The following is a 121,896-nucleotide window of genomic DNA, read 5'->3' on the forward strand; positions in this document are numbered from 1 at the left end:
GTGGGGCACAGCTACCCACCCACCAGCGTCTGCAAGCACCTGCGCTAAACCAGGCTCTGCACGGGCCGCGGGCTGCCCCCGCCCCAGCGTTCCTCTGCTGATTCTCACTCTGGTGGGACTCAGGGTGCTGCAGCGCAGGCTCTGGGCGTGGTCCCAGCCCCTCCACGGCAGGGGAGCATCCGTGGCCAGTGAAAGCTGGGACTGAGCTGGGCTCTGCAGGCCATGCACGGCCTTCCCTGCGACCACGGGGTCCGAGCCCTGGCCACACGCGGCCCTCTCGCTGAGGTCTCCTTAGACAGAACCGTGTGTGTCCTTCCCTGGGCAGGGGACACAGGCAGTGGACGCCTCTCTGCTTCTCGTCCTTTCTGTGGTGACAGCTGTCACCGGGGGAGGTGACGTCCAGAAACCCAGTCCTCGGAGGGCGGGGACCGAACATGCTGGGGGCAGCAGGGCCACGTACCCGCTTTGTGCCAGCACAGCGCTGGGGTCTCTCGCCTCCAAACTCTACCAGAGAAGCGAACAATGAGGAGCTTCAAATGGGGCATCGAACCCGGGAGCCAAAGCACAGGATGCAGGCGACAGACGCGAGGCGGGGGGGCTCCAGCTCTGGTTTGTGGCCGGATCGTCGGGACGCCCGCCTGCGTGAGCAGAGTTCTCCCTGCAGAGCATGCGGAGCAAGCTGCCGAAGCTGTCAACCTGTCAGGCCTCAGGTGCCCCCGACCCTGCCAGCAGACACCAAGGACTTCCAGATCACATGTCGGTCGCTTCTCCAAACACTGCACATGGGGCCGGGCTGTGGAGCAGGTGAAGTCACTGCCTGCAGCACCGGCATCCCACATGGGCACAGGTTCTAGTCCCGGCTGCTCCACTTCTGATCCAGCTCCCTGCTATGGCCTGGGAAGCAGCAGAGGTTGGTCCAAGTATCTGGGCCCCTGCACCCATCTGGGAGACCTGGAGGAAGCTCCTGGCTCCTGCTCTGGCCTGTCCAGTCATCCTGGGAGTGAACCAGCAGATAGAAGATCTCTCTGTGTGTCTGTCTCTTTCTTTCTCTCTGTAACTCTAGCTCTGAAAGAATGGAATGGAATGGAATGGAATGGAATGGAATGGAATAGAATAGAATAGAATAGAACAGAACAGAACAGAAAAGAAAAGAAAAGAAAAGAAAAGCTGCATGCAAGTGAGTCACGCAGAAAACACCGCCCAGGCCATGCATGCCCTGTGGGAAAAGAGCTGAAGAAGAAGAGAAACACAGCATCGCTCTATCGCCAAGGGACGCCACTGTGCACCTCTCCCTCTCAGATGCCAGGGCGCAGGGCGCGGTGCACGGTCATGTCCAGGTCTTCCTCTTATCCACACGCGTGTCTGGAAGCAGGGCAATGGAGCCCACGTGACCCAGTGTCACTCAGCCCTCCCAGCACCCACAGAGCACGGCTGGCCCTACCGGTGTATCGGCCCCACATCCATGGGCTCAACCAACTTCTGATTGAAAATATTCAGGGGACGCCGCAGCTCACTAGGCTAATCCTCCGCCTTGCAGCGCCGGCACACCGGGTTCTAGTCCCAGTCGGGGCGCCGGATTCTGTCCCGGTTGCCCCTCTTCCAGGCCAGCCCTCTGCTGTGGCCAGGGAGTGCAGTGGAGGATGGCCCAGGTGCTTGGGCCCTGCACCCCATGGGAGACCAGGAGAAGTACCTGGCTCCTGCCATCGGGTCAGCGCGGTGCGCCGGCCGCAGCGCCCTGGCCGCGGCAGCCATTGGAGGGTGAACCAACGGCAAAGGAAGACCTTTCTCTCTGTCTCTCTCTCTCACTGTCCACTCTGCCTGTCAAAAAAGAAAAAAAAAAGAAAATATTCAGGGGAAAAATGACACGTGTACCGAGCACGTACGGACTTCTCTCCCCATATTACGTCCTGAGCCGCGCAGTATGATGGCTGCTCCCGCCACATGTGCACTGGATCGGCTGGCACACGTGATCGAGGGTTAAGACAGAGAGCTTGGGGGGCCACGTGTGACTCCCACGCCATTTTATGTAAGATCCGTGGGGCTCCTGGACCGGGCCCCCGTGGACATTGAGGGCTGGTTGGGCATCTCCTGGTAGCCACACATTGCAGATGGGCGAGCAGCTGAGGGCGACAGCCATCACCCTAGCCCTGCCGGCCCCGTGGCTGCAGCACCACCTCACAGCCAGCCTCGTGTGCAGGGAGAGGAGCCGGGCAGCTGCCCACCACTGCTCGCCTGACCGCCTGAGCGTTCACCTTAGCAACCCTATCTGGTGAGTGGGGTTATGTTCTCCACCGTGCAGGGAGTAACCAGCCGGCCGGGGGTCTCACGGGTCAGGCCAGGACCGAAGCCATGGAGTCCACTTTGAGCACCTGCTCCAAGCCACCGCACCACAGACCTCAGGGTTTGGGGCTGGGCAAGGGAGGCATCTGGGCTGTGAGGCTGAAGGAAGCTGCTCTCCCAGGGCCTTGCACGAGCCGGGATCACCTGCCTGCCACAGGGGGGTTCTCGGGAGGCGGACTCAGGTTTCACGAGCCCCGGGGACCCTGTGGCAGGGACGGGGGAGATGCAGGGAACGGACCTCGATACTGGCCACACACACAGGACGCTGCAGCCAGGCTGGCCCTGGGCTTGGTCCCCAGGACTAGGATGGGGGCCGTTTATGCCCCCACAGACCAGGCTTGTGCATGGGCCGCCCTGAGAGGTCTGTGCTGCTGGTGGCCTGATCGCCTTGGTGGGAGGTGCTCATGCCACTGGGCCTGTGCCAAGCCCCCCCCACCAGCCACCACGGCCACCGCCACGGCAGAAACCTTGGCAGTTTCAATGCACAACACCGAGGGAAGTGTGGGTTCCAGGTAATGCAAACGTCCCTGTTATAGTCCCGAGTGTTCCGTGGGACGCGCTTACTCCAGCTCCCACTCATCCGATGACACCAAAACCAAAGATATCAACAGGAAACAGAAACTATAGACCTGCACTCCTTTTAGAGACGCAAAACCGTCACAGAACCCCAGGAAGCCAGAAGCAGCAACATAGACACCGTACACGCGACCAGGTGGGATGCACCCCCAGGAACGCAGGGTCCGTTTAACCAACAACGCGACCCACCTGGTGAGACGCAGCTACAGACATGCTGTGACCTAGGGGACACTCCCCTGAGGTCAGGAACAGGTGCGCTTTTCCTTCCGCCGCGCTGTATCGAGTGCTGGAAGTCCAGCCAGGGCCACTTAGGCACGAGAAAGGAATCAGAGGTGCCCGGGCCGGGAAAGAGAGCAAAGCGACGCTTACCTGCAGAGGACGAGGTCTCAGGCACAGAGTCCTCAGGAATCCACAGCAACTGCTGGGGCTCACGAGTGCCACCAGGCAGCAGGACACGAGATCAACGCGTAAAAATCAGCTGTTTCTACACTCGAAGTGGAATCAAGAGAATAATCCCCATACAACAACAATGAAAGGAGTGTGTGGGAATATGGTTCACAGAATTGCCAGGGCCGGCGGTTTTGAGTCCTGGCTGCTCTACTTCCCATCCAGCTCCCTGCTGGTGGCCTGGGAAAGCAGCGGAGGATGGGCCCAGGTCCTTGGAAGGAGACAGGAAGGAGCTCCTGGCTCCTGGCTTCCGCCTGGCCCAGCCCTGGCTGTTATGGTGAGTGAACCAGCTGATGAAAGACCTCTCTCTCTCTCTCTCTCTCTCTCTCTCTCTCTGGGTATAATTCTGCCTTTCAAATAAATAAAATAAACCTTTTTTTAAAAAAGTGCAAGACATACACATATACTGCAAGCCATTACTGCAGGAAATTAAGGACGACCTAAAATGGACGGAAAGATGCCTTGGGCACGTGGACAAGGAGACTCGATGTTGTTAAGACGGAGACACTCCCCCAAAGCCATCAGCAGATTCAACACAATCCCTGTGCAAGTCCTAACTGCCTTTGTGTTTTCCCAGAAGGTAACAAGGGGCTATGGGAATGTCCGGAATCCGACACAAAGCAACCGTAAGAAAGAAGAACGCTCCTGTGTGGGCCAGGGCTCCAGGCTGCACTTGCGACTGACTGCACACAGGCTGTGTTGGTTTCCATCCCGGGGAAAGTGGGCGTGTCCCACCAAAGAGTTCTAATGCAGTTTTGTTTTCTTTCTGCTCCCATGCTGCTGACTCTGAATGTAATCGTCTGATCGAGTCTCTTTTCAAATGTGCGGAGTTCGTCCACTCTGAAGCCATCCGGGCAAACTTCCCCAGACGTGTGAAGTCCGAATTCATCAGGGCGACGCCAGGCTCCATTTGAAACCTGCTTCAAACTGCTCGGGCACAGAAGCCATTGTCCTGGAACACACGTGGCAGCCACTGCCGTGCCCTGAGGGTCACCACTAAAACGGCCCCGGCAAGGTCACGGGGGCACTGGGCACAGAAAATATTGCAGGCACATCCCCTGCAACGTATCTAAGTTCAGTAGTGGCTCCAGTAAAATTACAGGTGGGAATGAAGCTGAGTGCCGTCCATTATCACTTGCAAGCAATAAACAATTTAATTCTCTTGGAAAAAAAAAAACAAAGAACAAAGAACAAGCCTAGACAGTTCACACTGCGGTTCCAGAACTCGCTACAACGCAACAGTAAACTGAGATGGTTCGGTTGCACAGGATGGAAATACGGATCAATGGAACAGAACTCAGACTCCAGAATTAACCCTGCGTTTATGACCGTGTTCTCTTAAACATGCATTCATTTAATTCTATGAAAGGCGGAGTGGCACAGAGGTGGGGAGAGACAGACAGAGATCTGCATCTGCTGGTTCACTCCCCAACTGCCCACAACATCTGGGGCTGGGCCAGGCCAAAGCCAGGAGCTGCACCTGGGCCTCGCATGTGGTCAGCAGAGACCCAGTCATTTGTGCTCCCAGGACGCCCTGCAGGGAGCAGGGCTGAGAGTGGAGTCACCAGGACCCAAACCCGCGCCGCGACACAGGATGCAGGCGTCCCACCCAAACCCGCGCTGCTACACGGATGCAGGCGTCCCACCCAAACCCACGCTCCGACACGGATGCAGGTGTCCCACCCAAACCCGCACTCTGACACGGGCTGCAGGCATCCCACCCAAACCCGCGCTGCGACACGGATGCAGGCGTCCCACCCAAACCCGCGCTCCGACACAGGATGCAGGCGTCCCACCAAAACCCGCACTCCGACACGGGATGCAGGCGTCCCACCCAAACCCGCACTCTGACACGGGATGCAGGTGTCCCACCCAAACCTGAGCTCCAACACGGGATGCAGGCGTCCCACCCAAACCCGCACTGCGACAGGGGATGCAGGTGTCCCACCCAAACCCGCGCTCCAACCCGAGCTGCAGGCGTCCCACGGAGCGGCCTCACTGCTGCCCCGCAGCACCACCCGAGGACGGATTCTCTGTGCGGACGCCACGGTTGCTCAGCAGGGAAGAGACGCCCTTCCAGCAAACGACGCTGAGACAACCGGGTTCACACAACACGAGGAAGCTGGGCCCTCTCCCTCACGCTGTATGCAAACATGAACTCAGAAGGGGTCAAAGGCATGAACGGAACAACTGAAAAAGCTCCACGACTCGGAGGAAGCGCAGGAGTAGCCGTCCACGATCTGGGATTGAGCAAGACCCAAAGTGCGCGTTAACGAGAAACACACTGGACTTCGTGCTCCGGGAACATCAGGAGGAAAGCCGGGGAAAAGCCACAGAAGAGGAGAAAGATTTACAATCAAGTGTCTGACACAGGTCGTCTCAGTTCGCTTTCTGTTGCTAGAAGAGAACAGAATGCAATTGATAGTGAGGTCCACGGGGGTCCGCAGCTCCGGAAACCGAGAAGTCCAGAGCGGAGCTTCAACTCCCGGCAGGAAGCAGAGGCCGGGCGAGTGGGCACGCGAAGCCGAGCCGAGCCCGAGGCGCTGTAAACAGCCTGCCCTGGTCACACCGTCCGTGCCGGAAGTCAGAGGGCCCTCCCTGCGTGACGGCCTGCTCTTGCACATGCCGGACCAAGAGCGCATGCCCATGACGCAGCAGTTCCTCTCCCGGGAGCAGAACCCAAGAGAACGGAAGTCGCGTCCATGCAAACATCCATGCAGATGTCCAGGGCACCGTCACTCACCGCGGCCATGGGGTACAGAGAACCCAGAGGGACAAAAGGCGCCGCACCCACGCAACGGAATCTTATTCGGCCATAGAAAGGAAATGGAATTCTGAGACACGCCAGGACATGCATGAGCTTTACAACATGCTAAGTGAGAGGAGGCGCTCACGGAGGGCGCACGGGGGTCCATGCACACAAGACACGGTGGGATCGGGAAGTTCACGACGGCCGGCAGCAGCGTAGCGGGCGAGGAATTCGGGAACGAGACGGATTTCTGGTTCCAGAGGCAGGCGGTGGAGGTCAGTGCAGGCCCTCGTGAACACGCTGACCGCCCCTGACGGCCCCCGAATGGAGAACTCTGTGGTCTGTGGATTATGTCCCCACGAGGCCACCTGAGCCTCTGCTGAGCATGGCACAGCCTTGCTCTAGAACCCTGGGCCAGGGCAGCTGCAACGTGCCCCCCTCCCCCAGTGCAGTGCCCGTGGTGGACGCTGGTCCTTCTGAGGCAGGACTGACAGATCTGTTGTCTGGATCCTCACCACGGCCTCTTGCCCACACAGCCAAGCCTGACCGCCCACCCACTCACGCTGGAAACTTGGAAGCACAATTTAGCTGACGCAACTTCCTTGCTTAAAACCTTTCGGTTGGGGGTGGGTGTTTGGCGCAGTGAGTGAGCCCATGGGGGTGCCCCGTCCCACGCTGCAGTGCTGGGGCTCCAGTCCCGGCCCAACCTGACTCCAGCCTCCTTGAGACGCAGCAGGTGCCACCTCCACACGGAGGCCCAGACGGAGCTCCAGGCCCTTGGTTTTGGCCTGGCCCGGCTCCACTGCTGTGGGCATTGGATGCATCTCCCTCTCTGTCTCTCTCTGTTTCTGTCTCTCCCTCTCTCTGTATCTCTCTCTCTCTCTCTCTGTCTCTCTCTCTCTCACAGCCCTTCAGTCATTCTCCCTAAGTGACCCCAGTTGAACAGCCTCGTATTATAATCCACTGGAAAACTTCATAAAATGAATTAGGCTCAAGCTCAGCTCCCCAAAGCTGTGAGTGCCCCCAGGGCCATCCATGTCCTGATTTCCAGACCTGAGAACGGCCGAGTGACCGGCCAAAGGGGGAGTACGGCTTCCCGTGGGGTAAACGCAACCTTTCAGCTGCACCGAGACAGGGAGGCCGCCTGGCCACCCAGCACACACACACGTACACATCACACACACACAGACCACACACACACACACACACACAGACAGGGAGGCCGCCTGGCCACCCAGCACACACACACGTACACATCACACACACACAGACCACACACACACACACACACACAGACAGGGAGGCCGCCTGGTCACCCAGCACACACACACATACACATCACACACACACACACACACACAGGGAGGCTGCCTGGTCACCCAGTGTGCTTACACACACACACACACACACACACATACACACACATACACACACAGACCACATACACACCACACACATACACAAACATACATACACACATATATACGCATATACCCCACACACACACACCCCACACACACATGCGACAGGGAGGCCACCTGGTCATCCAGCACACACACACACACACACACACACGAGACAGGGAGGCCACCTGTCACCCAGTGTGCACACACACACACACACACACCACATACACACACAGGGAGGCCGCCTGGTCACCCAGCACACACACGTACACACACATTCATACACACACACACAGACAGGGAGGCCTCCTGGTCACCCAGTGCACACACACACACATATACACACACAGATCACACACACACCACACACACACATACACAGACCACATACACACCACACACACACACGTACATATACACATATATATGCATATATCCCCCACACACACCACACACACATACACACACATACACACCACACACTCCCACTCATACACACACACACCCCACACATGCACAAGACAGGGAGGCCACCTGGTCACCCAGCACACACACACACACACACACATATGAGACAGGGAGGCCGCCTGGTCACCCAGTGCGCGCGCGCGCACACACACACACACACACCACACACACACACGAGACAGGGAGGCCGCCTGGTCACCCAGCACACACACACACACACACACACACACACACGAGACAGGGAGGCCGCCTGGTCACCCAGTGCGCGCGCGCACACACACACACACACCACACACCACACACCCCAGCCCTCCAACCTGCCCCTTTGCTCTGCTGGGACACACACCCTTCACCCTGGGTGCTAAGCTCGCCCGCAGAGGGGGCGCGGGAAGGGGCCCCTGCTTTCCCTCCTCCCGGAGCCCTGGCAGGCAGTGAGGGTGGGCCCGGGGAGCAGGCGGCCGAGCCGACGTCCCAGGAAGGCTGACCTCCCCCAGGGCGCTGGCAGCTTCCAGAACATTCAGCAGAACGCCAAGACGCTCCCCAGGGGATTCCTCTGCCCCCGCACCCCACCCCCCCCCCCCGCTGCAGCCGTGCAGACGTGGCCTCCCGGAGCAGCAGGTCCCGAGAGCTGCTCGCCCTCCCCGTGAATGCTCCTTTAAAAGCACCTGGCTGGCGCGTCCCCTGCCGGCCCCCGCACACAGGGGAACGAGGTCGTGAAGGAGCGATCTGGTGTGCTCCGCCATTCCTCCTGTCGGTCTCTGTGCCTCGCAGAGGTCCAGCCGTGCCATGCTGGGACAGAGCACCCGGGGTTCACAACCTCCGTGGCCCGCGGAGCCTCTCTGGGGGGCCCAGGGAAGAATCTGCCGTTTTCAGTGGGAAACAAGTGGAGGTTACTAGCGATGACGACCTTGGACTTGGATCTGGACTCGCTGCCCTGTCTTCACAGTACAGCACCAGCTGCTCAAGAAATCAGGATGCTTCAGGCCGTCCGTTCACAGGCGACAGCGTTTCAAGAGGCGCAGACCCTGAAAAGTGCATGGAACTCCTGAACTGAGCGTGGCAGACGCGTGTGTGAGTACACGTGCGGCCTCTTCTCATACATGCGATGACCGAGCGTGTGCTGGCTTCATTACGGGATAATACTCCAGCATTAGTTTCTTTTTTTTTTTTTAAAGATTTTTTATTTATTTATTTGACAAGTAGAGTTACAGACAGTAAGAGGGAGAGACAGAAAGGTCTTCCTTCCGTTGGTTCACTCCCCAAATGGCTGCTATGGCCCAGTGCTGCACCAATCCGAAGGCGGGAGCCAGGTGCTTCTCCTGGTCTCCCATGGGGTGCAGGGCCCAAGCACTTGGGCCATCCTCCACTGCCCTCCCGGACCACAGCAGAGAGCTGGCCTGGAAGAGGGGCAACCGGGACAGAATCCGGCACCCCGACCGGGACTAGACCCCGGTGTGCCGGTGCCGCAAGGTGGAGGATTAGCCTACTGAGCTGCGGCACTGGCCCAGTATTAGTTTCTTAATCAAGATGTGTATGACCAGTTTGTTACGTGACCTATTTATTTAATTTTGCTCTTTTGGATTAAGACATTGTTGAAAATTTATGCTATAAAAGAAATGCCAAGTTATCTAGTGTCTATAACTTCTTAAAGGGAGAGAGATTGAAGAGCTTCATTTTTCCCCAGGCCTACAGCTTTAGGCTGAAACTGCTGGTCTGATAATGGTACTACTGACCCATAGCAGTCTTGTTGAGTATTTAAAACGGAAGCATGTACCGTAGGAAGAATCCAGACTTACTCTGGAGTTTGACGAGCAGCAAGGGGATAAAAGATAACAGTTGAATTATGTTTTAAAATCTTAAGGGCCTAGTTTGTAGGGCTTCGTTTTAGGCAGGGAAAGCAATTCGCAATTGAACATTTTAATAGTTTGGTTGCTTCTGGAATGTGAGTGGATGAATAACATAGATTATAAACTGCAGTCTCTCTGGCCTCCAGATTTTGGTGATAGGACGCTGTATGCTTCTATGTATTTCTGGATTCTTGACCAGTTGCCGTGTGGTTCCAAGTCATTTCATAGAAGAGAACCGGCGCCTACACCAGCCCTTACCGTAGGCGAGGCACCCTCTTAGCCCTCGTGTGAAACTGCTCGTGGCTGGAGCCGGAAACGCTGTGCTCGCAGCGTGGATGCCAGCGCCCGTCTTCAGGCTCCGCGACAGCCACCTGACGACCTTGAAACGACTTCGCCTGCCTGCACTCCCGTCACTCTGTTTTGATTAAGTCATCGTAAATCTAGTGTCACTGTTCGTTGGGAAAGTTTTCCTATGGGACAGTAAGATTCCCTGTCTTTGGAAAAAGTAGAAGAACAAGACTGTAGGATTGATAAAATGATCTTGTGATTTCAAATCTTTGCTCTGTAATTAAACTACAAAGTTAGCCAATAAACAAATAAATAAATAAAAGCGCCCTGCGCTCTCGAAGCTTGCTCCGTCTCCCCACCGCCCTCTACCCACAGCTGGTGACTCCGACCGACCACAGCGCCTCCACGGCCTACCAGACCTCAGAGGACAGTGCTGGGGAACGAGAAGCAGCCCCTGCGCACGGGGACCCCTCCTCGGGGCTCCCCAGGACGCGCTGGGGGTGTCACACCCACCTCTCTCCGTGGGGAGACCTCGGAACCCCAGCGTCCTGACACACAAGCCAGAGGCGTAGGCTTGCAAATCCTCCCCGCGTCCCCTAATTCTCAGGCCAGAGTGGGCTGGGCCAACCTCCCCGGCCTCCCACACACCTCCCCCTCGTGCGGGCCGAGCCCGATTCTGTTCTCAGCCCACCACACACCATCAGCAGGAGCTCCCAGGTTACGGTGGCTCCAACTGTCGCACCTTCACCTCGGTACCCAGCAGGAAGTCTGAGACGCGGACAAACCCACCCGGAGTCGCAGGAAGCCGGCGATGTTCTCGAAGGAGAATCTTCCCCGCAGAACGCGGGACAACTCCAGCGAAGGCCCTTTGAACCGAAACTCACTCACACCCACCCTACCCAGCCAGGGAGAGGGATGCGGCCCACACGCTGGGGTCGTCTGCCTCCCGACAGCTGGACGGTGGTGGCTTCCGCCCCAGGCACTGACCGTGGAGGCACAGGCCAGGGCCCTGCAAAGCACAGCACAGCCCCAGGAAGCTCCCCACACGGCCAGCACCTGGCAGGCGCATCCCCGGGGTGGCTATCGAACCCACGAAGTTCGGCTTCTGGCTGACGGCATCCATGCTGAAGCCACACCCAGCTCTCCCTGGTGTGCGCCCTGCTGTGCCAGACACAGAGTGCGAGTCCCTGCTCACCCCGGGCCCCGCCGCCGTGAGCTGCCCGGGGCCCCTTGCCGCAGGCTCTCGCCACGGCTGTGCTCACAGGACCGATTCTCGGGTGACTGGGAGGCCCCTCCCCCACTCTGCACCCCTGAGGGAGCTGACCGAGGGGGAACGCGTCTGGACCCACAATTTATTTAAGATTCACAGATCAAAGCTCAAAGGCATTCCTGCCACACAAGATTGGGGTCTATGCAGGTCTTCCACACATGCTAGACCCCCACCCTCGGCCCACTGAGCCTCCAGAGAGCACCGTGGGAACCCACCGTGTACGGCACCAGCACCGGGGACACCTTTAGAGGCAGAACCAGGATGACCGGGCTGCATGGTGCCCAAACCTGGCTGACAAGCTGGACGGGCGGTCACAGGCGGATATCCTCGGAGGAGTGGCATCTGCCGCAGCTGTGGTCCTGGCAGGCTCGTGGTGACGGTCCTCACCATCACGCATCGGCAGGTGTGACACCTCACCATCACGCATCGGCAGGTGCTGACGGTCCTCACCATCACGCATCGGCAGGTGCGACGCCTCCTTCGTGACCTCCCGCTGTCTCTCCGCCAGGGCAAGGCACAGGCGACCACACTTCCCCTGACCCCTGCACGGCTTCTGGGCCGTGTCCGTTCCAGCTGGTCAGAGCAGTCCCCCGGCCGGCCGAGTCCATCCAGGCCTTTATCTGGAGTGAACTCCCTGGCACTGACCGCACTCAGCAATGCGGCGAAGGCTCCCGTCCTCACGCACTGCTGGGGCCTGTTGTGGAGCCACGGCGATTCTCCAGTGAATCCCACATTAAGACCTGCTCCAGCGAGGATCCACTGGTGCTGAGCAACCGTATACAGAAGGTCTCCCCAGCTCGGCACCCCGCGGCCGGGGCCTGAGGCCAGCATTGGTCCCACCCTCGGCACACTGCGGGCCACACCAGGCCAGCCTCGCCCCCCCCACGGGCTTCCCAGTGCCCCTGGCCCCAGGAGCAGTCCTCCCCTGCGAACCACGCATTGCCAGACTGGGCCACAATCCCATGGCAACGGTGCTGGATGGCAGACCTGCCTTGGTGGCCTGGCCTCCGACAGTCTGCAGCGCACACTCTCGGGGCGTCCTCAGATCCCCACTGGCCGCCCTGGGAGGCCAGAGCGCCGAGCCCCAGCACGGCGTCCCAGCACAGCGCGGGCCTCATCGGGTGGACCATTCCTGGGAGGACACGCCACGCCCTCCAATTCCCAGGAGTCCGCCTACATTCTGGTAACTTCCTAAGAAACGGTGCATGGAACACACATTTTTAAACAGCCTCTAGTCTTTCAGCATGACTTCTTTTTTCTTAAATATTCATGTGTTTGAAAGTCAGAGCTGCAGAGACAGAGGGAGAGACAGAAAGAGAAGTCTCCCATCTGCTGGTTCACTCCCCAGATGGCCGCAACGGACAAGGCTGGGCCAGGCCGGAGCCAGGAGCTTTATCCAGTCTCCCTCACGGGTGCAGAGGCCCAGGTACTTGGGCCATCTTCCGCTGCTTTCCCAGCCATTAGCATGGAGCTGGATAGGAAGTGGAGCAGCCGGGGCTCGAACCAGGGCCCACATGGGATACTGGCACCACAGGCTGCAGCTCTGCCTTCCATGCCACAACATGGCCCCCAGCATGACACTGCGTCTACGAGAAATGGTTTTTCTTCAGGATTCTGGAACAAAGGCCCGTCCTCCTCATGGAGTCCCCGGGACACCAAGGCCCTCGTCCCGGCACTGCTTTCCGCAGCTTCAGTGACGCGCGACAACAGAGAACGCTCTTCCACTGTGCCAGCACCAGGTTAGCTCGTGGAATCCGCACACCCACTGCACCTTGTTCTTGAACTCCGAGATCGCCTGCTGGAACCCACCGCAGGACGCGCAGGTGACAGGGAGGGCTCCTGGTGCCGCTCCGCCCATCTGCAGGGTGGGCACCTCCTCCTGGGCTGGGGCGGCCCACGGCCCGACCGCGTGGACACGCCACGCCTGAGTCAGGCCTCCCGACCGCGTGGACACGCCACGCCTGAGTCAGGCCTCCCGACCGCGTGGACACGCCACGCCTGAGTCAGGCCTCCCGACCGCGTGGACACGCCACGCCTGAGTCAGGCCTCCCGACCGCGTGGACACTCCACGCCTGAGTCAGGCCTCCCGACCGCGTGGACGCACCACGCCTGAGTCAGGCCTCCCGACCGTGTGGACACGCCACGCCTGAGTCAGGCCTCCCGACCGCGTGGACGCGCCACGCCTGAGTCAGGCCTTCAGCCCGTCCTCCTGGTTTCGTCCCCTCCCACCCCCGCTCCCAAGGCCACCGGGAACCACGGATTACAAGCCAGGTTCCGGGAGTTCCCCTTCTTCTCGGTGTTTCTGTCACTCACCACCTCGCGGCTCCAAGCTGTGCTGCCGTCTCCAGTCCGTGTGCATTTATGCTCTTTGGAAAAGCCTCATCCGTGTAGTGGGATCTCACCAGGAAGCAGCGGCAAAAGGCCGCATCGCCATACGAGAGGCTACGAAGGAAGCCTCCGTTCCGGAAACCCGAGAGTCCGGCTGCGAACTGAGTGCCGTTCCCACAGCCAGAGCCTGAGGCGAGCAGAACCTTGCCCTGGCGCCCGCACACACCCAGCCAGCTCAGAGGCAGACTGTGACCGCGACCGTGACCGGAGCCGCTCAGCAAGAAAGAGGGAGAGGTGGTGATCCAGCTGTGAGGCGTGGGGACACCGAGACAGCGGACGTGGAGGGCACCACGAGGCAGTCACGGGGTGGGGGTGGGGTAGGACGGCACCACAAGGCAGTCACGGGCGGGGGGGGACTAGGACAGCACCACAAGGCAGTCACGGTGGGGGGCTAGGATGGCACCACGAGGCAGTCACGGGGCGGGGGGGGGGGGTGGAGGCTAGAAACAGAAACAGCATTCGACAGTCACGGCGGGGGGGAGGTAAAAACCGAAACAGCAGGCCAGTGCCGCGGCTCACTAGGCTGGTCCTCCACCTGTGGCGCCGGTACTCTGGATTCTAGTCCCGGTCGGGGCGCCGGATTCTGTCCCGGTTGCTCCTCTTCCAGTCCAGCTCTCTGCTGTGGCCCGGGAGGGCAGTGGAGGATGGCCCAAGTGCTTGGGCCCTGCACCTGCATGGGAGACCAGGAGAAGCACCTGGCTCCTGGCTTCGGACCGGTGCAGCGCGCTGGCCATGGTGGCTATCTGGAGAGTGAACCAATGGAAGGAAGACTTTTCTCTCTGTCTCTCTCTCACTGTCTAACTCTGCCTGTCAAAAAAAAAAAAAAAAAAAATAGAAAAGAAAAAAAGAAAAGAAACCAAGACAGCAGACACCACCACGAGGCAGTCACCGGGGGGTTAGAGTCTTTATTTAGTCAACTCAGTCCAGGATGTATCCCAGGTCCCTCCACCGCACCTCCCGCCGTCAAAACTCCCAGTGTGAAACAGCAGGGCCGGAAGCAACAGCCAGGCCACACCGAGGTCGGCACGGAGCACCGTAGCTGCCAGCTGCAGGACAGCAGGATCTCGCACTTTGAGCTGCTCGTACCCCCGGCTGCCGGGCAGCTCAAGCCTGGAGCCCCGGGCCCCTCGGGGCAGCTGGAAGACCCCTGTTTCAGAGCCCCCTCTGCCACCATGGCAAAGCTCCTCTCAAAATGTGCACACCAAGACTCCACGTGACCAACACGTGCACCCCCGAGGCAAGCCACCCACAAAATCAGGGCAGTTTTGGGGCATGAAGCGTTTAATCAGGTTACAACATCATCAAAAATGTGCACCACACTTCCGAAAGCTCTTAGCCAGGCACAAGGGCGAGACGCGGTCACGGCCCCCGCACTGCAGGCACAGGCGTTCACTACCGGAGCAGAGACAGGCGTTCACTACCGGAGCAGAGAAGGCGCGGGGTGCGGTGGGTGTTCCCTTAGCACGGCTCCAAGCACACAGGCCCCGGCGCACGTCCCAGGCGGGCGCCCACCCCAGGGAGGCGTTGGTGCGGGCGGAGCAGTGCACGGCTGCTCTGTCCACAGGAACCGCGTCCGCACGTCTGAGGTCCTGAAACCCGAGCAGCTGACAGGAGGCGTGGACTCAGCGCGCGTCACGGCAGCAGTCGCCGCCCCGCCCCGCTCACTCCTCCTGTGCCCGGAATCCGGGGCACACGTGCCGCACCGTACGTGCCCTCCACACGCGGCGGGCTCCCCCGTGGGACCCCGGAAGGGACACGTGAGTGCGTGTCTGTGATGTCTGTGGCACACTGCAGAAGCAGGTCTGGAGAGAGGCAGAGGTGAGGGTGAATGAGGGACAGAAAGGACGTCACCGGGCCCAAGAGGCGCGACCAGGAGCGCGGCCCTGGCTGGCATCAAAGCCTGACCCGTGCAGCTCAGGACTGGCTCAGCTCTGCGACGCCTGCGTGTCCCTGCCACTCTTGCCCCCTGACTTTGGGATCTCAGAGACAGACAAACTTAAAAAGAAATTCTAGGGCCTGACAAGGGGCAGTCAACATCTTGTTACACAACAAAGAGCCGTGTCTGCCACCTTCAGTGCACAACTCCTCAGCTTCGAGATCAGGAAGGACAACCCCAGAACGAAAGAATAAACCTGACTCCATTCCGTGACCTAGCAAGCTGCCCTCACCTTTCCTCACCTGCACGAGCACGCGGTGCCTACAGCTGCACCACGGGCCACGTGACCCTGGCCACCCCCTCGGAGCACAGGACCGAGCCAGCCCCTGCCCCAGGCTATCCCAGCATGGTCATGGTTCCTGCCACCACAGGGAGGAACGCGTGTCAGTGTGGGCAGACAGCATGCCTGTGCAAAGTGCATGTGTGTGTGCACCCCTGGAACCCTCACACACCTGTCCACACCTGTGTGTGCATCCCCCCAGGACCCCCCACACCTGTGTGTGTGCATCCCCACGTGACCCCACACCTGTGTGTGCATCCCCCTGTGACCCCACACCTGTGTGTGCATCCCCCTGTGACCCCCTCACACCTGTGTGTGCATCCCCCTGTGACCCCCTCACACCTGTGTGTGCATCCCCCTGTGACCCCACACCTGTGTGTGCATCCCCCTGTGACCCCACACCTGTGTGTGCATCCCCCTGTGACCCCCTCACACCTGTGTGTGCATCCCCCTGTGACCCCCTCACACCTGTGTGTGCATCCCCCTGTGACCCCACACCTGTGTGTGCATCCCCCTGTGACCCCCTCACACCTGTGTGTGCATCCCCCTGTGACCCCCTCACACCTGTGTGTGCATCCCCCTGTGACCCCACACCTGTGTGTGCATCCCCCTGTGACCCCACACCTGTGTGTGCATCCCCCTGTGACCCCCTCACACCTGTGTGTGCATCCCCCTGTGGCCCCCTCACACCTGTGTGTGCATCCCCCTGTGACCCCCTCACACCTGTGTGTGCATCCCCCTGTGACCCCCTCACACCTGTGTGTGCATCCCCCTGTGACCCCCTCACACCTGTGTGTGCATCCCCCTGTGACCCCACACCTGTGTGTGCATCCCCCTGTGACCTCCTCACACCTGTGTGTGTGCATCCCCCTGTGACCCCCTCACACCTGTGTGTGCATCCCCCTGTGACCCCCTCACACCTGTGTGTGCATCCCCCTGTGACCCCCTCACACCTGTGTGTGCATCCCCCTGTGACCCCACACCTGTGTGTGTGCATCCACCCATGACCTCCTCACACCTGTGTGTGCATCCCCCTGTGACCCCCTCACACCTGTGTGTGCATCCCCCTGTGACCCCCTCACACCTGTGTGTGCATCCCCCTGTGGCCCCCTCACACCTGTGTGTGCATCCCCCTGTGACCCCACACCTGTGTGTACATCCCCCTGTGACCCCCTCACACCTGTGTGTGCATCCCCCTGTGGCCCCCTCACACCTGTGTGTGCATCCCCCTGTGACCCCCTCACACCTGTGTGTGCATCCCCCTGTGACCCCCTCACACCTGTGTGTGCATCCCCCTGTGACCCCCTCACACCTGTGTGTGCATCCCCCTGTGGCCCCCTCACACCTGTGTGTGCATCCCCCTGTGACCCCCTCACACCTGTGTGTGCATCCCCCTGTGACCCCCTCACACCTGTGTGTGCATCCCCCTGTGACCCCCTCACACCTGTGTGTGCATCCCCCTGTGACCCCCTCACACCTGTGTGTGCATCCCCCTGTGACCCCCTCATACCTGTGTGTACATCCCCCTGTGACCCCACACCTGTGTGTGTGCATCCACCCATGACCTCCTCACACCTGTGTGTGCATCCCCCTGTGACCCCCTCACACCTGTGTGTGCATCCCCCTGTGACCCCCTCACACCTGTGTGTGCATCCCCCTGTGACCCCCTCACACCTGTGTGTGCATCCCCCTGTGACCCCCTCACACCTGTGTGTGCATCCCCCTGTGACCCCCTCATACCTGTGTGTACATCCCCCTGTGACCCCACACCTGTGTGTGTGCATCCACCCATGACCTCCTCACACCTGTGTGTGTGCATCCACCCATGACCTCCTCACACCTGTGTGTGTGCATCCCCCCGTGACCCCACACCTATGTGTGTACATCTGCCCGTGACCCCACACCTGTGTGTGCATCCCCCTGTGACCCCCTCACACCTGTGTGTGCATCCCCCCGTGACCCCCTCACACCTGTGTGTGTGCATCCCCCCGTGACCCCCTCACACCTGTGTGTGCATCCCCCTGTGACCCCACACCTGTGTAGGCATCCCCCCGTGACCCCATGCCTGTGGGCGAGGTGGCAGGAGCCTCCACACAGCCGGGGCTGCCCCAGGCCCACGGGCAGCGGCAGTGGCAGCGGCTCACAGGCTGCCATGTGTCCTCACCAGCTGGCCCCTCTGTCCAGTCGCAGGTTTGCAGCAGGTTCCTCTTCCTTTCACAAACATTTTATTTTAAGAATTACTCAAGGATGAAGGGAAAATACTCAGAAAATGACGGACTTAAGCCCAACAACAGAAAGAGCCACGAGGGGACTGTTAACTGTCCTTTCACTCGGAAAGTACCTGTGCATGGGGCCGGCGCTGTGGCTGAGCGAGCTAAGCTCCGCCTGAAACACTGGCACCCCATATGGGCGCCGGTTCTAGTCCCGGCTGCTCCTCTTCCCATCCAGCTCTCTGCTGTGGCCTGGGAGAGCAGTAGAAGATGGCCCAGTCCTTGGGCCCCTGCACGCATGGGGGAGACCTGGAAGAAGCTGCTGGCTTCTGAATGGCACAGCTCCAGCCAATATGGCCATTCAGGGAGTGAACCAGCAGGAGGAAGACCTTTCTCTCCTCTCCCTCTGTCTGTAACTCTACCTCTCAAATAAATAAATAAAATCTAAGAAGGAAGGAAGGAAGGAAGGAAGGAAGGAAGGAGAGAGAGAGAAAAGTACCTGTGCAACCAGTCCATTCTGAAAACCTACAAGCATCAAAAGAGAACACCAAAAACCCAGCATCGCTGCCGTAACCTCTGCTGGAATGAAGCAGAGGATAAACAAATAAATAACCACGTAAATACACGGATAAGTTATATGGAGAGCAACGTGAAAACTGGGGGCATCTGGGAGCAGGGGAAGCCCCTCCCCTAGAACTGGGAAGCTGGACTCACGGTCGCCACCCCACCCTGGCCCTCCGTGCGTCCAGGGCCAGCAGCTGCCCCTGAGGCAGCCACAATCAAGACTCTGGGCTGGGTGGGGGCAGCAGCGGGCCCCCACCAAGCCCTGACCTGGGTAGGGGGGGCAGCCAGGCGGCCGTTTCCTGGCTGCACGGGCCCGAGGCGCCCAGGGCTGCGTCGCGGTCTGTAAAGCGCTCAGGGAGGCCCAGGGCTGCATCGCGGTCTGTAAAGCGCTCAGGGGAGGCTGCCTCACCTGGGTCCCATCCCCGCCAACAAGAGCGAGGGAGCTGCGGCCAAGTGCGAGGCCCTCGGAGCAAGCGGCTACGGCCGTGGCCAGCGGCCTGCGCTGTCACAGAGCAACGTCCGGGCAGCTATGGCGTTTCAAACGACAGTCTCCACGTCCGCGTCGCTGGGCTTTTAACCAGCAAGGGCTGGCTGGAGCGGAGAGCGCGGAACCCGTGCTCTGCGAGTGAGGTCGTCTGCAGCCTGCACACACCTCAGCCCGGGCCATCAGGAAGGGCCCCGCTCGGGATCTGAACACCTAAACACACTGCCTCCCTGGCCAGGCCGGGACGAGGCCCCGCTGTGACACGCTCAGCTCATTCTCCCAGGGACCACGAGGACATGGCCGGATCCCTGAGAAGCAGACGCTGCACAGAGCACAGGGCCACGGCACGCCCCGCCTCCCGTGCCCAGGCTCGCTCTGTACAGCCCGCAGCATTCCCAGGCGCCGCGTCCCGGAGGTCGGAGGGCTGAGGCTGGGAGCACCCCGCGCAGACTCAACGTGTCCTGTGAGCCGACACCGCTCACCTGGAGAGGGCCTGGCTGCCCCCACCTGACCAGAAGGGCAGCTGGAAGACACAACCAGGAAACCAGTGAAGAGCCGAGTGAAGTGAACGACCCCTCGTGCTGAAAGCCCTCTGGGCCCCGACGCAGGACAAGCCCGACCCATCTCCCGCAGCAGAGGGCGCCTGCCCAGCGGCCAGTCGCTATCCACCCCAGCCCCCCTTGCGTGCAACAAAGAACACACCCAGTCTCTGCTGGGCCAGCGGCCCTGACGTCCTCGGCTCCCCACGCAGCAGTGAGGAGTCCTTCCCGACACAATGGGGGCCCCAACCGAGGCTCCCCACAGGAGCAGCAGGAGGCCAGCCCGCACGCAGACAACGATCAGAGCTCAACACCAAGCCACTGCAGCCACGTCAACGCCCCGGCGTCTGCATTCTCCCACTGCAGCCACGTCAACACCCCGGCGTCTGCATTCTCCCACTGCAGCCACGTCAACGCCCCGGCGTCTGCATTCTCCCACTGCACCAGCCAACACGTGTGCAGCCTCAGGACAGCACGTGTGCTCGTGGGTCCAGCACGCACCCATGTGCACAGAGCCCAGCCATCACGCACCCATTCCATCCCCAAGCCACACAATTTAACATCCAGACGCTCGCTGTCTGGGCAGCTAAAACACTCAGTGACGCTGATAATCAATGAAACAGTACCACCAGTTCAGCTTTTACAGACTGGAGTAGATCTGCAGCCCGCCCACTCCTAAATGCATCTCAAGTGCACAATCCTGACAAGGCTACACGGCAGGGCCTTCAGGCACCAAACGTGGCTTCACCTGAAATACAGGCAGCTGGGCACACCGAGGCTGCAGCACTGGCCCTGCTGACGCCCGCCTGGCTGCACAGCCCTGGGCAGGAGAGTGAGGCCCGCCTACAAAGCCAAAGACACCTGCCCTGACAGCCCAGGTGGTCCCTCTCACCAGGCCAGGGGAAGGCCCTGCCCTCACGGCTGCCTGCCCGTTAGATTCTGAGCAGTTGCTGAGACGCAGGCCTCAGAGAGTAAAGAGCCATCACCGCCCAGCGGACGGCTCGGAATCATCAGAGACACTGAGCTTCCTTCCCGGGCGTGAAGGCCCTCCCTTCCTCCGTCAGAGCAGGCAGTGACTGCTGTTGGAATGGTTGAAACGCGGGCAGCCGGCTCCCGGCCAGCTCAGGGTGGCCTCCGGAAAGCCACCGCTGCCTGGACGCTCCTGACGCGCACCTGCAGCGGGGGCAGGGCGGGCCCAGCGCGGGAACTGTGCTGTGGACTCTGCGCAGGCGCTGCGGCTCACAACTGACGCAGAGGCTGGCTCCGAGAAGCCACCGAGCACGCTCAGCCAGGAAACCGTCCTGGAAGACAGAGACCCCAGGACAGAGCGGGGCTCTGCAGTGCAGGGGGACGTGGGGCAGGAAACGCACGGGGTCCTCCCCCCAGGAGCAGCTAAGCAAACCAGCAACTCAAGAACTGAGCCTTGGTTCTCCACTTCTTTTTTTTTTAACCAAAACTCCCTTTCATTTAGATACTAGGAGGCTTTAATCAAACAATAAAACGAGAAGTAAATAAATAAATAGAAGCACAGTTCTGGAAAGCGCTAAGAGTCCTCCCTAGCAGGAACATCAACGCAGCTCCACCTGCGGCCCACACTGCACACGTCTCACGGCCGTCACCAACACACAACTGCGAAACCCAAAGCGCACACTCGGGAAGGACAAAGTTAAGTTTTGTCTGAGCTTCTAGGCCAACAAAGACCCAAAGACTGCTCAACGGCCCGAGCACCTGCCATGGATTACAACCCGTGAGACCAGGGCCGGACGGGATACGTGGGCAGCACAGGGTACGGTCCCCAGGGTGAGTCAGCGTCGGCTTCCTCCGCGGACCGCCCTCCTCCTCCTGCAGCCAGCACTGTGCTCGGCCTCACTCATAGAGCAGGAACTTCTTCATGGGGTCTGGCAGAGGCAGCACAGGAATCAGACGCAGCCGCCGCTTGCCGAGAGCTCTCCTCACGGCCACACGGCACAGGCTCAGCAAGGTCCTGGGAACACCTGCAGAGCCGGGGGGAGAACAGCAGACACACAGGCGGAAGGTCAGTTCCCGTCCCCAGACACACAGGGGGAAGGTCAGTTCCCGTCCCCAGACACGCAGGGGGAAGGTCAGTTCCCGTCCCCAGACACGCAGGGGGAAGGTCAGTTCCCGTCCCCAGACACGCAGGTGGAAGGTCAGTTCCCGTCCCCACCCTGAAGACCAAGGCAGCTCCGAGCGGCGGTCAGCACAGCACTGACGCGCGCCCACCTCCCACGTGAAGTCTGAAGAGCGGGCCCTCGCGAGAACAGCCCTGTCACGGCTGCTGCCACCTGACCGCACAGGGCCTTGCCCATCATCAGCCGCTGCTCTGGGTCAGCACCACAGGCCCCGAGGGACCCCGGGGTGCAGGCTGGGGGGGCTGGGGCGGAGCAGGCTGACGGCACGGCTCCAGGTCTCCAGGTCTCTGCTCTGGCTGTGAAAGGGCACTGAGGGCACCAGCTATGGACACTAGCAGCTGCGTGGGGCGGCTAAGCACAAGCACATTCTGATGACTGGGCAGGCGATCCACTGCAACATGGACTCCTGACACGTTACTGGGTGCCCTCAAGACCTAGGCAGGTCTGAGGCGCGTGGACAGGTGGTCCCACAGGACACACGGGTCAACTTCTGAACCCCAGAGACAGGCCACAGGCCAATTCCACTCTCGCCTTTGACATAGTAAATCCTCAAAATCTTCATAAATAAGCAAACTATGGACTTAACGGTGTCTGAGTGGGACTGAGGAAAGGGGGCTGAGAACAGGAGAGCCCGGGGCTCCGCGTGGGCCTGGCCTCCCTGAGGGGCAGCGGGCACACCGCTCTCTAGCGGCCTGCACTCAGACCGCGTGTGCTGCACGGTTCACAGCTTCCTGCAGTGTCCAGAGGCTCAGAAGGAGAAGCCACTCTGAGGGCCCCCTGGAGACCGCCACTCCCAACGAGAAGCCGGCCATGCACTTGGCTGGAACTGGCTGTTCCAACGCCACACCACTCAAGCGACGCCAACAGTCTACACGGCAGAGGTGGACTCGGGCCACTCACTCCGGGCCTCTCTGAAGACCTGCAAGGCCTCGGGGTCCACCTTCCTCCTGCTTCTCGACTCCGGGCCCAAGGGCTCCCACTTCACCAGGTTCAGGTCGGCCCCGAACTCCACCAGCAGGCTGACGAAGGCGGCCTCACAGCCGTGGCGCAGGACGGCGTCCAGGACGCAGCCCGGCGAGCCCCTGCAGAACTCCTGGGTGTTGACCGGGCCGTTGCAGTTGAAGTCGGGGTTGGCCCCGGCCTGCAGGAGCAGCTTGAAGCACTGAAGGTTGTGGTAGGCTGCGCTGATGTACAGGGGGCACACCACCAAGGAGGTGAGGCGTCGCGAGAAAGACGGCCGCGCGTCAGCGGTCAGCTGGTGGTTGATGTCCACGTCGGCCCCGTACCTGCAGGACACGGAGGGACAAGCAGCAGACTGAGCCCAGCCCAAAGAGTCCCATGGCCACCCTAGAGGGAGGCCCACTGCAGGGACACCGTGGGGAGTGGACGCTGGGCAGCAGGGGCTCCACCAATCACGGGCTGAGAATCACTGGATCCTGTCACCTCCCCAGATGGCACGGGCAGCCATGTGCCCAGCACCCACATTGTACTAGGTACCTCAGGCAACCCAGAGAAGAGTCAAAGCACACGTGAGGATGTACGTAAGGAACAGGACTTGAGCGTCCACCAATCCCGGTATCCTCCAGGGTCCTGGAACCAATCCCCCCGGGTCCCGGGAGACAGCAGCTTCGTTACTCCCATCAAGAGGAGGCAGCGGGTAAGAACGTGGAGTCCACTCACGAAAAACCCCCAAGGGACGTCTTTCAATCCTTGAAATATCCAATAATCCCAAGGTTATTCAAATTATTTCAGAACAAAGAAAAAGAAGGCAAATGCCTAAATCCATCTTACGAAACTAGCACAACAATAATACGAAAGCTGGGAAAGGCCGGATACAACAGAAACTACCCACTAACTTCTCTCGTGGGTATCAACGTTTAAACTGTCAATAAAACACGAATACAGAGAATACTTAGAGAGCAATGCTCCCTGACCTCACGGGGGGGGGGGGGGGGTAGCTCTTACTAAGAGGATCGTCTCACGGGTCATCCAAGAATGCGAAGGCAGCTCCAATATCAGACTCTCACTAACAGAATCCATCACAGTGATGGGACCCAGGAGGAACTCCTCTAATTATCACCACAGATACATCAAAAGTGTTGACAAAACTCAACACTTGCACATTTACAAAACTCAGTAACAGGAAGGAGGGCCATGTCCTTCACGTGATGCGGGAACGCCAGCGGAGCACGGCACACAGCTCCCTGGCCTCGCGCCCAGCGCGGGCTGAAGGGGCCCGGCCAGCGCGGGCAGGCAGAGGCAGCGGCTGGAGAACCGAGCGTGGAAGGGAAGACAGAGAGTGTTCCTGATTTTCAGAAGATACAGCCGTAGGGCTGAAATGACAAGTCCCAAATAAAAGGAAAATACAAGCCATGAGAGAACTGACTGAGGTAGCACATTGTACAATCAATAGACTTTATAAACACAAGCAGAAACAAGCTCAGAGAAAAAGTGTAAGAGAAGACCCCATTTATGATAGCAAAATAAAGTTTTTGTTTTAAAATCTATTTATTTATTTGAAAGGAAGAGTTATGGGCAGGCAGGTGGGGGCGGATCTTCTAACCAGTGACACTCCCCAAATGGCCTGGCTAAAGCCAGGAGCTTCTTCTGGGTCTCCCACGTGGGTGCAGGGGTCCAGGCACTGGGGCCATCTTCTGCTGCTTTCCCAGGTGCATTAGCAGGGAGCTGGGTCAGAAAAGCAGCCAGGACTTGAACCAGTGCCCATATGGGATGTCAGTGTTGCAGGGTAGCAGCTTAACCCACTATACCACAACACAGGCCCCACAAAATAAAGTTTTAAAAGACATCACAAACTTAATAAATGTCCAAAATCTGCAGGAAGAAAATAATGCAATGCTACCGAATACTGCCGAATACTGCCGAATACTACCGAATACCACCGAAAGACAAAGTGGGCTGAGAGAAAAGGCGGACCGCCCACAGTCCCGGGGCGAAGGCTCACGTTATTAGACATCAATTTTCCGTTTGTTTACAGATGAAATGGCTTTCCTGGGACTAAGTAAACTGAATACAAATACAAATACAAATACAAATACAAATACAAATACAAATACAAATACAAATAAAACAGCATCCCCCGGCTACAGGGTCTCCTATAAAACGCATCTAGAAGAGTGCAGCATGAGAAGGCAGGGCAGCAGCAGAGACAGGGAAGCAGCACAGGCTCTGAGCTCCTGGCACACGGAGACGAAGCCACAGGGCAGGAGGCCCCAGAAAACCCGGAAGCAGACCTGCCAGCACCTGCGTACTGGGACAGGGAAGGTGGCCTCTCAAGTAAGCCGGCGGGGGGGGGGGGGGGGGGGGCATTCCAATCACGTGGCTTTGGATATCCACAAAGACAAGACAAAACGAAATCCATTCGTCACAGCGTGCACCGAGATGTGTGTCCACGGGGGTCAGGGCTTCCGATGTAAAACGTGAAACCACCAGAAACCACAAGTCTCCACGTAAACTTGGCTCAACTGCGACACGAACTTCAAAAACAACTTTTTTAACAAGAAAATGAAAGAAAGAAATATTTTTTGCCTGGCAAAAACAATAGCATAAGGCATGTCAAACAGCAAAACCAGGGGAAACGTCACAAGAGGTTAACAGCCTTAGCATGAGCTGAAAGGCAAGGATCCACGGCCCTACAGGAAGTGAGCCCCGTGCGGGTGGTTCCTAACCACACAGAAAGACACACGACAGAAACACAGACGGGAAGCGGCCCTGCGCGTCACTCCCCCAGCACACGGGGACCACCCACAGCCACAGGCGGCTCCACGGAGGCAGCAGCCTCCCCCAGCGCCGGGCCGGGGAAGCAACACCCATCAGCTCCTGCCGAGCGGAGCCTGGCAGCTGCTACCAAGACGACACGCGGCGCTTTTACTTACCAATAATACCTTCTAGGATCCATTCCCAAGCACATTTACAAAGCTGGGAAGATGCACACACAAAGCCAGCACGAAAGCACTGCCCATCACGGCAGACAAAACTGCCACCTGTCCACCAAGCGAGGACTGGCTGGATGAGGCCTGACACACCCCAACCGAAAGGCAGGGACAGCCAGGACAGGAACGTCGTCCAGGGCACAGCAAGAGAGGGGCAGGGTGGTGAAAGTGCACGGGGAGCCACTGTGTACCTGCACTGCGCGTGTGAGACACACACCGAGATACACACACGTTTGCTGATTTTTAACCATGGAGAGAGAGAGAGCAGGAAAAAGAAAAGGATAAGGCCGGCGCCGCGGCTCACTAGGCTAATCCTCCGCCTGCGGCGCCGGCACACCGGGTTCTAGTCCCGGTCGGGGCGCCGGATTCTGTCCCGGTTGCCCCTCTTCCAGGCCAGCCCTCTGCTGTGGCCAGGGAGTGCAGTGGAGGATGGCCCAGGTGCTTGGGCCCTGCACCCCATGGGAGACCAGGAAAAGCACCTGGCTCCTGGCTCCTGCCATCGGATCAGCGCGGTGCGCCGGCCGCAGCGCGCCGGCCGCGGCGGCCATTGGAGGGTGAACCAACGGCAAAGGAAGACCTTTCTCTCTGTCTCTCTCTCTCACTGTCCACTCTGCCTGTCAAAAAAAAAAAAAAAAAAAGACAAGGATAGAAGCTAGACTTCCGTTTTTTCAACATACTTTGTTTAACAGATTTTACATGGATATAGTCTACATTGTAAAACACCATCAGGTAAAAAGTAATTCCTAAAAACTCAAAGCCAAAAACAAACAGAACCTGAATGAACCCAAGCCGACCCAGCTGGCGCTGCGCACTCAGCCTGCCCACGGGGAAGCTGCTCCTTCCGGCACGCCACACACACATGAGCGGTGAGCCGAGATCCACCGGGAAGGGCCCAGGACAACAGACAGCCAGCAGCAGGGCGGCACCCCGCCCTTCCTGGCAGCCATGCCTATGGCAGTCAGTGAGAACATCCCCAGGGACAGCCAGAGGTGAGGAAACCAACCTCCCCCAGGGCTGCCCTCCCACCATAGCCACCCCACATGCAGAGTTAGCCGGCCCTTGTCACCGCACTCAGACAGCCAAGTCCACAATGGACAACGGCTTCTTAGGAGGCACTGAGAGTCCTCCCAGGCCAACTCAAACTACCAACCATTTTACTCGCAAGAGGGACCACTCAACCAGAGAGGAGTGTCACAGTCCTGGCAAAGTGTGAGTGCCGCGCGAGGGTGGCTCCTGGCCGTGGGTGTCGGCCCAAGTGGGCAAGGAGGGCCATGTGGCCCTGGGAACAAAAGAGAATCTTCTAAGGCCAAGGGAACCAGCTGTCTCACTGCTGAAGAGAAAGTAATTCATCTGGACAGGGAGAAACTGGATGAGCCTTCTGGTGCTAGCCTGGATTCCAAGTATCAGCGTACACACAGAAACATAAACACGGAACACGCGTGTGAGCTCAGCCTGGCCCGGGGGAGGGGCTGCAGCAGGATCACCCCAAACGCAATAAACACTCCTGGAGTCCAAGTCCTGGTTTCTGCATACCACTCTCACCGAAAAGACACCAAGACTCCTTGAAGACATGACTCACTCCAGAGACAGGCAAACCACATGAGCCCAGAAAACAGGGCGTACACGACAAAGCGGGAAGTGCACACGGAGCGTGCAGACAGCTCAGCACAGGCTGGCCAGAAAGGCTGCCACAGCCCAGTCTGAGACGAATCGAACATCAAAGAACAACGACGACAGCGTAACTCACTGAGCTGACTCAGGATCAGACGGGAAACCGCGAGACCGCACTCACAAACACACTGCCGATCTGGGGTGAGGGCAGCTCCGTGCGTGGTGGGTTAAGCCACCCTGCGATGCCGGCATCCCACATGAGCACCGGGGTGGATCCCAGCTGCTCATTTCCATTCCAGCTCCCTGCTAACACACCTGGGAAAGCCTCAGAGGATGGCCCAAGTACATGGGCCCCTGCCACCCACATGGGAGACCCAGAAGCTCCTGGCTCCTGGCTCCAGCCGTTGCAGCCATTTGGGGAGTGAACCAGTGGATGGAAGACCTCTCTCTCTACTTCTGTCTCTCTAACTCTGCCTGTGAAATAAATAAATAAATCTTAAAAAAAACAAAAAAGAAGAAGTGCGATGGAGAACAGGACACAGACATGACTGCAAAGTGCCTCTTACTAATTACGGAGGGGCAGAGATCGCTTTACGATGGGAACCTGGCAGACACCACCTTCCCCAAGAGTCAGAGGACCTGGGAGGTGATGAGGAGGCAGCCGCACCTGCGTGACCCCGCACAGCCAGCACCTGTCTCTCCAGCTGCCGCTAGCCCATCATCACCTGCTTCATCTGAAACAGGAAATGCCTCCTCATACAGAGGAAGTGAGGGTGACGGCCCAACGTGCAGGGTCCGGGGTGACAGCACCACCACTCCCCGTGCTGCCACAGAAGCAGTGGCCAACAGTCAGCCAGCAGCCACAGCGCCACTCCTCACGTCCAGAGGAACTCTCCCTGGGCCCGACCCTGCCACCTTCAGGCAGTGCCAGCGGAGGGCACAGACAACACGCCCACCTGGAAACCGCCCGTGAGTGACGCGTGAAACCAATCAGCAGCTGATAATTCACTCCACACTATCATTCAACAAGAAACGGAAAACTGGACCGCAGGCAGGTTTCCCCTTATTCCTGGGGAGTGTGTAACGAGGCAGTAGGACAATCCAGCCCCGCAGAGCTGTGGGAGACAGCCCCTCTCCACTCACAAACACGGACGGACCCAGTCATCTCCTCCTGAATGTTCTCCAGGCTCCCCTATTGCTTCAACACTGCTGGCAAGAACCACTGGGACAACTCAAAACATCAACCTAGCTTCTGCACACACAGAAATACTGCTCCTTACTTGTCTCTAAACTTCAGCAAAATCTATCAGAGAAGTTTCCAACAGCAACGTGGATGTGACCGGGAGCGGCGGCTCTGCCAGGCGGCAAGCACACAGAGCAGGCAGGAGCTGGGTTAGTCCGCGTGGACGATGCCAACCACCCAGCACCCTGACCAGGCCAGCAACCCTTTCCCAAAGTCAACAGAGCAGAGAACTTCCGAGAACCACTGATGCAGCGTGCAGGGCTCTCATGGCAGCGTCCGGGCGCACGCGGGAGGAGGAGGTCTCAGGAAGGCTTTCTCGGAGCACCTCCCACAAGCAGGCCTGCAGGAGACTCAGAACTGCTGAAACGCCCAAAGGGGTTGCCCAACCGAGACGGGATCTCTCAGGCCAGCTCAGAACACCCTGAATCCGCGACTCACGCTCTCCATGCTGCAGATACTTAGAATATCAGGCTGGCCTCCCTAAAAACAGAGAAAACCCTCCTGGTTTACCACCCGGAATGTAACAACTGTACCAGTCCCATTTGTCTTCCCAAAAGCCAGCGCTGACGCCATTTAGTACACAGCCTTCCAGAGGAACACATGTATCCCCAGTGCCTCGTTTAAAACGCACGTTCTGCACGGGCCACGGAGGAGCCAGAGCCCTGCTCGTCAGAACCGCCGAGTGCAGCCTGCCCGGCCCCTCTCCGCACTGAGCCCCCTCCCTGCGAAGCAGCTGCGTACTGCTCCCTGCCCACCTCGGACAGCCCTGCCCTCCAGAGGAGGGGAGAAACGCATCTCAGGTAGGAAGAAGTCACCGGAAAACACACTCTGGCTCCAAGTAGCTACGGAAAGAAAGGTAACCATTGGTCTGATTAAAAGAAGACTGGTAAACCTTCTAAAACAATGGACGGGGAGAGAAAATTAAACACAGATCATGGAACATGGTATCAAGTGTATCTACAGGAAATGATTAAGGAATAGAAAGATAACGGAAGTTGGCCCTAGCATCCGCTATGGTAGTAACCATAACCGTATGAAAAACCAAGAATCCCAGACAGTCCCACAGAGTACACACAGAACGACTTAAGCTATCTCAAACTAAGATTAGCTATCCCACGATGCCATGCAAGTGAGTCACTCACAGCACTCCTGCTTTGAGACAGGCGCAATCCAGACGCCACCGCTCCGATGACTGAATCAGCATCGAGCCTCTCAAAGCAAGAACACGGGGAACGACCAAATCCAGCAACGGTCAAGGACAGCAGACTTCTCAGCAAGGTGCAAGACAGAGGCTGAGAAACACTCAGGCTAACAGGCTGTGCTCTGCACACAGGCACCCACCGTCACCACCACGACTTCGCGTCAAGAACCCACGGCAATGGAGTTTGACATCCTTCACCATCATCATCATTCTCACCAACTCGAGCCCCAGAATGAAAACCACATGGCCAACACCTCCTGGCTACAATACAGCAAAATCAGAAGTTCTCAAATGCCACTAAAACTTTCTCCTCTACAACTCTCCAACAACTAACTCAACTTCAGTCATTCCTACTTAATAAATAAGGACAAAGTTTAGAGTATATGATCAAAGGTAAACTAAGAATCTTAAAAGTTTACATCGCAAATCGAGGAAAAAAAATAAGGATTTGACCCAAAAAGTTTAAAACAAAAATGAGAGGAAAATAAAGATAACGGAAGATGCGATTACTCCACTAAGCAGGAAAGGCGCAAAGAAGAGCTGACGAAGCGACTCAAAAAAGACCAGAGAAACAGACCCTCCAACGAGCGCCGCTGAAAGACAAACCCCAAGTCCCGAACAGAACCGAGACGGTGGCCGTGGGCCCCGGAGGTGACGCGGCCAGGCTCCCGGCACAGTACTGACCTGATGAGAGCCTTCAGGATGTCGGCCCTCCCCACGCGGGAGGCGTGGTAGACAGGCGTGCTGCGGTGGTGCCGGCTTCCGTTGGGGTCCGCGCCCGCTTCAAGAAGGATCTGGGCACTTTCCAGGTGCCCGTTCACCACGGCCACGTACAGGGCGGTCTGTCCCTTCACATCCACCAGGTCCACCTCGGCCCCCTTCCGGATGAGGAAATCCACGCAGTTGCCATGGCCTGCGGTGGCGGCAATCCGCAGCGGCGTGCAGGGCAGCCAGCCGCAACACCACACAGACTTCTCGTTGATACGGCTGCAGGAACACGGGAGTGCGTGAGGGCGGCCGCGCTGCACCCAGAGGGGGCATCCACGGTGCCCCCGAATGCGTCTGCTTTTCCGAAATGCTTTCCCATCTCCCCCTGCTGGACCTGGGCAGGGCAGGGCAGGCGCTGAGAGCCCGGTCTGCAGCGGGGGGACTAGAGGCACTGGATGACCGGCACTGGACGGCCTGAGCCACCGTCCAGCACGCCTCCCTCTACACAGGAGGGAGCGATGGACAGCACGCTGGCCTGGGAATCTGGGTCACAGCCTGGGGCCCCTTTCACCAGACACCCTGTGACGGCGCAAGGCTGGGCCTCTGGGCTCAGCATCCCCACTGAGGCTGGCACAAATAACAGCCTTCAGCATGACTAAGTGACCCAGGGCCACACTCCAGGGCAGCCACAGCAGAGGGAAGCTGTCCAGAGCCGGCTCTCTCTCGGGGAGCAGCCACACAGTGCAGCTGCCTGTGCTGTAGACCCACACGTCGACAACCGCAGGGCGGTTCCCCAAGTGCCCGACACGACTCAGGACAACCGCAGGGCGCTCCCCTCGGGTGCCCGACACGAGTCAGGACAACGCTTGGGGACCAGGGCACTGCACCAGGAACCCAGGAACACCCAGGACGTGGCCTCTCCTGAAACCAGCCCCATGCGTTGGCTTAGACTGAACAAGAAAATCAAGGAGCAGAACGCTCTGAGAACTCACTACTGACAAAATTAACAGCAACAAAAATATCAGAAACCAGAGATTCACTCAACCTGGGCATAAGAAGAGAGGCAAACAGCACCTGGGAAAGCGACATGGACATGCTTGCCGAGGCCTGGCCAACTCCATCCACTCTACACTGCGTGCCCAGGCTTAGTGCTTTTCTCTGGGCTTGAGTCATTCACAGTGAATACTGGGTGACCTCTCTGTGACAATCCTTTCTGGGCTGGGGTGGGCTGGATTCTTAATTTATCTGAGAGGCAGAGAGACGGGAGTGGTCTTATCTGCTGGCTCACTCCCCAAAAGCCCACGACAGCCCCTCTCAGACCAACGTCAGGAGCCAGGAGCTCATCAATCCAGGTCTCCCAACGACTTGAGCCATCACCACTGCCTCCCAGGGCACAGCCGCGGTCAGCTGGAGCCAGGAGCCAGAGCTGGGTGACGAAGCCAGGCTCCCCGACACGCGATGCGGGATCTTAACTAAGACTAAACACCCGCCCCTCTGGGTCTGTTCTGTTTCTAAGGCTGACACCTGCTCTGACAAAACGCCAAGACACTAGAAGGAGAAGAGGAAAGAAACCGATCCTAAACTGCTGACGCCCTCGTCTCGGGGCTGCCACAGAGCGGCAGGTTGGCTTCCAGCAGGGACATGGAGCCCTTCTTCCAGGAGCTCACGGCCAGCCCACGCCTGAGGGGGCAGACACAGACACTGGGGGAGTCTCTGGTGCACTGAAGTAGAACCTAGTGGAGGCCTCAGACACAGGACAGAGCCCTCCAGAGGGAAGGCGCCCAGCCCCCTCCCAGCCTCACACACAGGACAGACCCCTCCAGAGGGAAGGCGCCCAGCCCCCTCCCAGCCTCAGACACAGGACAGACCCCCCAGAGGGAAGGCGCCCAGCCCCCTCCCAGCCTCAGACACAGGACAGACCCCCCAGAGGGAAGGCGCCCAGCCCCCTCCCAGCCTCAGACACAGGACAGACCCCTCCAGAGGGAAGGCGCCCAGCCCCCTCCCAGCCTCACACACAGGACAGACCCCTCCAGAGGGAAGGCGCCCAGCCCCCTCCCAGCCTCAGACACAGGACAGACCCCTCCAGAGGGAAGGCGCCCAGCTCCCTCCCAGCCTCACACACAGGACAGACCCCTCCAGAGGGAAGGCGCCCAGCCCCCTCCCAGCCTCACACACAGGACAGACCCCTCCAGAGGGAAGGCGCCCAGCCCCCTCCCAGCCTCAGACACAGGACAGACCCCTCCAGAGGGAAGGCGCCCAGCCCCTCCCAGCCTCACACACAGGACAGACCCCCCAGAGGGAAGGCGCCCAGCCCCTCCCAGCCTCACGCACAGGACAGACCCCTCCAGAGGGAAGGCACCCAGCCCCCTCCCAGCCTCACACACAGGACAGACCCCCCAGAGGGAAGGCGCCCAGCCCCTCCCAGCCTCACACACAGGACAGACCCCTCCAGAGGGAAGGCGCCCAGCACCCTCCCAGCCGGCCTGCAGGGGGCTCCGCTGCTGTGGAGGGCTGGCAGCTGCAGGGGACTGCCAATGAGGACGAGGAGAGCACCCACTGACCCCTGGGGCCGCGAGACAGCCGGTCTGAGGCTGGGCTCTGGGTGCTGGGCACAGGGCCAGGGCCAGCAAGGAGAGGGCACCAGATGCAAATAATTACGGAGGGTAAAGGTGGGTGGACAGAGCAGCTGGGATGACACAGGAGACTCGAGGGGCAGGGGCCACTACAGGGGCTAACTGTCAAGGACGGTGACGCCCAGGGACAGCCAGCTGTCAGATGGCAGATGCCCCGCCCACACTCCCACACCCCCTCTAACGTCAAGGACCGTGACACCCAGGGACAGCCAGCTGTCAGATGCCCCGCCCACACTCCCACACCCCTTCTAATGTCAAGGACGGTGACGCCCAGGGACAGCCAGCTGTCAGATGGCAGATGCCCCACCCACACCCCAGGCTAACATCAAGGACCATGACACCCAGGGACAGCCAGCCGTCAGATGGCAGATGCCCCGCCCACACCCCGGGCTAACACCAAGGACCATGACAGCCAGAGACAGCCAGCTTGACAGGTGCCCCGCCCACGCCCCCAGCCGGGCGTCCTCGGCCTCCCGCTCACCTGCGGTAGCTCTCCTCCTGCAGCAGGCTCCTGAGGGTCTGCAGGTCGCCCACGTAGGCCGCGTCGTGGAGCCGCGTGTCCTCACAGCGCTCCAGCGGGTGGTCGCAGAACTGCTCCCTGAGCCACTCCTTCAGATTCGGACCTGCGCTGGAGAGAGGGCTCCTGTCAGCCCGGGCCGCGCCGCGACCAGCCCCGCTCACCGCTCAGGAAAGGAGAAAGCCGCCCGCCCTCGGGACAAACGCTCCCGACACCAAGGAGGCCGAGAAAGGCGGAGGATGAGAAGCAGGATCCTAAGTTACAGAGTTGCAAACGGAAGTATAAGGCGCACCGGTATCAAACAAACCAGGCGAGCAAGTTCCCGGATCCCGAAGACGGGAGGGGGGGGTGTACCTCCTCTCCTGCGCACCAGAAAGACACGCGGCAACCAAGGGCCACCCAACGCGGCCACGCATGGGTCCCCACCACCCCCTCCAGGCACCGGCCACAGCCGCGTCCACGTAAGGAACAAGGCACCAGACAGGCCCACCGAGCGGGCGCACTTCAACAAAACCAAGGTAAACGTGGATGCACGCGAACGGACCCAGCCCTAGACAGCGCGAGAGCAGGAGACCAGGGCGAGCGGGAACGCTCTACACGAACCCGGGCGAGAAGGCCCAAATGGGAGAAGCCTCCCATGTTTCCAATCAGTGAAGTTTAACCAATCTCTTTGGATTTTTTTATATTAAACGTGAAAGAAATAAAGCTTGGAAATATAAATACGGAGGAGTAGTTTTGTCTTTCAGTAAGAGTAACGAGGAAAGTCCAGCCTACTAGAAAATGAACTCCTACCAGAATAAAAAGATAAATAAATCAAACAGAACAAACTGCACCAAAAGACCATGGTGTAAACAACTTAATATCTGATAAGCGGGCATCAAAATCAACGCAGGTGGAATCAGCGGAGGGAAGCCCTCTGTCTCCCTCTCACTGTAACACTACCTTCAAATAAATAATAAAAAATCAACGCAGGTGGAATCAGCGGCGGGAAGCCCTCTCTCTCTGTCTCCCTCTCACTGTAACTCTACCTTCAAATAAATAATAAAAAATCAGTGCGGGTGGAATCAGCGGAGGGAAGCCCTCTCTCTCTGTCTCCCTCTCACTGTAACTCTACCTTCAAATAAATAATAAAAAATCAGTGCGGGTGCAAAGAGCATTCAACAGGCAATATCACACAACGAGGAACCCACTTGGAAATAACTGAGTCCTTCACCTCCCATCTCAGCCAGAAACGCACCACAGCCCAGAATAAGCCCCGGGAGACTCACAGCAAGACAGATGGGCGTGTCCCGTGACAACCAGGAACCCAAGGCTGCCTGGGTTCAAGCCCCCCCTGCCTCGGTGCGACCACGTGGCCAGGCCACCCTCGTGGGGCACTCGCTCCAGATGCCCAGTTACCTTCTATATTCAGACCAAACCTCCCCGTACACCTCCCGCCTACGAACAGCCGCAGGTGCGGCAGGAGTGAGAAGAGCAGCCTTGCCGGGCAGAAGAGGCCACAGGCCGTGGGCCTGACAGCGGGCACGGCTCACGGCACACGGCGACCCACACTGCCCCACGGAGGCATCCAGCAGGCGACACCCACGAGGCGCCTGCGGGCCCCCTCAGCCGTCAGGCCCCACAGCTGCCCATCACTGCAGAGTGAGAAAGGTCGACGCAGGAGCAGGAGCGCTTCGGCACAGGCCGGTGACTGGCACAGGACACCGCACCGTCCCCGGGCCTTTCCCAGCGGGTGCCTCGTAACCCAGCCCGCGGCCGGCTCAAGTTCCCCGGCGCCAGACTCACGGCCAGCTGTCCAGCGACAACAGTTAGCCCGGCCAGCCCGCAGGAACTCAGGGACGGCCTGCTGGCCCCGCTGCAGACAGCACACAGCCCTGTGCACAGGGAAAGCCGGCCGCCTCCACACGGCCCCTCCTGGAGGCGGAAGGAGCTGCCAGACCACCTTCCTGCCGCCCGCAGGATGTGGCGACCCAGGCTCCGGGGTCCCCGCCGTCCCTGGGGTCGGTCAGTACCAAGCAAAGCCCAGGCCTTAGGGGAACTGTCTGGCTTACTCAGTCCAGGCGGGGGCGGGGAGGGGGAGGGGGAGAAAGAGGAGAAGGAAGGGGGGAGCAGGGGGAGGGGGAGATGTGAAGGGGAGGGGGAGGAGGAAGGGGGGCAGGAGGAAGAGGAAGGGGGGAAGAGGAGGGGGAGGAGGAAGAGGGGGCAGGAGGAAGAGGAAGGGGGGAAGAGGAGGGGGAGGAGGAGGAAGAGGGGGGAGGAGGGGGAAGACGGAGAGGAGGAGGAGGGGGAGGAGGGAAAAGAGGGAGAGGAAGAGGAGGGGGAGGAGAGAGAGGAGGGAGAGGAGGAGGAAGAGGGGGGGAGGAGGGGGAAGACAGAGAGGAGGAGGAGGGGGAGAGGAGGAGGGGGAGGGGAGGAGGGGGAAGACAGAGAGGAGGAGGGGGAGAGGAGGGGGAGGGGAGGAGGCGGCGAAGAGAGGAGGGGGAGGAGGAGGGAGGAGCGCTCGCCTCGCCCTCCGAGGCCACACCGCGGCCGTCCTCTGGGGCTGTGGCACACGCAGGGGCACTAAGCCCCGCTCAGCGCCCGAGGGCACGCGCCGACGCCGCCTGGCCCCGCACGTCTCCCTTTCGGGGGCTCCCCGCGCCCCTGCCCGCCTGGACGCGCTGTGGCACCAGCCAGCTCGCCACAGCTGCCCGCCCGGGGCGCTGCCCTCACGGCAGATCCGCGCTGGCGGACGGGCGAGTCCACGCAGACAGCGCAGCGAGCCGGCCCTGGCCGCTGTCCCCAACGGCCCGCAGCCCGGCGGCGGCGCACACGTTACCTGCAGGCCCTGGGCCTGCCCGCCCGTCAGGGCTGCCACCCTCAGCCATGGGTGCTGCGGCCCCGGGCCCCAGGCCGCTCAGCAGCCAGCTCCCCACGACCCTCGGGCCAGACGCGCGGCTGTCAGCGGCCACTTCCGGCGCCGCGGACAGGTGGGCGGGGCCGGGGGCACGGCTTCCGGCGGGCTCGCGCTCCCCTCACGGGCTTCCGGTACCGCTGCGCCGGAGTCTCCACTTCCGGCCTCGCCGCGGGACCCGGGAAGGATCCGCGCCTGCGCTGCTGGAGTTTCTTCACAAAGGAAGCAGGGGAGTCTGGGAAAATATGTTTTCCTGGGGCGGAGCCTAATTTGCATGGCCCTAGAACACTGGTTGGTCGGATCCGTCCCCGCCTCCGCGAAAGAGGTGTGGCCTACTGTGGGGGCGGAGCCGCAGGAGGTTCTCCATGCTGGTTCGAATCCCGCTGCGTCGGGCCGCGGTCCCCCAACCCTAGGCCTCCCCCGGCGCTCCGCTGTGGGCTGCGAGAAGATGGGGGGCGGGGTACTGCGGGGCTCCAGAATTCCCCCAGCAGCGCTGTCTGCGTGTACCGAGAGGCCAGGGCCTGCGACGACTGTGCGGGATGAACGCATGCGCGGGTGGACGCCTCGGTTTAGCCCGCAGGCCCCGTGCCGGGGAAGGGAGCCGCGCTATTAGAGGCTTGAGGGGTCCCGTGGGCGCGCAGGGAGAGGAGGACGGGACGCGGAGGCCGCGCCCAGGCTGGCCTGGGGAGCCCAACTCTGGCCTGCGGGTGCATGGTGGGAGTTCGTGCGGGCTCCCCCACAGCCGACAGCACCCCTGCCCGCGAGCAGGCGGGGGCCGGGCAGAGCCCAGCCGCCCACACCCACGCAGCCACCGGGGGTCCCCAAGCACAGGCCCCAGGGCGTGAGCGTCTAGGGAAATCCGCACACCCGCCGCGCTGCGGGAATGGCAGGGCGGGCGAGTGCCTGCGGGTCCCGCAAGCAGAACGGGAGGGCTGCCAGGGGCCGGGCGGACCGGTGTGCGAGGGGGCCGAAAAAACAGATTCCAGTGCGCTCGGCCTGGGGTGCGCTTCCAGAGCGCCCGGGTGGCTCTGGGGAGCGGCCAGAGTCCGGCCACCCCTGTCTACAGCCGGCACGAAGTGGCCTCGCCTGCCCCTGAGACCTGCCTCCCTGTCCAGCAGCCCGTGTCCCCGACGAGCGTCCACGCTGTCCACCTGGTCCGCGCAGTGCTTGTCCAGAAGTCCCTCTGTGAGGCATTCATTCGAAGGAAGTAATGGGCTGTGAGAGACCTGCAGGTCTGCGGTCCTGCGGCCTCTCGAGCCACGGCCATCTCCAGGCGGGGCGGGGACGGTGGCCCAGACAGGGACCAGGCCTCCCTGGCCACCGCCCTCGTCGCCTGCCCTCCGGGAGAAAGCAGGGCCTCCGTGGGTACCAGGGGAAGCCGGGAGACGCCACTCTGCCCAGGTGAGGGCGCTGGACCCAGCAGCCGCCTGTGGCTGAGGGCAGTGTGGGCCCTGGACCTGGAACCCCCTGAGTGGCCGTGGGCGTCTCCGCCCCCACCCCCCAGGGCGGGAGAAGTGCACGGGCTCAGGAGGCCACAGTGCTCACTGGGGTCAGGTCCCTCTCCCCCTGGACACCTGGGCGAGGCACCTGCTGTGTGGGGCCCCTGCCAGGTTTACCACCAGGGCAGGGGGGCCCCGCCCCGCGACCCCACCGCGCAGGAGGCTCTGAATCCCCCCTCAGTGCCCTCCCCCACTGTGTAATTTCTCCTGCCACAGAACGTGGTCTCGTCACTTGGAGAGCGCCCGAAGTCCTCCCTGGACGCGTCCGGAGAGCCCCTCTGTCCCCTTCCAAGCTGACCGTCCCTGCACCCACACACGGCCCCTCCCCTGCCCACACCCTGTCCCTGGGGACCTCAGCCTCCAGCTGGCCAGGGGTTCCCAGCCCCACCCAGCCAGGGGCCCTGCCTCCGGCAGTTATCTCTGCTTCCCAGGAGCCGGCCTATCTCCCCCAGCAGACACGGGTTCCTGGCACACAGCCTCTGCCTGGGACTTGTTATTAAACTATCGGGGTGCAGGGGCCGTGGGCAGGTGCCCCTGGAGCCGCCGGAGCCGCTGCAGGGTTTCCATGTGGCTGGAGTGTGTGTGCCCGGGACCTGTGCACTGGAAGCAGGGTCGGCAGTGTGGAGAGGCGGTGGCCCTGCAAGAGGTGGGGCTGGGCAGGTCTTCCGGAAGAATCCAGGGAGTCTCCTGCCCCCAGGGGAGGGCCCTGCGGGTCCTCAAGAGTAGTCATTGTCAGAGAACGGGGGGGGGGGGGGGGGGGGGGGGGGGGGGGCACGGCCCGCCCTGACGTGGTCTCCCGGGCTCACACACAAGCCCCTGCCACAGGCGCTATCGCTGGCTGTGCTGGCTTCCCCGTGAAGTGACGCACTGGGGGCCCTGGCCTGCACGGCTGTGACACCCCAGCCCCTCCCTGGCCTGCACGGCTGTGACACGCCAGCCCCTCCCCCACCTGCATGGCTGTGACAGGCCGCTCCAGCCCACCCCCCACCAGAGACCTGGGCCAACATTCCGCGGGGAGCCCGTGGGGGGCTCGGGAAAGAAGCGACAGCTGCCCGGGTCCTGGCCATGCTCGGCAATGCACACCCGGTTCTTCCTCCACCCAGATGGCAGTAGTTGTCCTCTGTGTGCTGGGCAGCTGGACCAGGTCTGGGGGTGCTCCAGGACACCGCCAGCCAGCTTGGGGTGTCGTCTGGCCGCAGCGGCCCGGGGCCTGGGAAGGAGTCTGTAAAGGGATCAGCAGCTCTAAATGAAGGGGGCTCCCCGGGGCGTGGCGGCCTCACCGGACCCCCAGAAGGCCCTGAGAGACCAAGGTCTCCTGGGGCAGGGGTTCCGCCTGAGATGAGACGTGGGGCACGCTGGGCTCAAGAAGCCACCGCTGCTGTTGTCTCTATTAAAGACCTGTTATCAGGAAGGCAGAGTTCTGGGGAGGGAGGAGAGGAATTCCATTGGCTGGTTCACTCTCAATGGCCAGGATTGGGCGAGGCGGAAGCCAGGAGCCAGGAGCTGCTTCCAGGTCTCCCACGTGGGTGCAGGGGCCCAAGGACTTGGGCATCTTCCACTGCCTCCCAGGCCATAGCAGGAAGCTATCAGAAGTGGAGCAGCCGGGACTTGAACCGAAGCCCACCTGGGATGCAGGCAGTGCAGGCGGCGGCTTTACCCACTGCACCACAGCACCGGCCCCCAGCAGCTCTCCTGTGGGCTTCTGGCCTCTCGGCCTTGGTCACAGACTCTTCAGCCGCCACAGCTGCACAAGCCAATGATTCAACCTCTCTCTCCCTCTCCCTCCCTCTCTCTCTCTCTCTCTCTCTCTCTTCTACTTCTCTGGAGAGCCTTGGCTATGGTGACATGAGGGTTAGAAATTAGTTTTAGAAACTGATGTTCTTGGGGCCGGTGCTGTGGTGTTGTGTGCTAAGCCACTGCCTGCGGCACCAGCATCCCACACGGGCACCGGTTCTAGTCCCGGCTGCTCCTCTTCCAATCCAGCTCTCTGCTGTGACCTGGGAAGGCAGTGGAGGATGGCCCAAGTGCTTGGGCCCTGCTCCCTCGTGGGAGACCTGGAAGCAGCTCCTGGCTCCTGGGTTCGGATCGGCCCAGCTCCGGCTGTTGTGGCCATCCGGGGAGTGAACCAACCTCTCTCTGTCTCCCTCTCTTTGTAACTCTGCCTTTCAAACAAAATAAATCATCTATTTAAGAAGTTAGTGTTTCTCATGATGGGGTTTATTCCCCCTCTCCTGGGCCACGAGGCAGAAGACACACCCAGACGGCCGTGCCGGGGTCCACACTGCGGCCTTGACCCACACTGCCAGGCTGACCTTGCCGCCCGCCCCGCAGGGAAAGCCGCAGAGAAGCGGGAGCCGCCGCGTCCCGCGCGAGTGTCGCCTGCCGCTGAGGGCTGTGAAGAGGCCAGGCTGCGCGGCCTGCTGCCGGGCCCACGTGGTGGGGCACTTGGCACGTGCAGGCCGGCACACAAACGGCGTTAATCACATCCTGCGGATTTCTTTTTCCAGAGAAGTGTTTCTCGGGCAAATGTCCGTGAAAGGACTTTAGCAGAGCAGGGGTGAGTGTGTGTGTGTGTGTGGTGTGTGTGTGCTGTGGGGGGTGTGTGGGTGTGTGTGTGCGTGTGTATGGTGTGGGGGGGCTGTGGGGGTGTGTATGTGTGTGTATGGTGTGTGTGCTGTGGGGGGGTGTGTATGTGTGTGCGTGGTGTATGTGTGTGTGGTGTGTGTGGTGTGTGTGTGGTGTGTGCGTGGTGTATGTGTGTGTGGTGTGTGTGGTGTGTGTGTGGTGTATGTGTGTGTGGTGTGTGTGGTGTGTGTGTGGTGTATGTGTGTGTGGTGTGTGTGGTGTGTGTGTGGTGTATGTGTGTGGTATGTGTGTGTGTGGTGTGTGTGGTGTGTGTTCTGGGGGTGTGGGGTGTGTGGTGTACGTGTGTGTGTGTGTGTGTGGTGTATGTGTGTGGTGTGTGTGGTGTGTGTTCGGGGGAGGTGTGGTGTGTGCTGTATGTGTGTGTACACGTGTGTGTGTGGTGTGTGTATGTGTGTGTGGTGTGTGTGGTGTGTATGTGTGTGGTGTGTGTACACGTGTGTGTGTGCGTGTGCATGTTTCCTACGGGGATCTGTTGAGGTGAGGTCCCAGCCTGCTGCACGGCTCCGGCAAGGACGGGCCCCCCCCCCCCGGCCTCTCTGAGGGAATTCCGTGAACTGGCCACGGGCACCCGGCGCTCCGGCTCTGAGCGAGGACGTGGCCTCCCGTGGGGGCTCCCTGCGTGGCTGCGTTCCTCAGCAGTGGGGACCGGAGCTGGGCTTTCGGGATTCCACGGAGAGACACCGCACACCTGCCAGACACACACATACCCACATACACACACCACACACACACCACACACACACACACCACACACACCATACACATACACACACACACACCACACACATACACACACCCCCAGAACACACACCACACACACACATACACATACATACACCACACACACATACACACACACCACACACACACACATACACACACACCACACACACACCACACACCCCCAGAACACACACCACACACACACACATACACCATACACACATACACCACACACACACACACACATACACACCACACACACCACACCCCCAGAACACACACCACACACACACACATACACCACACCCCCCCAGAACACATACCATACACACACATACACACCACTCCCCCAGAACACACATCACACACACACACACACCACACACCCCCAGAACACACACCACACACACCACACACACACACACCACACCCCCCAGAACACACACCACACACATACACACACATATACACCACCCCCCCAGAACACACATCACACACACACACACACACACCACACACACACCACACACCCCCAGAACACACACCACACACACACACATACACACCACACACCACACACCCCCAGAACACACACCACACACACACATACACACACACACCACACACCCCCAGAACACACACCACACACACACACATACACACCACACACACATACACACCACTCTGCCAGAACACACATCACACACACACACACACCACACACCCCCAGAACACACACCACACACATACACACACATATACACCACACCCCCCAGAACACACACCACACCCCCCAGAACACACACCACACACATACACACACATATACACCACCCCCCCAGAACACACATCTCACACACACACACACACCACACACACCCCCAGAACACACACCACACACACACACATACACACCACACACCCCCAGAACACACACCACACACACACACATACACACACACACACCACACACCCCCAGAACACACACCACACACACACACACACCACACACATACATACACCACACATACACCATACACACACACACACATACACACCACACACACACACACACACACCACTCTGCCAGCGGTTCTGTGGGCAACCGCAAGGTCTGGCCGAGTCGGCCCCAGCCCAGCCGCTGTGCTTCTTCCTGGGCTGCCCTTTGGGCGCCAGGCACGGAGCCCGCCAGCCACGCGTGTCCCTCTCTCGACAGCAGCACCCCCACCTGGGCAGGCCCGGGCTCCGAGTCTTCCGTGTGCATTTCCCGGGGCGCAGTGCAGACGCCCCGTGAGCTCAGTGCCTGGGAAAGCGACTTCTAGGAGAGCGAGCCGTCCATGGGTGCCCTTTGTCTCACGGGCCCCCCTTCCTGTGCACGCGGCCCCCCGCCCTTACAAGCACGTGAACGCCGTGTGAGGCTGGGGTCGTGGTCTGAGCACACTCCTGTCCTGCTGCCGCCTCGCGTTTACATCACGCCCTAGTGCGCCACAAAACTAAGCCGAAGCTCTCTTCCGCCTCAGACGAAAGCAAACACCTCCGACAGCGCGGGCAGAAAGCAAGGCGTGGTCCTGCCGTCAGTGCTGGGGAATGGCTACGGCTCTGCCGTACAGAGGACGAGGCCCCGCGTGGCACCCCCGACGGACGCTCCCAAACACAGAGGAAACGGAAGAGACGTCTGGCTAAATGCAGCCCAAGGCCAAGACCCGGTCAGCCCCGTCCCAGGTGTCGGCAAAGGCCACAGCCGAGAGCTTGCACTGCCTGGGTGGCCGCGCGGCATGCAGAGGCCAGTCTGGGGCCTGCCCGGGGGGGGGGGGGGGGGTCTCACAGGAAATCCCTGCAGGGAGCTGGCACCCTCCATGGCCCACCCTCAGGGTAAAAAGTCATGCGAGGGGGAGCTGGCACCGTGGCACACTAGGTTAATCCTCCACCTGCAGCACTGGCATCCCATATGGGCACCGGTTCAATACCTGGCTGCTCCACTTCCAATCCAGCTCTCTGCTGTGGCCTGGGAAAGCAGTAGAAGATGCCCAAGTCCTTGGACCCTGCACCCGCGTGGGAGACCCAGAAGAAGCTCCTGGCTCCTGACTTCAGATTGGCCCAGCTCTGGCCGTTGTGGTCAACTGGGGAGTGAACCAGCGGATGGAAGACCTCTTCCTTCCTCCCTCCCTCCCCTCGCCCTCCCTCTCTCCTTCTCTCTCTGTGTAACTCTGACTTTCAAATAAATAGTCATTAAAAAACGAAGTTTAATTAACTCAGGATGCAATGACTCCGAACAGCCTTGTCTCAACTGCTAGGGAACAGGTTTTCTTGTTTCTGCGCAAACGTTGGCCTCTCCTAGTGCAGAGGGGTCTTCCGTATATAGAATTAATCAAACATGGATCTCAGTGGAGAACGGGAGCGGGTATGGGTGTGGGGATGCGGGGAGGTGGGACGAACGGCTATGCTCCTGAAGTTATCCTTACGAAATGCAGGAAGTCTGCATTCCTTAAATAAAAGGTTTCGGGGGGGGGGGCAATAAATAAATAAATAAAAAGCAGACAGATCAACTTTTAAAGAGCCACAGTGCAGTGCCTGTCACACCCACTGGCACAACTCATTACTGGTGACGCGGCCGTGGGGGAGAACGCACTGCGCATCCTCCACAGAGTGGCCGCAAGGCCCAGCGACTCCGCACGCTCAGACCCGGACACCCACACCCAGGCTCAGCGCGGCGTTAATGACAACAGCAGCCCCGTGCCCACGGCCAGGTGAACGCGCCCACAGGTGGCTCACCGTAGAGCCTCGGAAAGGCAGGAGACCCGACCCGTGCCACCGTGCGCGTGAGCCTGAGGACGCTCTGCTAAGGGCACCAGGCACCGGGCAGGCGCCGGGCAGGCTCCAGGCAGGCACTGGGCAGCCAGATCCACAAGCGCAGAGCCGGCGAGAGGCGGGCCAGGGCTCAGGAACTCGGGGTCGGGGAACAGGGAGCTCGCGGTTAATGGGAACCAAGTTCCACGTTCAGCGTGAGCAAGTCCTAGAGGGTTTCTTTTTTTTTTTTTTAAGATTTATTTATTTATTTGAAAGGTAGAGTTAGAGAGAAGGAGAGATTGTGAGAGAGAGAGAGGGGTTTATCTTCCATCTGCTGGTTCACCCCTCAAATGGCTGCGACAACCAGGGCTGTGCCAGGAGCCAGGAACTTCCCCCTGCTCTCCCATGGGGTGCAGGGCCCAGGGACGCGGGCCATCCTCCACTGCCCCCCAGGCCACAGCAGAGAGCTGGATGGGAAGTGCAGCAGCCGGGACTCTACCTGGAGCTCCCGCTCGGACGCCGGTGTGGCAGGCGGCGGCCTCACCACTGTACTACGACACTGGGCCCGCGCTGTTTTTTTTTTAATCAAGAAAGCAGAAGAAATGTCAACGAGAGTACTGGCCCCATGAGAAGTCTCGGTCATCTCAACCTCGGCACAAGCCTGTGGCTGGAGCCACAGCCCAGGCAGAGGACCCCAGTGGAAGCAGGCCCCGCTGACAGAGGAGCAGTGGAGACGGGAGAGGCGAACCCAGTGCCCTGCCCACGACCTCCCGGGGGCGGCCGCTGGCTGGGGCTGGGCTGGGGCGTCCCCGTGGCCGGCCTCCCTCGCTCAGCACTGCCTAGGAAGCCCGCACACCTGCCTTGCTGCTGCTCACTGAAGCCAGCGGCTTCCTCCCCAGCGCTGGTCTGAGGGACCGATCGGCAGTCTGGGACGGCCAGGGGTGACCGGCTGCGCCGGGGGTGGGATGGGATGGACGGGGCAAGGCCAGGTGCAGAAGGGGGCGAACCCTGCACAATCCGCACCTAACACACAAGCTTCCTAGCCGAACATGCCATGGAAGCGTCTGTCCTCTTGCCGAATTAAACAGAGAGAAATGAAAGTGCAGGTAATAAACAGAGGGCCCTGCCATGAGCCGCATGTGTGCGGTGACACGCGGCTGTCACGTTCACGCAGTAACACGCAGCACTCCTGGCCACGACCCCGTTAGCAACACAGACCCCTCTTCCCTGGACAAGCCAGCCACAGGACGGGGCTCAACCCAGAGGCCCCGAGGCCGGATGCTGGGAGCGGCGGCGCCTTCCCTGACCTCCCCACACCCTGCCCTGCTCTGCGGACTCTGCCGGGCCCTGCAGGGAGCCCGTGGTGGCCTCCCTGGAAGAGACATTGGGGGGGGGGGCTGCTGTGCAGAGGGTAAAGCCGCCGCCTGTGGTGCCGGAATCCCGTGCGGGCCCTGGTTTGAGTCCCGGCTGTTCCGGCTGCTCCACCTCTGATCCAGCTCGCTGCTACTGCGGCTGGGAAGGCGGTGGAAGACGGCCCAACCACTCGGCAGACCTGGGTGCAGTTCTGGGCTCCTGGCTTTGGCCTGGCTCAACCCTGGCTGTTGTGGCCGTTTAGGGAGTGGTCAGCAGATGGAAGATTTCTCTCTTTCTCTCTCTGTTAACGCTGCCTTTCGAATAATAAATCTTAAGAAAAACGACGTTATGAACAAAATGGTGTACAGGAGATTCCAGAGTCAGGAGCAACGGCCAGGTCGGTGTGTGACTTCCTCTCCGACGCCCACACGATGCAGCCCACTGAAGACAAAATGCCCGCAGGAGCGGGGCGGGGCGGGGGCAGGGCCAGGGCGGGGGCGGGGCCGGGGTGGGGCGGGGGGGGGGGTTGGGGCTGGGCGGGGGCAGGGCTCGGCTGGGGCTGGGGAAGGGCCAGGGTGGGGCGGGGCCGGGGGGGGGGGCCGGGGCGGGGCAGGGTGGGTTGGGGCCAGGCGGGGGCAGGGTTGGGCGGGGCGGGGCCAAGCTGGCAGCGGGGGACTCAATGCAGGTCTCCCACGTGGGTGACAGGGACCCAACCACCGGGCCATCAGCTGCTGCTCCCGGGGCCTGCATGGGCAGGAGGCTGGAATCGGAGTGGAGCTGGGACGTGGCTGTCGGCCGTGTCTCACCCACGACACCAAACGCCCCCTGGTGGCCTCACTTTGAAGCAGATTCGGGTGGAAGTTGAGCAAACCAGGGCCGCACGCCTGCTGCTGCGCGCCGTGGGCTGTGGACTCCTGTGAGTCGCGCGCCCCGAGCCTACGCACAGCCGCTCGGCGCAGGGCGGCCAGGCACCGTCTGGGCCTCAGGTTCCCCGCCACCGGAGACCTGCGCCGTCCTCACGTCAGGGAACGGCATCTTCTCTCCTCAGACCTCAGCCGCTAACCATTTTAAACGTTGACCACTGGGGCCAGCGTCACCGGGCCCTGGCGCTGGTCCCGGCGGCTCCATTTTTCTGAAGCTGGTGGGAGCCCCGGCTGGAGCTCCTGGCTTTGGCCCGGCCCAGCCCGACCGATGTGGTCTCTTGGGGAGTGAGTCTGGGAGAAAAATCTTTTTCTTTCTCTCCCACTCTCTGTCACTCTGCCTTTCAACAAAAAGGTTGATCACCAGAAAGAAAAAGAAGTAGGAATATCCAAGTAGAAAGCCTGAAATTTGGCCTTGACTCATTTTCCCAAAGGTTTACAGACTTCACGTTAATGCAAGTCTGTCAGCTCAGCACTGAAACTCGGTTCCTCAGGCTGACTCCAGCGCTCCTGGAGAACAGAGACCCAAGAGGGGGCACTCCCTGCACACGCCCCCGCGTACGGCTCAGGGCCCGCACAGGCATCGGAAACCCCCGGCAGCGCTCACGCGTCCGGTGACCCCCAGTTCGTACGGAACAGGGCGTCACAGCACCCGAAACAGGCACCTCCCTGAGTGTTTTCAAGGGAAACCCACACGTGGGAAAATCAGAACCCAGATGCCCGTGTTCTTCCGCCAGTGAACGGAACTGCACAATCCGTACTTGTAGAAAAATATGATTGTTTAATGATTTCTGTATAAAAGGAAAATAAATCTTATGATACAATTTGATAGACTACATACAAAATTTACTCACAACGTGTGTGTGTTCTGCGCACACAAATCCTATCGCATGTACAGGTTCACATGGGCAGCATCTTCCCGGAGCACGGGGCCCGCGTGGGGCTCAGAACAGAGGCGACGACAGACGGGGCGGGCAGGCGGCGAATCCTCCCCCGAATTCGCCGGTGCGCTCCAGGGAGCTCCCGCCGTCGCCGGCTCGGGGAGTAGCGCGCCACCTTGGCAAAGCGTTTGCCGTGCGGCCTGCCCTGAGGCCGACCGAGCTGTGCCACTCACGCTAATCCTTAAGCACACAAAACCGCCTCCGCGACACTGGCGTCGCCGCGTGCGTGATGAACAGTCTCTCGACGCGAAGTGCCGGCAGCAGACAGCTCCAGACAGTAACGCCGTCGGGGTTATTCACAGCGGTTCATGTAAATGAAAAACTAGAACACAACCGTGTTTAGAAAAGAAAAACAATAAACTTTCCTTTAAAAAACAATTCCAAAGAAACGCTAACACCAACACACCGTGCAAACAGCACCCACGCTTTCCTGAGCGGTGCTGCCTAGGCTGCCTGGAAGGAACCTGCCAGTGCATCTCGGGAAAGACCCGCGTGTGCGGAGGCCAGGGACCCCAGGGGCCACAGGAGCAGCCTCCGGGGAACCCTGGCCAGAGCGCTGACGACAGTGAGCAGGACGCCTCCGACACCCTCACGGCCCGTGTCCACAAAGGCCACGGCGACATCTCTTTTAAAATCTACGGACTTGGAGGGCAACGGGGGCTGCTCAGAACACCACGTGCGAGGCCGACACGAAGCGGCGAGGTGAACGCACGCGCGCGCGGCCACCGACCGCAGCCTGAAGGGCACCGGCTGAAATGAAGCCTTCCAAAGACGCCGGACGAACTGAAAATGGAATTTATTCGGAGTCGGCCACCTTCTGTTTGCACCGTCTGCTCGGGTTTCCTGGCTGCGCCCATCACAGCCGTCACTCACCGCGGCAGCAAGCTCCAGCAGGAACTCAGGTTTGCGGGCCTGCAAACCTGGCCGCTCGGCGATCCGGCACCGACGGCTCTGGCGCCGGGCGGCGTGGGGCTGGCACGCGCCGGGACGCCCGCCTGCTGCTCGGAGCCGTCTAGGCGCTGGCCTTCTGTGAGCTCAGGGTGATGCTGCGGATCATCTTCCGGATCTTCTCCTCGTTCCTGAGGACGCTGGCCTTCACGGCACAGATCTTGTCCTGCTGCTCCCTAATCAGCTGCTCCAGCTCCGCCAGCTCCGCCTTCAGGGGCTCCACGGCCGCGTCGGTGATGCTGGCGGAAAACAACACCGGGCTCAGCGGCGCCGCGCCTCGCTCTCCACCAGCTGCCCGGTGACACCCACACGGCCGCTCGTTCCACCCAGAAAGGCAAAGCCTCGAAGGAGCAGGTCGCTCAGCCTGGCTAACTGCCACCTCTCGGACCACAAAGTGGGGACGGGTCGCACGGGAGACAAGCCGCCGCTTCTCCAGGATGGGCTGGCAGCCCTGGAACCAGGGACGCACAAGGGCCCCGGGCCCAGCCAGGAGGCCAGCAGCACGGCGACCACGGCCCGGCCCGGCCGCTCCTCGCCGGACCAGGAGGGACCTCACAGGCACCGCCGGCTCGCCGCTCAAGACGCTGCCTAGGTGTCGGACTGAGGACTGGGGCAAGTCCAGAATACACTTGGGAAAGTCAAAATTAACCTTTGCCTTTAGCTTTGCAACTCTTGTAACACAAATACAAGCTAAGATCCAACAAGGGACACTCGCTCCCGACCGCGCTCTCTGCACAAAGCCGGCTTGGCGAGGAGGAGGTCGGGAGGCTTCCCAGCACCCTCACCAGAGGCAGGAGTGCGGGCCGGTGCTGCTCCGGGGCCCTGTGCTCCCCGACCGCCCCGGTGCTGCACGTTCAGAACTTCAGGGAACCTTCAGGACCAGGCAGACCAGCAACAAAGAGCAGGACTTTCCAACCGCACGACTGACGGCAGAGACTTGGAGGCGGATCCAGCGCGTGTTCCGCAGACACCCCACAGCTGACAGGGCTCCGGGCACCCAGACTCACCATCAAACACCTCCCTGGAGCGCAGCTCACTCTCACTGCCTACATTCTTTTGCAGTCAGTTTTAAATGGGCTTATCTGCATTTTCAGAGTGAAAGATAAAAACAGGGCCGGTGAGGCAGCGCAGCCAAGTTACGCCACCGCCTGTGATGCCTGCATGTGTGACGAGCACGGGTCGGAGTCCCGGCTCCCCACTTCCAACCCGGCCCCCACTAACGCTCCTGGGAAAGCAGTGGAAGGCGCCCAAGAGCCTGGCCCCTGCACTCACCTGGGAGACCCGGATGGAGTCCCAGGCTCCCTACCCTGGCCTGGCCCAGCCCTGCCGCTGTGGCCACCTTGGGGGTGAACAGTGGGTGGGAGATCCATCTCTCTGTCTCTGTAACTCTGCCTTAATAAATCTTACAATAAAATATTGTCAAATTTTGAACAGTTACCCTTTGGGGGTTCTGGCAAAGCATGGGGGAAAACGCCAAGTCCTTGGTATTTGCTAACGTCTGAATCCACTCTGCACAGCCACACGAACGCCAGATCTTCTCTGATTGCCACAGAGAAGGCTCACTGAGGGCCAGAGCGCGACACTGGCTCAGCCGCAGCCACAGGCAGCGACTTCAGGGCGAACTGCCCAGGCTCCTGGGGCAGCAGCAGGACCCCCAGACTGCCCCCCTGCTCTCCCCTAGTCCTACCATCCCACCCCATCCCTGCTCCCCCTACAGAGCCCCCTCCCCGCCTCACCTCTGCTCCTCCTGCAGGGCCTGCGCGTGCTGCCGGCTCTCCCCGCGCCACAGCTGCAGCTCACTCTGCATGGCGTCCACGTCCTCCTGCAGGTAGTCCATGATCTTGCCCAGGGGGAGGGCGCTCCTGCACAGGGTCTGGATGGACACGCGGAGCTTCTCCATCTCCTTGCAAACAATGTCCTTCTCCTTCCTCCACGCCGACTCGAAGACGAGCGACTTCTCCTAGGGCCAGGGCACAGGAAGGGGCCTCAGCCCCGGGCTCGACGCGCCAGGGCGGCACCCCCACAGCGCTGGGAGGGTCAGGGCACAGGAAGGGCCCTCAGCCCCGGGCTCGACGCGCCAGGGCGGCACCCCACAGCGCTGGGAGGGCCAGGGCACAGGAAGGGGCCTCAGCCCCGGGCTCGACGTGCCAGGGCGGCACCCCACAGCGCTGGGTGGGAGACCTTGGGTGGACGGGAGATGCAGGCCAGGCCTTCCTTCTCCAAGGACACAGGGCTCAGCCTGTGCCTGGAACTCGTCTGCAGGTTCAGACTCCAGTTCCCGGCTAGCGGACAGCAGAGCTTGGTGACAGGAGCAGCAGGAGGGAGGCCTGGCCCCGCACTGCCTTCCATCCCCAGGGACGGAACCCACACTGCCAGCAGGGAGGAGGAAGAGGCACAAGACAGAGGGAACTGGCGCATGGACAGCAAGGGACGGAGTGGGCAGAGGGCAAGGCTACGGCCCCTCGAAGGACCAGCATCAGGCTGCACAGGGGGCGGCTGGTCTGGGAGGTCGCAGGGGGGGCGGGGCACGCCGCCAGCCCCAGGTGAAGGAGGAAGGGTGCAGAGAGGGCTGGGGAGTATCACTGGGCGTGGGCCAGGCGTCCTGGGCGTGGGCCAGGTGCCGCTGGGCGTGGGCCAGGCGTCCTGGGCTCCCAGAGAGCCCCTCTTGTCACATACATCTCCGAATTCCAAAGCTGACAGAAGCTGGCAAGAATCAGCAACAGGGAGATGTTTTCTGGGAACACTGACACTGTTTCCTCGGGGCGCCCTCCCAGGACACCCCGGCCTGGACTGGCTGAGATGCCCTTGCCCCGCCCACCTGCAGGACGAGCTGAGCACGCTCTCGCGCCTGACTTCTGACGCTGGTCGGGCCGTGAGCTGTGTCCGGAGGCGCTGACAGTATTTGTCAGTACACAAACGACTGATTTATCAGGAACCTGGCTCCACCACTTACTAGCTTGGGCAAGTACAAGGAAAGCCTTGGCATAACGTCTGACACATAGGAAATATTAAATAAATGGGATTAGAAATGAAAGGTAAAACTTACAAACCTAGCAGGCAAGCTCAGTAAGACTGCAAGAGACAATAGAAACATAAATGGGGCCGGTGCTGAGGTGCAGCAGATTAACGCCCTGGCCTGCAGAGCCGGCATCCCATATGGGCGCTGGTTCAAGACCCGGCTGCTCCTCTTCCCATCCAGCTCTCTGCTGTGGCCTGGGAAAGCAGTGGAAGATGCCCAAGTGCTTGGGCCCCTGCAGGAGACCTGGAAGAAGCTCCTGGCTCCTGATTGGCACAGCTCCAGCAGTTGCGGCCAACTGGGGAGTGAACCATTGGATGGAAGACCTCTCTCTCTCTCTCTCTCTCTCTCTCTCTCTCTGCCTCTCCTCTCTTTGTGTAACTCTGACTTTCAAATAAATAAATAAATCTTAAAAAAAAAAACATAAATGTACAAAATCCTTGGGTTTCTCTCTACTGGCAATGAGCACACGGACAGTGACAGGTGGAAAAGGAAAACTCAACGTGAAAAACACACCAGCTCTTCCCAAATGGAAACACAGGCTAAACACGGATCCTATCAAAAGCCCAGCTACAGAAGGGACGGCCCCAAAGCTTATATGGGAAAGCAAAGGAACTAAAATAACTAAAACATTTTGAAAAAGAAGAACAAAGAAAGACATAGCCATTAGTCCTAAAACATGCATTCATTAGGAGGAAAAAAAAAAAAAACCTAAAGAGGAGGCAGGCACTGAGGGGCAGCAGGTAGGACAGCCACTGGAGGCCGCATCCCACCGCAGTGCGGGATGAGTCCCGGCCCCTCCACTTACAACCTAGCTTCTTTGTTTTTGTTTTTGTTTTGACAGGCAGAGTGGACAGTGAGAGAGAGAGAGACAGAGAGAAAGGTCTTCCTTTGCCGTTGGTTCACCCTCCAATGGCCGCCGCAGCCGGCGCACCGCGCTGATCCGATGGCAGGAGCCAGGTACTTATCCTGGTCTCCCATGGGGTGCAGGGCCCAAGCACTTGGGCCATCCTCCACTGCACTCCCAGGCCACAGCAGAGAGCTGGCCTGGAAGAGGGGCAACCGGGACAGAATCCGGCGCCCCGACCGGGACTAGAACCCGGTATGCCGGCGCCGCAAGGCGGAGGATTAGCCTAGTGAGCCGCGGCACCGGCCACGACCTAGCTTCTTGCTGGTGCACCTGAGAGGCGATGGAGGAGGACCCGAGTGCTGGGCCCCTGCACCCACATGGGAGACCCAGATGGAGCGCCCGGCTCCTGGCTTCTGCCTGGCCCAGCCTGCTGCAGGCATGTGGGGAGTGAGCCAGCAGATAGGGGAGCCTTCTCTCTCTCTCTGACACTCTTCCAAATAAATAAATAAACGTTCTATGCAAAGACAAATAACAGTTTCCAACTGAAGAAACTGAAAAAGGGAAACACAGCAGGTAGGACATGAACAGAAGCGGAGCTATCAACAGAAAGGAAACAACGGGTAACCAAGAGAGAGGCAGCAGCTTCAGGCTTTCAGAGAAAGGGGGGGAGAGCCCCACACTCAGTGCACTCTGAACTCTGCCAGTAAATCAAGACAAGGGCCACGCAAGGGAAAGGAAGCCACAGCCCACTTCACTCAAATGTCGATGGGGGCACTAATTCACAACCAGACTCCAACAGCAGACACAAAGCACAAATCACAGCAATGCTGGGCTGACCCCATGAACGTAAGGAGAATTCAATATCAGAGAAACTGCACACGCCATTAGTTACGTAAAGAAGAAACATAACAGGATCATCTCAAACGCAACACACACTCACAACAAGGCCCTATACTAGCCGGAGAAACAGACCGTTCTCCTGCTGAGTCGCTTAATAACAGAAGGGAAATTCTAGAAGCACCCCATCCAAAGCCGGGAGGGAAGCAGGTTGTCCACCATCATCACTGCCATGCCCACGCATGCAGGCCAAGCCGCAGCGGCCGGACAGCGAGAGAGGAGGAGACAGAACCACCACGCCGCGCCGCGCCCCGCCTGCCGCCCACCCTCCCGAGGCCCAGCCGCCAATGGCGACAACAACCACACCCCCTCACCCCGCCATGCTGTCACCTCACTAAGCCCCCGGCAGCGCTGCTGACCGTGTGCTGGCTTACAGCACAGCAAACAAAAAGCAGCAACAGACGCATTCTTTAAACAAGGGAACGGGGTGAGCCCACAGCATTTCCACCCACCAGCAGCGACTACAAAGCAATTTACAACAGACTAAACTACAGATAAAAACATGCACAAGACGTGAACAAACCACACACGCACACCCTAGGATCATTTACTGGGGGCCAGCCGGGGGAGTCAAGCCACTGCTGGAGACGCCAGCACCCACATCAGTCGAGTCCAGTCCCCGCCAGCACCTGCGTCAGAGTCGAGTCCAGTCCCCGCCAGCACCCGCGTGGAGCATCCAGTCCAGTCCCCGCCAGCACCCACATCAGAGTCGAGTCCAGTCGCCGCCAGCACCAGCGTGGAGCGTCCAGTCCAGTCCCCGCCAGCACCCGCGTGGAGTGTCCAGTCCAGTCCCCGCCAGCACCCGCGTGGAGTGTCCAGTCCAGTCCCCGCCAGCACCCGCGTCAGAGTCGAGTCCAGTCCCCACCAGCACCCGCGTAGAGCGTCCAGTCCAGTCCCCGCCAGCACCCACATCAGAGTCCAGTCCGGTCCCCGCCAGCACCTGCGTCAGAGTCGAGTCCAGTCCCCGCCAGCACCCGCGTGGAGCATCCAGTCCAGTCCCCGCCAGCACCCACATCAGAGTCGAGTCCAGTCGCCGCCAGCACCAGCGTGGAGCGTCCAGTCCAGTCCCCGCCAGCACCCGCGTGGAGTGTCCAGTCCAGTCCCCGCCAGCACCCGCGTGGAGTGTCCAGTCCAGTCCCCGCCAGCACCCGCGTCAGAGTCGAGTCCAGTCCCCACCAGCACCCGCGTAGAGCGTCCAGTCCAGTCCCCGCCAGCACCCACGTGGAGCGTCCAGTCCGGTCCCCGCCAGCACCCGCGTGGAGTGTCCAGTCCAGTCCCCGCCAGCACCCGCGTCAGAGTCGAGTCCAGTCCCCACCAGCACCCGCGTAGAGCGTCCAGTCCAGTCCCCGCCAGCACCCGCGTGGAGTGTCCAGTCCAGTCCAGTCCCCGCCAGCACCCGCGTGGAGCGTCCAGTCCAGGCTAACGCATCCAGGCAGCCGCAGAGACGGCCCAGTTCTCGTGCTCCTGCCACGCGGGTGGGAGACCTGCACGGAGCTGCCGGCTCCTGGCTTCAGCCTGGCCCAGCCCTGGTTGTTGCAATCATCTGGGGAGTGAACCAGTGGATGGAAGCGCGTGCATGCTCGCTCGCTCGCTCTCGCTCTCTCTCTCTCGTCCCTCCCTCTCTGGTGCTCTTTCAAATAAATCTTTTTTTTTTTTTTTTTTTTTTTTTTTTTTTTTTTGACAGGCAGAGTGGACAGTGAGAGAGAGACAGAGAGAGAAAGGTCTTCCTTTGCCGTTGGTTCACCCTCCAATGGCCGCCGCTGCAGCCGGCACACCGCGCTGATCCTGGCAGGAGCCAGGAGCCAGGTGCTTTTCCTGGTCTCCCATGGGGTGCAGGACCCAAGCACCTGGGCCATCCTCCTCTGCACTCCCTGGCCACAGCAGAGAGCTGGCCTGGAAGAGGGGCGACTGGGACAGAATCCGGCGCCCCAACCGGGACTAGAACCCGGTGTGCCGGCGCCGCAAGGTGGAGGATTAGCCTATTGAGCCACGGCGCCGGCTCCCAAATAAATCTTAAAATACAAAGAGGGCTTAAATAAATGGAGACAGTCTCAGTCACTAACACACCGACTACACCCAGGAGGGTTTTGCTGGCATCCAGACGGGCTACAATATTTACATAGAAAGGACCAGCACGTGCTTCCAAGCCGTCGTGGAAATGCGCGTCACCTTTCAAGTGTGTCTTTCCCCGAACGTCCTGGAGCCCCCAGAGCTGAGACGGCAGACACAGGCCTCACGGAGCAGCTCCAGGCAGAGCACAGGCCGACCCTGGCACAGCCCGTGGGCTGGGAATGGCTATCACGTCTACAGATGGCCGGCGAGTGCTCAAACGGTAATATCCTGTGAACGCAAGCGCTGGACAGAACTCACATTTCAGTGCCCACAGTCACTAGGAGCGCTTGACCGGATCCAGCCCCACGCCCGAGCTACACACTGTCCATGGGTGCTTCTGCGCCAGGCACAGCTGAGCGGCCACAAACCCGAGCCCAGCTCCCGCAGCCGACAACGCCATCACCTGAGCCCTCCCAGAGAGCACACAGGAAGGCCCCGGGCGTGGGCACGAGGAGACGGGCACCCACGCGGGAGGGGCGACCACTCTGCTCTCCGCCCAGAGACGGAAAGCCGACTCCAGGGGGACCGAGCGCGTAACTGTCAAAAGAAAGCTTGAACTTTTACAGGAAAAATACCTCTGTGACCTCGCCGAGGACATCCTAGCTAACACACAGGAAGTACCGGCCCTGGAAGGAAAAGCTGAGAAGACTGACCAGTTACGACTCAGGAGCTCGGCCATCAAAGCAGAGCACAGAGAAGGAAAAGGAAAACGCGCCTGCGCAAACCGGCACTCCCTTGGACCCCGGTCCTTACTGCTGTTATTTTAACATAAAGCCGACTGCTGGGGATCCAGTCAGGGCCTCTGCGTCCCTGGCACTGCCAGTGACTCTGTTCTAGACGCTTCCCCGGCGCCGGGGCTCGGAGCTCATCCATCCATCCACGCCGACGCCCCCAGAGAAGTGTGTGAGCCACCTACCTCGTGCCCGCCTTCCACTGCCTTCTTACTTTATGAAACTAGAAAGGGCGTGGCTAATTTCAATGACTTCTTTTAGCCAGGAGGCCCCTCCAGGTCTCCCACGTGGGAGCAGGGGCCCAAGGACTTGGGCCATCCTCCACTGCCCTCCCAGGTCGTGGCAGAGAGCTGGATCAGAAGTGGAGCAGCCGGGTCTCAAACCGGCACCCACATGGGATGCCGGTGCCACAGGCAGTGACTTAACTTGCTATGCCACATTGCCGGCCCCACCAATGACTTTGATTAAGTCAAATATATCTAAAATACTGTTGCAGTAAGCAACACAAAAATCACCACCAGGTATTTGTGCCGCTCCCCCGAGGCCCGTGGCCTGGGTGTATTTACAGGGACAGGGTGCTCCTGCGCGGACACGCAGCTGTCGGGACGAGCGGCTGCTCTGTGGGACGGCACAGGCCTACCTCACACCTCGCCTCTGGCATGGAAAGGGGCTTCGGTGTGGTGTCTACTTTATCTGTTTCTCCTGTTTTGTTTTTAAGATTTATTTATTTATTTGAAAGGTAGAGGAACAGAGAGAGAGGAAGAGATAGAGAGAGAAGGATCTTCCATCTGCTGGTTCACCCCCCATAACGGCAGCAAGGGCCGGGGCTGAGCCAGGACAAAGCCAGGAGCCTGAAACTCCATCAGGGTCCCCCACGTGGGTGCAGGGGCCCGAGCACTTTCTTCCATCGCCCGCTGCTTCCCCAGGCACTCTAGCAGGGAGCTGAATCAGAAGTGGAGCGGCCGGGACACAGACCGGTGCTCACATGGGATGCCGGGTTGCAGGAGACAGCCAGCCTGCTGCACGATCCCGGCCCCTTATCTGCTTTTCCTAAGAAAAACCCAGAACACTATTTGTTGAGCCTGTGAACCGCATGGGTGGGCGCCCCTCCATTACTTTCACGCGTGAGATGACACACACAGCATGAATCCTGTCCAAACGCATCGGCAACCGCTCTCGCCGCTGGCACCGAGAGGGGCAGAGGTCTGCGGCAACCCTGACTCCGCCTCTCAACAACCACGTGCTTTTTCTTGCTCTACTTGTAGGATGACTTTTTGTCGTTATTGCATTGAGAGAGAGAGACAGAGAGCCCTTTGCTGTCCACAGCACCGCCAACGCCTGAGCCCCTTGGTACCGGGGACACGAAGCCCATTTCTGCGCAGACTCACGGCAGGCTAAGGGTCCTACTCGTCACCAAAGCACCAAGCGCCTCTAAGGGACGCGCCTGTTCCACGCGCAGTAACTTAGTCCGAAAGCGACCGAACGGCACCTCCATGGCGCGTGGCTTGGGAGTCTGCACGGAGGAGCCGCTCGCTGCTTGATGCCTCCCTCGGCGTGCCCGGGCCGAGCGCTGGGACTCCACTTCCAGGCCAGCTTCCCGCTGAGTGTCCTGGAAGACGGCACCTCCAGGCTGTGGCTCAGGCGCTCGGGTCCCTGCCACACACATCGAAGACTCAGACTGAGTTCCAGGCTCCTGGCTTCTGCCTGGCCCAGTCCTGGCTGTGCCGGCGTTTGGGGAGTGAACCAGTGGATGGAAGAGCTCTGTCTCTCTGCCTTTCAAATAAAACAGAAACTGAAATGTTTTAAAGGCTGTGGGAAATGGAATTAAAAAATAAGTTTATTCATAAAAAAAAAGAAACCTGTGTCACTGTCCAAACCGCAGCAGAAAACCACACAGGCGGAGAGCTGTGCCCACTCCCCAGTGCCGCGCGGCCGCCAAGCCCGCCGGGGGCAGCACCTCCCGAGCCGGTCCTCCTCTCTGAACAGCGTGAACAACGTCTGTGACGGCCCTAAACGCACACGGCTTTACGCCTTTGCCTGTTCCTCCTGGCAGCTGCCCCCTTGTGCCCTACCGCCCGTTCCCTTCCAATGCCCCTTTCTCTCGTGACTTCTGTACCATTAGCGACGACATTCAGCTCTTCCACAGTGAACAACCACCTGCCTACGTCCAGGAGCAGGCTGGCCACGAGCGGGAAGTGAGAGATCCTGGCCTGCACCCCTGGCCCTGCCTCCCCTCCCCCTCCAGAACCATGAAGCAGGCAAGCAGGGGCCACCTGCACCACGTGGAGGGTGGGGGTCAGAGGGGGCGGGCGGATGAGGCAGGTCCAGGCCGAAGGCAACATGGAGGGGCAGGGGTGAGACACGGGTGACCCTCTGAGGTGAGCAGCCCCTGGGTGAGGCCAACAGCGGCAGTGGGGGTCCTCAGGCCAGTACACCACGGCTCCCGTGAGCCAGGTCTCCCCTCACTGGAGAGGGGTTCCCAACAGACGGGGGGGGGGGGAGGACGAAGCCCATGGTGCTGCCGTGAGACGCAGAAACACTGGCGTGCACGTGTCTGTGTGCACACGCAATCCCACACACACGGATGCTCACCGAGGGGGCCGGGAGACACAGCACCCCCACGCTCCACCAAAAGGACCAGGGGACACGTCTGGGCAGGGACGGCAGGAGACCAGTCAGCCGGTGAGGAGGGGCTCACAGAGCGATGGGCAGGTGCACAGGACACGGGAGGAGCCACTCTGGCAAACCTGGACTACGTGTGGAGAAGTAGCTGCCTGCACGCCTGCCCAGTGCCAGATATGGACATCCAGAAACACGTCTGCGTCCCGAAAGCCGACACGGCCAACTCTGACTCCAGCCACCCCCAGGGCGGGCTCACAGGGCGCATCTTACTTGTAAGGCAGTAACAGCGAGCCTACAGTAAACACTTCCACCTTACCGTCTCTTACTGTCTTTAAGGGGCTTACAGAGAGTACCACCTGACCCAGTGCAAGCCCCTCCCCCTGAGACAAGCACCCTCGGGAGGCTTGACCTTGACCAGCCACGACAGGTAGCTCAGAGTCTCTGGCCAGGGAACCCTGCTGACTGCAACATGGAAACGACACACACGCAGCCTTGCTGTAAACAGGGACTTGAGCCTTCACGGGCAGGGTTCTGTCCTCCGCAGTCACACAGCCGTGCCACGCTCCACCCAAGAGCACCCCGAGACTCTTCTACCCACACGGACTAAAAACTCAGGGGGCCGGCACTGCGGCACAGCCGGCACTGTGGCACAGCCGGCACTGTGGCACGGCCGCTTCAACCACCGCCTACAGCACCTGGCTGCTCCACTTCTGATCCAGCTCCCTGCTGTGGCCTGGGAAAGCCCTGGAGGATGGCCCAAGTGCTCGGGCCCCTGCACCCACGTGGGAGACCGGATGAAGCTCCTGGCTCCTGGCTTCGGCCTGGCCCAGCCCTGACTGATGCAGTCACTTGGGGGGTGAACCAGCAGATAGAAGATCAATCTCTCTCTCCATAACTCTGTCTTTCAAATAAACGCATCTTTAAAAAACGGAAAGAAATGAAAAGCCCAGGAAAACCGAGCTTGTTCAGCGCTGCCCTGCGCGTCCAGCAGCAGGTCTTCCCTGGAGGCTGAGCGGACAGGGAGGATAAAGAGATGGGGCTAGAAACACAGACGCGTTTCTCACTCAAACCCGCAGCACAAATGAGCGTGTTCTACGGCAGGGCGGAAGGAAGCACGAGTCCCAGAGTTCCACGAAATCAACCTTTCCTGAAAGTGAAGACAACGCAGCACGGAGGCCAGGACGATCCCAGCTCTGGACACAGGCGCTCGGCCACGGCCGCCCTCGTGCTGGCGAGGCAGCTCCGGCTCCGTGGCCTGCGTGGTGATGTGGCAGCTCCGGCTCCGTGGCCTGCGTGGAGCCGGGGCTGTGGCCTGCGTGGAGCCGGGGGACAGCGCGCAGCCAGCTCTGGAGCGCAGGCCTCAGAAGGATCAGGCATCGACCTCCTCAGCCCCAGGCCAGGCTCAGCCCGGGGCTGTCACACCACGCTCTCTCCAGGAAAGCAGGTCCCCAGAGGAGCCAGGACAAACCACACGCACACCTGGCACAGGCCCGCTTTGTACCTACGACATTCTTTAAAGAAATAAACATTCATTTACTTGAAGAGCAGTTAGCGAGAGACAGAAAGAGGCATCTTTCACTCACTGGTTCACTCCCCAAATGGCTGCAACAGCCTAACTGGGCCAAGTGGAGGCCAGCAGCCAGGAGCTCCACCTGGGGGTCTCAATGGGTGGCAGGTGTCCTGGGCCATCAGCTGCTGCTCTCCTAGGCGCATTAGCAGGGAGTGGACCGGAAGTGGAGCAGCTGGGACTCAGGTGGAACCCATGGCAGCTGACCCTGCTGCGCCACAGCGCTGCCCTCCCTTTTTATTTAATTTGTTTGTTTGAAAGGCAGAGCAACAGAGAGAAAGGGAGAGACAGGAAGAGATCTTCCATCTACTGGCTCACTCCCCAAATATTTGCAACAGTCAGGCCTCGGCCAGGCTGAAGCCAGGAGCCAGGAGCCCCATCCAGGCCTCCTGCAAGGGTGGCAGGGGCCCAAGCAGTTGGGCCCCCACCTGCTGCCTTCCCAGTGCAGAACAGGAAGCTGGATCAGCAGCGGAACAGCCGGGACTCAAACGCATCCTGCCCCAGCCTAACCAATGCCCCACCACGCAGGCCCTCCGCTCCTCCCCCACCCTGGCTCTCAGTACCTGTTAACCTGACATCTCACAGGTCACTGTCCAAGCACTTCACAGCCTGTTCCACATGAGGGTCCACGTGACACCAGACCCTCCTGCCCAGGCCCAGAGCCCAGCGGAGGCTGCCACCGTGCACAGGAAGCTCCTGGATTTCTCCACCCACTTCTGCCCAGAGAGCTCCGCCTGGGTTCCCAGCCTCATCAACCCTTCTTCATCCGCTGGGGAACACGCCCTCACTCCAAGCAACCACAGCAAACAGAAGATACGGACGTTCCACTCGGAAATGGCTTCTGGAGCCCAGTGCACATGGTCAGAGTGTGACTCACTCTGCCAGGCAAGGCACCCTGATATTTTACCCCCACCGTGAACTTCGTCCACAGGAAGGCCATCTCAGAGTTATCCTCTTGAAGTTCATATCCACGTGATGTCGATGGCTTCAAAATCATTCTTGTGATCTATATTACTTCCAATGCACGTATCTGACTGGTTGTCTCCCCAGATGGCCACAATGGACGGGGCTGGGACAGGCTGAAGCCAGGAGCTTCTTCTGGGTCTCTCACAGGTGACAGGGGCCCAATGACTTGGGTCATTTTCTGCCGCTTTTCCCGGGCCATTGGCAGGGAGCTGGATCTGAAGTGTAGCAGCTGGGACATAAACCAGTGTCCGTGTGGGATGCTGGCATCACAGGTGCTGGCTTCGCCCGCCACACCACAATGCCAGCTCTCCATAATTATTTTTAAGTGACACTATTGGTGCCTGATTTTTATAAGATAATGTGGTAACAATTTAATTTTATATCCAAAACTTAAATCCTCCAGCCTGCATACAAGGCACTACATTCAGAGATCTGCCTCGGGAACACACAAGTACCACCTTGCCTCCTTAAAAACAAAAGCAAAGTCCCTGCAAACACACCCCCCACAGCCCTCACGATTCAAACAAAAGCTTCAGGGGTGGGTGTTGTGCAGCAGCTGCTGAAATCCCGAGACACATCCCGTGCTGGCGGCCAGCTGGAGCCCCCGCCACTCCACTCCAGATCCCGCTTCCTGCTGCAGCACGACTCGGTGCCTGGGCCTCTGCCACCCACACGGGCACCCGCAGAGAGCGCCCGGCTCCTGGCTCTGAGCATCTGGGAGTGAACCAGAGGATGGAAAAGCAAGCGATCTCTCTCCCTCTCTCTTTGCCTTTCAAGTAGATTAAAATAAACAAACAAGCATTTAAAAATAATAAATAAATGTCAGGGGTGCCCAGACTTAGCTACGGAGGTCACCCAGTACAGAATTCCTGCATCCTACGTCCCTTCTACTCCCTTCACAGCAGCTTCTATGGAAACAATATTCCTCGCAAGAGAACATACCACAATGCAGGGGCCACAAACATCCAAACAGAGGCTATTTTTGTGGGTGCATACCCACAGTTCTGGTGGCGAGGCTGAGGGTGGAGTATTTGTGGTGAAACTGCGCCCCCTAGTGACCAAGGGAAGAAATACTGACAACCTACTCAGATCACCAAAATAAAATACAGACTGAAATCCCGGACCTTCACACACGGTTTTAGCGACTTAATCACGTTAAAACGTGATGAGCTGGTTGCATTTGTCATTTCACCCAGCAAGAGGCACTGGAAGACACCCGGGTTCTGTGTCCCCAGATAAACACTGCTTTAAGTCTCACCCACAACCCCGGCCCACATCTGTCTGCCACATGGGCCCTGGTTATGGCTTCCTGTCAGCTAAGCAGACATGCAGGTCAAGTTCAGCCCTGCCAGGTCCTCGGGGCAGAGGGGTCCGTGCGAGCTTGGAGCCCCCGCACGGGCGCAGCCTGCAAGAGTGGGTCGGGTGCCTTTCTTGAACTCGGGGGAAAGAGGCCACACAGGAGCGAGGGCTCCGAGTCCCCCGGGGACACAGAGCTGACGCGCACAGAAGCAGCGTCAGGAGCCTGCGCTGGAGGAGAACGGGTCGAAAACGAAGAGAAGCGTCTAGCAGCTGACGCAGACAAAGGTGGGAAGAGGAGCATGGAAGCAAGCTTCAAACCGCCGGCCGCTCCTCCGCGTGGCGCCTTCCCTTACATAGTAAAAACACTGCAGTAAGACGGCTCCGTGAAAACTTCTTCAGAAATGGAGCTAAGAAAAAAAATGCTGGCAAGAGCGAGGCTCTTCCCATTAACAAGGAACGTTCGCCTCTGCAGAGCGCCAGTGCCGGGATATGGGGAAGCACGCAGCGCGCCTCACACACATTTCTGTGACGTGTCCTCGACTCCTTTAGTGCGAAAGAACGGCCCTCCTCCCAGCGCAGCTTCAAAGGCAGGCTGGACGCACGCCCAGAGCACAAATCTGCATTTCCTTAGCTCTGAAAAACACTCCCTTCTCAAAAACGGAACACGCCGAGACCACGGCCACGCCAAATGCACGTGGGAGCAGAGCGCGGCGCGGCCTGGACCTGAGACAGACAGCAGAAGCGGCCACCGTGCTGCGTGTGCACGGGCCAGTCCGACAGACACCGGCGAGCCACACGCCTCAGCCGCCTTCCCGCAGGTCCACCAGGGTGCACGGCGGCCGGCACCCAGGGCCACGCAGGAGCCGACCAGCTCCGCCCGCACCTGGCCCGCTGACGCGACCCAGCGGAGCTCGGCACCCCGAGCAGTGGCGTCGGGCGTCACTGTCAGTAAGACGTCTCAGAAACCTCAATGCCTGAAAACATAAAAAAGACCCCAGATGTTAGAGAAGTCACCAGGCAGCTCGTCCAGGTGAACACTCGGGGTCTGCAAGTTCCATATTAAAATTAAGTATATTGATTTAATAGTCAAGGCATGCACAAGTCAAGGTTAAACCATGCTTGAAAGGGGATGTATAATCTCCAACCTGAAAGGACAAAGACCAGGGAAAAAATGAGCTGAATGCTTTACACAAAAGGCTCAAAAAGTAAACACAAAGAGGAAAAACAGAAGAATAAAACGAAAGCAAAACATGATTATCTAAAAACTGGAAGTCGAAACTTTGAGAAAGTCTCTCTTTTAACCCCTTTTTCAAAGTCTCACTAAGGAATAAAAAAAAATTTCTGGAAGAAAGGAGAAACGTAACTTCAGATAGAGTGTTCTCAAAATCCTAGAGACATGTTTCACACGTCTGCACGCACAGTGTAAACAGCAGACGGACAGACCTCCCGTGGTGGCACAGAGGACGGCGGTGGCCCGGGTGCAGCCCCCAGCCGGCCAGGCTGCCTCCTCCACCTACCCTTGGCCGCACCAACACTGAGAAAACGCGGCAGGCTCTCATGCGGGGAGCGGAACCCCTTATCCTTAGATAGAAGGGGGGCCTCAAACAGACTTCACCGTGGTCTCTGGCAGACACAATGCAAGTGAAGCGGTCGCAGTGTCTGACACACCCTGGAGGAAGGCCAGGCCTCTCCTCCCCTCCTCCTCCTTGCCGCTGGCTGGAACGCCGTCCTGAGAGCTGGAGCTGGCGCTGCCCTGCTGGCCCAGGAGGGGCCTACGGGCCGGAGGCCGAGGATGCGGAGGAATGAGGCAGAACGCCACCCGGCCGCCACCTCCAGACTCAGGGATAAAACACGCTCTAGCACAGCGAGCCCGCTACTGCTCCAGGGCTTGATTCTAACCAGCCCGCATGGCAAGCACCAAAACTGACTCCAGCAGAAACAGAAAAATGGCACCAAACCGTCCAAAACGCTGAGCTGGTCGGACAGCCTGAGAACAGGAAAGGACAGGAGAGGCCGGCATGGGGGAGGGTGTGGGAGCCTGCGTCCTGCAGGGGGAGAGGAGGCGGGAGCTGCTGCCGCTGCACCGTGTGAGCGCTGGGAACAGACTGTCTGCACTTACAGTGGTCTGACCACCCCGGGAGGCCGGGGGCCCAGCCGAGACCTGGACCCTAGACGAAGGGATCGGGCCATCGATGGAGGGCCACCCGTGGAGGGTGAGTCGCAGGCACCGAGCAGGCCGGTCCTGCCCAGGGTGGGGAGGGGGATCTGGGGTGAAGGCAGACACAGCGGCAGAGCGAGAGCTGCTGCAAGCCGAAGGAAGCCTAACGCAACTCCATCACACTCCCGGAGCCACGCAGCCTGACCGTCACACTCCCAGGCTTCCCATGGAGCCACGCGGCCCGACCGTCACACTCCCGGGCTTCCCATGGAGCCACACGGCCCGACCGTCACACTCCTGGGCTTCCCACGGAGCCACACTCCCGACCGTCACACTCCCGGGCTTCCCATGGAGCCACACGGCCCGACCCTAGTCACACTCCTGGGCTTCCCACGGAGCCACGCGCCCGACCATCCCACTCCCGGGCTTCCCACGGAGCCACGCGGCCCGACCGTCACACTCCCGGGCTTCCCATGGAGCCACACGGCCTGACTCCATCACACTCCCGGGCTTCCCACGGAGCCACATGGCCTGACCCCAGTCACACTCCCGGGGCTTCCCACGGAGCCACGCGGCCCGACTCCATCACACTCACGGGTTTCTCACGGAGCCACACGGCCCGACCGTCACACTCCCGGGGCTTCCCATGGAGCCACGTGGCCCGACCCCAGTCACACTCACGGGTTTCTCATGGAGTCACATGGCCCAACCCCAGTCACACTCACGGGTTTCTCATGGAGTCACATGGCCCGACCCCAGTCACAGAAAGCTATTCAGACTACCAACAAATTAAGATAGGGCAGACATTTTGGATAAGAGAAAAATGTGTACAGAATTTTGTATCAAAATACGGAAGTTTCATAATACAAAGACGTAAAGTCAGACAAGTGACAGACTGGGAGGACACTTACAACCTGTGCAACATGGGGACCAGATTCCATCAGACACGTAACTGCAATGCATGCGCTAGCCATAGCACACACAGGACATGTTTTGTGACTAGACGCACAAATGAACAGTAAAAAGGCCAGCAGCCCACGGGGTGGCAGGCAGAGGCGTGAACACGCGCTCACGGCCAGCAGCACACAAGGCTCACACAGGGCTCAGCTGCACAAACGAGAGGGCTTGGAAAACGCAGATTTTTTTATGAACTTGGCACCAAAATACACCCGAGGTCCGGGTTCACGTCCTGCCCGGCCGTGAGGGAGACTTTCAGCTCTCCTGAGTCGTGGCACCGGCGCCCTGATCTCCTCTCCGGGGTGGGGGTGGGGGTGGAGTGGGGGGGCTAGCACGGCCGCGGCACAGGAAGGCAGTCTCGGCACAGGAAGGCAGTCTCGGTCCTTCCCGGAGCAGCCACGCCCCTCACGCTCCTGGGGACGTTTGGCTCAGTCCTCCGTCTCAGCACGCCCCCAGGGCTCTTGCTGGCCCTTTCTCAGCCTGAGCCACCTGCTGCACAGGGCATGAGGTGGCGGCACGGCGATTACGGGCGTGCTGCTGCACGTGGCGTCCCCGGTCCCAGCGTACTGTGGTGGGTTCTGGGCGCATCTGGCCAATCGGACGGTGTGAGAGCACACGCGTGCTTTTGCTTCTGTGACAACCACAGGGACGCCGCCTGACGTTCCGGCCCAGCTGGCTCGGCCGCCCTCACCAGCCGCACCATCGCGGCCGTCAGGGCGCAGCAAACAGGGACATTTTCCCTTCATTCTCCGGTCAGCGGAGCAGCCGAGGACGCTCGAGCAGTCCCAGCATGTGCCACATAAAATCACAGCTTCAAAATGGAAGCCGCAGGAGGCGGAGACCAAGGCTGACGCCAGGAGGGGCACACCCAGGTTTCCACGGGGGTCCCACGAGCACCGCGGGGACAGCCCCACGCAGGAGGAAGGACCAGGATGAGTGACAGCTCCCCAGCAAGACAGCGGCAGCCTGCGGCACTGTCCGGGCCGCGGTGGAAGGGCGCCCTCTAGTGCCAGCCTCAGCTCGGCAGCCTCAGGCCACCGGGCACCTTCAGCACTGACCCAGCGTTCCAAGCGGAATCACCCAAGAGACGCAGGTGCTGATTCACCTGGCAGAGGTGCGTGCGTGCGTGCGTGTGTGCGTGCAGGCGTCTGCAACTTCTGTGTAAACAAATGCATAGAACCTCATATATCTGTGTAAACAAATGCATAGAACCTCATATATAAAACTGGAATTTGTGGCTGACAAAGCAAACTAGCCAAGAAACTTCCTGCTCTTCATCCAAAGTGACTGAAGACAAGCCTCCCCTGGCACCCGAGGCACCCCCCCCCCGCGGGCACTGCCGCACGTCTGTAAGGAGGCCCCAGGAGCCAGGCACAAGCAGAGCACCCGCTGGACAGCCAGCTCACACAACGCCTGGCGTCTCGCAGGCAGCCCGGTCCCGCCTTCTACAAGCAGAGCCTGGGAGCAGGGGCGGCCAAGGCTGCAGGGAGCGGACGCAGCAGACCAGGCCCGTGGCTCTGAGCTCCTGAAGCAGCCACTGCCCCCACCTCTGGCCTAGGACATGGAAACAGCCCCCACCCCAGAGAGGGCCTGCCCGGCACTTCCTATCCCGGGGAGGGGTGGCCTAGGACACAGACTTCCCCCACAGAGAGGGCCTGCCCGGCACTTCTATCCCGGGGACGGGTGGCACTTGTTTCTATCCCGGGGAGGGGTGGCCTAGGACATGGAAACAGCCCCCACCCCAGAAAGGGCCTGCCCGGCACTTCCTATCCCGAGGAGGGGTGGCCTAGGACACAGACTTCCCCCCCCAGAAAGGGCCTGCCCGGCACTTCTATCCCGGGGAGGGGTGGCCTAGGACACAGACATGCCCCCCCCCCCAAGAGAGGGCCTGCCCGGCACTTCTATCCTGGGGAGGGGTGACCTAGGACACAGATACCCCCCCCCCAAGAGAGGGCCTGCCCGGCACTTCTATCCCGGGGAGGGGTGGCCTAGGACACAGATACCCCCCCAAGAAAGGGCCTGCCCGGCACTTCTATCCCGGGGAGGGGTGGCCTAGGACACAGACTCCCCCCCCCCCCCAAGAAAGGGCCTGCCCGGCACTTCCTATCCCGGGGAGGGGTGGCCTAGGACACAGACTCCCCCCCCCCAAGAAAGGGCCTGCCCAGCACTTCGTATCCCGGGGAGGGGTGGCACTTGTTCCTATCCCGGGGAGGGGTGGCACTGCACCTGTGAACAGGCATTACCGGTCGGTTTCCCAGGGCGAGCTCGGAGCAGGCTGCGCCCTCACCAGCACACGCAGGACCCCGTACCTTCTCTCCGGCTCTGGGGGGCTGCTGTAGCTTCTCATAATCTTTCTTCGTCTCCAAGATTTTTTTCACAAGTCCACCTGTTGAAAACAATCACGTTACAGTTTATTCACTAAGAAGCTGTTTTAATGGGGGAGAGTGGCAGAAATGCTGAATTAGTACCCTTTTTCTATACTGGAAAGTTTATTTTCTTTTTTTTTTTTTTTTTATTTGACAGGCAGAGTTAGACAGTGAGAGAGAGAGACAGAGAGAAAGGTCTTCCTTCCGTTGGTTCATCCCCCAAATGGCCACCACGGCCGGCGCACCGCGCTGATCCGCTGGCAGGAGCCAGGTGCTTCTCCTGGTCTCCCATGGGGTGCAGGGCCCAAGCACTTGGGCCATCCTCCACTGCACTCCCAGGCCACAGCAGAGAGCTGGCCTGGAAGAGGGGCAACTGGGACAGAATCCGGCGCCCCGACCGGGACTAGAACCCGGTGCCCATATGGGATGCTGGCGCCACAGGTGGAGGATTAACTAAGTGAGCCACGCGCTGGCCTGAAAAGTTTCAAATAATCTTTCCATTTGACAAAAGACAGCCTCCAACAGAACAGCCAACAGCTGCTGGAGGAGACGCTGCAGGGAAACAGGCTCCTCGCGATTCCTTTCCTCGTGCCCGGAGGAGCAAAGCTGGCTGCCGGGACCCAGCGCAGGGCCGTCCCGAGCGTGCTGAGCACCGGTCCTCCTCTTCAACCCGGCACGGCGCCAGCGCCTTTGTTAGGCGGGGTAAACATCGCATGCAAAATCACTTTCTCAAGACACCGCTCCACCCACGCACGCGCCAACACCAGCCTGGCTGCATCACTGCAGAGCCACGTGCGGCCGCGAGACAGGACGGCCGGTGCCCCATCTGCTTCACAAAGCACCGGCAAAGACAGTCATTGAAAATGAAGCAGGGTGGCCACGAGGGCACGTGAGCACACGCACCCGCACGCACCCATGTCATTAAGGAATGGAGCAGAGGCCACACTCTGGGCTCTCACACAGGTGAGACGGCCGTGTTGTGTACATTTGACCCTAAAACCACGCGTACGTGTCATATACCCACACACAAAATTAAAAGCACCAATGCCCAGAAACTGAAAGCAAGATAAACAATAATACCAAATTGGCCAGCACACACCAATAGAGAGTTATTTCATAACTTTAAAACAGAGTAATGCTTTGTACATCCCCAGTGCAATACACCCTAAAGACAAAAAGACAAACAGACGCACAGCACAAATCTGAAGCATTATCAGTCACCTGCTGGCACAACGCGCTGGCAGTGGCGGGCGGAACTGCCTGGTGCACGTTGTCAGGTACATTAGACCAACAGCCGAGGCTGCTGGGAGCAGACAGAGACACAGGTGCAAAGCCAGGAACACAGGCAAAACCCTGCCTTGCTACACTGTACGAGCTCAAGACACATTATATGCATACATGTATGTCTGTGATGTCTATGTGCACACACACACACGTGTCTACATTCTGGGTTCACACAGTGAAAATTTCCAGAAACAACGACCAACCCAGGGGCAGCAAATACATAGTGAGCCTGAACCGTCCTGTGCTATCAGAAAACAAGGACGCTACGTCTACTGCATGTGCCACACGGTCCCCACAAGGTAACGCAAGTGGGCTCCCGCTGTTAACACTAGGCAGGCTGAACACCAGTTAAGAAAAGCTGAGATAGAATGAGACAAAACACATCTAACTAGTTAAAATCCATGGCCTCAAATACTTGTAGACAAAAACAAACCAACAAAAACCACCCAGAGCCCTGCTAGGGGCCAGGGACAGTCACTCAGGGGAGGGGAGGGGAGGGAAGAGGCAGCCAGCGGTTCCTGCCTCTGCTGCAGGGGCTGTGCCTGGGGGAGGGGGAGGGACCCAGGGTCTCTGCTCTCCAACCCTCCAAGAATAAACAGCCCTGGGCCAAGGCCACGGGCAGAGTCCCACACGGTGACCACAGCACTGTCCAGCACTGTCCGAGATGCACTCCCGCCACACCCGGACTGCAAGCCTCCTTATTTCCACTGCTGTGGCTGAGTGTCCTTGGTCCCCTCCGAGGCTCCCGCGCTGGGAGCCCGATCCCAGCGTGACACCGGCGGGAGTGAGGAGGCGTAGGAGGTGGGGTCTAGAGGGAGATCCAGGGTCACCCGGGGGTGAGCTCTCAGGTGGCTTGAGATTCTTACAAAGCCTGAGGGCCCTGGACTTCCGCCACACACACACACACACACACACACGCCTGCCATCACGCCATGTTTCCACTTTCAGCACCCAAAGTGGAAGCTAAAAAGCTCCTTCCCAGTAGCCTGCCTTCCGTATTTCCATTCAGTGACAAAAAGCTGATCAAGAACTGGCAGGACACAGAGAAGAAAACGGGCAAAGACACCAGAGAGATGATGAGCAGCACCCAACGGGGAGAGAGTCAAGGGCAAGCCGGCCAATGCTTCCTGTGTGAACACAGCACCGGGGAGAGGGCTACAGGCTGAGAGATGGGCGAGTCGCATGAACCAGCTGCAACGAAGGGCCTTCTTTGAATCCTGACTCACACAGACACACCAGGAAAGCAAACAGCCCACCTGGGAAAACCAGGCACTTGATGACACTAAGGGATTAAGGTTAAGTTCTTCGACACACACGATGGGTGTCTGGATGCGGCCACTTCCAGTCCAGGAGTCCAGGCCAGCACCGCCCACCAGCTGTTGGCCTGCTTCCGACCAGAGCCTGGCACACAGCTGCAGGTGCACTGCGGGAGGCACTGCACATGCACACGCATGCACACGCATGCACACACGTGCATCAGAACTCACCATGCTTCTCGTCTTCCTCAAGTTCTGTTGCTGGTACCTGAGCAGGAGAGGAAGAAAAGAAGATTCAGGTTTGCCGAATTCTCAAGATCAGGTTCCCAGGCCCCTGCTGCGGCACTCACCATCTCCATTTCCGACATCTCCAAGAGCTGAGGGGCCGCTTCCACCACAAACTGCTCGTCCTCTCCGTTGTCGGAGTTCTGCGAGTCCACGATCACATTCGAGACGGTCTTGCCACTCCCTGCCCTACACAGGAAGAAAGGAGCCCACGTGAGACACGCTGTGTCACTCACAAGTTCTCATCAGCGCCGTGCACCTGCAGCTGCCCAGGGACCGGCGGGAGCCGAGGCAGATGCCTGGGAAACGCGTCCCTGGGGACAGCCTCCAGGCCCAGGCGCCCTCAGCTGCCACCACGGCCGCCCACAGCCGGCCTGGCCTGGGGAACAGAGGCTCTGGAGCCCGTCTCCCCACAGGCCATCTGAGAGCAGCGTTGCTGCAGCCCCCACCTGGGGTGGCCTGTTCTCCCACGGGGCAAACCTCATGGCAGGAGTGGCACTGGTGGTCCTGTGAGCCCGGGCTCTCCCTAGACCTCGTCCCTTCCAACAGCAGCTCCTCGGGGCCCCTCACCTGGCCCCGGCCACTGCCATGGCCCTGTCTGTGCCCCACACCTCACTGAGGCACCCACTATCCCCCCCACCCCACCACCATTCCTGGTGAGTCAGCGTCCAGTAGCCCGGCACAGGAGCGCTGTCCCCCCTTGTGGGCACCACCATCCAAGGGCTCTCTTGCAGCCACACTGGGCTCTCGGCCCTGTTGCCTGCCCACTGCAGCTCGCCACCAGCTTCCCTGAGGCACCTGACCCCCTGCACCAGAGCCCTGACCACGGGCTCCCGGAGCCAAACACTCCACAGGCTCCTCGTCAGCCCCTCCTGCCTTCAGCTCTTGCCTGTGCAGTTCCCACCGTCAGGGCGCAGGAGGCGGGCACAAGTGTGTGCACAGAGCGTGCGTGCTGGCCTCTGCCTCTGGGTGCAGCTGTCTGCACGCCGTCTCCAATGCCTGCCTCTACTGCACCTGAAAACTGCCTCCCTGACCCAGCCTGGCAGGACGCTTCACAACCTTTTATTTTTATGTTGCAATTAAACCTTTAACCCTCTTCTTCCTAGTTTTTCTTCATTGTTCTGATGCTTAGAAAGTCTTCCGTGGTGGGGACAGCGCTGTGGCATAAAGATACCACCTGCAGTGCCAGCATCCCATATGGGTGTCAGTTCTAGTCCCAGCCACTCCACTTCCGATCCAGCTCTCTGCTGTGGCCTGGGAAAGCAGTAGAAGATGGCCAAGTCCTTGGGCCCTGCACCCACACGGGAGACCTGGAAGAAGCTCCAGGGTCCTGGGTTCGGATCAGTGCAGTTCCAGCCATTGCAGCCATTTGGGGAGTGAACCAGCAGATAGAAGACCTCTCTCTCTCTCTCTCTGCCTCTACCTCTCTGTAACTCTGCCTTTCAAATAAATAAATATTTGAAAGAAAAGAAGAAAGTCTTCCATGAAGAGGTCAAAGACACACAGCCTGATGTTTGCCTACGTGCCCTGGGGGTTCACTTGACACAGAGCTCCGAGCTCTGGGGCGAGGGCCAGCCCTCACGTCCTCATCCTTACACAAGTTTCCCAGCACCTTCTGCTGCGCAGGCCAAGGCTCGGCCCTCCCACGGGCGGCACAGCCTTACCTGTCAGTCGCTAACACCTCCGCGCTGTCTTGCCGTCTGACCCGGGGAGGCGCCGGTCTTGCACTCCCAGGCCGAGGAATTCTTCTAAACCCCATGTTGGAAGAAAGCAAACAAGTGACAGGAAACACTCATTTCAAGGGAAACCACAGAGACCCAGACTAAGGCAAGCGCTAACCTGCAGCCCCCGCCCCGCCCCCTCGGAGCCGGCTGTGCCAGTGAGGGCCCACTCTGCAGGGCGCGGAGGGCCCACTCTGCAGGGCACGGAGCGCCCCTGTGGCCCACAGGGTACAAGCATCCAGCCTTCAACCCTGTCTCTGCAGCCACTTCAAGGCACCACACAAGTAACACTAAGCAAACAGCACACTTCAGCTGTAACTGAGTTTTCCTCAATCTATGAAATGGTCCTCAGGGCTAGTATCAGGTGCATGAAAATGACATTAAACAGTGTTCTTCTTCTTCGTAGAAACAGTTCTGATAACTCAGCTCAAGCATCAGGTAGCAACCCGGGCACGGCGGGAGCAGCACAGCAGGGCCCCCGCGTGCTCACCCCCGACACGCACCTGACGGTGGACGAAAGCCCGTTAGGGACTTCCGCACTCTCGGACGCCTCGGACTTGTCTTGGCCAGCAGGGCCGGCTTCTTCTAAGCAGAAACACAAGCAACGAATACGTATTTAGTTCAATATCAACTCAGACTTAACGCAAATGTCAACACTGGTTTATCAGTTAATTCAAATATATTTGATCTATATATAAACAGTTAATTGGTTACTTAATTCAAATATTGATTCAAATATAAATATTTAAAAAACAACGATCAAATAATTACAATGAGCTAACTTTTAACTATCCTTTTTTTGAAAGGCAGAGAGACACAGAGTCAGAGACTTCCCGGCTGTGGCTCACCCTCCGAAGTGCCCATAACAGCCAGGGCTGGAGCCAGGGATCAGGACAAACTCGGGCTCAATCATGAGGGTAGCAGGAACCCCACTACCTGAGCCATCACCACTGCTTCCCAGGGTCTGCGTTGCTGGGAAGCTGGAGTCAGGAGCCAGAGTTGGGAACCGAACCCCCACGCCCCACTGAAGGTTACACACATCTCACCCACTGCAGGTTACACGCATCTCACCCACTGCAGGTTACACACATCTCAACCACACCTCACCCACTGCAGGTTACACACATCTCACCCACTGCGGGTTACACGCATCTCAACCACACCTCACCCACTGCGGGTTACACGCATCTCACCCACTGCAGGTTACACGCATCTCACCCACTGCGGGTTACACGCATCTCACCCACTGCAGGTTACACGCATCTCACCCACTGCGGGTTACACGCATCTCACCCACTGCAGGTTACACGCATCTCACCCACTGCAGGTTACACACATCTCAACCACACCTCACCCACTGAGGGTTACACACATCTCAACCACACCTCACCCACTGCGGGTTACACACATCTCAACCACACCTCACCCACTGCGGGTTACACACATCTCACCCACTGCAGGTTACACGCATCTCACCCACTGCAGGTTACACACATCTCAACCACACCTCACCCACTGCGGGTTACACACATCTTCACCGCTAGGCTAAACACCTGCTCCCTCCTCATCTATCCTTTCCATTAAGACAAAAAAAAAGTTGGTACCTAAACTGGGTGAAAATTTGAGGATGTGGGCACACTCAAACCCTGGAAATGCAAACTGGTTTACTACTCAAGAAATAATTCAAAAGTAGGTCAACCAAATCAGCAAGTGCACTTCGGGGAGATACAACCTCAGAAAACACAGGACAGGTATAAATACACACGTGTCGAGGCACCATCATCACTGCTAAGAGTGACAGTCGGTAACAAGCAAACCACGGTACAGTCACACCCTGGGCTCTCGTGTAAAACGTCATTATTTGGGGCCAGCGCTGTGGCGTGACGGGTAAGCCACTGCAATGCCAGCATTCCGTATGGGCACCAGTTTATGTCCCAGCTGCTCCACTTCCTATCGAGCGCCCTCCTAATGGCCTGGGAAAGCAGAGGAAGATGGCCCAAGTCCTTGGACCCCTGCCATCCACATGGGAGACCCAAGACCTGGAAGAAACTCCTGGCTCCAGGCTTTAGCCTGGCCTGGTGTTGGCCAGGTGGGGCACCCATGTGGGGGACCTGGAAGAAGCTCCTGGCTCTTGGCTTCCACCTGGATAGCCATTGCGGTCACCTGGGGAGTAAACCAGAGGATGGAAGATCCCTCTCTCTCTGTAACTGCACAAAAATCATGTTAATATATAATTAACACAGTAAATGATATATCTCCTAATTATATACTCACATATGGAGTTCTGGAAAGATACTCATTCCAGTGGTAAGCGGTAAAATTACCGGTGCTTTTTAGTTTGTTCTTCATACTTTTCTGCATTCAAAAATTGTCTACATTGGGTATGTACCATATTATTTTGAAAATCAGAACAAAGTTTTCTTCATTTTGACAAAGAGATTTAATCAGTAAATCACAAACCCAAACGACTAAGCAATTAAATTTACTATGCAATTTAAAGTAAAAGAAATTCCTACCTCGGAAAAATGGTAAGAAAAAGATCAGATTTTGAATACTGGAAGTGTACTTCACCCTCCTGGAAAGAACCCTGAAACGCACTCTCTTCATGCAGGGTAACAGCTAAAGCATAAACTACACCCTAAGTGGCAAGGCGGGGACAGGTCCCCTCAGCATAAACTACCTACGTGTACGACTCACCACGTACACAGGAGGCCTCACCTGCATCGCTGCTGGAGTCACCTGAAAAAAGAAGGGCGCGTGTCAGGAAAGCCAGGTCCGTGCTGGTGACCCTCAGACGTCACGTGACCAGAACAGACTCCCAGAGATCAGCAGTCATTCTGGGTGTCCCCAGGAACGAGGCTACTTCCTGACAGCCTTTCTAGGAGGCCGCCCGCTGTGAGCTCTGAACTGAGCACCAGCAAGCACACACAGACAGGAAGCAGAGCGGGACAGCGCGTCCCGGAGGTCGGCCACGAGACAGGCTGGCAACGCAAGGAAGCCCAGCACACAGCACGTCGCCGCGGGGGTCGGCCGGCAGCGCTGAGCCCCAGGGAGCGGGGAGGAGCTCCCAGGCCGCTCCGGGGGCTCAGCCCGCGTGACACACAGGCCCACCTCTCCCTTCAAGTGCTGAGCTTTGGGGACAAGGGTGACCCACGCAGCCACAGGCAACTGAGTGGCAGCACGGCAGGGCTGGGCGGATTCTAAGCCATGGGCCACAGGTCATGCTCAGTCCCGTGAGCCCCTGACCACGCCTGAACGCGTCGGCAGGGCCCCGTCACCTGACAGCAAGGACACACTGAGGGGGTGACACAACACCTCACTGCACGTGGCCCCTCCAGGTGGCTCCCACACGGCCCAGAGAAGTCGCCCACGCTACACAGAGTGAAAAGCACCCCAGGACACCTTGAGTTTGGCAAAAACCACAGCCAGAGCCCCGAGAACACCCTGCTGAGAGCGTGGCCCCGCGTGGGAAGGGCGGCCACGCTCGGGGGCCCGTGGGACCCGGGAGGCTCCCTGGGACACTGGGTATGGCCCAGCAGGCCAGGAGGTCACAGAGTGACCCGCACACAGGACAGCCTGGTGTCTGCCAGGACTGCAGGACATGCAGGGCAGTGAGTGGGGGTCTGCAGAAGCTGGCTCCAGACAGGACGGGTGAAAACAGCCATGCTGGGGCCATGCGGCCCCGTGGGGACAGTGGCCACTGCAGTCTCGGAAGCCCCAGGACAGCTCCCTGGGGCAGTACGTGGGGGCCAGCTCCATCCTGGGCTGCACTGTGGAGGAACAAGTGGAGGGCGGCAGACCCCGGCCTCTGTCCTCTGCGCCTCGCACTCTGGTGGGGGCAGCACCACTCCACGCAGCCGGGACAGGGCTCCTGACTCTGGGGGCGGCAGCACCAGCTCCACGCAGCCCAGGACAGGGCTCCTGACTCTGGGGGGGAGGGGGGAGCACCACTCCACGCAGCCCGGGACAGGGCTCCTGACTCTGGGGGGGAGGGGGCAGCACCACTCCACGCAGCCCGGGACAGGGCTCCTGACTCTGGGGGGGAGGGGGCAGCACCACTCCACGCAGCCCGGGACAGGGCTCCTGACTCTGGGGGGGAGGGGGCAGCACCACTCCACGCAGCCCGGGACAGGGCTCCTGACTCTGGGGGGGAGGGGGCAGCACCACTCCACGCAGCCCGGGACAGGGCTCCTGACTCTGGGGGGGAGGGGGCAGCACCAGCTCCACGCAGCCGGGACAGGGCTCCTGACTCTGGGGGGGAGGGGGCAGCACCAGCTCCACGCAGCCGGGACAGGGATCCTGACTGGGGGGGGGGGGGAGGGGGCAGCACAGCTCCACGCAGCCGGGACAGGGATCCTGACTGGGGGGGGGGGGAGGGGGCAGCACAGCTCCACGCAGCCGGGACAGGGATCCTGACTGGGGGGGGGGGGGAGGGGGCAGCACAGCTCCACGCAGCCGGGACAGGGATCCTGACTGGGGGGGGGGGGAGGGGGCAGCACCAGCTCCACGCAGCCGGGACAGGGCTCCTGACTCGGGGGGGGGGGGCAGCACAGCTCCACGCAGCCGGGACAGGGATCCTGACTCTGGGGGGGGGCAGCACCAGCTCCGCGCAGCCCGGGACAGGGATCCTACTCCAAGCCTCAAGGTCTCTGTCTTTAAATCTCAAGCTCGGGGAGGGCGCTTGGCTAGCGTTAAAACAAGGATTCAAATGGCCACGTCCCCATCAGAGGGCCTGGGTTTAAGTCCTGATCTCACTCCTGACTCCAGCTTCCCGCTGGTGTGTGCCCTGGGAAGCCACAGTGACGGCTCCAAGCAGCTGGGCCTCTGCCACGCATGTGGGAGACACGGATCGAGGTCCTGACTGCCAGCTTCCATTCCAGCCTACCCCAGCCATTGCAGCCATCTAGGAAGCGAACCACCGGATGGGAACTGTCACTCAAATTAATGCAAAACAAAACAAACACAAGCTGTTGCGGGCACTGGAGACGGAACCCGGGCCCACACAGCACTCAGAAATGCTGCTCTGAGGCAGGGCCGCTAAACCACAAGGCCAACACTCGAAGCACCAATGCACCCGTCACAGACAGGGCCCCTCACCAATCAGACACCCAGGCCCTGTGTCCCGGTCCCAAGGCACCCCCCAGGTAGCCAACTCCTCCCTGGTGACCACCTGCCCACCCTCCAAGGCCTCAGCTCTCCTCTCGACAGCAGGCCAGGCCCCAGGAGTCTGAGAGGTCGCAGAGCCCCTCATTTCCCGGCCACAGCCCAGGCTCCCTCCTTTCTCTGGACTACCCCCAAGCCTCGCAGACCAACAGAGGCTCTCTAGGACGCTGCCGCCCTCCTCCAGAAATAGCCCTGGCCTCTGCCGAGCTCCCTCGCCGGCTCCCCAAGCCCAGCAGGCACCGCTCTCAGCTCCCGCTGCGGAAGGAGCTGTGCACCTGCAGGTCCTCCTGCCCCGCAGGCTGAGCCCAGCCACCCTCAACCCCAGGTCACCCCAAGTCCCTCCCACCCACACTCCCTCGAGCCACCTCTCGTTAAATGGCTTCATTTTACCTCTGAGGCCTCCTCTCGGCTTGTGTGCAAACCCCAGGGAGACAAGAGCCCAGCCTGACTCCTGCTCACCAATGCATCCCTGCCTAAGGACCTGACACACAGTAGGCCTTCAACAAAGAAATCCACAAAGTCAGCCTCCACCTGCCCGCCAGCACTGGCACCATCAGCCTGCCAGCAGCTCCGTGAGAAAGCAATACGAAGCGTGTATTTTAACACACGTATTAAACGCCGGACGATTTATGCCAAAAGTAGAATCTCACTGAAAGGTCACGACAGACGGAAACTGCAGCAGCCACAGCACCGGGAGCTTCCACGCAGAGACCCTGAGCCCTGCGAACACGGGCGGTGGGCGCTCGGCCCGTCTCGATGCCCGAGCCCTGCGTCAGGAGTGCCGGGGCCCGGCTCCTGCCTCCACTTCCTGGGTGTCGCCTCAAGCGGCTGTGTCCCTGCCACGCACGGGGGAGACCCGGATGCAGTTCCCAGATCCCAGCTTTGACCGGCCACCCCGGCCACTGTGGGCATCTGGGGAGTGAACCACAGGACAAGAGGTACCTAGCGCACGTGTTCTCTCTCTCTCTCTCTCTCTCTGCTTTCGGTCTCTCATATACATAAATACATTTTTTTAAAAAAAGGAAAAAGAACACACGGCAGGGGCATCGACGTGAGTCCCATCAACAGTAACCTTGTTCAATTCCAGTTCATGCGGAGATGCAGACGCGAACCCCTGGAGACGCCCAGGCCCGGCTGTGCCCGTGAGAGGGGCCCTGGCCCCTGGCGCCACTGGAGAGCCCGCCTGCTCTCACCAGGAAGGTGCAGAGAGAGTCCCTCTTACCTCGCTGCTTCCCGGCCGTCTCTGGCTCAGCACTCTCCTGCCACAGACTAGTTGAATTATCATCTGAAATACTAGTTGAGTTAGTATTGGCTTCTTTTGTTCCTGACATAAAACAGTTTAAAACTGCTCACTGAGACTGTACACTGAGGGCGGCGATGAACGGCTAACACAGGGCACTCTGACTATGTCTCCCACACTGCAAGTTTCCAAAGGGCTGACCAAATTATGCATCTAGAAGGTTCTTCCCCCACATGTGGCTCTGGCTTTGGGTGAGAAGGCAAGGACACCTTGAACGGGAGAAGGGCCAGGACCCCCCAGCCCGGGGAGACACAGATGGCCCCACTTCCCACTCCTACAGCCAACCTCCAGCCAGCGTCCAGCAGCTGCGCGTGGTGGCCACTCAGAACAGCAGGAGGGAAACAAAAGCATCGTGGCCACGGTGCATCAGCCCGGACACCTGCCCACGGCACAGCACTGATCTGCTGACCGCTGAGAACAGAGACAACCAAGCACCCGGGAGACGCGCCACTTTCCCTACCCAACGCAGAAGGAGTAAATGACCTTCCTTACCAAACACCTGAAAGATCAATGATCCCTGTTAAAAATAAAAAGGGAGACGAGGCGCTGGAGGACACGGCAGGACCCGGGGCTGGAAGCCCACAGCCCCACTCTGAGAAGAAACCAGATGAACACAAGGGGGGACGGTCCCCTCTCTGAAACGCAACCTCTCATTTCTTAAAACTACTCAGAACATTTACATCAGAGTCAACCTGTCATAACCATCAAGTAACTATTTAGGTAACAGAGCTATATAAAGCAGACAATGCATAATGCTGTAAGGAAGATTTTTACAACCATGAAATATCTGATTCATAAAGCTCACTATTTATATTTTGTAGAGGGTAACCAAAAAATAAACATAGAATATTAAGTTTAAAAAACCCTAAAAGTGAATATAATCTTAGCAGTTGAGGATTATTAATTTTAGAAGAAAACACCCTAATAACCTCATGTTGTAATATTTAATTTGGAAGGGTCAAATATTTCCTAGGTTCTACAAAGCCCGGCACGACCACCAGTAAACCCACACGCATCCTCTCCTTTCCGTACTTCACGGAGTCGATGGCCTTTGGACAACTGAGTCTTTTCAAAGTTCTAGCAGTACTCTTAAGTCAGTCTTACTAAACCCCAAGTCCACGCACACAGAAAGGATGTCTCGCTATTCACTCGCTAACACCACCATCATCAATTCTGAATCATGGTGGGTAGAATAGTTAGCTCGTCAACTAGCAGCTCTGAGAAAATAAATAACGTACCTATTTGTTTTGAAATGGCTATAAACCGGCAGAAGAAAGTCACACCGTCCGCCTCATCAGCTGTCTGGACTCCCTGGTAACCAACGACCCTCGCAGGGGAGGGCGTGGGCAGTGACAAGACTTCCCAAGTTCCACCCGGCGCCCCACTTCCCAAGCCCCACAGCCCTGGGCCACAGTCGCCAGCGTGGGATGAGACGCACGTAGAAAACCAGGAGTCCTTCTCCACCCATCGCTCCTCCTGGCACCAGCACACGTCACCCTCCAGGCTGCAGGCAAATGGCAGCTGTGCTGAGCTGGTGAACAGACCCAAGTTTAAACGGGATCCAATAACCAGTGGTTTCAAAACCACAAAACTGCACAACGTAACACAGGCTGGCCTCAGGCGCTTCCTTGCCCGTGTGGCTCTGCGGAGTCTCCGCCCCTGAGCTGCCTGCTGCCGCACAGAGACACGGTGCTAGGGCGTGCTTGACAACTCTGAAACGGTTCCTGCAATGAGGTGGATGCGCCAGAACGCTAGGCCTACAGGGCGTTAATTTACTAGTCTTTCTACGTTTCTGTAGTTTTTAATAATAAAAGAGCTTAAACAGTAAAACAAAAATGGAATGAGAGAAACGAAGCCAAACCAAAGATAGGGGCTAATGTTCCAGAAAAACCTGGAACTGTCAAACAACCACATATCACAGAGAGAGCAACGCAACACAGGGTGCAGGGAGAAATGCGTAAGTTCCACATTAAACTCTTCAATCTGTCCAAAACAGCAGAAGCGTAACAACAAAACTCGCAAGTTCTCCTAGGCCAACCTTGATGAACCAGTGCCAGTCGGGTCCTGGGAAGCGGGGCCCGATCGGGCAGCTCAACAGGGCCCACATGGCTTTCCCTCTGCAATTCTAGAAGAAGGCTCAGACACCAGGCCCAGTGGCAGCAACTGGCAACCACACTCAGCGGAAGAAACCCACTCAGGAACCACAGCCAGCGCTGCAAACTGAATCACGAAATGCGATGATCCAGTGCAGGACAACACTGTGGCCACAGGGGCAGGGCCTGGCACGCACACGGGACCTGCCCACCCCCAGCTGGTATCATATTTCCTTCTGGCCTCTGCAAAAGGATGAGCGTTCAGCCCAGTGGTTAAGGCCCCGTCAAGATGTCAACATCCCATAACGACACCTGGCTTTAACATCTGGCTCTGCCCCCTGACGTGGCCCTGGGAGGCAGCAGAGACCGCTCAGTAGCTGGGTCCTGCCAGAGGCCCAGCCTGAGTTCCCAGCTCCTGGCTGCAACCTCCGCACAGCCCTGAGCTCCTGCGGGCATCTGCAGACTCAGAGAATCAGTGATTCCAGCAAAGAACTCCACCAAGCAACACAGACGCGATGCATGCTCTGCAAAGGTGGAGCGGACGCTGCTCTCACACCGGCACGTGGCATCTACAGACTGCTCCCGCATGTCTAGAGAATTACTACCGGCACTCGCACTGTAACACAGCAGGTTAAGCCGCCACGTGTGACAGCAGCATCCCAAACAGGTGCCGGCTAGAGTCCCGGCTGCTCCACTTCCAATCCAGCTCTCTGCTGTGGCCTGGGAAAGCAGTGGAAGAGGGCCCAGGTCCTTGGGCCCTGCACCCGCGTGGGAGACCTGGAGGAAGCTCCTGGTTCCTGGCTTCGGATCAGCGCAGCTCCGGCCATTGTGGCCAATTGGGGAGTGAACCAGTGGATGGAAGACCTCTCTCTCGCGCTCTCTGCCTCTCCTCTTTCTATGTGGCTCTGACTTTCAAATAAATAAATAAATCTTTAAAAAATAATCAACTATATAAAAAAATCAGACATGAAGCCAGCTGAGCCCACAAGAAAAAGTGACCTTTCCCTCGAGTCAAAATCAACTGTATTTCCTCCATGAAAGCAGCTCCGGAGCCCCAGACCTTCCGGAGGACTGAGAGCCCCAGACCTTCCGGAGGACTGAGAGCCCCAGACCTTCCGGAGGACTGAGAGCCCCAGACCTTCCGGAGGACTGAGAGCCCCAGACCTTCCGGAGGACTGAGAGCCCCAGACCTTCCGGAGGACTGAGAGCCCCAGACCTTCCGGAGGACTGAGAGCCCCAGACCTTCCGGAGGACTGGGAGCCCCAGACCTTCCGGAGGACTGAGAGCCCCAGACCTTCCGGAGGACTGAGAGCCCCAGACCTTCCGGAGGACTGGGAGCCCCAGACCTTCCGGAGGACTGGGAGCCCCAGACCTTCCGGAGGACTGAGAGCCCCAGACCTTCTGGAGGATTGAGAGTCCCAGAAGCAGCAGCCAGTGACACGTAACCGCCGATCACCGGAGTCTTAGCAGCGTCATGCCACACACCAAGCCACGCCGCCAGTGAGACACAGGCCAGCATTTCACACGTCTGCACTGTGGAGGATTTGCTTAGAGAACAAAGCAGAGCTGGATGAAAACTCAAAAATAATTTCTCCATGTACTCATCCACATTGCTTTATAAACTCCAAACAGTTAGATTAGGAAAGCACTTTGGGGCCAGCACTGTGGCATAGTAGGTAAACCCACCACCTGCAGTGCTAGCATCCCCTATGCACGCCAGTTCAAGTCCCAGCTGCTCCACTTCCAACCCAGCTCTCTGCTGTGGCCTGGGAAAGCAGTGGAAGATGGCCTAACTCCCTGGGCCCCTGCACCCATGTGGGAGACCCAGAAGAAGGTCCTGGCTCCTGGCTTCGGATCAGCCCAGCTCCAGCCATTGCAGCCAACTGCAGAGTGAACCAGCGGATGGAAGACCCCTCTCTCTCTCTCTCTCTCTGCCTTCTCTCTATGTGTAACTCTTTCAAATGAGTAAATAAATCTTTTTTAAAAATCATTTTAATTTAAATGTTAAAATGTTATGCAGAAAAAGCATGTAAAGATTAATTTAAAGCTATGTTAATGAAGTTATCAAATAACAGCAAAATAAAGCAAATCAAACAAGGAATTTCCGCTCTGGACACACAGTGAAACTCTCTGATGAACGTTATGGGAGTTAGAACAGCACAAGTTAACGTCACCATGCTAAAGGGTAGCTGTCCACGTGGCCGTGAACCCCACCACACTCTAGTGTAGTAGTCCACGTGGCCGTGAACCCCACCACGCTCTAGTGTAGTAGTCCACATGGCCGTGAACCCCACCACGCTCTAGTGTAGTAGTCCATGTGGCCGTGAACCCACCACGCTATGGTGTAGTAGTCCACGTCCACGAACCCCACCACGCTACGGTGTAGTAGTCCACGTCCACGTCTGTGAACCCCACCACGCTATGGTGTGGTAGTCCACGTCCACGTCTGAACCCCACCACGCTATGGTGTAGTAGTCCACGTCCACGTCTGTGAACCCCACCACGCTACGGTGTGGTAGTCCACGCCCACGTCTGTGAACCCCACCACGCTATGGTGTGGTAGTCCACGTCCACGTCTGTGAACCCCACCACGCTACAGTGCAGCGTTCACGTCTGTGAACCCCACCACGCTATGGTGTAGTAGTCCACGTCCACGTCTGAACCCCACCACGCTGCAGTGCAGCGTCTGTGTCCACAAGCTGGAGAAGGCGTTTCTCTTACCTGCCTCTGAAGCTGCGGTCTCCTGGCGGGGCTCACTACGTAACCCAGACACTCCGGGGTCTAACATCTTAGCTGAAACTGTACCCTCCTTCCTTCCTAACATAAAACAGTTAGCAACAGATTAGACGGCGCAAGGCTTTCGGGTTGGGCTGCTTCAGTTAGGATTTACGGAGCTATGACAAGGTCCCAGGTCAGCGGGTCTCCTGACTCTCAGAGGAGTCCCACAAGAGCCCTGTCACCTCCCCACGTCCCCGCCAGCTCACCCGCCTTCCGTCCTCCTTGCTGGACCCTGCCCCGCCCCACTCGACCCCGGGCAGCCCCGACTCACCACCTCCTCTTCCACCTGCAAGTTAAGAACTGTCGAGACAGCATTTCCCTCAGTGTCTCCACCTCCCTCCCCGATCCCAGGCCAACACCTCTCCCCTGTACTTGGTTTGACAGACGCCTCAAACTCAAGGTGGCCAGAACAGAATTCCCAACTCTATGCACCTGTCCCACGAGCGAGCCTCTCCCCAGCCCTCCCAGACACAGTGCATCCCTGATTCCTCCCCTCTCACAGGGGACATCCAATCCACCGGCACAGCCATGCGCCACCATGGGCGTCGGCTGAGCTGGTACAGAACCCTCTGGATATCACAGCAGTTCCTCGCCGCCCTTGGGCCTACAGCAGTCAGATCCCACCACAATCCCGCGTGAACTGCCACGGCTTGTGCTCACACCTCCCACACGGCCTAGGGGCCCAGCCGCACTTCCTGCCACACACACACAGGAAAGCCTGCCCCTGGCTCGGGGTCTCTGTACCTCCAGGCCTCCCTGCACCCATCAGCTCCTGGTCCCGGTGTCCTCTTCAGAGGGACCCGCCCTGCCCACGCCCCTCCTCCCTGCTTCTCGGGACTGCACTTTCCTTCAGAACCCTAACCCTAACCCTAACCCCTAACCCTAACCCCTAACCCTAACCCCTACCCTAACCTTAACCCTAACCCCTAACCCTAACCCCTAACCCCTAACCCTAACCCCTAACCCTAACCTTAACCCAAACCCTAACCTCTAACCCTAACCCCTAACCCATAACCCTAACCTTAACCCTAACCCCTAACCCTAACCCCTAACCCTAACCTTAACCCTAACCCTAACCTCTAACCCCTAACCCCTAACCCCTACCCTAACCTTAATCCTAACCCCTACCCTAACCCCTAACCCTAACCCTAACCCCTAACCCTAACCTTTACCCAAACCCTAACCTCTAACCCTAACCCCTAACCCATAACCCTAACCTTAACCCTAACCCCTAACCCTAACCCCTAACCCTAACCTTAACCCTAACCCTAACCCCTAACCCTAACCCTAACCCCTAACCCTAACCCTAACCCTAACCCCTAACCCTAACCCTAACTCCTCACTACGTAACGTGCACCTGCACACCCGCGCTCTCATCAGCATGGACATCTGCAGAGCTCAGGACGGACACTCTCGGCTGAGGTCGACAGCGCACGACGCCCGAGCCTGGCTGGGGCAGTCCTGAAGCTCTGTCTGGAGGGGCCCACGTGTCCCCTGCCCCTGCTCCTCTCCGGCCAGAGGACAGGGCTCCAGAGCTCAAGCAGGCCACACGGTGGAGCTCCACTGTTCAGTGACCGCTGGAAGCAAGGACCAGGCAGAGGAAGGTTCCAGCTCACACAGTCCCCGCCAGCCTCCTCACAGCTCACTGAGTCCCACCACGCTGCTCCACGGGACGTCCCTTGTCAGCTTTGCTGCGGGAGGAGAAGCCTGTGTTCACTGGTCCTAGAATCCTTTCTTTCTGACACCAAATTGCACAATGAAAATATGGATTACACTTAATTTGTAATGCTGCATAATCATGAAATTAAAATGCACCCAGTAGGTGCCGGCACCAACACGAGCCCCGGTTCAAGCCCTCTCTGCTCCACGTCCGATCCAGCTCCTGGTTACCGTGCCTGGGAAACAGCAACACATGGCCCAAGTGCCTGGGCCCTGGCACCCAAGTGAGAGACCGGAACGGAGTTCCAGCCTCCTGGAGCAGCCTGGCCTAGACCTGGCCACCGCAGCCACTTGAGGAGTGAACCAGCAGACAGAAAACCTCTCACTGTGTCTCTCCCTAACTCTGCCTTTCAAACAAATGAACACATCTTTTTTTGAAAAAATAATAAAAGGTGCTCAGTACCTAAACGTGATCAACTCCGAGGGTCATTCTCAAGCAGAATGTTCCCAGGTTCCATGGGAACTCAAGCGTGGCTCTCAGGACGCCCAGTGCATGGTGGGACAGTCCTACACTCTCCAGTACGCGAGGCTCATCCCCTGCACACACACAGGGGTCCCTGTCCCCAGCACTCTGAGCACTGGGCATCTGTGCAGATGCTGACCTGCCAGAGAGAGAGGCCGTTTGTGTGGGGCACCAGCTTTGCTGGGGAACCCGTGTGAGGTCAGCGCCCAGCCAGCTAGCAAGGAAGGACGTCCACCAAGCGGCTAACAACTCAGTAAAGCTTGAGGCCATTAAGCCTGCACAATCTCTGATAATAAAAACCCTTTAAGGTCTGGGCCTAGTGGCACAATGGTTAGGCCACTCCTCAGGACAGCCACATCCCATAGGAGTCCTGGCTCGAGTCCCAGCTCCTTTAATTCCAAAATCCAGCTCCTGCTAATTCACCTGCGAGGCAGCCAATGACGGCCCAAGTGCCCGGGTCCCTGCACCGGTGTGGGAGGTCTGAGCGGGGCTCTAGTTCCCGGCTTTGGCCTGCCCAGCTGGCTGATAGGAGCATATGGAGAATGAAGCAGCACACGGATCTCTCTGTCGTTATTGCTATTTCTCTCTCCCTCTACATCATTTTCCAAAAAATCCCTTTGAGATCACATAAAATGCTCCCGCAGACAGAGGCAAACCTGCAGGGCGGCCAGAAACGAGCAGGTGGCACGAGCACTTAGGAAACCCCACACAGCCACCAGGACTGCGGATTCGACCCAGCAACCAGCCAGACTCAACGTACAGTGACAAAATCAACAGAGCAGCTGCACGCCAACAATGCTCATTATAAAATAAAGAGGGAAAGAAGAACACCGTTTCCCAAAAGACCAAACACGAACTGTGGAGCAGTCGCCCTGACAGACAAGCCGCAGCCCCGGGAGTGGCGAGATGCCCTTACAAACCTGAAGTCAGAGGAAGCCGTTTCTCAAGCTAACAAAGCACACATTTACCTCAAGTTCAATTACATCCTGAGGAGACGGGCCAGGGCGCAGAGGGTTACATCTGCCACCGCAACGCCGGCACCCCACATCAGAGTGCCAGCTCAAGTCCTGGCTGCTCCACTTCCAATCCGGCTCTCTGGAAAGCAGCGGAAGATGCTCCAATATGTGGGTCCCCGCCACTCAGGTGGGAGACCCCGATGGTGTGGCCAGTTCCCGGCTTTGACCTAGTTCAGCCCCAACCACCGTGGCCATTTGGGGAGTGAAGCAGTGGGTGGAAGACTGATCTCTGTCATTCTGCCTTGTTTATCTTGCTGTGAGTGGACTCTGAGTTGGGAATGATTTTAAAATTCATCTGGGAGAATATTCTATTAAATAAAATGGCTTAAAACTTTTTTTGAAAAGAACAAGGATAGGAAACAAGTAGTAAACAGAAAACAGAGGAAGTAAAAATAAACAACAGTTCCCAGAGCACAGAGGCCTCACAGAGCAGGAAGGAAGGAGACGATGACTGAGTAAAACCCCGTAATTCTTCATCTCTCAAATCCTGGACAAATCATCACCAAAGAATTAGCAGCTTCAAATGCATAAAAATTAAACAAGCAGGCGACTCAGAAACCAAACCAAATATAATTAACAGAAATGAACTGAAAAAAAAAAAAAAAAAAACAAAGAAACCAACCCTCATTTTAAAACTGGCAGCCACAATGTACAGGGAGGGTGTGCAAATTAAGAGTACGGAGACCCCAGACAGAGGCGCGCGGGAGTCAGCCAAGGAAAGGAAGGGTCGGAGAAGCCAATAAAACTAAGAAGACAGGCGAGCAAATGCGCAACTTCCCCAGTGATTAAATTTTCCATGTTTCCTCTCTGGAGGAGGCGCGAGGCAGAGGGACAGCCGGTGGCTGCAAGCTCCCAGGCCCGCCCTGGGCCCCACAGGGCAGGGGCTTCTGGCACACGCACGGTGAGCTCAGCACGCGTGTTTCACGACAGCGACCACAGGGAGGGAGAGGAGGACTTTCCAGAAGCCACCACCACTCAAACATCACTCACGTCGGCCTCCACACCAGCGGCTCCACAGCGCGGCCCGCACCTGCCCGCCGCGCTCAGGCCGTGTCTGCAGCCTCTCTCGTCCGCTGGCCCGAGCGGCTCCCGGCAGACCCCGGGCAGGGCGCCCCGCCGTGCTTTCTGTTTTCGGTGCAGAAACATCATCTGCCTACCAGCTCCCACATCAGCCTGCCCTGATGGACCACAGCCTGCCGCTGCCGCTGCCGCAGATGGGGGCCAAGGAACCCCGCACGGCTCACCGGTGTTTCTGGACCATGAACCTGGATCCCACCCTCTCCAATCACCCACGTTTCCAGCAAAGAGGGCTGACTCCGCCCCAGTGTTGTGAGCATGCACATGTGTGCACACGCATGCACGTGCGTGTGAATCACAAACCCCATGCTTCCCACGGTCACTGCTTCTTCCCAGACGTGGCCGATGCGCGCCCCAGCCATGGGAGTTTCTTCCAGCTAGACTGTTGACAGAGGCAGGGCTAGACATATTTCTAGCTTCTCACACGAGTAGAGCAAGTCAAGCGTACCTTCCACTGAATTTCTGGATTGCCGTTTCGACAGCTTTGATGTCAACGACTTGGGTGCTCGAGTGGAAACCTCAGTCTTAAAGAAAAGAGAACGAAAGAAAATCAACGGATGGTTACACAGTGAGCCCAGAGCTTCTTCAGGCTCTGCTCGGGGAAGCAGCAGCCTGAAACACAGCCCCGGTGCCCCCCGGCCTCCGACGGTGCAGGGAGGCACTGGAGGCCGAGCGGGACCCCTCCCTGCGCTCTCTCTGCAGAGCCCTCAGCCCTGCTCCCAGAGGCCCCAGCACCACACCCTGCAGGCGCAGGAGCACTTCGCCTCACAGGGACACGGCGCCAGAGCCAGGCGGTGTGCTGGTGTGAACATCGCGGAGGGGACTTCCCCAAACCACGACGGCACAATAACCTCACAGGGCCACTGCGGGATATGCAGTCTGTCCCTGGGCAAATCGCGTTAAAGGGTCCCGTGGCTGTTACACTGGTGAAATGCATCTGCAAACAGCTCTCACAGGAAGAGTTCACACACCATGCTTCAACAGCCCAATTCAGAGAAAATAGCAGTCACCCAGGAGTGCCGGCAGATAATCGGCCTTCTGTTTTGGCAGCCGGTGACCCCCACGCCATTACCAGGACAACACAGAGAAGTGGACCTGCCAGCACACAGCACTCCCCTCACCACAACCCCCCCTTTCCCCTTGCTGTCCTTGAACGTCTACCTCTGTTTCGGCTTTGGGGTCTTTCGAAGATGCGTCTGACAACTTTTTAGATATTTCCCCGGAGCTTGTTGACTACAAAACAAAATCACATTTTAGAATTATTCACATCTGTAACATCTGAAAATGCCTCAAGGCTTTTTTTGTTTTCTTTTTTGAAAGGCAGAGGTACAGAGAGAGAGGAAGAGATGGATTCGTGCACTCCCAAAGTGGCCACAACAGCCAGGGCCAGGCCAGGAGCTTCTTCCCGGTCTCCCACGCAGGTGCAGGGGCCCAAGCACTTGGGCATCTTCCGCTGCTTTCCCAGGCCACAGCAGGGAGCTGGATCAAAAGAGCAGCCGCTGGGACATGAACCGGCACCCACATTGGATGCCGGCATCGCAGGCAGTGGCTTTACCTGCTGTGCCGCAGCGCCGGCCTCGCTCACTGGCCCACAGCAAGGGCATTCCTCCCTTCCTCCCACAGAGCATCTCATCACTGCTCCAGCTCTGACACGCTGCTGCTGCCGCTGCGACCCAGGGCCCTCCAGAGGGCAGATTTCATCCCAGACAGGCAGAGCAGGTGGGCAAGGACCAAAACACTCCCGCCTCCCGGGAGACCATCTGGAACACAAAACTCCACGTGGGGCCAAACTCATTGGGAACACACCCCGGTGAAATACGGGGATGGAGGTGAGGCGTGCAGTGCACAGCACACCCAACACCCCCAGGAAAACTGTTCCTGTGTTCACAGGGCCAGTTAGGATGGAGCGGCCCCTCCCGTCCTGTGCTCACAGAGCCAGTTAGGATGGAGCGGCCCCTCCCGTCCTGTGCTCACAGGGAAACATCAGGTCATGTGCTGGGATTGGCTGATTCTTTTTACGCAAACACTTCAGACGTTAGGTCAGGAAAACACTCTCATACATACGTGGAATCCATCAATACCAACTCACACCTTAGACCAAGTCTCTAAGAAAACATCCCGGGGCTGGTGCTGTGGTGTAGCAGTTAAGGCTGGCATCTGAGAAGCCAGCATCCTTTATGGGTGCCAACTCGAGTCTGATCCAACGGCCTGGGAAAGCAGCAGAAGATGCCCCAAGTGCTTGGGCCCTCGCCACCCACATGGGAGACCCAGAAGAAGCTCCTGGCTCCTGGCTTTGGCCTGGGCCAGTCCTGGCCATTGTGGCCATCTGGGGAGTGAACCAGCAGATGCAAGATCTCTTGATCTCTCTCCCAGTCTCTCTCTCTCAGTCTCACTCTCACTGTCTTTCTCTCCCTCTCTCTGTAACTCTGAGTTTCAAATAAATGAATAAAATCCTCTAAAAATAAAATCATGATTATAAACAGAACATATTATCAACAAAATTTTCCTCCGTAAAGACTACAAAGCAAAGAACACCTATTCAATCTCTCAATAATGAAACATCCCTGTAAGTTAAAGATGAGCACACAAGATTGTATCAGCAGGATTACCCGCTGTAGGTCGGGCACCACGCACCTGTTCCCAGATCTCTGACACCTTCGGCTGCTCTGTCAAGGGTGGGGACGTGCAGATGGGCTCCGTGCCACCCGCTACCCCACCACTCCACCTCCTCAGAACAGCTCCTCCTCCTCTCTTCCAGACAGGGAGGTGGACATAGCAGAGTGCGGGTCAGAACTTGGTCTGCTGCCTCCCCAGGCGGGACCTGACCTGACGCGACACTCGCACTGGGGCCCGGGGAGGGTCTCGCAGCCCCTCACACCTGCACAGTGCTCGCTCTGTGCTGCGACGATGCTGCCACTTCAGACGCACAGCTGTGCAGGGCCCCAGCCGGAGTCACCAGGAGACAGAAACCGGACTTCTGTGCTGACGGGGAAACAGTCACTCTGCCACGTCCCAAATATTTTCAAACAAAACCATCCCTCCTACGCAGTCTAACACATCCCCAGACACCAGCCAGTAAGACGTTCTCCTTGGACCCTCCTCTTAACTAGAACACAAGTCCCAGCCTCGGCAACTTCAGTGAAGGTGAAGGTAGCACGGAGCCCGGCCAGCAGGCCCAGAGCCCATCGGGGCTGTCAGTCAGCATCTCGGGGCTCTCAGGAGAGGCGAAAGCCGGGAGTCTCTGTGACGTCCAGAACTCACCCGCAGAGCAGGCTTCGCCACGCGTCCCGGGGGGAGCGCTCTCGGCACGTGCCCAAGCAGGAAGACACGCAGCCTGAGGCTCCCAGCACAGCACTACACCGCCAATGACAAAGCCACAGCAGTCTGTGCAGACAGCACCCCCTCTCGCTGTGACCCACAGACCCCGCAGAGAAGGCCAGCTGACGGGATTCCACGGGGTCAGCCCCCAGACACGGCTGAGACGCCTGGCAGGAGAGGGCCTCGGTCAGCTCACGCCTTGCCCCCCCCCCCTTTTTTTGACAGGCAGAGTGGACAGTGAGAGAGAGAGACAGAGAGAAAGGTCTTCCTTTTGCTGTTGGTTCACCCTCCAATGGCCACTGCAGCCGGCGCACTGCGGCTGGTGGACCACGCTGATCCGAAGCCAGGAGCCAGGTGCTTCTCCTGGTCTCCCCATGGGGTGCAAGGCCCAAGCACCTGGGCCACCCTCCACTGCACTCCCTGGCCACAGCAGAGAGCTGGCCTGGAAGAGGGGCAACTGGGACAGAATCCAGTGCCCCAACCAGGACTAGAACCCGGGGTGCCGGCGCCGCAGGCAGAGGACTAGCCTAGTGAGCCGCGGCGCCGGCCACGCCCTGCCCTTGCCCTTGGCCCACCTGCACCACAGGTCTCAAACCCTTCCTCCATTCCAGCCAGGGGAGCCCAGGAGGGGCCACCGCCCTCCCACGAGGCTTGACGAGGCCGCGTCCCTGCCTGAGTGGGCGTCTGAGAAAACAGCCCTGCCGCTCATGGGTGCTTCAAGTCATTCATGAAAATAGACTTAGAGATACATCTATTTAGGGACCAAAAATTCTGAAAGTATCTTTTAATTGCATTTTTCCATAAAACGTTTGAATTCCTCTCCTAAACAATGAGTCTAAAAGAAACCTGCATGTCTGGAAAACACCGCTGGAAACCAAAAGAACCTTCTAGGCAAACCTGAATTTACTCAAAAATCTAACGAAATAAGAACTACCGTAGACGTATGCACTTCTCTGCTGACGCCTCGAAGCCTTCCAAGACAATCCCTGGAGAGCTCAATGACACCCGTGCTCCCAACGACAGCGGCACACAACGGAGACCAGGAGTCAGTGCGGCTCACAAAGCTAAGGTGCACGCTGCCTCGTGGCCTGCAGACAAACTCCCAAGGGGCTAGATGCAGGACAAACACGGGGAAACGTGGGCAAACGACCTCAAACTCAGAAAAATGCGGCTCTGTCTACACGTCTGGTGGACGATCACCGAACTCTAAACTGCAAGCACTGGAGACTTCCTCCTCCAAGCACCGCCCAGTCCCCCGGGATGGACCTTCCATACACACATCTCACAGCCGCCACCAAGCAGCCACCTCCACCCAGCGCTTCCTGATCCGAAAGTCCATCGTCATCCCACGCCTGGACTCCCAGGGCGCCCGTGGGCCAGACACTGACCAGGCTGGGACCCAAAGCACACACAAGACAAAGAAGCCGCCGGCTGAGGCTCTTACGGAGCTCGGCTTCCTGCAGAATCCCTGCTGGGTGTGAGGTAGAGCTGAAAGCTTGGTGGGCATTGCCTAAAACCTCCACTACCACATGGCGCCTGGCGGATGTTCGGATGTTCGAGGGGCGTGTCTGCGGCTGCCGCGGTTAAGCTATATAAGATCAGACCACCGGCAGGGATAGGTCCGCTTTAGTTCCGGACACGTGGACAGTGCGCGATCCCTATACTTTGCTTAAGGTGCCCGTGTGTGGTCCACCGTGCCTGCGTGACCTTTTCTCTGGCTCCCTACCACGCATGTCCTCCGTAAGCTTTACAAGCCTGCACGCTTCCTCAATAGGGCGGGTCCTGCTTCCACAGAACCCACGGTGCTGTGGTGTGTTCTTGACCCACCGACCTCACCCCTCCCGTTTGCCTTGCTGGGGAGTGCCTGTACTGCCCCTGCTGGTCAGCGGCCAGCCTCGGCCTTGGGACTCCGACAACAGCTTACTGACTCATGCCTCAATGAAACGATTAGACAACCACCAGCCGGGGACAGAGACAACAACACTGTCGCACGTCTGCACCTCCGTCGGAGGTCATGACTGCCACGTTCCCAGCTGGCGAAACTGAACACCAGGTCCCAGCACCAGGCCAGGACGCACGGCAGAGAACACGGCACAGAGAGGGGAGGGGTCTGCAAGCAGATCTCACCTTCTTCTCCAGCTTATCCTGCTCTCGGCTCTTCTCCCGGTTGGGGTCCCTGGAGTGCTCCCCGTTCCTCACCCTCCGCTGGTCCCTGTCCTTCCCCTTGTCCCGGTCCCTGCCCCTGAGTCTCTCCTTTTCCCTCGCTGCCTCGCTCCTCCGCTCCCTGTCCCGCTCGGCGTCTCTGTCCCGCTCCTGCCTGGCCCTGGCCCTGGCCTTCTCTCGCTCCCCGTCTCTGCGCCGGTCTCTCTCGGGCTCTCTGCGTCCGTCTCTCTCGGGCTCTCTGCGCCCGTCTCTCTCGGGCTCTCTGGGCTTCTCTTGCTCCTTGTCCTTTTCCCTCGGTTTGCTGTCTTCTTTTAATTCTTCTTTCTGTTTTCGATCTCTGCTTGGGCTTCTCTCTTTTATTTCAGAGTTTCTCCTGTCCTAAAAAAGAACATATATCTCATTTACGAGGCTTTCCCCAAACTACAGAGAGGCGATCTTACTTCCAAGGTGCGCGACTCGCGACTCACCTCTTTCTCCTTGTGGCCTCTGGGCTCCTCTTCTCTCACATGCTTATTGTCCGACTCCTGAGGCCGTGAGGTCAGGGAGACCCTTCCCTTCACATCCCCCTTCTCCCCAGACAGAACTCTCTTCACTGCGTCCTCACTGGAGAGCTGGTGTGTCCACATGTCAGAAAACAAAAGGTGAAATGAGCACATGTAGCAAACGAGGGGCTCGGCATTCAAGGAGAGTTCAATGAACAGGCGTCTGCCGCCACGGGCACGAACAGGGTAACTCGTGAAAGGAAGTGCTGTTCTCACAGCCAAAGCACAGCACCTCGCAGGACCATGCCAGCCCTTGTGGGGAGCAGCCCGGACTGGACTGAGTTACTGGAATTAAGACTTATTCTATGCATCTGCTCTCCCACAATATGGCGCTGGGAGAGAAGTAAACAGCTTCTGCACAGCTGCCTCCAGTTCAACCAATAAACTGTAGGACTTGCTCCTGATTGGAGAGCAGCGTACTCGGCGTGTGGGCAGCCGAGTTGGGATTGGCGGAGGAGGACTATAAAGGAGGAGAGAGACGGCATGCACCAGGGAACATCTAAGGGGAACATCTAGCTGAGGGAACACCCGTGCAGCCCCCGAGAAGAGCCGGCCGGCGGTGTGCCGCTCCCCTGCGGAAGTGGGGAATGCGGCCAGGGGGAACTGCCCTTCCACGGAGGTGGAAGGGATAGTAGCCAACCCGGGAAGAACCAGCAGCAAACCCGGGGAGGGCCGAGCAGACGAAAGAACAGCGCAGGGTCCTGTGTCATTCCTCCACGAAGAAGGGGAGCGACATAATGGTGCCGAAACCCGGGAAGGGCCGAGCAGACGAAAGAACAGCGCAGGGTCCTGTGTCGTTCCTCCACGAAGAGGGGGAGCGACATAATGGTGCCGTGACTCGGATTAGGAAACCTAGGCCGGATAGGAAACTTAGGAGGGAAGAAACGGGAAGAACTGGGAAAATACCGGAGAGAGAGACTAGCAAACAGCCTAGGGAAAAGCTGGCCGAAAAAGGTGCCGGAAGAAGCTATTGAAAGCCTAGGCATAGACTCAGATACGGACTACGGGGGGAAGCTGGGAGAAATCTCTAAGGTCGAAAGCGAAAGTGAAAGCTAGAACAAACAGACTCGGATGCGGACTGTGGGGAGAGGCCAGGAGAAATGAGGGAGGAGTATTGTTGGAGGAAAGCTTGGGGAAACATACCGGGTAGAGAAAAATGTTAGGGAAATTGAAGCCGCGGGGGGCAGGCCGATGCGGATACGAAAGCCACTTTGGGATTCTCAAGTTAGCTCAGGAATAGGGGGCGAAAAGTTAAAACCAGAAGCTGAAACGTAAGCCTGGTTGGGATCCGTCTGATTAGCCCGGGGAGCAAAGGACGGGAAGCCAAACCGCGGGGCGGAGACGTATGCTGGGTTGAATTCGCCAGGCTAGCCCGGGGAACTTAGATTGAATGCTAGTGGCGGACACGTAAGCTACGCTGTGTGACTCGCGGAGGCTGCCGCGCGCAGACAGAGCGTGCGGGGCTCAAGTACATAGGGAACGCGGGGCTAGCGCGGAGACCGCGGAGTGTGCGCGCGAAGCCGAGCTGCGCAGATGAGAGAGGCGCGGGCTGAAGTGGCTCAGAGCCGGCGAGGCGCCGAGAAGCAGCCTCGGGGCGGAGCCCGCCGGCGGGGCGAGGCGCCGGGAAGCCGCGCGGAGCCGGAGCCGTGAAGCTGCCGGCAGGGCGAGGCGCCGGGAAGCTGCAGGGATAAGAGAAATAGAAGTTTAGAAGTAAAGTGAGAGAAATAGGAATGCTGGAAGATAGAAGTAAAATGGGAGAAATAGGAATGCCCGGAGATAGAGAAATAGAGAAATAGAAAGGCCTCCCCTCAACACAGCAATGTAAGAGCTTGGATTCAGTCTGCCTGATTAAGTGAGGCAATGAGCACCTGCGGGCGGCTAGCAGCTTATGCGCCGCAGGTCACCGAAGACAGGCACGAATTAACATCAGTAAGGCTTCCCCACAATACAACAATTAGGAGGCTTGGATTCGGTCTGCCTGATTAAGGCGGTAAACACCAGCAAGCAGCTAGACCAGAGTATGAGCTGCAGGTCACCGAAGATAGGCACGAATCAACACTAATAAGTCTCCCCCACAATACGGCAATGAGAAAGCTTGGATTCGGTCTGCCTGATTAAGGCGGTAAGCGCCAGCAGGCGGCTCGATCAAAGTATGAGCCGCAGGTCACCGAACACAGGCACGCATCAGCGCCTAAAAACCTCCTCACAACATGGCGAAGAGAGGACCCGGATTCGGTTTGCCTGATTGATAGGACTTGTAAGAACCTGTGGCAACTCTAGCAAGTAGAGCAGAGTGTGTGCCGCGGGACACCGAAGACAGGCACGTATCAACGCCAAAAAATAAAAAGAAAGGGGGATCTGTGGGGAGCAGCCCGGACTGGACTGAGTTACTGGAATTAAGACTTATTCTATGCATCTGCTCTCCCACAATATGGCGCTGGGAGAGAAGTAAACAGCTTCCGCACAGCTGCCTCCAGTTCAACCAATTAACTGTAGGACTTGCTCCTGATTGGAGAGCAGCGTACTCGGCGTGTGGGTAGCAGAGTTGGGATTGGCGGAGGAGGACTATAAAGGAGGAGAGAGACGGCATGCACCAGGGAACATCTAAGGGGAACATCTAGCTGAGGGAACACCCGTGCAGCCCCCGAGAAGAGCCGGCCGGCGGTGTGCCGCTCCCCTGCGGAAGTGGGGAATGTGGCCAGGGGGAACTGCCCTTCCACGGAGGTGGAAGGGATAGTAGCCAACCCGGGAAGAACCAGCAGCAAACCCGGGGAGGGCCGAGCAGACGAAAGAACAGCGCAGGGTCCTGTGTCGTTCCTCCACGAAGAGGGGGAGCGACAGCCCTGACAGCAGAGGAGCCCTGGCTTCATTCACATGGACGAGTGCCCCCAGAAGGAAGGGAAGGCTGCTTCCGTACAAGTCTAGGGCAACCAGAGTCCCAGCCCAGAGAGCCGGGACACAGTGCTCTAACCATCACGCCCATTAGCACAGCTGGTACAGAAAGAAAAAGAGAAAATAACAAGTGTTGGCAAGGATGTAGAGAACTGGACCCTAGAACACTGCTGGTGCAAACTGAAAAATGGTGTAGCTACTGTGGGAAACAGTGGTGACCCCTCAGGACACCAAACACAGACGTACCATGTGACCCGGCCATTCCTCTTCAGGTATAAACCTGAGAGGGGTGAAGATGGCCTCACAGAGGCATGCACACATCTGTGTTCACCCCAGCACTACACAAAAGAACTAAGATATGGAAGCTAATCACAAGTCCAACAGGAGAATGAGCAGCAGCAGGTGGTGCATACACGCCGCGGGCACACCTGCCCAGGGGCTGTGATGTGTACACACTGTGGGCACACCAGCCCAGGGGCTGTGATGTGTACACACTGTGGGCACACCTGCCCAGGGGCTGTGATGTGTACACACCGCGGGCACACCTGCCCAGGGGCTGTGGTGTGTACACACCGCGGGCACACCTGCCCAGGGGCTGTGGTGTGTACACACCACGGGCACACCAGCACAGGGGCTGTGGTGTGTCCACACCGCGGGCACACCTGCCCAGGGGCTGTGGTGCATACACAGCACAGGCACACCAGCACAGGGGCTGTGGTGTGTCCACACTGCGGGCACACCTGCCCAGGGGCTGTGGTGTGTACACACTGCTGGCATACTATTCCACACTGTGAGAATGTTGTACACTAAAAGGGGGGAACTGACCCATGCTATAACAGGGATGAACCCTGAAGACATTATGCTAAGTTTCCATGCCAGGCACAAAAGAACAAACACCGGATGATTCCACTCATGTCCCTGGAGGTCCCTGTGAGTCAAATTCAAGGAGACAGAACAAAGGTGGGCACAGGGCGGGGGAGGGCCAACGGGTGAAGCATCTCGGCTCTGCATGATTTGGAACCCTGTGGCAGGATGGCAGCAGCGGATGCGCACTGCCAATGAGTTACCACCAAGCTCCCTGTGGAAAACAGGGGACACGGCAAAGTCTATGTTAGGTGGGTTCTCACACAGTAAAAATCAGGGCACGGGCATTCGGGGCAGCAGACGAGACCCCACCTGGGACATGCACCCGTGTCAGGAGACAGCACTGGGACATGCACCCGTGTCAGGAGACAGCACTGGGACATGCACCCGTGTCAGGAGACAGCACTGGGACATGCACCCGTGTCAGGAGGAGACAGCACTGGGACATGCACCCGTGTCAGGAGGAGACAGCACTGGGACATGCACCCGTGTCAGGAGACAGCACTGGGACATGCACCCGTGTCAGGAGGAGACAGCACTGGGACATGCACCCGTGTCAGGAGGAGACAGCACTGGGACATGCACCCGTGTCAGGAGACAGCACTGGGACACGCACCCGTGTCAGGAGGAGACAGCACTGGGACATGCACCCGTGTCAGGAGGAGACAGCACTGGGACATGCACCCGTGTCAGGAGACAGCACTGGGACATGCACCCATGTCAGGAGACAGCACTGGGACATGTACCCGTGTCAGGAGGAGACAGCACTGGGACATGCACCCGTGTCAGGAGACAGCACTGGGACATGCACCCGTGTCAGGAGACAGCACTGGGACATGCACCCGTGTCAGGAGACAACACTGGGACATGCACCCGTGTCAGGAGACAGCACTGGGACATGCACCCGTGTCAGGAGACAGCACTGGGACATGCACCCGTGTCAGGAGACAGCACTGGGACATGCACCCGTGTCAGGAGGAGACAGCACTGGGACATGCACCCGTGTCAGGAGACAGCACTGGGACATGCACCCGTGTCAGGAGACAGCACTGGGACATGCACCCGTGTCAGGAGACAACACTGGGACATGCACCCGTGTCAGGAGACAGCACTGGGACATGCACCCGTGTCAGGAGACAGCACTGGGACATGCACCCGTGTCAGGAGACAGCACTGGGACATGCACCCGTGTCAGGAGGAGACAGTACTGGGACATGCACCCGTGTCAGGAGGAGACAGCACTGGGACATGCACCCGTGTCAGGAGACAGCACTGGGACATGCACCCGTGTCAGGAGACAGCACTGGGACATGCACCCGTGTCAGGAGACAGCACTGGGACATGTACCCGTGTCAGGAGGAGACAGTACTGGGACATGCACCCGTGTCAGGAGGAGACAGCACTGGGACATGCACCCGTGTCAGGAGGAGACAGCACTGGGACATGCACCCGTGTCAGGAGACAGCACTGGGACATGCACCCGTGTCAGGAGGAGACAGCACTGGGACATGCACCCGTGTCAGGAGGAGACAGCACTGGGACATGCACCCGTGTCAGGAGACAGCACTGGGACATGCACCCGTGTCAGGAGGAGACAGCACTGGGACATGCACCCGTGTCAGGAGACAGTACTGAGACATGCACCCATGTCAGGAGACAGCACTGGGACATGCACCCGTGTCAGGAGACAGCACTGGGACATGCACCCGTGTCAGGAGACAGCACTGGGACATGCACCCGTGTCAGGAGACAGCACTGGGACATGCACCCGTGTCAGGAGACAGCACTGGGACATGCACCCGTGTCAGGAGGAGACAGCACTGGGACATGCACCCGTGTCAGGAGGAGACAGCACTGGGACATGCACCCGTGTCAGGAGGAGACAGCACTGGGACATGCACCCGTGTCAGGAGACAGCACTGGGACATGCACCCGTGTCAGGAGGAGACAGCACTGGGACATGCACCCGTGTCAGGAGACAGTACTGAGACATGCACCCATGTCAGGAGACAGCACTGGGACATGCACCCGTGTCAGGAGACAACACTGGGACATGCACCCGTGTCAGGAGACAGCACTGGGACATGCACCCGTGTCAGGAGACAGCACTGGGACATGCACCCGTGTCAGGAGACAGCACTGAGACATGCACCCATGTCAGGAGGAGACAGCACTGGGACATGTACCCGTGTCAGGAGACAGCACTGGGACATGCACCCGTGTCAGGAGGAGACAGCACTGGGACATGCACCCGTGTCAGGAGACAGCACTGGGACATGCACCCGTGTCAGGAGGAGACAGCACTGGGACATGCACCCGTGTCAGGAGACAGCACTGGGACATGCACCCGTGTCAGGAGGAGACAGCACTGGGACATGCACCCGTGTCAGGAGACAGTACTGAGACATGCACCCATGTCAGGAGACAGCACTGGGACATGCACCCGTGTCAGGAGACAACACTGGGACATGCACCCGTGTCAGGAGACAGCACTGGGACATGCACCCGTGTCAGGAGACAGCACTGGGACATGCACCCGTGTCAGGAGACAGCACTGGGACATGCACCCGTGTCAGGAGACAGCACTGGGACATGCACCCGTGTCAGGAGACAGCACTGAGACATGCACCCATGTCAGGAGGAGACAGCACTGGGACATGTACCCGTGTCAGGAGACAGCACTGGGACATGCACCCGTGTCAGGAGGAGACAGCACTGGGACATGCACCCGTGTCAGGAGACAGCACTGGGACATGCACCCGTGTCAGGAGGAGACAGCACTGGGACATGCACCCGTGTCAGGAGGAGACAGCACTGGGACATGCACCCGTGTCAGGAGGAGACAGCACTGGGACACGCACCCGTGTCAGGAGGAGACAGCACTGGGACACGCACCCGTGTCAGGAGACAGCACTGGGACACGCACCCGTGTCAGGAGACAGCACTGGGACATGCACCCGTGTCAGGAGACAGCACTGGGACATGTACCCGTGTCAGGAGACAGCACTGGGACATGCACCCGTGTCAGGAGGAGACAGCACTGGGACATGCACCCGTGTCAGGAGACAGCACTGGGACATGCACCCATGTCAGGAGGAGACAGCACTGGGACATGCACCCGTGTCAGGAGACAGTACTGAGACATGCACCCATGTCAGGAGACAGCACTGGGACATGCACCCGTGTCAGGAGACAACACTGGGACATGCACCCGTGTCAGGAGACAGCACTGGGACATGCACCCGTGTCAGGAGACAGCACTGGGACATGCACCCGTGTCAGGAGACAGCACTGGGACATGCACCCGTGTCAGGAGACAGCACTGGGACATGCACCCGTGTCAGGAGGAGACAGCACTGGGACATGCACCCGTGTCAGGAGGAGACAGCACTGGGACATGCACCCGTGTCAGGAGACAGCACTGGGACATGCACCCGTGTCAGGAGGAGACAGCACTGGGACATGCACCCGTGTCAGGAGACAGCACTGGGACATGCACCCGTGTCAGGAGACAGCACTGGGACATGCACCCGTGTCAGGAGACAGCACTGGGACATGCACCCGTGTCAGGATGCCGGGATTCAAGTCCCAGCTCTATTCCAGATTCCAGCTCCCTGTAAGGAGCACCCTGGGGGGGCTGTACTCATGGAGACCTGGATTGAGTTCTGGGCTGGTTTCAGCCCGGCCCAGCCCTGGCTGTTGCAGGCATTTGAGAAGTGATCTTTCTCTCCTTACCTCTCTCTCACCCCTCCCCCTCTTCTCCCCTCTCTCTTCCAAATAAATAAAGTCTTTTTCTAAAAATACGGGAAGAAAAAAAGATAGGATATGATTCAGGCCCCACCAAATACAAAACTTCTTCTGGGCCGGCGCCGCGGCTCACTAGGCTAATCCTCCACCTTGCGGCGCCGGCACACCGGGTTCTAGTCCCGGTTGGGGCGCCGGATTCTGTCCCGGTTGCCCCTCTTCCAGGCCAGCTCTCTGCTGTGGCCCGGGAGTGCAGTGGAGGTTGGCCCAGGTGCTTGGGCCCTGCACCCCATGGGAGACCAGGAGAAGTACCTGGTTCCTGCCATCGGATCAGCACGGTGCGCCGGCCTCAGCACACCAACCGCGGCAGCCATTGGAGGGTGAACCAACGGCAAAAGGAAGACCTTTCTCTCTCTCTCTCTCTGTCCACTCTGCCTGTCAAAAAAAAAAAAGAAAAAAAAAAAAAAAAAAAAAAACTTCCTCTGGAAATGGAAAAAGCTCCTGGCTCTGGCCTGGCCCAGCACGGGCCGTGCAGCCTTCTAGAGAGTAAACCAATGGATGGAAGACTAAGCTCTCTCTGAAACTCTCTCACAATAAATAAAATACATCTTTGCAAAAAGAAGATGATGACAGATCTGCTTTTTAGAAAGAGAAGCAACACAAAGATGCCAGGAATGGGAGGCGAGGGACCAAGGCCAGAGTCTGGGAAAATCAGCCTCCGAGTCTCCGGGTCTGAGTGCTGGACCTCGGCCACGGCTTTCTTTAGGACCCAAGTGACGGCCCAACACCACCACCCCACACCCCACACCCCACGCTGTCACACAGGAAAAGGACAAAGGCCGGTCCTGAAGGAGCCCTCCTCCCACCTGCCCAGAGAGGCCTGGGCCCGCTCTGCAGAGCTCAGAGGAGCAGCCCCACGCCCTGCACCACACGGACTCTGCACAGGCTAGCTTCTCAGGCAGCGACCGGGAGGCAGGCCCAGCGGCCTCTCAGGGGCCGTGACGAAGAGGAGCAGACGCGGGACAAGCAGCCTCCAGCCACGGCCCGAGAGCAGAGGGCCTGGGAAGCGCCCTGTGCATGACATGCCCTTGCTTTGTTACAGCTCTAATCCTCTCCTGTAACCTCTGACAGAGGCTCCAGGGCAGACGGGGGCAGACGCAAAGCGCGCGGATACCGGACACACCAACCCCTTCCCCAGCGCGGCCCGCGGCCCGGTCCCGCGGGACCCGCCCCACCTTGCTGAGACAGCACTTCCCGATCATCTGAAGCAGCTCGTTGGTTCTCTCGGGCTCGTGCCCGGCCACGACCCGGGCTGGCTTCACCAGCAGCGGCTCTCCCGAAACCATCACCACCACGTCTATGGCCTTCTGTAGGAAGCTAATTTTCGCATCTTTATCCTGAAATGTTTCCAATTAAAACACAGATATTAAAATACTTTTTTTTTTTTGACAGGCAGTGGACAGTGAGAGAGAGAGACAGAGAGAAAGGTCTTCCTTTGCCGTTGGTTCACCCTCCAATGGCCGCCGCGGCCGGTGTGCTGCGGCTGGTGCACCGCGCTGATCCGATGGCAGGAGCCAGGTGCTTCTCCTGGTCTCCCATGGGGTGCAGGGCCCAAGCACTTGGGCCATCCTCCACTGCACTCCCGGGCCACAGCAGAGAGCTGGCCTGGAAGAGGGGCAACCGGGACAGAATCCGGTGCCCTGACTGGGAGCAGAACCCAGGATGCCAGCGCCGCAGGTGGAGGACTAGCCTATTGAGCCATGGCGCCGGCCTAAAATACAGATATTAAAATACTTCTAAGAGCTTGCATTATCTTCATGTGTTCAACGGATACAGCTATTTTTACATAAAAGCTATTCTTAGGCTATAACAAATTTAGAAATATCTTTTAAAACAAAATATAAACAGTCCATCATCTATCTAACCAAGGGGTAGCATTAACCTTTCAAATAATAAATTCCGCTTTCCAGCAGACAGAATCAGCGTGACACAACTGCCACAAAGGAGAAATGGAATGAAAGAGGGCACGCACGGGGCTGGCGGCGTGGCTTCACGGGCAAAGCTGCCGCCCGACGCCGCATCCCAGGAGGCACCACTCCAAGTCCCGGCTGCTCCACTGCTGATCCAGAATCTGCTGTGGCCTGGGAAGGCAGAGAAGACGGCCCAAGCATATGGCCCTGCACCCGCATGGGAGACCCACGTGAAGCTCCTTGCTCCTGGCTTCAGCCTGGCCCAAAGCGGCCACTCCGGCCATCAAGGGAGTGAACCAGCGGATGGAAGCTCTCTCTGTCTCTCCCTCTCTCTCTGTGGTTCTCGCAAAATAAACAAATTCCAGCCATGTCCTAGCATACAAATGACACATGAATGCACGTGACAGAGAGGAGCACAGTGAGGACACGCACACACGTGACAGAGAGGAGCGCAGTGAGGACACGCACACACGTGACAGACAGGAGCGCAGTGAGGACACGCACACACGTGACAGACAGGAGCGCAGTGAGGACACGCACACATGTGACAGACAGGAGCGCAGTGAGGACACGCACACACGTGACAGAGCAGCGCGGTGAGGACACGCGCACACGTGACAGAGGAGCGCAGTGAGGACACGCACACACGTGACAGAGGGACTCAGTGAGGACACACACATACATGACAGGAGCGCAGTGAGGACACATACACACGTGACAGAGAGGAGCACAGTGAGGACACGCACACGTGACAGAGGAGCGCAGTGAGGACACATACACACGTGACAGAGAGGAGCACAGTGAGGACACGCACACGTGACAGAGGAGCGCAGTGAGCACACGCATACACGTACAGAGAGGAGCGTAGTGAGGACACACACACGTGACAGAGGAGCGCAGTGAGCACACGCACACACGTGACAGAGGAGCGCAGTGAGGACACACACACATGACAGAGGAGCGCAGTGAGCACACGCACACACGTGACAGGGAGCCCCGCAGTGAGCATGCCATCTCCCACACCCACCTTAACGTTCTCAGACTTCATCTCGGCGTCTGTGTAGAGGCCCTTCAGGAAACCAGTCACCCTGATCACCTACGGGACAAGGAGAGGCCATCAGACCCCTCCCAGCAGACATGCCTCACTCCCCGTGTGCTCGGGCCACGTGAGAGCTGTCAGACCTCAGACAGTCCAGGCAGAACCGCCAGGCCCTCAAGCGCTAACACGGCTGTGGGGACACAAGACCACGCGGCAGGCAAGTGCTCTCGATCCACGCCCGGGGAGGGCGCAGGTGCAAGGAGACTTCCCAGGGGGCGTCACGGCAGGACACACACACACACACTGCACACTCCCACAGGGCGTCACGACAGGACACACACACACACACTGCACACTCCCACAGGGCGTCACAACGGGACACACACACACCCACACTGCACACTCCCACAGGGCGTCACAACGGGACACACACACACACACACTGCACACTCCCACAGGGTGTCACGGCAGCACACACACACACTGCACACTCCCGCAGGGCGTCACAACGGGACACACACACACACTGCACACTCCCACAGGGTGTCACGGCAGCACACCCCCACACTGCACACTCCCACAGGGCGTCACGGCAGGACACACACACACCCACACTGCACACTCCCACAGGGCGTCACAACGGGACACACACACCCCCACACTGCACACTCCCACAGGGCGTCACAGCAGGACACACACACACACACTGCACACTCCCACAGGGCGTCACAACGGGACACACACACACACACACTGCACACTCCCACAGGGCGTCACGGCACCACACACACCACACTGCACACTCCCACAGGGCGTCACGGCAGGACACACACCCCCACACTGCACACTCCCACAGGGCGTCACAACGGGACACACACACACCCACACTGCACACTCCCACAGGGCGTCACAACGGGACACACACACCCCCACACTGCACACTCCCACAGGGCGTCACAACGGGACACACACACACACACACTGCACACTCCCACAGGGTGTCACGGCAGCACACACACACACTGCACACTCCCACAGGGCGTCACAACGGGACACACCCCCACACTGCACACTCCCACAGGGCGTCACGGCAGGACACACACACATCCACACTGCACACTCCCACAGGGCGTCACAACGGGACACACACACCCCCACACTGCACACTCCCACAGGGCGTCACAGCAGGACACACACACACACACTGCACACTCCCACAGGGCGTCACAACGGGACACACACACACACACACTGCACACTCCCACAGGGCGTCACGGCACCACACACACCACACTGCACACTCCCACAGGGCGTCACGGCAGGACACACACCCCCACACTGCACACTCCCACAGGGTGTCACAACGGGACACACACACACCCACACTGCACACTCCCACAGGGTGTCACAACGGGACACACACACCCCCACACTGCACACTCCCACAGGGCGTCACGGCAGGACACACACCCCCACACTGCACACTCCCACAGGGTGTCACAACGGGACACACACACACCCACACTGCACACTCCCACAGGGTGTCACGAGGGGACACACACACACACACACACACACTGCAACTCCCACAGGGCGTCACAGCAGGACACACACACACACACTGCAACTCCCACAGGGCGTCACAGCAGGACACACACACACACACTGCACACTCCCACAGGGCATCACGACGGGACACACACACACACACTGCACACTCCCACAGGGCGTCCCGGCAGGACACACACACACACACACTGCAACTCCCACAGGGCGTCACGGCAGGACACACACACACCCCACACTGCAACTCCCACAGGGTGTCACGACAGGACACACACACACACACACACTGCACACTCCCACAGGGTGTCACAACGGGACACACACACACCCACACTGCACACTCCCACAGGGTGTCACGAGGGGACACACACACACACACACACACACACTGCAACTCCCACAGGGCGTCACGGCAGGACACACACACACCCCCACACTGCACACTCCCACAGGGCGTCACAGCAGGACACACACACACACACACACTGCAACTCCCACAGGGCGTCACAGCAGGACACACACACACCCCACACTGCAACTCCCACAGGACGTCACGGCAGGACACACACACACACACACTGCAACTCCCACAGGGTGTCACGGCAGGACACACACACACACACACTGCACACTCCCACAGGGCGTCACGGCAGGACACACACACACACACACTGCACACTCCCACAGGGCGTCACGGCAGGACACACACACACCCCCACACTGCACACTCCCACAGGGCGTCACGGCAGGACACACACACACACACACTGCAACTCCCACAGGGCGTCACGGCAGGACACACACACACACACACACTACAACTCCCACAGGACGTCACGGCAGGACACACACACCCCCCACACTGCACACTCCCACAGGGCGTCACGACGGGACACACACACCCACACTGCACACTCCCACAGGGCGTCACGGCAGGACACACACACACACACCCACACTGCACACTCCCACAGGGCGTCACGGCACCACACACACCCACACTGCACACTCCCACAGGGCGTCATGGCAGGACACACACACACACACTGCACACTCCCACAGGGCGTCACGACGGGACACACACACACCCACACTGCACACTCCCACAGGGCGTCACGACGGGACACACACACCCACACTGCACACTCCCACAGGGCGTCACGGCAGGACACACACACACACACTGCACACTCCCACAGGGCGTCACAACGGGACACATACACACCCACACTGCACACTCCCACAGGGCATCACGGCAGGACACACACACACACACACTGCACACTCCCACAGGGCGTCATGGCAGGACACACACACACACACCCACACTGCACACTCCCACAGGGCGTCACGACGGGACACACACACACACACTGCACACTCCCACAGGGCATCACGGCACCACACACCCCCACACTGCACACTCCCGGAAAAGGTGCTGGGGAGAGGCCAGAGGGACACTGGCCTGACCCCGAGGCCCCTGCCGCCGCCCAGGCACTCGGACTCGGGTAAGGAGCCCTGGAGCCCCACGGCCCGAGGACAGGAAGGACTGACCGCCCGGCATCGCACGAGAGGCACTCGGCGCCGCGGAGGGGACAGGTTCGGACAGAAAAGGGCCCTCTCGGCCCGTGTTTCCAACACTGCAGCCAGCAGTCCCTCCTCTCCCGCTGCCCTACTCACTACGCCTGCACTTCTGTTCCCTCACCACCCGCCCCGCACACAACCTGCACACGCCATCACCACTAAAACCAGTCTTAGCTGGTGAGCTCCTGCTTCCCCCGCCCCGGCCCGGGCCTCTCAGACCAGAGCTTCCAGCGTGGCAGAGCACTGTGCAATCCGTACAGCGGGTGCAAGGAGCGCTCGTTCCTGATGAGACCCAACACCAACCACCAGGCTGCGAGGCATGCGGGGGGACGGGTCACTGCTCGGCCCTGGACAGCACGTGGCGTGCAGGGGGACGGGTCACTGCTCGGCCCTGGTCAGCACGTGGCGTGCGGGGGGACGGGTCACTGCTCGGCCCTGGTCAGCACGTGGTGTGCGCGGGGACGGGTCACTGCTCGGCCCTGGTCAGCACGTGGCGTGCGGGGGGGACGGGTCACTGCTCGGCCCTGGTCAGCACGTGGCGTGCGGGGGGACGGGTCACTGCTCAGCCCTGGTCAGCACGTGGTGTGCGCGGGGACGGGTCACTGCTCGGCCGTCAGCACGTGGTGTGCGGGGGGGACGGGTCGCTGCTCGGCCCTGGTCAGCACGTGGCGTGCGGGGGGACGGGTCACTGCTCGGCCCTGGTCAGCACGTGGCGTGCGGGGGGACGGGTCGCTGCTCGGCCCTGGTCAGCACGTGGTGTGCGCGGGGACGGGTCACTGCTCGGCCGTCAGCACGTGGCGTGCGGGGGGACAGGTCGCTGCTCGGCCCTGGTCAGCACGTGGCGTGCGGGGGGACGGGTCACTGCTCGGCCGTCAGCACGTGGCGTGCGGGGGGACAGGTCGCTGCTCGGCCCTGGTCAGCACGTGGCGTGCGGGGGGACAGGTCACTGCTCGGCCCTGGTCAGCACGTGGTGTGGGCGGGGACGGGTCACTGCTCGGCCCTGGTCAGCACGTGGCGTGCGGGGGGACGGGTCACTGCTCGGCCCTGGTCAGCACGTGGCGTGCGGGGGGACGGGTCACTGCTCGGCCGTCAGCACGTGGCATGCGGGGGGACGGGTCACTGCTCAGCCGTCAGCACGTGGCGTGCGGGGGGACGGGTCGCTGCTCGGCCCTGGTCAGCACGTGGCGTGCGGGGGGACTGGTCACTGCTCGGCCCTGGTCAGCACGTGGTGTGTGGGGGGACGGGTCACTGCTCGGACGTCAGCACGTGGCGTGGGGAGGGGACGGGTCACTGCTCGGCCCTGGTCAGCACGTGGCGTGTGGGGGGACGGGTCACTGCTCGGCCCTGGTCAGCACGTGGCGGTGGGGGGACGGGTCGCTGCTCGGCCCTGGTCAGCACGTGGCGTGCGGGGGGACGGGTCACTGCTCGGCCCTGGTCAGCACGTGGCGTGCGGGGGGACGGGTCACTGCTCGGCTCTGGACAGCACGTGGCGTGCGGGGGGACGGGTCACTGCTCGGCCCTGGTCAGCACGTGGCGTGCGGGGGGACGGGTCACTGCTCGGACGTCAGCACGTGGTATGCGGGGGGACGGGTCGCTGCTCGGCCGTCAGGAGTCCTTTACTCTGAGACCTGCTCCAGGACACGCACCAGGACAGCCCCACGCTAACGCCAGCCTCCTCGGGAATGAAGCTACAGCCCAATCTGCACCAAGTTGGCTACGGATTAACCCAGTCTCCAGTGCACACCAAGTCCCGAGAGCCACGGCCGCGGTCCTCGGCACAGGCGGGATGCCCGGAGCACCTGCGTGCCCGTTCCTGGCACAGCCTCACCGGGCCCCGCCCTTGGAACCCTGAGCAGGGACTGTGGGCAGCGAGGATTCCTGCAGACGCTGAAACGCGAACGCGAGGACGCGAGCAGGCCCCTTGGACACCGGCTCCCCGCGCTCGGCCGACCCTGTTGTCCCAGCGTGCCCGCCGTCTGCCAGACCAACAAGGCGGCAGAGTGCATCTCAGCACTGGGCTGGGACACGCAGGCCAGCAGGCGACTGGGAGCAGGCAACCCACCCCACTCAGCCCGTCCTGGCCTCCATAACCCGCCCCACACAGCCCGTCCTGGCCTCCATAACCCGCCCCACACAGCCCGTCCTGGCCTCCATAACCCACAAAACACAGCCCGTCCTGGCCCCCGTGACCCACCCCACACAACCCGTCCTGGCCCCCATGACCCACCCCACACAGCCCGTCCTGGCCTCCGTGACCCACCCCACACAGCCCGTCCTGGCCTCCGTGACCCACCCCACACAGCCTGTCCTGGCCTCCATAACCCACAACACACAGCCCGTCCTGGCCCCCGGGACCCACAACACACAGCCCGTCCTGGCCTCCATAACCCGCCCCACACAGCCTCCTGGCCTCCGGAGTCGGGTCCCTCTTCCCGCCGCGGGCAGCGCCCTCTTCCCAACCCGGCGGTCACCAGCCACCTCCCCCCGCAGCTCTGCACTTCAGGGAGCAGCAGGACGAACAGCAGACCAGAGTGGAGGGCTCAGTGCCCCCACCCAGGCCTCCGGGCAGGGAACAGCACCTGCCACCTCCCCAGGGAAGGCGGCGCAGCACCCTGCCTCCATGCCATGGGGCTCCCCCACAGCCGGCCCCTTCCCCAGACACCGTCCAGGCCAGGCCCTGGGGACGCAGGCGGGCTCCCGGCTGGTGACACGCGCTGGCACACTTACAAGCTAAGGTAAAGTCTGTGCAGGTCGGGCGGCCGAGCTGTTGAGTGAGCTGAGGGCCCCCAATGGTCACACCGCCCCAGAGTCCACCTGCTTCCTAGCCCCAGAGCACTCCAGTTCCCAAGGGCCCTCGGTGCGCCATGGAAACAGCACCCCCACCCCGGCCCCACCCCCGCGCTGCCACACACCTGACGGTTGCCAGGAGCCATCCCAGACTCCCTGAGCAGGGAGCCTGCGCCGGGGACTTCTGGGCGCTCAACTCACCGCGGCCGGACCGAGCCCGCACCCACACCCACACCCACACCAGCCTCACTCGAAGGCGGCCGGCGGAGCAGCGCTAACCGCCACCCGCAGGGCTCCGCCCCTGGCGGCTGCAGCGTGGGGATCCTAACACCCTGACTCCGGTCTCCACGGGCCCCGGGGCAGGGCGCGGTCCCAGCCACAGCCCGGCCCGCACCGGGGAGGGCGCGGTCACGGCCCCGGCCCGGCCCCAGCCCGGGCCCGCACCGGGGAAGGCGCAGTCACGGCCCCAGCCCGGCCCCGCACCGGGGAAGGCGCGGTCACAGCCCGGCCCCGCACCGGGGAAGGCGCGGTCACAGCCCCAGCCCCAGCCCCGCACCGGGGAAGGCGCGGTCACGGCTCGCCCCGCACCGGGGAAGGCGCGGTCACGGCCCCAGCCCGGCCCGCACCGGGGAAGGCGCGGTCACAGCCCCAGCCCGGCCCGCACCGGGGAAGGCGCGGTCACAGCCCGGCCCCGCACCGGGGACGGCGCGGTCACGGCTCGCCCCGCACCGGGGAAGGCGCGGTCCCAGCTCGCCCCGCACCGGGGAAGGCGCGGTCACGGCTCGCCCCGCACCGGGGAAGGCGCGGTCACGGCTCGCCCCGCACCGGGGAAGGCGCGGTCCCAGCTCGCCCCGCACCGGGGACGGCGCGGTCCCACTCGCCCCGCACAGGGCGCCCAGGGGCCGCAGTCCCGGCAGGGGCCGCCGCGGCTCGCCCACGCCCCGCCTCCCGGCCCCGACGCAGGCCCGGGTCTCGGCCCCCCCGGCCACCGGGCCCCGGCGGCGCCCACCTCCGTGATGATGTCGTGCAGGTAGCGGAACGGGGGCTTGTTGAGCAGCTTCTCCGTCAGCGGCGGCCTCCGGATCACCTTCCCCAGCGCCTCCTGCGTCCGCCGCACCACCGCGGCGTTCATGGCGCCGCCCGCCGCGCGTCCGGCCGCCCGCGCCCCTCAGGCGGCCCGGCCGAGCCTCAGCCCGGCTCCCTGGCCCCGCCGGCCCCGCCGCCCGGTGCCGCCGCGACGCGCAGCGCGGGTCCCCATCCCACAGTGCACCGGGCCCGCCACGGCGCCTGCGCGGAGGCCGCGGCGCGCCCGGTCGCTAGGGCGGCGCGGCCTTGGCAACGAACGCCCGCGCGCGGGACGCCGGGAAGCGGGGTCTGTCCAGCGGCCGGCGGCGGGGCCGCGTCCGCGGTGACCGTCCGAGGAAGGCGCTCCACACCGGGCCTCTCAGCTCCCGAGCGCTTTCGCCGGCTCTGGCTCGTGGGCGGAGCCAGGACGCGGTTATCCCGAAAGCCGCGCGGCGGGCAGTGCCCTGTCCTGCGCGGTCCTTGGCCGGTTTTCCCTCAGACCTCCACCCTGCCGCCGCCGCCACGCATCCCGCGGGGCAGGTGGGCAGCGAACGGGGCCCCGGGCTCGCCCCGCGGCGGCTGCGGGCTCCGGGGTCTGTGTGGAGCCTCTACCTTGGTCTGCCATTCTGCGTGTGCACCTGCACGTCCCCGGGGCGGGCACGGGGCGGGACTGCCCGGTTCCAGTCCGGCTCCCTGCTGATGTCCACCTTGGGCGGCGGCAGGGGACGGCCCGGTGCCCGGGTCCCTGCTGTCCGCGTGGGAGACCCGGATGGAGCCATTGCGGGCGTATGCGGGTGAGCCAGTGAATGGAGAGACCGAATAATGTATCTTTTAAAGTTTCACCTGGTGTCCGTGTGCCAGAAACGGCAGGTGCGCGTGGGCCGGAGGCCCAGGAGAAGCGGGATCGTGCAAGCTGATGGACACAGCCAGGCTGGCCCCGGGAGCTGATGGAGCCTGGGAAATTGGTTGTAAGTCTCCGCGGTGCCGGGGCAGCAAGTGTCCGTGAGGCTCGTGCGGGTTTCCGCTTCCCCGCGCCCTTTCGATGGAAGCATCCTGGCCTGCTGTTGGTGACGTGGGCAGGCAGACAGGAGAAAATCGGCTAGTTGGCGAGCTGGAAGACCACGTCTTCACACCCCTGTGAGCTCACCCCTTCCTGCCCCCACCTGTGCGCCCACTGCCACTCAGGCTACGTGACCACGCGCCTTTGGAAGTGGCTAAAAGGCCCGGAGCTCGCTGGGCCCTTCCTTTGTTGGCCGTTGCCTTCGGGGCGCGTGCCCGTTCCCGGGGCTGGCTCCTGGCCTGCTCTCTGCTTGCTGTGGACACAACTTAGCCTCTAGACGTCTGCTCTCCGAAATGAAGCCCTCACCCTCCTGCACATTTCTCTCACTGAATAAAATCCTTAAAACTTACCCTGTTGTCTGGTCTATTTGGGCCCATATTCAGAATTCTCTGAACACAGGGCAAGAGCCCACAGCTTATTCATATTGAAAAATTATTAATATTGAAAAATATTAATAAGCAGGGCAGTGTCATTGGGAGAACCCCGTCTCATATTTCTCTTTGCACGGCTCCGCTGGCAATGGGTGCGCCTGTGTTTGCTTGTCTGGAAGTCTGGGTGGACAGTCCCCCAGTGGGGAGCAGTCACCCAGACTGTCCACCCAGGGCGGGCCCGTGGAGCCTTCACACGCCCTCCCGCGTCTCCGAGCTTCTCCCTGTCGGCCCCCTGCAGCCACTCCAAGGATTCTCTCCAGGAATGGCCCAGCAGCGCAGGATTCTGGGCTGGCGGTTTCTTCTTTGACTCTGTGCCTTCAGCACATGCTGCGTTGGCTTTTGGCTTCCATGGTTTCTGGATAGAAGTCTGCCGTCATTCTTATTCCCGTTTTTCTGTTATGCTTCTGGTTGCCTTCAAGATTCTGTTTTTATCATTGATTTGCCAGACATTTCCCATTTTGTGGAGATTTTTCCCTAACATGTATATTTGATTATTATTTACTTGCATACATAATTATTTACATATATAAATTTTTGATAGTTTTTTTAAATAATGTTACCACTACCACAATCAAAAAAAGAAACAGCCCTTGACCCCTGAAAACATTTCTTCCTGCTCATGTGTAGTTCGACTCCTTGACCCCCAACCCCAAGCAACTGGTTTCTGTCATAATTTTGCATTTTCCAGAGTTTCATTTAAATGGAATTATAAATTGCATAGTCTTTTTTGGATTTTACTCCTTTTCTTATAATGTTTTTGAAATGTATCCGTGTTCTTACATATATTCCTGCACCATGCCTTTTTGTGACTGAGTTGTACTTCATAACTCATAGCACTTTGTCCACTAACCTGTGGATGAACATTTAAATTGCTTTCAGTTTTTGGTTGTTAATGAATAAGGCTGCTATGACTTCACATACAAGTCTTTGCATCAATATAAATGTTCATTTCTCTTGAACTGGAAGAATATGTTTTATATCATGTTTTTTAAAATCTTTTACTTACTGGAGAGATGGAATAGCATCTATCCTCTAATTCACTCCCCAAATGCCCGAAACAGCCGGAGCTGGGTTGAGGTTGAAGCTGGGAGCTGGAGACACAGTGTGGGTGGCAGGAATCAAATGACTGAGTCGTCACCGAGGTCTCAGGATCTGCCTTAGCGGAAAGCTGGGGCCGGGGCAGGACTCAAGCCCGGGTTCCCCGACATGGGACACAGGCTCCCTGACCACCGGGCTGAACACCCACGCCTGCCCTTGTTTTCAAAGTGGCTGCGCCTGTACCCCTTCACACCACTTGTATAGGAAATGCCCAGTGGTGGGGCCGGTGCTGCGCAGTGGCCTGCGGTGCTGCCTACCATGTGGGTGCTGGTTTGTGCACTGGCTGCTCCTCTTCCAATCCAGCTCCCTGCTAACAGCCTGGAAAAAGCAGCAGAAGATGGCCCAAGTGCTTGGACCCCTGCTGCCCGCCCGGGAGACCCAGACAAAACCCTGGCTCCTGGCTTTGACCTGGCCCAGCGCTGTCTATTGCAGCCATCTGGGGAGTGAACCAGTGGATGGAAGATATCTCTCTCTCTCTCTCTCTCTCTCTCTCTCTCTCTCTCTCTCTCTATATATATATATATATATATATATATATATATATATAAATAAGTAAACCTTTAGGGGGAGAAAAGTCCAGGTGTTTGCTGTCCCTGCCGACATCTGGTATTGCCAGTCTACCTTTAGTTGTAACAGTGAGTGTGCTAGGTGGCTATGGTGGCTATGGTGGCTATGGTGGCTATGGTGGCTATGGTGTCTCGTTATGGCTTAATTAGCTTTCCTCCAGTGATCATTGGGTTTTTTGTTCATAATTGAAATTTATTGGTGCTGAGAATCAATATACAGACATTTCAATTTGTACACAATTCTTCATATACATAGCAAAAATATAAAACCAGCATTGCCATTCTGTGGGCCAGCACTGTGGCTCACTTGGCTAATCCTCCGCCTGCAGCACCGGCACTCGGGGTTCTAGTCTCGGTTGGGGCGCTGGCGCTGGTTCTTTTTTTTTTTTTTTTTTTTTTTGACAGGCAGAGTGGACAGTGAGAGAGAGATACAGAGAGAAAGGTCTTCCTTTTGCCGTTGGTTCACCCTCCAATGGCCGCTGCGGTCGATGTGCTGCAGCCGGCGCACCGCGCTGATCCGATGGCAGGAGCCAGGTGCTTCTCCTGGTCTCCCATGGGGTGCAGGGCCCAAGGAATTGGGCCATCCTCCACTGCACTCCCTGGCCACAGCAGAGAGATGGCCTGGAAGAGGGGCAACCGGGACAGAATCCGGCGCCCCGACCAGGACTAGAACCCGGTGTGCCGGCGCCACAGGCGGAGGATTAGCCTAGTGAGCCGTGGCGCCGGCCTAGCGCTGGTTCTGTCCCGGTGGCTCCTCTTCCAGGCCAGCTCTCTGCTGTGGCCCGGGAGGGCAGTGGAGGATGGCCCAAGCGCCTGGGCCTTGCACCGGCATGGGAGACCAGGAGGAAGCACCTGGCTCCTGGCTTCAGATTGGCGCAGGGCCGGCCGTGGCGGCCATTTGGGGAGTGAACCAACAGAAGGAAGACCTTTCTCTCTGTCTTTCTCACTGTCTAACTCTGCCTGTCCAAAAAAAAAAAAAAAAAAAGTAGCTCCAGTGGCTTCCCAGCCACAGATTTGATTGCAAGTCTTTGAGAGGATACCGAGTGCCTTCACAGGTGGATCAGCTGTGGTGTAAACCCCACCAATCCACAATTTAATGTCATACTCCTGACATTCTCAAATTGCACAAGACATTAACAAAATTATTGAGAAAACTAGATGATCACAGCCAAAGATGTTACAGAGGGCACACAGCTCTGACAGAGCAAAAGGAGTGGTTTTCTGTAGGAAACAAGGGAGAGGGGCCGGCGCTGCGGCACAGCAGTTAAAGCCCCGGCCTGCAGAGCCAGCATCCTGCGTGGGCACTGGCCGGAGTCCCAGCTCTTCCACTTCCAACCCAGCTCCTTACTAACTCACCTGGGAAAGCAGCAGCAGCTGCCCAAGTGCTTGGGCCCCTGCGCCCACGTGGGAGACCCAGACGGAGCTCATGGGTCCTACTTCAGAGCAGCCCAACTCCAGCCGTTGTGGCCATTTGGAGAGTGAACCAGTGGATGGAAGACCTCTCTCTCTCTCTCTCTCTCTCTCTCTCTCTCTCTCTCTCTCTGTGTGTGTGTGTGTCTTCCTCCCTTGCTATAAATGTTAATAAAGAGGAAGGCGGCATCCATGCTGTGCACTGCTGGGGCCACGTGAGCTTTGCTTGCCCAGGTGGAGGGAGAGAGCAGGGCCCACGGCTCATCTCCCTGCCGCTGTCAGCCCTTTCCCTCTGCACCCCCTGCGGGGGCCTGGCTGTGTGAGACTTGACCGAGAAGCTGAGGAAGTCCAAGAAGGTGGTTCCTCGAGGGAGGAAGTTTAACAACTTCCAGAGGTCCGTGGAGGAGAAGCCCCCATTAATTACACCTCAGAGGGTTCCGCCCTGGCTGGCTTCCACCCCCAGCCTGCCCCTGAGCTCCCGGTCCCTGGCCCTGCTCCGAGCACCTGCAGCCTGGGCTCCGCACGTCAGTCCTTCCCGACCCTCTGGACACTCCAGCCTCTACGCACCCGCTTTCCCTTGTCCACCCAGGGGCTGGGTGTGGGGAGCAGGGCCCGGCTCCCACAACATGGCGCTGAGAGGGAGGAAGCAAAGCTTACACAGCTGCTTCGTCAATTAGCTGATTCCTGATCCAACCTCTGATTGGAGGAGAGCAGCGTGCTCAGCGCGTGGAGCGAGACCGCCGGCAGAGCACGGATTGGTGGGAGAGGACTATGAAAGGGGGAGAGAGCCACCATGCGGGGCCCCTGAGAGAGTTGGTCAGAGAGCTCGTTGGTGCCGCTCCTCCGCGGAGGCTGGGGAGTGGCAGCAAATCTTGGAAGGACGGGGGAAAGGAAACAGCGTCCGGTGTCGTTCCTCCGCGAGTGGGGGCGCGACACTGGGACCTGCGCAGGACAGGCCTTTGGAGCAGACCGGGGTGACAGTGGGCACAGAACCAATTCCTTCCAGGGCTCCTAGACATGCGACCTATCAGATACATCTCCTGCCTCCCAAGAACAAAAGATCAGTTCTCAAGCAGTTCATCAGCCCCCATAAAGGAGAATGAAGTGTGTATGTGATGTGTATGTGCTATGCATGGTGGGAATAGGTGCGTGAGTGTATTATCTGTGTGCATATGTGTGTGCACGTGAATGAGCGTGTGTGGATGTGTACTGTGTGGATGTGTGTGTTGTGTGCATGTGTGCGTGTCTGTGTGAGCATGAGCATGTGTGTATTATCTCTGTGGATGTGTATGTGTGTGGATGTGTGTGTTGTGGATGTGTGTGTTGTGTGTGTGTCTGTGTGAGCATGAGCATGGGTGTATTGTCTGTATATGGATGTGTGCATGGATGTGGATTACGTGGTTGTGTGTGCATGATGTGTGTAGTGAGTGCACGCATGCGTGTATTATCTCTGTGGATGTGTATGTGTGTGGATGTGTACTGTGTGGATGTGTGTGTACTGTGTGGATGTGTGTATTGTGTGCGTGTGTCTGTGAGCATGAGCATGGGTGTATTATCTCTGTGGATGTGTGTGTACTGTGTGGATGTGTATGTATGTGGATGTGTGTGTACTGTGTGGATGTGTGTTGTGGATGTGTGCGTGGATTTATAGTCTGTGCATATGTGTGCGTGCTATGTGTGTGCCTATGTATGTATGTGTTTCTTACGTGTGCACACACGTGCAGAGGCTGGTTTTGAAGCGGCTGGGTGAGGGCCACATAGCCTATAGAACCCCAAGGTTCTCAGGCCCTGAAAGCCGTGAGAAGACAGAAAACATGACAAGGGCCATTCATTTAGAAAGAGACGGTGTTAAGTAACCATTGAGCACACAGCAGAGACGGCGGCTGAAGCATAAAAGGCTGGCGGGAGAAGTTTTTGAAATGAGCAGTTTCTGAATGAATGACTGAGATAAGGGGGCCGTGAGTCACTGCAGGAGCAAGTGTCTCTCAGACAAAGCCAGCGTCTCTCAGAGGTAAACATTCCCGAGACAAAGGCCTGAGGACAGGCTGGCCCAACCCTGCGCCTTGTCTTGGGCCAGGATGTGGGTCAAGCTTCGGGAGGGGCGGGGTGGGGGGCCGAGCAGAGCTCAGCAGCCTGGGGCCCAGGAAGGGCAGTGACCAGGGCTGCCAGGGACGACCCAGATGCCCAGCACCTCGATTCCCATTTCAGGTTTGAGAGGAACGATTTTTTTTAGAATAAGTGTATACCAAACAATACTTGGGGCATGCTTGCCCTGAAATATTTTCCATTTTTTCTTTCAAACTTCACTTAGCATCCTGCACTTGGCAACCATGGCAGCCCAGGCAGGTGGCTGAGGCCAGGGCGCCTGCTGGGAGCAGACCTCTCCCACAGCGGGCGGCTGCATCTGCTTCCCACAACAGCCCCATCTTTCTCAAGCCCCCTTCCGAGTCTCCTTGTGCACACCGGGGGTCCTGTGCACACCGGAGGTGTGGGGGTGTCTCTGTGCACACCGGGGGTCCTGTGCACACCGGAGGTCTGGGGGTGTCTCTGTGCACACCGGGGGTCCTGTGCACACCGGAGGTCTGGGGGTGTCTCTGTGCACACCGGGGGTCCTGTGCACACCGGAGGTCTGGGGGTGTCTCTGTCTGTGCACACCGGGGGTCCTGTGCACACCGGAGGTGTGGGGGTGTCTCTGTGCACACCGGGGGTCCTGTGCACACCGGAGGTCTGGGGGTGTCTCTGTCTGTGCACACCGGGGGTCCTGTGCACACTGGAGGTCTGGAGGTCTCTGTCTTGTGCACACCGGGGGTCCTCTGGGTGCCACAGACAGCGGACTATAGTTCTCAGAGCCCTCTCCTTGCTGCAGCCCTAGGCCGTTCACTGCTCCCTGGCCAGGCCCCCCTGGAGTTTTCTGTGACTTTGAAGGGGTTGGGGTCTGGATCCCGGCACCCCCAAAGGCTCTGAGCAAAGGGCGGGGCTGGTGCTGTGGTGCAGTGGGCTAAGCCTCCGCCTACAGCGCGGGCATCCCATATGGGCGCCAGTGCAAGTCCCAGCTGCTCCACTTCTGGTGCAGCTCCCTGCTGATGGCCTGGGAAAGCATAGAAGGTGGCCCAGGTGCTTGGGCCCTGCACCCGCTTGGGAGACCTGGATACGGCTCCTGGCTCCTGACCTCGAATTGGCCCAGCCGTGGTCATTGCCGCCATTTGTGGAGTGAATCAGTGGATGGAAGACCTCTCTCTCTCTCTCTGCCTCTACCTGTAACTCTGCATCTCAAATAAATGAATAAATCTTTTTTAAGAATTGGGCAAAGGAGCCTACATTTGGGGATACCCAAATGAAGCTCCTGGCTCCTGGGTTTGGCCTGGCCCAGCACTGGCTGGTGCAGTTATTTGGGAAGTGAACCAGCAGATGAAAGGTGTGTGTGTGTGTGTGTGTAACTGTGACCTTCAATATAAATAAATATTTAGAAAAAACGAGCAAAGGACTGGATGAGACGTTTCCCTAGGGGAGACGTGCAGATGGCCAGCGAGCCTGCCGAGCCGTGCTCCCGTGCACACCAGAGCCACGGGGAGATGCACCTCACCCCCAGCAGGATGACTGCGGCCTGAACACAAAGCGTGAAACAGGAAGTAGCCAGCTCCGTAGGTAGGCCGTGGTGACAGCGGAAGCCTCGTGCGCTCCCGGCGGGAACGTGAACTGCTGCAGCCCGCACGGCAAACAGTTCCGCACGAAGGAAAAGACAGAAGTCCCGGGAGACTCAGCAGTCTGTCTGTCTCTCTGGCTCGCTCCCTCCACCCCCAGGTTTACACTCAACACTGTGGAAACTGGAATCTGAAAGAGACGGCGGCAGTGCCATTCACGGCAGCCCCGGCGTCCACTGAACCCCATGGAAGAACTAAACGTGGTGCCCACCTGCCACGGGGCGGGAGCCAGCCTCGCACACCCTGCAGCACGGGCGAAGCTGGTGAACGACGCCCACCACCAGACACCCAGCTCGCTGTGATGCCCCTCCCATGAGGACCTGCAGTAGGCAAAGTCCCAGAGACAGGAAGGAGCGTGAGGTGGCCAAGGCAGGTGGGGGAGAAGGCATTTCATGTTCAATAAGATGGATGGTGGTGATGGGGTGATGGGGTGATGGTGATGGGGTGATGGGGTGATGGTGATGGGGGTGATGGGGTGATGGTGATGGGGTGATGGTGATGGGGTGATGGTGATGGGGTGATGGGGTGATGGTGATGGGGTGATGGTGATGGGGTGATGGGGGTGATGTGGTGATGGTGATGGGGGTGATGGGGTGATGGGGTGATGGGGTGATGGGTGATGGGTGATGGTGATGGGGTGATGGGGGTGATGGTGATGGGGTGATGGGGGTGATGGGAATGATGGTGATGGGGGTGATGGTGATGGGGGTGATGGGAATGATGGTGATGGGGGTGATGGTGATGGGGTGATGGGGGTGATGGGGTGATGGGGGTGATGGTGATGGGGTGATGGGGTGATGGGGTGATGGGGGTGAGGGGGTGATGGGGTGATGGGGTTGATGGTGATGGGGGTGATGTGGTGATAGGGTGATGGGGGTGATGGTGATGGGGTGATGGGGTGATGGTGATGGGGTGATGGCAGTGATGGGGTGATGGTGATGGGGTGATGGGGGTGATAGGGTGATGAGGGTGATGGGATGATGGGGGTGATGGTGATGGGGTGATGGGGTGATGGTGATGGGGTGATGGGGTGATGGTGATGGGGTGATGTGGGTGATGGGGTGATGGGGTGATGGTGATGGGGGTGATGGGGTGATAGGGTGATGGGGGTGATGGTGATGGGGTGATGGGGGTGATAGGGTGATGGGGTGATGGGGGTGATGGTGATGGGTGTGATGGGGTGATAGTGATGGGGTGATGGCAGTGATGGGGTGATGGTGGTGGGGTGATGGGGGTGATAGGGTGATGGGGGTGATGGAGTGATGGGGGTGATGTGGTGATGGGGTAATGGTGTGATGGGGGTGATGGGGTGATGGGGGTGATGGGGTGATAGGGTGATGGGGGTGATGGGGTGATGGGGTGATGGAGGTGATGGGGTGATGGTGATGGGGTGATGTGGTGATGGTGATGGGGTGATGGGGTGATGGTGATGGGGGTGACGGGGTGGTGGGGTGATGAATGTACAGTGTGAATGTACTCAATGCTACTGGACACTGAAAAATAGTTAGGAGGGTAAGTTTCACGTGAATTTTACCACAATTCAATATTTTTATTTTTTAAAACAATTTATTTTATTTATCTGAGAGGCAGTTATAGACACAAAGATGGAAAGACAGGGCCGGCGCCGCGGCTCAATAGGCTAATCCTCTGCCTTGCGGCGCCGGCACACCAGGTTCTAGTCCCAGTCGGGGTGCCAGATTCTGTCCTGGTTGCCCCTCTTCCAGCTCTCTGCTATGGCCCAAGTCATTGGGCCCTGCACGCCATGGGAGACCAGGAGAAGCATCTGGCTCCTGGCTTCGGTTCAGCGCGATGTGCCGGCTGCAGCATGCCGGCCGCGGCGGCCACTGGAGGGTGAACCAACGGCAAAGGAAGACCTTTCTGTCTT

The 121,896-nt window shown here is 59.2% G+C and overlaps 3 protein-coding genes and 1 long non-coding RNA gene across 27 annotated transcripts in view; 1 reads left to right on the top strand and 3 right to left on the bottom strand.

The window, feature by feature from the left end:
• The window catches only part of LOC127488523 (uncharacterized), a 14,182-nt gene extending 5,650 nt beyond the window's left edge, over positions 1–8,532 (bottom strand). Inside the window, exon 1 of one of the 2 annotated variants that reach the window (XM_070069943.1) lies at positions 461–8,532. The gene's annotated coding sequence lies outside the window, so the exon portion shown is untranslated. The other variant, XM_070069942.1, reaches the window with a different exon arrangement.
• A 12,726-nt stretch (positions 8,533–21,258) lies between these two features.
• On the bottom strand, positions 21,259–36,902 carry ASB1 (ankyrin repeat and SOCS box containing 1). The gene is made up of 5 exons (XM_070069945.1): positions 36,624–36,902; positions 33,770–33,911; positions 30,632–30,934; positions 22,843–23,228; positions 21,259–21,786 (listed from the first exon to the last, which is right to left on the bottom strand). Exons 1-5 carry the CDS (start codon positions 36,670–36,672, stop codon positions 21,659–21,661), a joined length of 1,008 nt encoding a protein of 335 aa, XP_069926046.1. The 5' UTR covers positions 36,673–36,902; the 3' UTR covers positions 21,259–21,658.
• Positions 36,903–47,387: 10,485 nt separating this feature from the next.
• TRAF3IP1 (TRAF3 interacting protein 1) lies at positions 47,388–111,931 on the bottom strand. Of its 23 annotated transcripts, none has more exons than XM_070069948.1 (17): positions 111,690–111,929; positions 104,732–104,800; positions 102,970–103,131; positions 94,160–94,303; positions 93,657–94,070; positions 89,373–89,444; positions 88,660–88,735; positions 83,880–83,975; positions 78,988–79,050; positions 75,321–75,341; positions 73,106–73,184; positions 72,546–72,629; positions 70,947–71,070; positions 70,828–70,864; positions 67,934–68,076; positions 50,252–50,475; positions 47,388–48,754 (listed from the first exon to the last, which is right to left on the bottom strand). In XM_070069948.1, exons 1-17 carry the CDS (start codon positions 111,810–111,812, stop codon positions 48,580–48,582), a joined length of 2,106 nt encoding a protein of 701 aa, XP_069926049.1. In that variant the 5' UTR covers positions 111,813–111,929; the 3' UTR covers positions 47,388–48,579. The 23 variants fall into 23 exon arrangements, with proteins under 23 accessions (XP_069926049.1, XP_069926048.1, XP_069926047.1 ...); XM_070069947.1 differs by having other exon boundaries at positions 73,106–73,187; XM_070069946.1 differs by having other exon boundaries at positions 75,300–75,341.
• Positions 111,932–111,990: 59 nt separating this feature from the next.
• Positions 111,991–113,154, top strand: LOC127488528 (uncharacterized). The gene is made up of 2 exons (XR_007916276.2): positions 111,991–112,285; positions 112,583–113,154. It is a non-coding gene; the product is annotated as an uncharacterized lncRNA (long non-coding RNA).
• Positions 113,155–121,896: the final 8,742 nt, after the last annotated feature.

The sequence above is a fragment of the Oryctolagus cuniculus genome, chromosome 3 (genome assembly GCF_964237555.1).
Source record: "Oryctolagus cuniculus chromosome 3, mOryCun1.1, whole genome shotgun sequence".
NCBI classification, from domain to species: domain Eukaryota; kingdom Metazoa; phylum Chordata; class Mammalia; order Lagomorpha; family Leporidae; genus Oryctolagus; species Oryctolagus cuniculus.

Coding starts and splice junctions, on each gene's coding strand:
- ASB1 (XM_070069945.1), bottom strand. CDS start 36,672: ATGGCTGAGGGTGGCAGCCCTGACGGGCGGGCAGGCCCAGGGCCTGCA. Junction 30,935..33,769: donor CAGGAGGAGAGCTACCGCAG/GTGAGCGGGAGG, acceptor GTGTTCCTGCAG/CCGTATCAACGAGAAGTCTG. Junction 21,787..22,842: donor GGTCTTCAGAGAGGCCCGGA/GTGAGTGGCCCG, acceptor CCGGCTCTGCAG/GTGTTCCCAGGACCTTGCTG.
- TRAF3IP1 (XM_051838226.2), bottom strand. CDS start 111,812: ATGAACGCCGCGGTGGTGCGGCGGACGCAGGAGGCGCTGGGGAAGGTG. Junction 104,801..111,689: donor TGCACGACATCATCACGGAG/GTGGGCGCCGCC, acceptor CTTGTCCCGTAG/GTGATCAGGGTGACTGGTTT. Junction 73,188..75,299: donor TGAGGCCTCCTGTGTACGTG/GTGAGTCGTACA, acceptor GTTTCTGCTTAG/AAGAAGCCGGCCCTGCTGGC.